The sequence below is a fragment of the Ursus arctos genome, unplaced genomic scaffold (genome assembly GCF_023065955.2).
Source record: "Ursus arctos isolate Adak ecotype North America unplaced genomic scaffold, UrsArc2.0 scaffold_7, whole genome shotgun sequence".
NCBI classification, from domain to species: Eukaryota; Metazoa; Chordata; class Mammalia; order Carnivora; family Ursidae; genus Ursus; species Ursus arctos.
The window spans coordinates 65,451,169-65,587,085 of record NW_026623089.1 but is presented as its reverse complement, the minus strand read 5'-3'; the positions used below and the strand labels follow the sequence as shown (position 1 = coordinate 65,587,085).

At 41.8% G+C, this 135,917-nt stretch overlaps 3 protein-coding genes and 1 long non-coding RNA gene across 10 annotated transcripts; 3 read left to right on the top strand and 1 right to left on the bottom strand.

Moving 5' to 3' along the window:
* Positions 1-24,284: 24,284 nt before the first annotated feature.
* On the top strand, positions 24,285-58,857 carry ABCB10 (ATP binding cassette subfamily B member 10). 5 transcript variants are annotated; one of them, XM_057308333.1, is made up of 14 exons: positions 24,285-25,045; positions 35,023-35,223; positions 36,111-36,313; positions 37,950-37,990; positions 40,187-40,283; positions 41,068-41,214; positions 42,225-42,360; positions 46,727-46,822; positions 48,031-48,168; positions 50,151-50,230; positions 51,950-52,130; positions 54,465-54,508; positions 56,479-56,513; positions 56,982-58,857. In XM_057308333.1, exons 1-14 carry the CDS (start codon positions 24,529-24,531, stop codon positions 57,211-57,213), a joined length of 2,148 nt encoding a protein of 715 aa, XP_057164316.1. In that variant the 5' UTR covers positions 24,285-24,528; the 3' UTR covers positions 57,214-58,857. The 5 variants fall into 5 exon arrangements, with proteins under 5 accessions (XP_057164316.1, XP_044242012.1, XP_044242010.1 ...); XM_044386075.3 differs by having other exon boundaries at positions 24,287-25,045; positions 47,959-48,168; XM_044386077.3 differs by lacking the exon at positions 48,031-48,168.
* A 5,214-nt stretch (positions 58,858-64,071) lies between these two features.
* NUP133 (nucleoporin 133) lies at positions 64,072-122,510 on the top strand. 2 transcript variants are annotated; one of them, XM_057308548.1, is made up of 26 exons: positions 64,072-64,369; positions 66,719-66,837; positions 69,231-69,334; positions 70,861-70,968; positions 72,545-72,679; positions 73,307-73,477; positions 75,287-75,442; positions 75,750-75,820; positions 80,701-80,848; positions 81,899-82,046; positions 82,973-83,130; positions 86,975-87,066; positions 92,653-92,816; positions 93,745-93,839; positions 99,574-99,798; positions 103,176-103,298; positions 103,871-103,970; positions 104,646-104,897; positions 105,512-105,645; positions 107,505-107,663; positions 108,513-108,648; positions 111,922-112,040; positions 113,219-113,299; positions 114,044-114,108; positions 116,006-116,094; positions 121,294-122,510. In XM_057308548.1, the coding sequence occupies exons 1-26, from the start codon at positions 64,188-64,190 to the stop codon at positions 121,371-121,373; spliced, it is 3,414 nt and encodes a 1,137-aa protein (XP_057164531.1). In that variant the 5' UTR covers positions 64,072-64,187; the 3' UTR covers positions 121,374-122,510. The 2 variants fall into 2 exon arrangements, with proteins under 2 accessions (XP_057164531.1, XP_026360006.2); XM_026504221.4 differs by having other exon boundaries at positions 120,309-122,510.
* Positions 122,511-124,970: 2,460 nt separating this feature from the next.
* Positions 124,971-126,128, bottom strand: LOC123001318 (uncharacterized). Its single transcript, XR_006410081.3, has 3 exons — positions 125,889-126,128; positions 125,192-125,337; positions 124,971-125,120 (listed from the first exon to the last, which is right to left on the bottom strand). It is a non-coding gene; the product is annotated as an uncharacterized LOC123001318 (long non-coding RNA).
* A 184-nt stretch (positions 126,129-126,312) lies between these two features.
* Positions 126,313-129,339, top strand: ACTA1 (actin alpha 1, skeletal muscle). 2 transcript variants are annotated; one of them, XM_044386078.3, is made up of 7 exons: positions 126,313-126,528; positions 127,427-127,567; positions 127,674-127,998; positions 128,108-128,269; positions 128,366-128,557; positions 128,674-128,855; positions 128,938-129,339. In XM_044386078.3, the coding sequence occupies exons 2-7, from the start codon at positions 127,439-127,441 to the stop codon at positions 129,079-129,081; spliced, it is 1,134 nt and encodes a 377-aa protein (XP_044242013.1). In that variant the 5' UTR covers positions 126,313-126,528; positions 127,427-127,438; the 3' UTR covers positions 129,082-129,339. The 2 variants fall into 2 exon arrangements, with proteins under 2 accessions (XP_044242013.1, XP_026360007.2); XM_026504222.4 differs by having other exon boundaries at positions 126,313-126,546.
* Positions 129,340-135,917: the final 6,578 nt, after the last annotated feature.

The following is a 135,917-nucleotide window of genomic DNA, read 5'->3' as shown; positions in this document are numbered from 1 at the left end:
CATGAGATTAGTGACTAGCGTATCAGACTGCAGAATTCTAAAATATAAGAAGAACTACGAATCAGTGAGGAAAAAAGCATATAGTCAATGGGAGGTAAAGGCGGAAGTCTCAAAGGGAAGCACTTCTTCAGAAAAGAAGTCCAAATGGTCAATAAATCAGAAATCACTCAATCTTGTATTACTCAGGGAAATGCAAATTTAAAACAATTGAGACAGTGTTAAACACCCTTCAGACTAACAACATTGTGAAAGCCTGACAACGCCAAGTGTTGGTACATCAGACCCTCCACTGGTGAGAATGTAAATTTGTAACCTATCTGAGAAGAGTGTGGTATTATGTAGCTAAATTGAAGAAAGTTGAACTCTGTTATTCCCAGCAATCCACATCCACCAGGATACATATATGAAAATGTCCGTGGCAACATTGTGTATCATTTCCCAAAGCTGGAAACAAACTAAACACTCATGAATAGAAAGGAAAAATACATTACTGAATAGTCATACAAAACTTGACCCTAAGAAAACAGAGCTACAAGCAACAACATGGATGTATCTTATAGTGTTGACTGAAGAGAGGGAAAGACAAATTATTCCTACAGAATGATTCCATTTACATAGAGCTCAGATCAGACAAAACTAGCTATAGGTTTTAATATGTGTACAACAGTGACAGAACTGTAGAGGGGGAAGGGTCCTGATCAGGAGGGGACACTAGAATTCTATTTCTTAACTTAGGTGGTGGTCACCCCAGTGTGCACTCGAGAACTGTTCATTATGTGGTACAAAGAAGTTTATTTCATTTTATTTAAAACGTTTCTGAAAGAATAAAACGTTGGTGAGAAAGTGGAGAGCAAAGCGTGGGACGCGGGCAGCACTCGAGACATTTAAAGAGGGGGCAGAGATTGAGACACGTGAAAGCAAAAAAGAATCATTTAATTTGCCTGCTGTTTGGTTCGGTTTGATCTGTAATGGAAGTTCCTAAAGGAGGCACTTTCAAATGTTTAGACCTCAACCCACAAGAAAAATGTGTTTTATATTGTGACCTAGAATGCATGTATACTGGATTTTATTAAACTAGGATTCCATTGACTAGAAGAGGTGCGTTCTTCTATGTACCATTTATTTTTGCTGTCATCAAATGTTGAGCAATGCTTTCTTGTCACTTAGAATTTTCATGTTTATTTAGAACCTTAAATTTATGTTTATTTTAAAACTTTAAGACTTAATAGTTTTTCCCCCATGAGTGAAATACATTGGTATTGTGGTCCAAAAACTTCTTTACCTTCAGTTCAACTTCTTGAGTCAGTCATCAGTATCTAAGTTCTCCCCTTCGTGTCCTTAAATAAATGTCGGATGAAGCATCTTCAAAGAGGGCGCCACTGGGGCACCTGTGTGGCTCAGTCGTTTGAGCGTCCAACTCTTGATTTCAGTTCAGGTCATCATCTCAGGGTCATGGGTTTGAGCCCTGCATCAGGCTCCGTGCTCAGCATGGAGTCTGCTTGAGATTCTCTCTCCCTCTGCCGCTGCCTCTCTCGCTCATGCACACTCTCTCACTCTCTCTCTCTCCAAAATAAATTCATTAATTAGAAGTGTTATTTAAAAAAAAAAAAAAAAGGCACCACTGTTGTCTGTAGGATTTTCTTCCAGGATATTCTTCAAGGTTTGATGTTGACAACTTCTTTATCTTAGGTGTCAACAGAAGGCTTTCGGAAAACAACCAAACTTCTTATTCCTTCCTGAGCTGTCCTTAAATAGTTTGCTGATGGACATAACGAGCAGTCGCAGTGATATCTTCCTGGCACCTGGACTAACTAACAACCCACTTCACGTGTCACAAGTACCGCCTAGCTGAGTGCAGCTGTAAAGTGCCATCCAATTGTAAGTCTCATCCTCTCTTGATTCCAGAAATGTTCAAAAAAATGTTTTAAATTAAATCAAAGACTCAACAGGGTGTGGTGCATAAATGTCTACATGTAATGTACTGTGATATATAATTTTAATATTAATAATTTTTTAAATTAAGAATTTTTAACCTACTGATCAATTTCATGGCCCACTAATGAGGCCATCACATGGAAATGGGACAGTACTGCTCTGGGACCTTCTGAATGCTGGGGAGGGGCATCCAGGTTGGGGAGAGGGAAGGACGAGGCGTGTTGCTCATGGAGACAAGTAGGTACAAGGGCTGGGGTCAGTAGTCCTGCGTGCGGGTCCTTCCCCAGTGCTCACAGGTGGGAAGGAAGAAAGGAAAAGGAGAAGGAGGGAGGTTGTAAATAAAATAATGAGCTTATGAACCAATATGATTTATTTTAGTTCACTCAGATTTATACTTTTGCGTTAGGTTTTGTTCACCACACTCAGCTTTGACAGAGGTATGATAACCAGAGTAAGCTGCTTAGCCTCTCTGAACTTGAGATTATTTTTTGAAACCATGAAGAAGGGGAAAAACAACAACAACAAACCCAGAGAATTCAGTTAATGCTGGCTATTTCGTCTGGGTACAATCCCAGTAGTTCCGACTGCTTCAGCCTGGACTTGATTGTCCCGTAGCCTGACGCTGTTGCTCTCAATCTGGCTTTCTGGAATTACAGTAGGATGTACAGTTCACTCCCTCCAGCAGGGTGGACACTGAATTCAGATGCTATGAAATGCGCGTACCTGTCGAAAAGCAATATGGGGGAGTTTGGGCGGGGCAGGGGAGGGAAGAAGGGTATTTTAGTTGGCTTGCTTAGTTCGAGCTGGTGCAGGAGAGGTGGCCCAGGGTTTATTTGCAGAATGTGGAACGCTGTGGCCTAAAGAGATGAGGCGTGCTGTTGATTCCCAGCTGCGATGAGGTGTGCCGTGGCCTCGGGTAAGCATCTTGGCTTCTCTGAGCCTGTTTCCATCTGCAAATGTGGAAAAAAAGAATTGAAGTAGCATTTAAGACATAAATTTTCATAGTCAAATGGCGCTATAATATGTACTTAGCAATATTAACCAAAAAATCTAATTTGGTAAAATATCTCTTACCAAAAATATGTAAAAGCCAACACATTTGCCTAGAGAAATCCAAGATAAGATCAAAAGGTATCATGGGCTTGATGAAAACTGACCATGTTGATAGCTGCACAACTCTGCATATGCTAAAACCATTGGGTTGTGCACTTTAAATGAGTGAGTTGTAGGGTAGGTGAGTTAAATTTCAATAAAGCTGTTACCAAAAAAAGAAAAAATTCGAAAGATAAGCTACTGCCTCCAAATGATGTAACTCACCTATAACTGGGACTCAAACGCTCACTGAATGAGTGAGTAAATGAATGCATCGCACATGGTAGCTACGCAGTCATGGGAGAAAACAGTAGGCCTCCTTTCGCCCTTGAGAAGACTGCAGCTCAACTACCCGCAGGACTTTTAAGGCTGACTTCTTCACTGGAGCAACATCACAGAGATCAACTCCATGCATCAAGTTTTGTATTTTGAATTGTTCTAGTTTCTTTTGCTATTTTTTTTTGAAAAAATAGGGTTTATGCTTCCTAAAAGTGTCTCTAAAATTTGTTTTCAAATGTATTTCTTGGCTGAGCCAATATTACTGGATTGATCAATGTTTCTAGGTTTGCCTCTGTTTATAAAACAAAGCTCTCACTGATCTACCTCTGAAACTAATAATGCACTATATGTTAATTAATTTAATTTAAATAAAATTAAATTAAAAAAAACAAAGCTCAAACCTGAATTAACCCACAAGCTGTCTGATGGCTCATTGAATTTATGTCGGTAAAATCCTTTGGCTTCTCAGAATAAAAGCATACGTAAGTATGACAAGGGACAAGGTACTGCAATTATTACTTAAGCTCAGAAAAATTAAATAAAGTGATTTGCAGTGATATCAAGCCATAATTCAGTGCCCGGAAATGCCCTATACTGTGCTGTACACTTAATCTACCTCTTAATCATCGTCTTTCGTAAGGGCTAGTTATATAAAACAGAGAAATCAACAAACCACCTCTTAATGGACAAAAAAAACACTGCAGCTGGGAATCAACATAAATTTCTCTTTAATTATAAACTTAATCCCCCTAAAGAATAAGATCCCTAGGTTCCAATGCTACTGAGAATCTGTTATCCCCCAAGTTTTGCACAGTCTTTGGCAAGCCCCTTCCTGTCTTATCTTCCTCTGTCTTAGCCAGTTCCCATGTTATTTTCAAGCCTCATGCCTTTTCTCGACTTGCTAAGAGTTCCCAAAATATGACCGTGGCTTCAAATCCAACTTGAGACTGTGTGACGGGTCGGATCCCACCAACCGAGCATGGCACAGGGCCAGACTCCAGCATGCGGCTCCCAGCCTGGGCTCTGAAGGCCGCTCTTCTCAGCGATCTGTGAGTCCTGAACAGTGCGGACAGAGCTGCTCGGGCTTCCTTCCAGCGGCAGTCAGAGCACACAGAGGGCCTGCTCACTGCAGCTGGGGAGTCCTGCAATGGCCTTCTATTTGTGTGCTGTGCCCATCCATGCTGTGGTCCAAAAGCGCGCCATGATGAGGACACCTGAGAGTCTCCCATCAACTGCAGCCCAGCCTCCTGCCCGCATCTCTCCTCCCTCTCTCCTGAGCTCGGAGCCATATTTACATGTACTGGAGGCAGGCCAGAAGTTAATTTCCCTGCTCCTTTTCTCTATTTCTGGAACTTTCTCTCAGGCCTTTATGTTCTGATCACACAGTTCTTACAGCCAGTGGTTCGTATGTTTCTTTTAAAAGTCCCATTGATTTTCCCTCACTCCCCCATCCTCTCACCTTCTTTGTGAATGATGAAGGTAAAATGTGAATCCCTTGAGGAGGAGGTAGCTTCTCCCTCTCTCTGCCAGGTGTTTTGCTTCTGTGGGGCCTCCCAGTGTCAGGAAGGGATTAGCACTTAGGTGATAACCAGCATTAAGCCAAATCAAAGATATGATAAAATATTAAGAGACTCTTTTGGGTGATGTTCTTCTTCTGGTGTCTGGGACATCTGGAGATGGGGAGAGGAAGAGGAGAGTAGACAGAAGCATGGGGTCATTATAAAGGATAATAATAAAAGCTGTCACTTACAGAACATATGCTGTGTGCCAGGCATGGTGCTGCATGCCAGAGAGGCCGTGAGAAATCACGTAGAGATGGTACTCAAGTGCTCCTTCTGGTTTTCAGTTACCCAGGAGGCCTTGCTCACGGTGGGTGCTCAGACATCTCTGATTTGAAGTGTTTGCGTGTAGGCTGAATACCAGGATTGCTGCTTTGATCTGCCTGCTTCTTGTAAGTGTGCACAACCATTCAAGTAGTTCCTATGAGCAGTAATGCCATGGGTCTCCCCATTAGCAAAAAACAATACCCGAAGTACTTCTAGCAGGTCCTTCGGGGTGATACACTATGGCGCCCTGTCCCCTGATGTGATATTCTGCAAGTTCAAAGAGCATACTGTTAAGTGTGGCCCAGGAAGTTTAAGATCATAGAAAATATTTCATTACACTTAGCACTACTTCAACGATGCCCTCCAAACATGTGTAGGGAAGGCCCACTTCTAGAAGCTGTCAGTTCTGTTGGATGTAGGGTGAATATTTCACACTTCCAGATTTGTTCAACTGGTACCTCCATTTTTCAGGGAACAGAAAGGCCAGCCATGTTACTCAGACATATGAAATGTTTGCCTGTACGTTGAATACTAACAACATGTGCTAAGCCTGCCTGGTAAGTTGTTTTATTTTGTTTTGTTTTGTTCTTGGTAAATGTGCCCAATAGCTCAGGAAATTCCCATGAACATTAATGCCTTAGATCTAGTCTCTTAAGGAAAAATAAATTCCTTCTCTTCTAAGTTCAATTTATTAAAACAAGGCTCAAAATCCAGTTCTGTGGCAAATTTTCAACACTTTGTCTGAAACTTAACTCTATTTTTGTCATGTTATATACATTATCTGATCTAATGATGTGGTCTCAAACAAAGCCAGAAAATTGGCATGGCAAAATATCTTCCGTAATCATTCTTTTACCCTTTAAGACCACATATTTTTATATTGGAGATATATGTCATATTCTTCTCCCACTTTATGTGCCTGACCCAGCACATGGGAAGATGGCCGACCTTCCTAGGTATATACAACATACGGTGCTGACATCATGCTGATCCACTGGATAAGCAGGAGATGGCTAGCGTGCTGGAGACTTGATAAGACACAGTTTTAGGGGCGCCTGGGTGGCTCAGTCAGTGAAGCGTCTGCCTTTGGCTCAGGTCATGATCCCAAGGTCCTGGGATCAAGCCCCGCGGGACTCCCTGCTCAGTGGGGGGATCTGCTTCTTCCTCTGCCCCTCCCCCCTGCTCATGTGCTCTCTCACTCTCTCACTGCTGCTCTCTCATAAATAAATAAATAAATAAATAAATAAATAAATAAATAAAATCTTTAAAAAAAAAAAAAGAAAGAAAGAAAGACACAGTACTTCAGATGCTAAGAGATAAACCACACAAAGATTCTGAGCTCCAGCCCCTATACCATGTGGCACAAAAGGCTTCCCCCTTTGAATGGGGCCTGGAGCAGGAAGGAACTCTTCAACAGACCCAGGCTGCAGGCAAAGCAGCCCTGCTTTGGGTCATATGGCCCAACAGGCCCGAAGCTAGCAGACGTATCAGTGGCGGAGAAGATGTAGTGAGGAGCTGACGGCAAGCTCCAGATGGCGAGTCACAGTGCAGGCTCAGGCTCTCGAACGAGGCTGTCCTATGTGCTCCTGATGTGCTGCAGGCTCTGGAAGAGATCAAAAGTTTGCCCGTGACACCAAGCGGCCGTGCACGTAGAGCCGCCTATCAAGACCTGCGTTCAGTCAGACTCATTGGCTCATAGGATCAGGTGAGCCCAGAGACAATTGTCATAGGAGGGAAATGGCACATGCAAATCAAGCCCAAGCAGGACAAGACGGTATAAGTAAACCACGAACTAGAGTAGCCAGACCCCTTGCCACTCACCAGGAACCCTCCCTCAGCTTACATGACTAGCCAAGGGGGGTGAGGTAGGAGAAAACGCCCAAACTTGATTTATGATGAATGCCTCAGTAAGTTCAAGCCACAAGTGGCAGCCACGTTGTAGCCACACTCTTCTCCAATAGAAAGAATACAAGGGTCCAGCAACCAAAGGGCAGAAGTGAGAGTTGGCCTGCTTATCATCATCTCCTTGCCCACTGGGGGACTTTGAGCTTCCCATCCCTCCTCTGTGCTCTTTGGGGGCAAGGAACACAATTCAACCCACACACCCCAGTAGCCCACTTGCACTCATGTCTGCTTCCCAGGGGCCCCAATTGACAGGAAAGGTAAAAAAAAGAAAAGGTGGGGGGCATGTCAATTCAGTTTACACGGATGATTATTTAGTCATCTAGAGAAATGTTTTATGTCTGACTCTGTTGTTTATTATTTCATTAAAGCCCAGAATCTGTGGGGGCACCTGGGTGGCTCAGTCAGTTAAGCCTCTGACTCTTGGTTCTAGCTCAGGTCTTGATCTCAGGGTCATGAGATTGAGCCCGGCTTCAGGCTCTGCGCTGGGTGTGCACCATGCTGAAGATTCTCTCTCTCTCCCCCGTCCCTCCTGCTCACGCTCTCTCTCTTAGGGAAAAAAAAAAAAAAGTGCTATAAAGCCCAGAATCTAGATTTCTGTCAGATAGAAAAAATAACCCCAGAGGTGACAAGGAAGGAGATTTGGTACCAAATTAGAACTGTTACCTAGGTAAAGTAGAAAATCTTTGTGCCTACCCGACTTTTCTTCCAGGAGCAAGGGGAGATTACCTCTGCACAATGAACTTTGTGGGAGACTAAAGTAAAATTGAAACAGACCTATAAATACAGAGAACAAACTACGGTTGCCAGAGGGGATGGGGTGGGCAAAAATGAGTGAAGGGGAGACGGAGATACAGGCTTCCAGTTATGCAATGTATAAGTTATGGGGATGAGAGAGCACAAGGAATATTGTCCATAACATTGTAGCAGCACTGTGTGGTGACAGATGGTAGTTACATCTGTGAGCATAGCGTAACATACAGACCCATCAGACAATCACTATGCTGTCCACGAAAATAATGTGACATTGTGTGTCAACTATACTTCAATTAAATAAATAAATAGAGAAAAGAATACATACATACATACATACATACATAAAATTGAATTTTTCAGCATGTTACAAACACTGCTTGTTTGAAATACCAGTTATATGCACGTTAACATATTAATAGAAGATGTCCAGTAGGAAAGAAACCTGTTTAGTTTTGGTTTAACCTGCTCATTAAGAAAAATGGTCCAGAGTTGCCTGGGTGGCTCAGTCAGTTAAATATTTGACTTAGGCTGAGGTCATGATATCAGGGTCCTGGGATCCAGCCCTGCATCAGGTTCTCCACCCAAGGAGAGCCTGCTTGGCCCTGTCCCTCTGCCCCTCTCCCTGCTTGTGCTCTCTTTGTCTCTAAATAAACAAACAAACAAACAAACAAACAAACGAATGAATGAAATCTTAAAAAAAGAAAAAGAATAATGATCCAAATTTGGAAATAGGCAAAAAGGATTCCTGGGAATTGTCTCAGCGTCCAGGTCAAAGTTTCTAGTAAGCTTGCTAGAAAAACCTTTGTTTGACTTCCCACTTCCTACTGATCAGGATATTTCGGAACTCTAAAGGAGTTTAACTAGAACACAGTTGGTAGCATAACAAATGGTATTTATCTTATTAAAGATAACCCCCCAAAGTATCATTTATTGCCCTGTGGGAAATTAACCATGTTTGTATCTAATACAGTAATCTTATCTGACATTTTAAAGAAATCTTTTCCTGCTTAACATATGGACTCCAGTTCTTCAAATGTTTCTTGAACTAGTGTTATCATCCTGCTATTCCCTCATTAATGATGTAGTTAATAGATCTTTGACACATTTTGATTTTATATTTGTGGGAGGTAGTCATGCTTTGTAACTTATTGAAAATTATACTTTAAAAGCTCTTTCCAAACTTACTTAGCTGCAGAAACACCATTAGCTTTTTTTCTGATCTTGTTTAAGCCCACTGACATTTCTTGAAACTATATAACAAGGAGTCTGCTTTGGAAACCTGCTGCCAAAGCAGTCTTTCAGACAGGAGAAATAAGGAGTGCACGGTGTGTAAATAGGCAAGATGATCCTTATTGATTAAGCCAAAGGAAATTTCAAGCAGCCCAAAAAAAGTCTAAACAGTGAGACAGTTAATGAATTCACAAACTCCTCCCATCCCCTAATCATCCCTGACATTAAAAGGAAGTACTGCTGTTTAGGAAAATGAAACTAACATATACATCCTGATTTCAAATATTTAATTCAGTATTTGAACCTTGGTATAGATACACCAGTTAGGTACATGTAGGTATATGAGGGTATCTTTTTTAAAGATTTATTTATTTATTTTAGAGAGCGAGAATAGCAGGGGGAGAGGCAGAGGAAGGGGGAGAGAATCTCCAACAGACTCCCTGCTGAGCAGGTAGCCCAATGTGGTGCTCAGTCTCATGACCCTGAGATCATGACCCCAGCTGAAATCGAGAGTCTGTTGCCTAACCAACTGAGCCACGCAGGCACCCCGAGTATTTTCTCTCTTTTTAATCAAAAGAGGGTTTTTACCAAAGGCTACTATGAAAAAGACCAATAATCACAAAGATAAATATTAGAATTACAAGTAGCCACGCAACTCAGAGAGAATCATACAATGTTTGGCTACTTAACCAATTCTTTGCAAAATCGGAATCATACTGACAATGCTACTAATGTCATCTCCTTTTTTTCACTTAACAATATGTCATGAATATTTTCTCTTGTCATTAAACATTCTTCTGCATGATTTTTCATGGTCTATTGTAGGGAGTGCAATAATTCACTTTATGAGTCTTTGACCATGGGCCATTTAATTTGCTGTCCATTCCTAACATTTTCTTTAGGATAGGTTCCTAGAAGTGAAACACTAAAAAGAAGTGTATCTTTCTAATTTTTTTAACATGTTGCCAAATAGTCCTCCAAAGACCACCAATAGGTGTATGAACGTGCTATTCGTTACATTCTCCACATTTTATTTGTGTTTCTATTTTAGTTGCTTATTGCTATTTTTAAATATATTGGTCCATTTAATATATTTGTTAATATGGTTAATTTAATAGGGAGGCTGGTATCTCATCCCTTAATTACTAATAAGGTCAATACTTTTTCATTTTTTCACCTTAATTTTCTACTTGTGTGTTTATTTTTCCATATGAACTTTAGTTTAGGTCTCTAAAAAAGATTTTTGGTAATTTTATTGAGATTGCATTAAATTTAGAAATTAACCTACAGAGAACTGGTGTGTTTATGATACTAAGCTATTCCATCCAAGAGCACTGGATAAATTTCCATTTGTTTAAAATCCATTTTTGTACCTTTCAGAAGTGTTTTAAAGTACCCTTATATAAACTTTGAACATATATTTTATGTTTATTCCTAAATGTATTTCTATATTATATAATTATAGTATATCTGAAGTCTTTTAAATTTTATATGTTGATATTACATTTTGCTACTATAATAGAACTGTGTTGTTTCATTCATCTTTATCATTGATTCTCTGAGCTTTCTGGGGATACTATCATATCATATGCAATACAGACCTTTTTACTTCTTTTACCAATTCTCCTGTTTCTGGTTGATTCCTCTTTATTGTTTGCGTTGGCAAAAACCTCTGGTACTATGTGAAATAGTAACACAGATACTGGGCATCCTTTCCAGTTCCTGACATTAACAGAAATGCAGCTAATACTTCCTCTTTAAGTAAAATGTTAGTTTGTAACTAAGATATAGGGGAGGAGTTAAGATGGTGGAGGAGTAGGGAGGGGAACCCTAAGTTTGTCTGGTCCCTCGAGTTCAGCTAGATAGTTATCAAATCATTCTGAACACCTGAGAAATCAAGGGAGAAAAGAAATGCTGCAATTCTACAAGTAGAGAAGCGACCACTTTTTGGAAGTTTCTTTTAACAAACAGACCAAAACACACCCAGGACCTAGCTTTTTGTTTTGTTTTGTTTTGTTTTTTGTTAGTTTGTTGTTTTTTCCTCTTGTTGTTGTTGTTGTTGTTGTTCATCTTTCTTTCTTCTTTTCTTTTCTGGACAAAATGACGAGACAGAGAAATTCACCCCAAAAGAAAGAACAGGAGGTGGAACTCACTGCCATGATTTAATCAATATGAATATAAGTAAGATGTCTGAACTAGAATTTAAAACAATAATTATAAAGATACTATCTGGGCTTGAAAAAAAGCATAGAAGACACTAGAGAATCCCTTACTGTAGAAACAAAAGAACTAAAATTTAGTCAGGCTGAAATTAAAAATGCTGTTACCAAGATGCAGTCCCAAGTAGAGGCTATAAAAATGAGGATGAATGAAGCAGAAGAATCAGTGATATAGAAGATAAAATGATAGAAAATAAGGAAGCTGAAAAGAAGAGAGAAAAAAAAAACTATTAGATCACAAAGGGAGACCTGTAGAACTAAGCAATTCTGTAAAGCAAAATAATATCCATATAATAGGGGTCCCAGAAGATGAGGAGTGGAAGAAAGGGGCAGATGGTTTATTTGAACAAAGTATAGCTGAGAACATCCCTAATCTGGGGAAGGAAACAAGCATTCAAGTCCAGGAGGCACAGAGAACAATATACAGGAACGGAGACTTTGCAGGTAATACAATGGCACTACATTCATATCTTTCAATAATCACTCTGAACGTAAATGGACTAGATGCTCCAATCAAAAGACATAGGGTATCAGAATGGATAAAAAAAACCAAGACCCATTGAGGGGCGCCTGGGTGGCTCAGTCAGTTAAGCGTCTGCCTTCAGCTCAGGTCATGGTCCCAGGGTCCTAGGATTGAGCCCCGAGTCTGGGATTGAGGCCTGAGCAGGGAGTCTGCTTCTCCCTCTCCCTCTCCCTCTGCCCTTCTTCCCTGCTTGTGCTCTCTTTCTCACTTGCTCTCTCTCAAGTAAATAAATAAAATCTTAAAACAACAACAATAACAAGACCCATCGATATGCTTCTTACAAGAGACACATTTTAGATCCAAAAACACTTCCAGATTGAAAGTGAGGGGGTGAAGAACCATTTATCATGCTAATGGACATCAAAAGAAAGCTGGAGTAGCCATCCTTATATCAGACAAACTAGATTTTAAACCAAAGACCGTGATAAGAGATGAAGAGGGACAATGTATCATAATAAGAAGGTCTATCTAACAAGAAGACTTAACAATTATAAATATTTATGCCCCTAAGTTGGGAGCAGCCAAATATATAAAATAATAACAAAATTAAAAAAACTCATTGATAATAATGCAATCATAGTAGGGGACTTTAACACCCCACTTACTGCAATGGACAGATCATCTAAGCAGAAGATCAACAAGGAAACAAGGGTTTTGAATGACACAGTGGACCAAATGGACTTCACAGATAGAGTCAGAGTATTTCATCCTAAAGCAACAGAATTCACATTCTTCCTTAGTGCAACATGTAACGTTCTCCAGAATAGATCACATACTGGGTCACAAATCCGGTCTCAACCGGTACAAAAAGGCTAAGATCATACCACGCATATTTTCAGACCACAACCCTATAAAACTTGAAATCAACCACAAGAAAGAATTTGGAAGGACTACAAATACATGGAGGTTAAATAACATCCTACTGAAGAATGAATGGGTTAACCAGAAAATTAAAGAAAATATTTTTTAAATACATGGAAGCAAATGAAAATGAAAACACAACAGTTCAAAACCTTTAGGACGCAGCAAAGATTGTCCTAAGAGGGAAGTATATAGCAATGTAGACTTTATTCTAGAAACAAGAAAAGTCTCAAATACCAACCTAACCTTACACCTAAAGGACCCGGAAAAAGAACAGCAAATAAAGCCTATATCTGGCAGGAAAAGAGAGATAATAAAAATCAGAGCAGAAATCAATGATATAGAAATAAAAAAAAAAAAGGTAGAACAGATCAATGAAACTAGGAGCTCATTCTTTGAAAGAATTAATAAGATTGATAAACCCCTAGCCAGACTTATCAAAAAGAAAACAGGAAGGACCCAAATAAATAAAATCACGAATGAAAGAGGAGCGATCACAACTAACACGGAAGAAATACAAACAATCATAAGAGAATATCATGAGCAATTATATGCCAACAAATTAGGCAATCTGGAAGAAATGGATGCATTCCTAGAAACATATAAACTACCAAACTGATACAGGAAGAAAGAGAACACCTGAAGAGACCCATAATCAGCAAAGAAATTGAATCAGTAATCAAAAACCTCCCAGTGAGGGGCACCTGGGTGTCTGCCTTCAGCTCAGGTCGTGATCTCAGGGTCCTGGGATTGAGCCCTGTGTCGGACTCCCTGCTCAGCAGGGTGTCTGCTTCTCCCTCTCCCTCTACTTCTACCCTCCTCCCGCCCGGGACCGCTTGTGCTCTCTCTGTCTCTCTCAAATAAATAAATTTTTAAAAAATCTCCCAACGAACAAGAGTCCAGGGCCATATGGCTTCCCAGGGGAATTCTACCAAACATTTAAAGAAGAATTAATAACTATTCTCCTGAAACTTTTACCAAAAATAGAAATGGAAGGACAACTTCCAAACTCTATGAGGCCAGCATTACCTTCATCCCAACACGAAAGAACCCCACTAAAAAGGAGAATTACAGACCAATACCCCTGATGAACATAGATGCACAAATTCTCACCAAGACACTAGCTAATAGGATCCAACAGAACATTAAAAGGATTACTCGCCACGACCGAGTGGGATTTATTCCAGGGTTGCAAGGGTGGTTCAACATCCGCAAATCAATCAATGTGATACACGACATTAATAAAAGAAAGGACAAGACCCTGCTGAGCAGGGAGCCCGATGTGGGGCTCGATCCCAGGACCCCAGGATCACAACCTGAGCCCAAGGCAGACGCTTCACTGACTAAGCCACCCAGGCATCCCAGATACATAGTGTTTTAATTAATTAACTGATTAGGTTCTGTATTTTTTCTTTATAAGTTCCCTTTTATTCAAGTGTTATTTAATAAAAGGAGGTTTTTAAAAACTTTTTGATGAAAGCTTCTTTCTATCATCTGATTTTATTAATTCTGAATTTTATTGCATTGTAATCATAGAGTGTGGTTTGTGATGATTCTGTTTTATGGAACTTATGGTTTTTTGCGACATCATATAGGATCATATTTTGTGAGTACTACACAGGCACTTGAGAAAGACTGTTATTAGGATGTGAAGTTCAGTATATATCCATACCATCTACCCTATTGATTCTGTTGGTTAGATTTTCTATATCCTTATTTAATTTTAGTCCATCCTTTCTTCTGCTAAGATCGGTATGTGCAGGTGTGCTAACGTTAGCGTGCTTCTGCTTCTCCTTGCATTTCCAGTTCTTTTTGCCTTCTAAGAGTGGCTACTGTTATATCATCATTGCTAATTCTGACTTTTATTTTAAAATATGTGCCTTTGGAGGTGTCTGGGTGGCTCAGTCAGTTAAGAATCCGACTCTTGATTTCAGCTCAGGTCATGATCTCAGGGTTGTGAAATCAAGCCCCATGTTGGGCTCCCTCCTGGACATGGAGCCTGCTGAAGATTCTTCCTCTCCCTCTCCCTCTCCCCCTCAGCTCCCTCTCTCTCTCTCTAAAAAATATATATGTGTGTGTATAAAAAAATATATATAAATATGTATGTAAATAAAATATATATATACACAGATATATATATATATATATACATATACATATATGCTTCTTCATGTTTAGTGCTTTTTTGGCTTGAATTCTACTTTATCTGCCATCAAGATCACAGAACTTGCTTTTGTTTCCATCTTTCCATCCCTTTGTTTTCTGCCATGCTTTTATATACAGAATACAGTTGATCTTGTTTTATTAGACACACTGGAAACCTTTCTATTTCATAGATTAACTAAATCCATTCACATTTACTCATTTATTTTGTGTTAAAATTGCTTCGTGTATTATTAGTTGACGTGTTTCTCTACATGATGGGTTTCTTTGCTCTATTATTTTTAAATATTCTTTTGATATTTAGGAAACTTTGTATTCTTATTCTAGAGCTTACTTTTGGAATTCTGTTAGCTCCCTTTTACTTTCCTGATTTGTCCATTTGTATTCATATCCACTGATTCCCATCTGTTGTCTAGACAGTGAGTTCATTTTGCTTTTTCTTTCTCCTCTCCTTCTCCTCCGATTTTGTTGCTTAAATTTTTACTTAGAATATATCACATTTATATATTACTATTTTAACCTCATTCCCAACTTTGTTTTGGTCTTAGATTTATTTATTAATTTTTATTTTAAATTTTTAAAATTTTTTCAGGTAGGCTCCATGCCCATCATGGGCTTGAACTCACAGCCAAGAGGTCAAGAGTCACATGCTCTACAGGCTGAGCCAGCCAGACACCCACTTGGTCTTAGATTTAAATGAATTATTATTACATGCTCACCATCAGCCCTTTGCTAAAGATTTCTCAATCATCCTGGGACACCTGGGTGCCTCAGTCAGTTGAGCGTCTGCCTTCAGCTCAGGTCATGATCCCAGGGTCCTGGGATCGGGTCCCACATTGGGCTCCTTACTCAGCGGGGAGTCTGATTCTCCCTCTGCCTGCTACTCCCCCTGCTTGTGTGCTCACTCTCTCTCCCTCTGGCAAATAAATAAATAAAATCCTTTTTTAAAAAAAGATTTCTCAATCATCTTTTAGTTGAAGGTCATCCTCTCATAGACTCCTCAAGAAAGGCTCATATAAGTTCCATATTTCCCAAGCTTTTCCATGTTCAAAACAATTTTTCTATAGTTTTCATACCTAAAGTACAATGTAGTGAGTTGAATAGTGTCCCACAAGAAGAAATGCTCAAGTCCTAACCCCAGGGACCTGTGAATATCAACTTAATTGTAAAGGGGGTCTTTGCAGATATAATTAACAATCTTGGGATGATACTATTCTGGATTTAGGATAGGTCCTAAATCCAATGACTGGTGCCCTAATAGAGGAAAGAAGGTGGAACTTTAAACACAGAGGCACATAAGGGAATGCCATGTGAAGAGAAAGATAGAGATTGGAGTTACCCAGCCTCAAGGCGAGGAATGCCAGAATGGCCAGCAACCACCAGCAGCTAGAAGACAGGCACAGAACAGATTATCCTGCAGAGCCACCAGAAGAAACCAATGCTACCAACACCTTGATTTCAGATTTCTGGCCTCCAGAACTCTGAACGAATAAATGTCCATTTTTTTAAGCCACCAAGTTTCTGGTAATCCATTATGATAGCCCTAGGAAACCAACACAGACAGCTTAGCTGGTTATAAAATCTTTAGTTCATGCTTTCTTTCCTCAAGTTTCTTTTCTTTTCAAAAAATGCTCCTCCATAGTTGCCTTACTTTGCATGTTAACTTTGAAAAGTATGAAAGCTAATTCTCTTGCCCTTGCAAGTCGGTGGATCTTTTTGCCTGGAGTCTTGGAGAATTTATCTTTAAAGTTTAACCATTTTGCTATCATATGTCTCAGAATTGACCTTTGTGTGTCAATTTTCTCAAGTAGGTGTGGGCTCTTTAAATAGTAGATTCAGATTATTTTTTATTTTTGAAACGTTTTCTTAGATTGTAGGGGTTGTTTGTTTGTTTGTTTCTTTGTTTGTTTTTAAGTAGACTCCAAGCCCAGCATGGAGCCCAACATGGGGCTTGAACTCATGACCATGAGATCAAGACCTGAGCTGATATCAAGAGTCAGATAATTAACTGACTGAGCTACCCAGGTGCCCCAGATTATAGATTTAATATTAGTTCTGGTCTATTGTTTTGATTTGCTTCTCCATTATAAGAATTTTGAACCTTCTTTACCATCTTCCATTTGAGCCATTTATTCTCTTTTGTTTTGATTATTTTCCTGCCTCTTTTCAATGCTGCTTTTTAAATTTTTTATTTGAAACTATTTTCCCTTGGGCACTTAGCCATTTAGTCTTCAATTCGGAGATGATGTTTTGTTTTTGTCCATTTCTTTCTTGAATTCAACCAACCAATTTCTTCTCTTCCGAATTTTGCCTATTTTGTTCTTAGTTTAATTTCTGATTCAAGGTTTAAATTCTGATTCCCAAATACTTGACTGAAAATGTTCAATTTAATTTTGTGTATGATATCACAATTTTCTTCTGCTTTCTGGCATTTGGGGGGGGGAGAGTTTTTATCAGCTGAAATGCTTTTATCTTCCTTTTCTTTTCTTATAGTTTTGTGTTGACGAAAAGTCTAAGCATTCTATGAGCAGAGTTGGCGGTTGGGGGTTAGGTTACAAAATGACTAATTTGAGAGTGCTCTCATTTGTCAGGGTAGTAAAAGGCGATTTATTTAATGGATGCTTCTCTGAAGGGAGGAGGATGGGATTGTGATCATTGATTTTGGTTCTTATTTCCAAACAAGATTCTAAATGTTCCCTCTTTCTTCTTTTGCTCTGTACCACCAGCTCTCCAAAGAGTAACCCTCCCTTCTTTCCACTTTCCCTTTCCTTTTTTGAGGTAGTTACCTTAAGTCTTACTCATTTTGTCCTTTCCTTGGGGCTAGTGTTTTGATCCACTAGAACTCTTCCCTCTCCCCCATATTTTCATCTTTAAGTTTTCCTTCTCTTTCATGATTTTAGGTCAATTTTAGACCCCCTCTCCCCTCTTCTTTTGTTTTCACAGTTTTTCTGGAGTCGTCCTGTCCCAGTTCTGTTCGAAGCCTTGTGACAGAGCTGGACACATAACTCTGGTAAAAATTGGTGTTTATTAAAAAAAAAATTGGTGTTTATTTTTCTATGTACTGGCAATATGAGCTTTGTAATAACGTTACAGGTATGAGATTTATGTGGCGTTATTTGTTCTTTTTGCTAGTCCATATAGTTTTGGGGAGCAGGTATGAGAAGCTCTATATTTAGATGGCTACAATTAACTGGAGTTTTTCTTGGCTTCTTTATTTTCTTATAACCTAGATTCACTTCAGCAATTAAAAAAATTTTTTTCAAGGGTTTAGTTTGAATTATGTTAAATCTATACATTAATGTGGGAAAACTGACTTGGCTGTTAGGCGTGTGCTTTGGAAACTGCCAGAATTCAAATCCTGCTCTGCCATCTACTATTTGTGTGACTTGGGACAAATTACTTCACCTCTGGGCCACAACTTCTTCATTTGTTTAAAAACAAAACAAAAAAATCCCTCAAAATGTTGTATGATTATGTGTATAAATTGCTTAACACAGAACCTGGTACATATCATGTATTAATATTTGGTCTACACATCCAGGAAAATATCTCTTCATTTATTTGAGTCTTCTTATTTCTACCTCAGTACAGCTTTATTATTATCTTCACATTTGTCTTGTACATTCCTTTCGATTTGATTCCTAGGTGTTTTACTTTTTTTTTTTTTTTTTTAAGTAGGCTCCACACCCAGGGTGCCGGCCAATGTGGGGCTTGAACTCATGACCCTGAGATCAAGACCTAGGTGGAGATCAAGAATCAGATGCTTAACCAACTGAGCTACCCAGGCGCCCCTAGGTGTTTTACGTTTTTATTGCAATTATTAGTGCCATTTTTGGGCGGTGGATTCTCTACCTTCATTCACAGAAAAACTTATTTTTGTCAATTTTGAGTTCATAGAATTCTCTTCTTGCTTCATTATTTTTTCACTTAACTCTTTTTGGGTTTTTTTAGGTAAATAAGAATATAATTTGCATGTAATGATAATTTCATCTTTCTCTTGTTGACAACTACACCTCATTCATTTTTGTCTCTCCCGTTGGCTAGGACCTCCAGCACCACGTTTCACAGCGGCAGTGACGACTGGTGTCTTTGTCTTATTTCTCTAGTGATTCACTAGTGAGTATGACGTTGGCTGGTGGCTTGGTCTAGATGCCCTTTCTCAGGACACTGTGCAATGTGACAGTTTTATTCTTATCATGTTAGTTTAGCAATAATGTGTTTTTTTAAGTCTTGTAATATTCTGTTGGATATGATTTGCTGTTGTTTTATTAAGGACTTGTATGTTGATATTTTTCTGTGTTTCACTTTTGGTGGCTACCTTTGTTAGATTTAAATATTAGTGCTCGTGAATTTCATAAAATAGTTGAAGAAATCTATCCTTTTAATGCGTTGAGCCTTCAGCTCAGGTCATAATCCCAGGGTCCTGGGATGGAGCCCTGCATCGGGCTCTCTGCTGAGCAGGGAGTCTGCTTCTCCCTCTGCCCCTCCCCCTCTGCTCGTGCTCTGTCTCTTGCTTTCTCTCTCTCTCAAATTAAAAAAAAAGGTTTTTTTGAAAGAGGCCCTCAACACAAGGGTTTGTAAAATAAGGGAAAAATTAGAAATAAATAAATAAATATGTGATAAAACTTATCAAGTATATTTTTTTCAAGTAGTCTTTTGGTATCTTTAAAATTTTCCTCCTTTTTTCTACACAGGAGACAATCTTTTATTGTTTTCTTAATTTTTAATCAATAATTTTCATCATTCTAATAGGTGTGTCACTTCTAGGAATTTAAATTATATACATGCTCCTTCATGTGTGGTATGATAAATACGTACAAAAATATTCACTGCAGTATTGTTTATAATAGCAAAAGACCAGAAACTACGGTCTAGTATTGGGACATTAGTTAAATAAATTGGGGTACATCCAGGCAATGGAAGACCATGCAACTTTTTTTTTTTTTAAGATTTTATTTATTTATTTGACAGAGATAGAGACAGCCAGCGAGAGAGGGAACACAAGCAGGGGGAGTGGGAGAGGAAGAAGCAGGCCCCCAGCAGAGGAGCCTGATGTGGGGCTCGATCCCACAACGCCAGGATCACGCCCTGAGCCGAAGGCAGACGCTTAACAACTGCGCCACCCAGGCGCCCCGACCATGCAACCTTTAGAAAGGATTATGTGCCAGTTGGGAATCAAACCCTAAGATGTACCATGAAAAACACAAGGTGCAGGGCTGCATGTATAGTATGCTGTATTTGTGTAAAAAATTAAAATAAAAAAAATATATGTACTTACGCACACATACGCTCATATATTAACAGAATATCTTTGCAAGGATACACAAGGAACAGTGGTTTTCTCTAGAGAGAAGTGAATGACTAGGGTATTAGTGTATGTGTCCTTTTGTAACTTTTGGACCTTTCACCTTCTATTCAAAATATGCTAAAATTTTTCTCTATGTCTGGGTCCAACCCCAGACTCTTAGTGTAAGAGAAAACACTGTACCTAAATATGATACAAATCATAGAATCAGCTCACTGTCTCGTCATTTATGTTATTTTTGTGGAATAGTCCTGAGCTACATGTCATGAGATCATGCAAACTTCTTTGTAGCCTGAAATCTGGACAGCTGTGGAACATACTCCTGGTAAGATAAAGTTAAGCATTGTAGAAGGTGAGACCTGCAAACTGACTGTTCAGAGGAGCCTGAATAACTCAGTTGCTTATTTGGCTAAACATGAGTTAAATGGACAAATACTGAGCATCTATGGGAGTATTATATAAGATACTGATGTTAGGTCTTTGTAGTACTTTCTTTTAGAGCTGCCTTAATAAAGTACCACAAACTGTGTGGCTTAAAATAAAAGAAATTTATTGTCTCGTGGTCCTGGAGGCTGAAATCAGGGCGTTGACGGAGCCATGCTCCCTCTGAAACCTACAGGGAAATCCTTCCTTGCCTCTGGGCAGCTTGTGGGGATTAGCAGGCAATCTTTGACTTGCAGCTACATAACTCCCATCTTTGCTTTGGTCATCCTATGGCATTTTCCCCATGTGTCTCTGTCTTCCCATGGCCATCTTCTCATCAAGATACCCTACTCCTACTCCAATCTGGCTTCCTCTTACCTTCATTAACTATAACTGCAATCACTCTATTTCCAAATAAGGTCACATTCTGAGATACTAGGAGTTAGGATTTCAACATATCTTTTTTGGAAAGACACAATTCAACCCATAACAACCTTTCTCTAGAATCTTTGGGGAGAAGGTGAGAGAGAATGTAAACACCAAAGACGCTGAAACCTACTTACATTGCATTCAGCCGGCCTGAGTCCTATTGATGAGACTAAGTTACAGCCCCAGCATTCACTGGGAGCACACAGTGCAGATAAGTTACCAAAAACTTCAATCTGGACTTTGGAGGAATTTACAAATTCGGCCCCATGTGGATTCCACCCCCTTCGTGGTTCATGCTTCACTGAACTGCATGCTTCACCTTCAGCCATTGCCCTGCCACTCCTGTCCTTGACCAGAGGAACTGCAAGCTTGAGTTAAGAGAAAAAGAAATGTACAAAGAAAGGTCAAATGACAACCCCACCCCCACCCTCATCCAATCACAAGCTTCACACCAGGAAGATTTGTGTTTGCTTCTCGTGCTGCTGTGTTTCATGGGCCCCCTCCTGCTGTCCACATGAGCACCCTTGTCGCCCTTTGAGAGGTACAGGAACCCACAGGTGGAACTGTTCTTGAAGTAATCCCAACAGCTCTCAAGTTACCGTCAAAAGACATCCTTTTTGAATTCAACACCTGTTAGCCACTAAACCTATTAAGAGTCTATTCACTGAGGGCCAGACTTTACTGCTTGGTTCAATCACACCTCCACCAAGAGCCCTTCCTGTCTGTCAATGGGCAGGATTTGGACTTTTGTTTGTTGTCTCAGAATTAATACACAGCCTTTTCTTGCTTTTCTGTGGGATTTTGTACTATTAATCCATTCACATCTAAGTGTTTGAGTCTTACTTTCCCAAACACAGCTTAGACTATTTCTTGCCTTTTTTAGTGGCCAAAGAACTTCTAAAGAGGCAAAGAGAAGTTATCCTTATTTTTAAATGGTAAGAGGTCGTAGTAATGCAAACAATAACATATATATAACATATATGCATATGCAAAACATATATATTTATTGCTTTGCATTACAACAAACTTCTCATATGAATATATATTGAATATATATATACACACACACATATATTTAGAGTTCTTTTTTTTTTTTTTTTTGGTGTGATGACTATGGAAGTCCTAGTGATCCTTCTGCCAATATTTATTTATTCCCTACTCCATTCCCTCATTGTATATATTTTTTAAGAGCCATGGACATTTTCTTTAGAGTCTATGGAAATAATTCTTGCCTTGCATATTATATGATGGCTGGGAAGGATTTTTATTTTTAGCATGACATTTTTGTCAAAGTTGTTTTCCTACCACCTGTCTGATTTTTAGAAATGTGAACAACCAACAATTTTTTTTTTGTTTTTTGTTTTTAAAGATTTTATTTATTTGACAGAGAGAGCGAGAGAGCACAGGCAGGCAGAACAGGGGGAACAGTAGAGGGAGAGGGGGAAGCAGGCTCCCCACCGAGCAGGGAACCCGATGCAGGGCTCCATCCCAGGACCCTGAGATCATGACCCAAGGTGAAGGCAGCCGCTTAACCATCTGAGCCACCCAGGTGCCCTGTTTTGTTTTGTTTTTTAATCAACTACACTTGGAGTTATTTTTCTGTAGACTCCAGGCCCCAGAGAGTGCTTGCTGAATAAGTCTAGTGGACATCACTCTGGGGAAGGCAGAAAGCAAAGGATGGTCCTGCCTTCCCCCGCCCTTGGAACAGCAACTGTTCTCTGGAAAATGGGAAAAAGAAAGTAAGAGGAAGGTTAGATTTGATTTAAAATTGTCACTTTCCAACTGGGAGAATTTCATTTTTTGACATTGCTTCAGCTGGGGCTTAAATGGGAATGTATAATGTGGGGTATGAGGTATTATCTCCTCACTTTTTAGAAGCCACCTAATAAAATCTTTCCAAGAAGGAACATGCCTGCCCATAAATCTGTGGAGTCGATTTCAATCTATACCCTGCATTCTAGAATTTAGACACCAATGAGAAGCTAACCTAAGTCATTATTAATTTGGGCGGAGGGGACTCCATGCTCCCCTTGGTCTAAGAGATTGAAATTTAGAGGACGTCATGCTTCCTGCTCACTTTCAGATCGTTGGGGCATTTAAAGCATTATTTAATTCCACACTATCTTTCTGTTATCTGTATTGCCTTTCGAAAGTCCTGCACTCCTTTCCTACCAGGGCCCCAAGTAGGGTGAGGTAAGTAAGTGAGTCACTCTCCTGGGGGTGAAGCTTAATGGGGGCCTAAAAAGTCTCAGTAATCAAGATAAATAATATTTTAATGAAAAAATTTTTTAAAAAATTGGTAAACTAGGCCAGCTGCTAACTGCCTACTTCTGTAAATAAGGCTTTCAGGGGTGGGATTAAGATGTAAAGAGAGAGAGAGTATCATGCAAATGCAAAAGTGAATTTGAAGTTTTGATATATTGCTTATCATGGATTTTTTATTTTTTGAAATTAATTTTGACTTTAAAAATATTGCATTAAAATATTTATCTTGTTTATTGAAGTGTGGGGGTTTTTTTCGAATCCATAAATTTTGCAATTGAGGCACGTGTCTCTCACTAGCCTTACCCTAGTATCGGCCCTGTAAAATTACGAGTCAACAAAAATCTATCCACCTTGTTCAACCACGACTCTTAAACGTGAGAGAATCAGGCTGCTAGCCTCCCCAATCCCCAGCGTAGAGATGCCCGCACCATGAAGTCTCCTTGCGTCCGGGTGGGTTTTAGGATCCTCTCCTCTGGCTTCCCTTGCACGTGTACTAAAATACTACATTGCATTTGGATTGGTCTTCTCGCTCTAAGTAGCCGGGGTGCCTTGGCCGTGTCTCCTTTTGCACTTCGGCTCAAGTTATGAAATGATCTCTTCCTCTCCTCAAAGTTATCCAATTTCACTGCTCGCCAACCACCTCCTCCACAACGCCTTCCACAACTGCGCTGACCCGCAGCGATGTCCTCTCCCACAGTGTTCTGCGTCTCAGTCCGGTGCTCGGCTCTGGGACGCAGGGTGACAGCACCAGCCCTAGCCTGGGTCGCCGGGGCCGCGGACCCGCCCCAAGCCCAGACCAGCTCGCTGTCCGGCCGCCGCATCCTTTCACCGGTCATCGTGTGATCTCGTCTGTGCGCTCCGCCGAGAGCTCCAGCGTGAGAAAGGGCTCGCGCCGCTTCCAGGTTTTTACGGGAGGAGACTGAAAAGCGCGAAAAAGCTCCCTGTAGGATAGTGCGCAGGCGCAGAGGCGCCCGGGGCTTTCTTCAGCCCTGTCCTTGGCGGCTCCGGCTGAGCGCCGGGCGCTCTGCAGCCCGGTGGGGGGCGCTGCGGGGAAGGCGCCCCAGGCGGGAGGGGGCTCCCTAGAGGGGGTGGTGCAGGGCCCGGGTCGCCGCCCTGGAGGGCGGAGGGCCGCGGCTAGGACCGGTATGGGGCGGGCGCGGCCCGAGGCGTGCGTAGGGGCCGCGGGCCCGATGAGACGGGTGACGGCGGGTGACAGCGGGCGGGGCGGCGGGCGGCGCCGCGTTCACGCCCTCTGCTCGGCCCGGCCGGGAGGGTCCTCGGACTCGGTGCGCACCCGGCCGGGCGGGCGGAAGCGGCGCCATGCACGGCCCCCCTACTTGGCCGCTGCGGCTGTTCGTGTGCCGGAGCCCGGCCGCCAGCACGTGGCCCCTGGGCGCCGGCGTCCCAGGGCCCCGGCCGCAGTGGACGGGCCTGTGGCCGGCGCGGCCTTGGGGCGCGGGGCCGGGGCTCCTCGGGGATGCGGGAGCCGCGCGAGGCCCGCGCCGCTGCGCTAGCGGCTGCCCCGGCGGGGGTCCCCGCGGCCCCGGAGGTGGAGCAGGCCTTGCGCGGCTCCTGGGGTTGTGGGCGCGGCCCCCCGGCGCCAGCAGGTGCGGGGTGCTTGGCGGGCCCGACGCTCCCCGGCTCTCGCGCGCTGGGCTTCGGGCAAGTCCGGCAGTCGCAGCCCGGGTCGGGGGCGAGGCTTGGCAGCGCGGGCCGGCGTTGCCTGCGGCCGCGGCGACTCCCGGAGACAACTCGCGGCTGCGCCCCGCGGTGGCCAGGCGCTCGGAGGCCCAGAAGCTCTTGAGGCTGGTGTATCCGGAGCGCGGGAGGCTGGCAGGTAGGGCTTTCTCCGTCTTCTCCCCCTCTGCCGGTCAGCACACCTTACAAAGCGCGTAGTCCGGGTACACAGTGGGGGCGGCAGAGAGACCCCGGGCCAGTTGTAGCACTGTGAGGAGGGACGGGCTGGCTTTTTACGTGGATCATCTTTACCAAGAAGTGCTGAACGGAGCGCTCACCTCTCGGTAGCATTGTCAAGCCTTTCGGGTTGGCAGAGAATCTGTTCTGAGTTGTCTTTTATGTTTGTTTTCTTAGCTTGACATATATTATACAAGTGGAGCAGTATCTCATTGGAATCTTTGGGTCCGTTCTGCTTTGGCATTGCCAGCATTCTCGGAATGAGCTGAATCTCCGCCCCCCTTACATTTTAAAATTTATTCTAGCCAAAAATATACCTGTTTTGTATTATGCAGTTATACTACTTCTTAAAAACATTATTATGCTAAGCGAAATTAGAGAAAGACAAATACCATATGATCTCACTCACATGCGGAATTTAAGAAACAAAACAGATGAACATAGGGGAAGGAAGGGAAAAATAAAATAAGACAAAGACAGAAAGGGAGGCAAACCATAAGAGACTCTTAACTATAGGGAACAAACCAAGGGTTGCTGGAGGGGAGGGGGAGGGGGAGGGGTAACTGGGTGATGGGCATTAAGGAGGGCACTTGTAATGAGCACTGGGTGTTATATGCAAGCAATGAATCACTAAATTCTACCCCCGAAGCTAATAATACACTATATGTTAACTAAATTGAATTTAAATAAAAAATAAATAAAAACATTATTTGCTTTAGGCAAGTTATTAAACAGTCAACAATTTTTTGCTGTGTGAAGCAAAATAATGGAAACCTTTCAGGTTTGTTTCAGGTACTTTTTGCCTCTCTGAGTAGTAAGCTGGAAGTTACTAGCTCTTCAAGAAAATCAAACACTGGCATGATCAGCGATCTGTGAACTCCAGAAACTATGAGAAACTGTAGATCATAACCCAACTAAATCATAATTGAGTAATTTTTAAAAGAAATCAAAATGAATGTTTTTAGAAGGATTTTATATACTTCCTCATTCTCAACCATAATTGGGGAAATGTTTACATGCAAGGGCCTTTTAAGATCTAAAAGTTTTTGAGATTCCCCTAAACCTTCATTTCTTTTTTTTTTTTTTTTAAGATTTTATTTATTTATTCGACAGAGATAGAGACAGCCAGCGAGAGAGGGAACACAAGCAGGGGGAGTGGGAGAGGAAGAAGCAGGCTCCCAGCGGAGAAGCCTGATGTGGGGCTCGATCCCAGAACGCCGGGATCACGCCCTGAGCCGAAGGCAGACGCTCAACGAATGTGCCACCCAGGCGCCCCTTCATTTCTTTAATAAATATTTATTGAGCCCGCTCAGTGTATGGTAGGCCATGGTGTTACATTGGTGCTCAGAAAGAAACATGGTCTTGTTCCTGCTAGGGCTTCCAGCTTAGTGGGGAGGAAACAAATAATCATATGACTAGAGATAAAACTGCAACCATGATGAGGGTGTGGGAAGAGGGCCTATGAGGTTGTCCAATGCAGCCCTTGAAACAGGTGAGAATCCCACATGCTTTGCTGCAAATCCATTGCTTTAGAAAGGATTTTCCTAGAGTCATTTGTGCTGTAGGTGCTGTGGAGGAAGGCAGGTAGCGTTAGGAATGTTTTACCTCTCAGTGACTGTTGAAGCTTAGAGAAATTCTTGGTATCATGGAGGTATAAAAATTTATTTCATTGCTCAGTTGGTCGTATGTAGATTTTGATGGAAATAAAGATCTTGTACTCTATTAAAAGAAAATTTTGAGACTAGACGATCTCACTGGCCTGTGAACTGCTTGAGACAGGCGCTCTGTCTGATTCTGTCTAGTTCTTAGCACGTGTGCAGCAGGGAGCAGGGGCTCAGAGTGCCCGAGATGATGGAATAAATAATGGTCCCACCAGGCCCAGATTGAGGTCCAAATTTAGAGACCCTGAGCACTACGTCTGCCGTTCCCATATGCAACTCAAAGTGAGTGCAAGGAAACCCAGTTTTGTTTTATTTCTGAAATATTAGGTGCCAGGAAGGTGTTTCAGGCGTCAGGCTTTGCTGGTGCCCACATGTGCTCAGCACTATGGATAGCCCAGCCTGCCTCTCTTAAAATCATCATCCCTGTACCTTCTTTCCGTTCCCATAAAGCAGGAACTCTACCTCCTTTTATTTTAAGAAGAGCCGTTTTGATCTTCTACCTCATTGGATAATTGTGAACATATAATCTGGGAAAATAAGTCCGAGGTTGATACACTAATTTTTTTTAAACAGATAATAAATACATATTGTATCTTATGAGGAAATCTGATGAAAAACTCTTACTAGGACATATGGTTTCCTTAAAAGTCATTATATATGATATATTGAAGCCAGTCTGGATGTTAGCATTTGTGGGATTAAAAGGAAGTGGGATGTCATCATTAATTTGTAACTTATCATCATAACAGCAGCCTCAGATATTGGCACATCTCTTTGAAATGCTGCGGATAAAGAGCTGCGTGCGTGTGTGTGTGTGTGTGTGTGTGTTAATCAAGAAACCAAAAAAAAAAAAAAAAACAAACTGAACTGAAGAAAAGGAATTCCAGTGTTAATTTGCCAATTTTTAGGAAAACAAATGCAAAAATCCTTTTTCAGCGATTCAGCTCTACATTTGATTAACAGTATTTTCATCTGTCTTCAGCAATTTGCTGAGTATGCCACCTGAAGTCTGTAACCAGAAACTTTGATCTGAAGTAATTTACATCAGAAACTTCAAAATCAGGGTCTGCCATTCGAAGTGTTTCCAGATGTGTGCGGAGAAGAGTTTTAGCATTACTCCCCTTCTCCCCCCAAAGGCACTGCGGCGCTCTCACCTGCCCCGTGCCCCGCCTCCACGTGTCTCACTTGGATAGCAATTCGCAGCCATGTTCCTATAGCCGTGGCCTACAAAGTGGCTCTCCGGTCTCTCTCTGATACTTCTTCATCTTATCACCTTGGCGAGAGGAGTCTTAAAAGATACAGGAGCTCACTGAGGAGCCCCTGTGGGTGGACTGCTGGGATAAGAATTTATCCCAGCTGCGCCTGCAGATAGAGGGAGACTGTGGAGGGCTCCAGCCATCCCACTGAGTTAGGGGCAGGGAACACTGCATAAATTGATAGCAGGAGTGAGCTGTGGGTTGTTGTGGCATTGTGAGGTTATAATGACAGTGCCAGCCTGGAGGAGCACACAGGCAGCTTGCCTTCCCTACACTTTCCAGGCGGGTTCCTGGTTACACTGTGCAAGCAAGGTACCCCTCCACCCACACTGTTCCGTTGAGGCCTCTGCGGAGAACTGGGGAGGGTGCCTCTCATTTAAAATACTGATAAGGGCTTGTGTGGTTTGAGATTAGGACCGTTCTTAGAACCTGATGCCCACCAGGGGCTTTTGCTGAATTTATAGTTACATTCTATGAAGTGACCAAAAAGAATAGAGTGATAAAACCAGTGAATGCAGTAAGCAAAGACAGGGTGAGCCGTACTTAGAATGGCTGTTTCCTGAAGCCCGAGTCAGGACAGAGGCTCTACCAAGGACAGTACTGCTGGCACAGTGAGGCTGAGCCTCTGAAATTGAGATTGCTCCGAGAAGCCGAGGATGTTTGTTTGCTTGGCAAATACCATATTTCAGAGAAAACATTAACATTCTGTGGCTGTGCTATGAAACGTGTTAGAATTGATTTAAGCAGACAATGCATACCATATTTTAAAAGAACTTGGTATTAAAAAAAAAGGGTTCGTTACTATTTTTATGTTGATTCCAGGTTGATTAATATTTTGGGTATATTGGATCAGATACATTGTTAAAATTAATCTTACCCGCTCCCCTTACTCTTTTAATGTAGCAGAAGATTTGAAAGTACATAGGTGGCTGCCATCATATGTCTTCTGAATAGTGAGTGCTGGAGTCAAAGGCAGGCCTCCCACTATTGCAAATATGGCCCAGATGCCTCAGTCTTCAGCACGTGCTGACAGTCTGGAAGATCTTTGTTCTGCAGTTTCCTAAACTCTGTTTCCTGCTAGTCTAGCAGCCCGTGATGTCTTCACTTCCTTCCCTATCCAGCTTAGATGCCAGGTTTCTTCACCTCACCCTCTAACCTGCAATATCCTCTCCTCATTTGTGTCCCATAATACCCACCTTGCCTCCATGGAGATGTCTCCTAGACACTGGAAAACTCAACCATGTCCAAAATCCAAAGTTGCCTTTTCTGCTCTGTCACTTCTCTCGTAGAGTGGACTGCTGTGTGAACCCCTTTGCCAAAGCTAGAGACATTCTTGGCTCCTTGTGGCGATAACAGTAATGAAGATAATAGCTAATTATTGTTTGCTAGATATTGGGCCCTGTATCAGATGCCTTACATGTATGTACTTAAGTTACTTCTTGTAATATTGCTATGAAGGAGGTATAACTTTTATTGCCATTTTATAGATGAAGAAACTGAGGCACAGAGAGACTGAGTGATTCACTGGAGGTCAAACAGCTAGGTGGCAGAGCGAGCGGTCCAGTTTAGAACCTATCCTCCCAACATGCTCCCCAATCCAGCCAATCCTCAGGTCCTGTAGAGCCTAGTTCTTAAAAATACCTCCAGTCCTTGTCACCCTCCTCGTATTGTCTGCCTTTACCCTAGTTCCTCTTGCCTGGAGCAGTGGCATAGCGCGTCCTAACAAGTCTCTGTCTGTAGTCATGCTGACCTCCAGCCCTCCCCTTTCACTCTGCAGCCAGAGCGGATCATTTAAAATGCAAAGCTGCCCTTCAACAGATGACTGGATTAAGAAGATGTGGTCCATATATACTCAGCCATAAAAAAAAAGAAAACGATTACCCAACATTTGCTGCAACATGGACGGCACTGGAGGAGATAATGCTAAGTGAAATAAGTCAAGCAGAGAAAGACAACTATCATATGGTTTCTCTCATCTATGGAACATAAGAACTAGGAAGATCGGTAGGGGAAGAAAGGGATAAAGAAAGGGGGGGTAATCAGAAGGGGGAATGAAGCATGAGAGACTGGACTCTGAGAAACAAACTGAGGGCCTCAGAGGGGAGGGGGGTGGGGGAATGGGATAGACCAGTGATGAGTAGTAAGGAGGGCACGTATTGCATGGTGCACTGGGTGTTACACGCAACTAATGAATCATCGAGCCTTACATCGGAAACCGGGGATGTACTGTATGGTGACTAACATAATATAATAAAAAAACATTTAAAAAAATGCAAAGCTGGAGACACCTGGGTGGCTCAGTTGGTAAAGCGTCTGCCTTCAGCTCAGGTCATGATCCCAGGGCCTGGGATTGAATCCCAACATCGGGCTCCTTGCTCAGTGGGAGCTTGTTTCTCCTTCTGCCTGCCACTCCCCCTGCTTGTGCACACAGGCTCGCTCGCTCTCTCTCTCTGACAAATAAATAAAATATTTAAGAAAATAAATGAATGAATGTTAAGTTGACTGTAGCACTACCCAACCTAAAGCCCTCTTAGCCTGCCATTCTGCAAATTCCCTATTCCATGTTACAATCTAGAACCCACTACCTCTCCACTTTCTCAGTACTTCTTCCTTTGCGTCACAAGGTCCCTGTTCCAACTCTGTCCCGCAGCTCTTGTGCTTCCTGGCCTGCCCCAACCCCCAGGCTCATGTCCTTTTCAATGCTTGGAATGTAGTAAGATGAAGGCTTTGTCTTAGTGCGGTTCTGCATTATACGAACTGGGTGACATTGGGCAAGCTCCCTCGTCTCTCTGTGCATGAGTTTCCTTTGAAATCATGTGGATATGAGGGTTTTGGGAGGATTCAAGGAGCTAGTGCCTATCAAATGCTTCAGACAGTGGTGGGGACTCATTTTTGTGTTTCATCTTTAGTCCTGGAGTGACACTGGGGTTAGCTGTACCTGCCAAATGGTCAGATGCCTCGTTAAAAGATGGGTACCATGGCTAGCAGGTGATGGGAGTGCTGTACAGATTCTTCTGCCCATCCCAAACCTCTGTTTTTTCTTGAGCCACTCTGCATTGTAGGCTTTCTTTTCCCCTTCTTTGAAGAATATTTCTTTCACTTTTTGGATGCCATGATTCAGTAGAATGAGGATAACAGAAAGATACCTGAAGATATCTGTCAAGAGATACATAACAGTTGCTGGGATCCCATCAGACAAGGATAGGAACAAGCAAGAGGCTTAACCACAAAGAAAAGTTGGAGAGGATTTCAGAAGGATTGTACTATAGTCAGCATGTCAGGTGTAGGGAAGAATCTGAAATGACAAGGTACAAGTCTACACTATTCATTAATGTCTAAGACAGTGGTATGTAGTGAAACCTCTGTTAACAAGAATCCATCTAAACAAAAGCTGAAAAAAATCTTTTATTTTACTTTTGTCTACATTCAGTTTGTAGGAAGAGGACAGAAATGGCAATAAAACAAACAGATAATCTTTTTTTTTTTAATTAAAAGCAAAAGGGGATATCCTGGAATGAGTTTGGATTCAACTAAATTCCTTTTTCTTTGTAATCATTATCATTACTGTGTAAGAACTAGTGTTCAGAATCAAAATCATGGGGCATTTCATTCACAAACTACAGATTCTGATTTGGAATAAATTAGAACACTGGAGGAGGGAGGGAGAAATGGGCCTTCTAGCACTTCACATACGTTATACTCTTGGAAGCATTTCTCCGAGTGAAAGAACAGACTGGAGAGACGAGCTACTAATGAAAGATGAAGCAGAAAGGCTTCTTGGTTAATCCCTTGTTCCCCAGGACACCTCCTTTTGAAGCATGCCAGTTCACCACAGTTGTGTCGTGCGGAATCCCAAGCCAGACGTTCTGAGTGCCTGTGGGCTTTCAGTCCCTCTGGGCCCTGTCATCAGGAACGTGGCATCTTGAAACAAGACCCCAGGTCTTACATCAAAATGAAATGGCCCTTGGCCCGGTTCACATTATTCAGTTAAATTGTGATTATGGGATTTTAAGCCAGACACGGGGACTTTCTGGCTCTGTGCAAAGAGTCATTTCCATCTGGATTGCCTGGTACCAGATCTTACAGTCCTATTTAGGCAACTGAGGAACTTTGGTCTGATACACTTTTGTGCCTTCTTGGTCAAAGTTCGGTTTATTTGTTCGTTCATTCAACAAATGTTTATTGAACTTCTATGTGTCTGTGGGGGTGGGGATATAGCAGTGAACAAAGCAGACAAAAATCTTTTATGTCCTGGGACACCTGGCTGACTCAGTCAGAAGAACATACGACTCTTGATCTTGGGGTTGTGAGTTCAAGCCCCACGTTGGGTGTAGAGATTACTTAAAAATAAATTAAAAAAAAAAATCTTTTATGTCCTAATGGAGAGAGAGACAATAAACAAGTGAAACATTTAGAATGCCGGAAGGTGAGGGGTGCTAGGAGAAAAATGAAGACGGAATGAGCAGCCAGTGTTGGGTATCTGTATTTTAGATAAGGTTGTCAGAGTAGGTCTTCTCAAGAAGAGGAGGTCAGAAGGCCTCGAGGAAGGAAGAGAGTGTTGTGTGCAATGTTCCCTACTTAAAAGGCTCCCCTTTCTCCTAGAGCTCTGCCAACTAAAACTGTTGGTACTGACTTTACTCTGTATTCTTTTTAAACATAAAAACTTTTAAAATTGAAGTATAATTGATGTACAATGTTATATTAGTTTCAGGTATATAATGTTTTGAATCACCAATTATGTTACTCAGCGCTCACCATGATAAGTTACCATCTGTCACCAAACATCATTTACTACTGTATTATTGACTGTATTCCCTAAGCTGTACTTTGGTCTCTGTGACTTACTTATTTTATAACTGGAAGATTGTACCTCTTATTCTCCTTTATCTATTTCTCGGTACTCCCTCCCACTTTCCCTCTGGCAACTACCAGTTTGTTCTCTGTATTTAAGAGTCTAAAAATTTTTTTAATTCATTTGTTTTGCTTTTTATATTCCACATATAAGTGAAATCACGTGGTATTTGTCTTTCTTTGTCTGACTTATCTCACTTAGCGTAATATCCTCTAGGTCCATCCATCTTATAGCAAATGGCAAGCTCACATTCTTTTTTATGGCTAATAGTTCACTGTGTGGTGTGTGTGTGTGTGTGTGTGTGTGTGTGTGTGTGTACCACATTATCCAGTCATCTATGAGTGGACACTTGGGTTGCTTCCATACCTCAGTATTGTAAATAATACAGTCTGCACTCTTTTTATTAAGGTTACATAAAAATAATACCCTTAATTTCAGTGTTAGCATTAGGCAAAACACAAAGAGAAGCAACTGCTGTTTGCAGGGTGCGAGAGCTCCCGTCTCCCAGGGCTCAGTGCACGTTGTATTCATCTAGGAGCCTCACCATTGAATCTGTAGTGGTGGCACTAGCTGGGTTCCTAATGGAACCAAACTCAAAAGGTATGCCGCGGCATGTACCCTGCTCCCAAACACCCCATTCTTTTTCCTTTTTTTTAAGATTTTATTTATTTTAAGGAGAGAGAGAGTGGGGGAAAAGCAGAGGGAGAGAGGAACAAGTAGACTCCCTGCTGAGTGCAGAGACTGACGGGAGTCTCAATCTCACAACCTTGAGATCAAGACCTGAGCCGAAATCAAGAGTCAAACGCTTCACTGACTGAGCCTGCCAGGCGCCCCAACCCGTCTTAAGAAGAAACTACTGTTACCTGTTTCTTTTTAGTCTCCCAGAGATGTTCTGTGTGCATATGAACTTAAGAGCCAACAAGCAAATGTTAACATTTGTGTCTTAGGCTGTTTTCACTAACAATGTATCTTGGTGGTGTTGATACCTGGAGAGTTGCCTCAATCTTCTGAATGACTGTGTAATACTCATGAAATGAATGCTTCTTAATTGATTAACTTGTTCCTCACTGGCGATTGTTTGCATACTTTGAGCTTTTGCTGGTAAAAGTAATGCTGTAATGAGCATCCTCCCATGTACATGTTTTGCGTACACATATGGGAATATATGTATAAGTTAAAATCTTAGAGAATTGCTGGATCAAAGGGAACGTACATTCACATTTTAACCAAAATGATCACATCACTCTCCATTGCAGTTGTGCCACCTTGCACACCCACAAACAGTGCAAATGCCTCTTTTCCTACAGCTTCACCAACACAGTGTGTTATCGAACTCTTTGATCCTTGCCAATCCAATAGATGAAAACTGGTATATCTTTGTAGTGGAAATTCGCATTCCTCTTGTTATGAATGTCACTTACTTGCCTGGGGATGTGTTGTTCTTGATTGGATTTTCTCAATATTTTCCTTTCTGATAAGACTCTATCCCCCCTGTTTTTTAGATGTGTGAACAATTGTGTTATTACCTGTTTTCATATCATGCTGGTATTCTGGTGCTTTATTCCGCAGAGCAGTAAGATTAAGAAGGAACATATCACATGTGTAATGGATGCCAGTAACAGTATACTATTTCAAAACTTGAAATAGCCTTTGGAAGTAGTATCCATAATCCAGAGTTTTACCTGCATTGTTTGATCTTTAAGCGAAGACACAGTTAGATGCCAGGGAATGACAGTGTATAGCATGAATGTAGGAAAAATGTCATCTGAGCTGAACACCCAGATCAAGAGGCCAGGAGGGAGGTCAGAATGGATCTTCAGATTTTCATAGTTATTTTTTGGCTATTCCCGGCAAGGAGGACATGATCAGAACTGGGTAAAGCAAAAGTCGTTTTGTCTGGGTACTTGGGCATGATTAGTCCCTCCCTACAGTCACCCTATTCGTTCTGTCCCTAGAACCCCCTGGGTTCTTGCCTTTAGTCAGGGGTCCAGGAGCAAAAGGAAGGAAACTCCCAGCACCTGAGAACAGCGCGTGCTCTGAACAGCAGCTCTGGGAAAGAAGCGTGGTGACGTCGGCCCCCTGCCCCTTGCTGAAGCGCCCCCAGACCTGAGAGCTGCTTGTGTTTTTCTAGCCGCAGTTGGTTTTCTGGCCGTGTCCAGTGTCATCACCATGTCGGCTCCCTTTTTCCTGGGAAAGATCATTGACGTCATTTACACAAACCCGACCGTGGACTACAGCTGTAACCTGACCCGCCTCTGCCTGGTGCTCAGCGGCCTGTTCCTGTGCGGCGCAGCTGCCAACGCCGTCCGCGTCTACCTCATGCAGACTTCAGGTACGAAGGCCCTCCTCTCGAGAGCGAGCGAGCTGTTCCAGACAACGCCTAGTGGGGTCACGTAGGGTCATCTGGGCTCGAGTTTCCCGTGCTCCAGGCCGTCTGTTCCTCTTTCCTGCCATCACATTCAGCAGGGACAGAGCCCCATGTATGGTCAGATGTTAGAGCTACGAGTTGTTTCAGATCAAGCACTCCCTTCTCAACTCTCCTTGTACATGAACCGAAGTGAGGGAGGTAGCCTGTCTTATGGGAGGTCTGCAAACATGGCCCGTGGTCAGATGGATGGCTGGAGTTCTGAGCCTCCTCCAGGGAACTGTGGAAACCTTATCTCTCCATGTGTGTGTTTCCCCTTCAGTAGGCACTGGGGTGATGATTTTTTACAGTGCTTCATTGACGAGGCCTGGTGGTTCCCAGGTGGGCGACTGCCACAATAACCATAGAGCCTGGGATGCCCGACTCTAAGTCGCTTCTCACTATTTAGCTAATAAAATACTCTGCAGATAATTAACCACTGCTTGCCATTTGAAAGTTCAATACAGAAAAGGATTGCCAAGGAGGAAGAAAATTAGCTTTTGAGAAATTAATGTAGTAAAGCTTATCTGTAAATAATGCTTTTTAAACGTCTCTCGGAGATACTGTATTTTATCGCCGTACCCCCCCCGCCGCACATCCACAGTCTGTGTACGGTTACTAAGAGAAAATCCGTGCTTGTTACGGTGCATGCCTGCCCATATGCCAGGGCTCAGGCGAGTCTGTTCCCACCAGGTGGCTGCAGGCACCAGACATGCCTCAGACGCTGGGTGCTCAGAAGTCGATGACCTCGGGCCAAGCTGCTCCCTGTTAGGTGGCTGCACCCAAGCTGATGCCATCCCTGTTTGCTTTTGCAGGTCAGCGCATTGTGAACAGGTTGAGAACTTCGTTATTCTCCTCTGTTCTGAAGCAAGAGGTCGCTTTCTTCGACAAGACGCGCACAGGAGAATTGATTAACCGCCTCTCCTCAGATGCCGCACTCCTAGGGCGTTCGGTGACCGAAAACCTCTCGGATGGGCTGAGGGCCGGGGCCCAGGCTTCTGTTGGCATTGGCATGATGGTATGTTGGCCCGGCTTGTGTTGGTACCTTCTAGTCAGGGCTTTGGCCTATGCCAGGCCTCTCGGTCATGAGATGAGCTCAAGTTGAGCTGTTCTCATCACCCTGTAAGCCACTTAGCCAAGAGTGCTGTCACAGAGGCTGCAGGGACGTGGAGATGTCTTCCTCCTGTGTGGCCCCCGGCAAACTTCATTTCTCCAGAATGACTTATCTGGAGAGGGGACCATTACATTTAGAAGAGATTACATTATTGCCTAGCTTTTCTAAGAATGTGTGAAAGAATGTTGCAGAAAAGAGCAACAGGTGGAAGGAGTCCTTGGGGTGCCAAGCAGTGGGTCAGAGGAGAGATTGTAAATTACAGTCTCTCCCTGCCCCCCTGCCCCCAAAAAAGGCAGTCTTAATCTTGACAAGACCGAGGGTTCATTTCCTTTCCTCTTCTTGTAAGGAGGAGGATAAATTCCATCCTTCTGTACACAGAGATAGATCTATACTCCACTGAAGTGAGCGCTCTCTACCCCCACAGCCTCTCTCCTGCCTTAACTGGGTGGCTTGAGCACTGTCTTCTCTCTCTGTCTCGCTTCTCCAAACCATATTCCTCTTCAGACCTGTGCTGCTGGCCAGTAGAAATGTTATGCAAGCCACATAGGTAATTTTAAATTTTCTAATAGCCACATTTTAAAAGGCAAAAAGAAAGATGAGATGAGATTAATTTTAATAATATGTTTTACTTAGGGGCGCCTGGGTGGCACAGCGGTTAAGCGTCTGCCTTCGGCTCAGGGCGTGATCCCGGCGTTCTGGGATCGAGCCCCACATCAGGCTTCTCCACTATGAGCCTGCTTCTTCCTCTCCCACTCCCCCTGCTTGTGTTCCCTCTCTCGCTGGCTGTCTCTATCTCTGTCGAATAAATAAATAAAATCTTTAAAAAAAAAAAAAAATAATGTGTTTTACTTAACCCAATATAAACAAAGTATAAGTTCAACGTGTAATTTATATAAAAATTATTAATATGATATTTAATATTATTTTTTCACATTAAGATTTCAAAATCCAATGTGTCTTTTATACTTATGGAACATCTGAATCTGGATGCCAAATTTTTGTTGGAGATATTTCACCTGCATTTAAATTTATAAAATTTACCAATGAAAAGGTAGATTGACGTACCAGGTTTTCCAGACATACCTAAAACTTTACCAATAACTGAATAGAAATAGAATATTCGGGGCGCCTGGGTGGCTCAGTCGTCAAGCGCCTGCCTTCGGCTCAGGGCATGATCCCAGAGTCCTGGGATCGAGCCCCATGTCGGGCTCCTCTGCTGGAAGCCTGCTCCTTCCTCTCCCACTCCCCCTATTGTGTTCCCTCTCTCGCTAGCTGTCTCTCTCTCTCTGTCAAATAAATAAAATCTTTATAAAAAAAAAAAGAAATAGAATATTCATTTTTAAGTTTAAATTTCAACTAAAACTAAACAAATTTAAGAATTCAGTTTCTCAGTCACACTAGCAACATCTGAAGTGCTCAATAGGCATGTGATGCTATCATTTTAAGCAGTGCAGTTCCGGATCCCTAGAATGAGGACTGTAATTAATCCCGTCTCCCAAGTGGAATAGCTTGGGCTTATGTCCTCTTTGCTTCCATGTAGCACTCGATCCAGACCAGAAGGACGTGTTGCAGACTGAGCTGGTAAGTTCAGATTATGGAATGGAAAGCTGCTTTGAAATCCCTGTTTTCCCAGCCAAGAGAGAAGCCGAGCTCTGGAAGAAGACACATTCTGCACTAAAGCACCATTTCTAAATATCGATAATGCTGGGACTCAGGAAGAGTTGGGAGTCTCTTTTTGTAACAGTTTCAGACAGTTCAGAAGAAGTCTGATGGCTAATCAGAAGGGGTCTTAGTCTGCTCAGGCCGCCATAACAAAGTACCACAGAGTGGGGCCTAACCAACAGAGATTTATAGTTCTAGAGGTTGAAGTCCAAGGTCAGGGTACTAGCAAAGTTGGTCCATTGTGAGTGAAGCCTCTTCTCTTGGCTTATAGGTGGCTGCCATCTTGACATGTGCTCACATGGCCTTTCCTCAGTGCTTGTGTAGAGAGTGTAGCTTCTTTGGTGTCTCTTCTTTTAAGGACACTGATCCTACCAAGGCCCCACCCTTATGACCTCCTTTCACCTTAATTACTTCCTTAGAGGCCCCATCTCCAAATACAGCCACACTGGGGTTAAGGCTTCAGCATATTAATTTTGGGGGGACATAGACATTCAGCCCATACAGGGCCTCATGAGGTTGCATTACCTGGTCTTTAGCCCTGGAGGAACAAAGTATTCTTCGTTTCTCACAAGCTCCCTGGACTTGATTTATGATGAGCTTGCTCACATGTGTCTATCCCATACTGCAGGTTTAATAATTTACATCATGGGATCTTCCTTCCTACATTAAATGTGTGTTCCTGCTATTCCAACGTTCCTTTTTGGTGACAGGGCCCCCTCAGAAAGTTACTACTGAGCCTGGAACCAGAGCAAGAGGGGTGGATGGTTCTGAGACAGTCTACCCAGGGGTTCTGATGCATGTTCCTGCCCCACCGCAGAGGACACCCCATGCAGCTGGTTTGCTTGAGCTCCCTTGTAGTCAGGCCCCAGGACCGTCAGGCCTGCTCTGATTGTATCACTGGCCCTGCATGTGTCCTGCTGGCAGCCATCATCCCCGGGCCCTGCTGGACTGTGTGACTTTTCTGCTCAGGGGGGATCGTTCCATGAATTGAACGTGCCAAGCTCACTCCTACTGCAGGGCCTTTGTGCACTTGCTCTTCCAAGACCCTATTACACCTGAAATTGTCCTCTCTGTCCCTCTTTCACCCATTTGCTATCTAGCTCTCCCCTTGGATAAAACTCCACATGGGTCAATTATCTTGCAGGTGCCTGGAATAGCGTGTGCTATGTGTAGGCATTCGGTAACGAGCTGTAGAAGGAGTAAATGAATGAATGATTGGTTGATCCATCTATTACTGTACATTTCAGTCTGCAACTTTTCCTCAGCTTTTTAAGAAAGCCTTATGCTGATTATACAAATGAGATTTGGCAGATTTTAACAATTTGATGAAGAGATGCTAGTACCATTTAAAATCCAATCAATCACCAAATTGCAGGGTTGACAGGAAAACCCACTGTTATTTCTATGGAAGTTGATTACTTTCTCTTTGAGCAACTCCAGTTGTTAGAAACTCCTTATGTTGAATCCACATCCATCCTGCTGAAACATCATTCCTCTGAGCTGTGGAAACCGCTCTCTTCTTCTACTTGTTAGTTATACCCTCCTGCTGAGTCCTCTTTCATCTGTCATTTGATGTGGGTTTTTATGGTGTCTTTGCCCTTTTGGTCATTTCAGTGAGACATGTTGCTCTGGTTGTTCAGTGCCTTGGAGGGGATCCAGGCTCAAATACAGAATTCCTGGTGTGGTCTGGTCAGCGTGGAGCAGCGTGGCCTCCTTCCTTTACTCCTGTCCTGCCTTCCCCTTCTCTGTGGCTGAACAGTGTGGTCTACTGTACACAGCATTGCCTCAGCAATGGTACAGCATTGGAGGGTAAAATATTCCCATCCTTTTTCAGCAGCTTTGTCCTATTACCCCTGTGTGGCATGCTGAATTTTCATGGAGTTTTATGAAGATTGAAGATGTCCTAAAAGTTCCACCAAAACAGGATGTATGACTTTGAGACAGCACCTTCAAACCTGCCTGTTAATTGAAACATACACACACACACACACACACACACACACACCCTCTACAGTAGGTAATGAGAATGTCTTGCTACTCTGTGTAACAAACACCTTTTGGCTTTTGTTTTTGACAGTTTTTTGTCTCACCTAATCTGGCCACTTTTGTTTTGAGTGTGGTGCCTGCAGTATCCATCCTTGCTGTGATTTATGGACGTTATCTACGGAAACTAACCAAAGTTACCCAGGATTCCCTGGCACAGGCCACTCAGGTAAAGGCTGCTCCTCTGTGTGGTCTCCACTAGAATGAACTCAGAGCCAAGGCATAGGGGGCACACCCTAAGAGATGTACTCAGGCTTTTCAAAAAAATTGCTTCTCCTTAAGTTAGCCCTCAAGATCTAGAAACCTAAAGTAGTCTGCCTCCTAGATTAGATCACTGCCCGCACCTTGGAGTAGATCCCACTGGACTGAACTCTGTATGAACTCCTCAGTTCTCTATCACCACTATTTCCTATAGGATGGAAAAGCTAATTATATCTTGAAAATAGTTTCTGCATGACACTCTGTCCTTTATTAATTAATAAGTGAAGCTTTTCAATGCTATCCTATATTGTGTTTTTTCAAAATTAAAAATAACTTACATTTTCAGTTACAAAAAAACCATGCGTGTTTGTAATTGAAAACTTCAAAATATAAAGAGAGAAAATAACACATATAACCCTGTCTCTCAGAATGGATGTTATTAACATTTTAGAGTCTGTCTATCCTTTTTATCTATCTTTTTTCTCTGCATAAAAATATATTTCAGTATTTATTAGCCTTCCTGTTTGTCTTTCTATCTATATATATGGTGTGTGTATGTAGAGATAAATATTTGTGTCCAAAAATAGGATTGTTCATGTACTCTGCTTTGTAACCTATTTTTTACTTAGTCACGTATCATGAGCAGCTTTCTATTGGTAGTGTCTTAAAAATGAGAGCCCCGTTTTAACTTGCCTGTAGAAATCTTGAAATGTGACTGTCTTCTCCCTGAAATGTATCTGTTGTTCTCTCAGCTAGCTGAGGAACGTATTGGAAATATAAGAACTGTTCGAGCTTTTGGGAAAGAAATGACTGAAATAGAGAAATACACCAGCCAAGTAGACCACGTGATGCAGTTAGCAAGGAAAGAGGCATTTGCTCGGGCTGGCTTCTTTGGAGCAGTAAGTAGATCATTTTGAAAAGAGTGCAAAGAGTAGATGTTATGACTGAAAGACATTTTTATTCTGTGATTTTGCCATGAAGAAAAAATAATTCTCTTCCACTTGAAGACTAGGTGTGAGCATTCATAAACTATTTCTGTGAAAGAAGAGGAAAACTGCATGTAACAAAAGGCAGTGGGTGATGAGACCAAAACAGGGTGGGATCAGGCAGCTTTGCGGTGTGGTCCAGACCACCTGCATCCACTTCACCTGGGAACTGGCTGCACCTGCAGGTCCTCAGCTCCACTCGAGACCTACGCAGCAGAAGCTCCGGGGCGGAGGCCAGCAATCTGTTCTAACAGGCCACCGGGTCAGTCTGATGCAGGCAGTTTGAGACCCACTGAGGATTAACCAAAATAACTTCAGTGTATCTCAAGAAAGACGTATGAAAAAATCGATCACAATGATCAAAACTCAAATATGACACTAAACTAGAAAATCACCATGAGGGGAAATGTACAGCATGTTCAAATTGAAAAGAACTTCAGGTGATTCGATAATGGTCATAATTTAGAGGCAGAGGAAGCAGAGGCCCAGATAAGGCAGCACTGACCAGAGACCACGCACCTAACAACACTCAAGGCGGATCAGAGAGAAAGGACGCCAACTGCTTATCCAGCTTTGCTGGGAGTGTCACATTCGCATATATAAACACACATATCATCTATGTATTTGTCTCCTCCTTACGGAGGGAGTTCTTAACACTGTTTCTTCCTTTGCAAACTGAACTGAGTAAAATAGGAATCAGATGGGTGTCTTAGCTCCTGGGCTTTATGGTGATGAGATTATTTCCTACAATACTGCAATATTTCAAAAGTATGTTTTAATTTGAAATTCAGATTAAAACTTATTATTTGGAAAAATCTTGTTGTGATAGTTAAATGCAAAAAGGAAATTATAGGCCACGTTAATCCTTGTAGTATTTAGGTCTCAGGTTCCCACCTAACGTCTCTGTTTTCTTCCTTTGACAGACAGGGCTCTCCGGGAACCTGATCGTGCTTTCTGTCTTGTACAAAGGAGGGCTGCTGATGGGCAGTGCCCACATGACCGTGGGTGAACTCTCATCCTTCCTAATGTATGCTTTCTGGGTTGGATTAAGCATTGGAGGTATATAATTTAAATGGACTTGGGAGTTACAAAGTAAAAATCAGGTATTGTTTTGAAGTAAAAATTTAACTTTCCCATTACACCACCTCTCATCAATTAACTTCCAACTGAAAAAAACATTGCCTAGAATGTTTGTTCAACTTGACTTTGAAAGAAGAAATAAAGATATGAATGTGATCTTCCCGCATTGGTGGGCAGTTCCTTGGCTGGAAAGTTGAGGATTTTCACAGGCCTCTTGTGGCTCACTGAGCTCAGGGTCATACTGGAGCCGTATTTTCCAACTTGCATGTTAACTCTGCTTGTTTGCTTTGGCCCTAGAAGGTGGGGAGGAGGAAGGACAGTGCTGAACAGGGATGTCCACAAAACCCACAGTCCTGTGGTAGTGTTAGTTTCCCGACTGACACATCACTGGGGACTAAAATTCCTTTTGTGTGAAGTCAATCACTTTCAAAACTGATGAACAGTAAAAAGTATAAATTAGAAAGTACATGAAACAGAGTTGCTTGCTTTTGTCAGAAATCTCAGAGTTCAGCTTTTGTTGTTCATTCCTAGCTGAAGGGAAGCAAGGCCCATGGAGGCAAATCTGTGTGAAGTCTGCAAGGTTTTCTTTTCTTTACCTCTCCAGCATGCCCAGCCAACAAGGGGCAAGTGATTTCCTGCTTTTTGTTTCCTTTCTTTGAAGACTGAGATGGAAAGGTTAGATAAATAGCTTGAGGTCTGGTCAACGGAAGTCTGGTATCCCACAGTGTCACCTCAACCTGAGATTTTTATTGTCAGGGTTTAAAGGTAGAGGCTTTTCCTTAGACATCTGCAGGCAAGTGAGGATATTTTCTGGACTGAGATTTCCAAATCTGAAAATAGCATTTTAGTTCTGCTGGTTGCTCTTGAAGAAAACCCTGATTAAGACGGTTCGGGGGCCGAGTGACGTGGGAAGCGGGAGGCTCAGTTCAGGACCGGTGATGTGGTTTGCTCTTCTCTCTGCCCCAGGGTTGAGCTTGCCGGGCTGCAGGGTCTCACACCTGGGCGGCCACGTTCCTTCAGGTCTTCTGGCCTGCCTCAGAGTGGACTTATCCACCCCCACGTCCCCTCCCTGTGGCCTTTCTGTTCACGTTCCGTGCTTGACCACATTCAGCTTTCCTCCCCGGCCTCCCCTAATCTTAATTTTCTGCCACAAGTTGACTTGATCTTTCTCAGTCTCTCTGCTCCTCCCACCCGATTTCCTCCAAGCTACTTGGCCTGATAGAAGCCACATCTGTTTTGGTGTGTTCACTGTCTTACTTTTTGTCCTGGCAAGTTCACAACTGTGTCCTGCATAGAAGTAGGTTGGAAACACAGTTCCTGTCTACTGGGAGTCAGTTACCTCCCCAGGTAGAGAAGCTGCTGCTGAGGCTTTGTCTGTGCTCGAGGTCTGGGGGTCGCTTGGCTTTCAGAGCCGCAGGCTGTCCCACATCTCCGGTCACAGGTACGATACCTGCCTTCTGGTGATGGAAGAAGGAGAAAGGTGTGGCGGGGTCTGTTACCACACAGTCTCCCCCCATTTACAACCCACACAGGTACGTAAGGCTACAGGAATTTAATTCAAGAAGTTGAGTTAGATCTTAGATGTTTTTGTGAAGTTCACTGTTCAGAATAATTGTGTAATGAATCTGCAAGCAAGAAATTCTATTTTATTTATTAAATAAGAATTTTTAGATGTTGTTTTCTGCTTAGAACCGCATACTGAAAATCAAAAACAAATTCTACTTGCGTTCTTTGCTGAGAGAGGGTCAGAAGTGCTGTTTGAAGAAAAGGATGCTTGCTTGTTTAGCATCAGAGAATGCTCTTACGTCTTCTTACTGAGCCCCGATATCTTGTTTCTGATTTATTTTCGTTGAGGTGAAATTCACGTAACATAAAATTAACCATTTTAAAGTTTACGATTCAGTGGTATTTTGTACATTCACAGCTTTGTGCAGCCACCACCTCACCTTAGTTCCAGAATATTTCCGTCACCTCAGAAGAAAATCCGTACTCATGAAGCAGTCTGTTTCCGTGTCCTCCCTCCCTCAGCCCCTTGCAGCCACAGTTTGCTTTGTGTGTGCATGTGTTTATTTTAGTTCATATAAATGGAATCACATAACATGCTTGTATGTCTGGCTTCTTTCACGTAGCATAATGTTTTCAGAGCTCACCCACATTGTAGAATGGGTTGGTGGTTCATTACTTCTTATGACCCTAATACAACGTATGGAGTGAGAGTGGAGAGACCACATACTGTTTGTCCAGGGCCATTTTGTTTTGTTTGTTTTCCAGAGTCTAAACTCTACTATGTTGAACTACCTCCGACTCCTTCCTTCCTTTCTTTTTTTTTATTGATAGAATTTTTTTTAGAGGAATTTTAGGTTCACAACAAGGTTGAGGAGAAAGTACAGAGAGTTCCCACATCTCCCCTGCTTCTACACGAGCACAGCCTCCCTCACGATCAACATCCCCCATCAAGGTGGTACATTGATGAACCAGCGCTGACACGTCATTATTGCCCGAAGTCCATAGTGTATATTATGTTCGTTGGTGTTGTATATTTTATGGGTTTGGACATGTACCAATCATTACAGTATCACACAGAATACTTGCACTGCCCTAAACATCCTCTGTGCTCTGCCTCTTCCTCCCGTCCCCTTACCCTTCACAGCCACTGATCTTTTTACTGTCTCCATAGTTTTGCCTTTTCCAGAATGTCATATAGTTCAGATTGGCATCTTTCCTTTAGTAAATGGCATTAAGGGTTCCTCCATGTCTTTCAGGGCTTGATAGCTCATTTCTTTTTAACGCTAATACTTCGTTCTCTGATGTACCGCAGTTTCTTTGTCCAGCCACATACTGAAGGCCACCTTGGTTACATCCAGGCTTTGGCAATTATAACCAAAGATGCTATAAACATCCACGTGCAGATTTTCATGTGGACATAAGTTTTCACCTTCTCTGGGTAAATACAAAGGAATGAGATTGCCGGATCATATGGCAAGAGTCTGTCGAGTGTAAGAAACTGCCAAACTGCCTTCCGTTTTGCATTCCCGCCAGCGGTGAGCGAGGTTCCTGACGCTCCGCACCCTCACCAGCTCTCGGTGTTGTCAGAATTTCGGGTTTTCATCATTCTGTCAGGTGTGCAGTGGTGTCTCACTGTTGTTTTATTTGCATTTCCCTGATGACATATGAGGGGGAGCCTCTTTACATATGCTTATTTGTTATCTGTATTTCTTCTTTAGTGAGGTCTTTGGGTTCAGGTCTTTTGCCATTTTTTAATTAGGTTGTGTTCTTATTGTTGAGTTTTAAGAGTTCTTATATTGTGGATATCTGTCCTTTATCAGATACGTTTTTTACACATATTTTCTCCCACTCTGTGGCTTGTTTTCTCATTCTCTTTGGAGAGCTCAAGTTTTCAATTTTCATGAAGTTTAATTTATCAGTTCTTTCTTGCATTGATCATGTGTTTGGTGTTGTATCTACAAAGTCATCACCAAACCCACGGTCGTTTAGGATTTCTCCTGTGTTATCTTCTAAGAGTTTTATAGTTTCGTTTTTTACATTTAAGTCTATGATCCATTTTGAGTAATTTTTGTGAAGGATCAAAGATTAGTTGACTATATTTATCTGGATCTGTTTCTGCCCAGTGCATTTTCAGTTGAACCCGAAGAGTTTAATCCACTGTATTTTGCACAAAGTTCCACAAACATATGCACAAAAATGCCTTAGAGTATTTGAATAGCATCTTTGTAGCATCCTTACTGAGGGAAAGTGTTACAAGTGTATGTTCCTGTAGTTGACGTGGCCTAGTGTACTTGGAGTTTGTTTGCCTTAAGTCACTAATTAATTCATAGTTCAAAGGTGACTTTAAAAAGAGATTGCTGGAATATTTAACATTTCCAAATTCCTTTTCAGTTTTTAGCCAAGTAAAAGTTCTATTTGTTGAGTGACTGAAAGAGGGGGTTTGATTTTGTGGATATGAATTTAAAATGAATATTGAGATGTTTTATATTCCTTTCAAGTGTTATATTTTATTAATATTGCTATGTGTTTTGACTGGGTAGATTTTCTCTGTAACATTGTGATTTTAATTCAGTGGTTGATTACTATGGCTACATGCATTTGTAAATTCCCAAACATTTCATCTGTATTAGAAATCAATGAAATTGGAGGAGGAGAAGCTGAGGGCAAACAAGGGTATGAGACAGGGAATTTTGAATATGGTAATTGCCTCAAATCCTTTTTTGAAAGTTAACAGATTTTATATTAAAAGCAAGTTATTGTTACTATTCTCAGAGGGCGGGGAGCAGCAGATGGTCATTTCCTGGCATCGGTGATGGATATGTTTGCTTCTTGTCCTCAGGTCTGAGCTCTTTCTACTCCGAGCTGATGAAAGGGCTGGGTGCCGGGGGACGCCTCTGGGAGCTCCTTGAGAGAGAGCCTGAGCTGCCTTTTAATGGTGGGTCTCCCATGGGTTTTTTCTTTGCTGGGATTAAACAAATGTGGCTTTGGACATTTAGACCAACTCTCTGCTCTACCTGCAAAGGACGAGCGTGACAAGGATATCATCCTGCCACACAGCAGAGAAGAGTGATGAGACGGGCAGGCAGTGAGAGAGGAAGGATGGTGCCGGGCACTGCTGCTGGGCAGAGGGTGGCCCTGGAAGTGTGGGGGCTGACGTCCCTGCAGGTGATTCATTACCACCAATAGCAGGAAGGAAGCGAGTGCCACCCAGGGGTGCAGATAGGAAGGGCCCTGGCCAGTTCACCAGATTTGTCTTCCAAAGTGATTCTGATGTTTGGGCAGTGGGGAGGGTTGGGGGAAAGGAAGACAGATCACACAAAAGCCTCTAAATTTCTTGGCTTTGGGTAGTGGGCTAGAGGATTCTGGTGTTAATTGGCTAGAGCCATCTCCTTTATCAGCTCCTTTCCTGGAAGCTAGTACTGGGGGAGCTGTGTGGCCTGGAGCAGTAGCTACTCCTCACTCACTGACTCCCAGGACATTGTTGCTTAGCCCCAGATCATGAGTGAAAGCCCAGTATTCTCCAGTGTGGCAGGCTGGAGGAAATAAACCCAGCTGAAAGAGATTGAGCAGCTTCTCCCAAGTCATTAGCAAGGTAATAATACCAGGCTCCGAAGCTGTTGTACAAGGCCCACCCATTTACCATCATTCTCTCAAAATACTTATTTAGAGTAGGTAAGATAAACCCTGGACCTAGGAACTACAGAGACAGTGGCACAGAGGAAAGGCAATGGGGTTTGAAACCAGACTGCTCCACAGGTGAAAACTGGCTCCACTACCTGTTAGCATGGGCAGGTGGCTGTCTCTGAGATTCAGTGTCCTGTCATCTCTGCCTCTCAAGGCTGTGAGAACCAGACAAGCGCATATGTGCAGTGCCTGGTACAGAGTGGGTACAGGCGGCTCAAGGTAAGCATTAGACAGAGGCCTCTTCCTGCTGTGCCCGTAGGAGCTCAGCCTGCAGGTGAGTTCGCGAGCTGTGGTCCGGCGGCATCTGCAGTCGGGCAAGTGGGAGAACAGAGCTCTGCTGTCAGTTTGGTCTTTGCTTTAAGTAGCTGGTATTCCATCTTGTTTCAGAAGGGGTCGTTTTAAACAAGGAGAGCTTCCAGGGCACTTTGGAGTTTAAGAATGTGCATTTCGCCTATCCAGCTCGCCCAGGAGTGCCCATATTCCAGGATTTCAGCCTTTCTATCCCATCAGCGTCTGTCACAGCGCTGGTTGGCCCTAGTGGTTCTGGCAAATCAACGGTGGTGTCCCTCCTGCTGAGGTTGTATGACCCCACTTCTGGTGAGTGCTTCATCACATTGTAGGGTAGGAGGACTTTCCAGAGCCCTTCTACTCTCATGTTCTGGGAGAGGACCAAATTATGCAAAGACCTGTCGTGTGAGAGTTCTGAAATGCCAGAAGGTTTGTTCCCAGGAAAGAAATCCCTTATACAAAGGTGTTACTTTTAAGAATATACAGAAGGCCTGTCAGGCGGTTTGTATATTGCATGTCTGACCTCTTCAAGTCCCAAGTGACTTCCTGAACTCTACGTCCTCATCTCCCGTGCTGGTGTCCCTGATGACACCCCCTCTTCTGGGCGAGGATGGGCAGGCTGCCCCACAGCTCCGGGAAGGTGCTCCGTGGGTGGCTGAGCAGCACCGTGGAGAAAGTGCCACTCTGGGCCGGCCACTCAGCTGGGAAAGCTTCTCTGGAAGCCTTCAGGCTGCGTCTGCCCACGAACTGCCAGTGACTAGCATGCAGATGGGCGATTTGGCAGCCGGTGATTCCCTTCTCTGGGATTGCTTTTTTAAAGCTATTTTGAGGTAGTAGGGATTTTCTTAGTGGATTTTTCTTGTTCTGGTTTTTGTTTTTAAATGGATTATAGCATCTTTTAGAGCAAAGAACATGTTATTTTACTTCTTTATATCCTTTGTTAATGAAGATGTAATTGACATATTAGTTTCAGGTGTGCAACATGATTCGCTGTGTGTATATATTGTGAAATGTCTAGTTAACATCCATCACCGCACATAAAGTTTATATCCTTCTTTATATCAGAGCCTGGAGTAGATTTGTACTGAGGAAACAATGATATTTCTCACCAAGAAAACGACTCTTAGTAAAGATCACATCATTAATTTGAAATCAATATGTCTTGTGATCTTTGTGTCTTGTGCTTTTTGGTTAATACCATAAGAGAGCTGGTTATGTGCCAGATAATTAATTGACTTGCAGATACTGACCCATGGAATCACCAACTGTGTTAAAATGGGTGTTAACTAAACTGTTTGCCTCCGGAATTTTCTGTTTTGATTCACTCTACTTGCTATAAAATTCTGAATTTAGAAAAAATCCTAGTTAGGTGAATGCAAAGCAAGTCAAAATATGAAGCCTCTAGTTTCTTTATCATGGTAAATAAATCAAGGAGAAAAGAAACTACACGGAAATTCCAGCCTTGCGTAGACTATAGAACACTTGTACTTTTTGAGTCGAAGACCTCAGGTTTTGCCAGTCTGTGAAAGTTTGGAGCTGGCCTGTATAGTTCCACACCACTGACAGAGAGAGCGTGGTGTTTCTTAGTCACCGTTATTATCATCCCCAAGCATTATCGAGTTACCTCTGTGGTGTAGAATTAATTCTGTTAGCGAGGGTCACAGAGTTACATCTGATTATTTAAAAGCTCTGCTATGGTGTCAGCTTTGTGATTGTGGATAATGATTCTCCTCCAGCTGCATTTATGCAGGAAGGGATATTTTAAGGAGTAATAAAAGAGCTAAAAAAAAATCACTGGCGGGATTGAATTTCCAGGACACGCCTCAGAACTTCACTGCAGAACCAGCCTTCAAGGTATTGCTGATGCTGACATGGTCAGGAAGCTCTGGAGTTAGGCGGCCAGCTTCAGAACTGTGCCACAACTGCCAGTATTGGTGCCAGCAAGCGGACACTTCACCGCTTGCCACCTTCCACTAACTCACTTCGGAATCAGTTTTGCACAGGTGAACCTTCTCAGGGAGCCTGGAGTCACTCCAGAAAGGAAGTCATTGCAGCAAAGCGAGCTGGACGGATGAGCTAGTTGGATGGGCTAATCAGCTAACCACTGCAGGGAGACAGTAGACAGGGAAATTCCATGAAATATGTTGATTTTAGATTCTGTTTAGAGATTCTGAACATTACTTTTAATCTTTAAAAGAACTGAATGTGGAATTTTTCCAGCAGATCCTTTTTGTGTTTACATTAGTCATTGGCCCCGTGACACTCCATGACTTTCCTCTCCTCTCTACAAGGAACTATCAGTCTCGATGGCCATGATATCCGTCAGCTAAATCCCGTCTGGCTGAGATCCAAGATTGGGACAGTGAGTCAGGTAAGAAGAGAGGTTTCTATTTTTATTACACTGTCTTTTAAATTTGCTTTTATTATTTATTTTTTTCCTTAGACTTGAACCTCTCAAAAGAGAAGAAATGGAAGTTCTCCAGATGTGCTAATCTCCCATAGCACGTTTTTTAGGTTTGTAAATAGTGCTGTATCCTGAAGACCTTAAATACTTGAACCAGTTGAAACCGACTTTTTATCCAAAACTGGGGACTAGTATAACTTGTAACGCAGAGAGTCCAGAGGATGGGGAGGAAATGATAGAATTTTTTAGCTTTTACTGACTCTTTCACAATTCCCATTCTCGTCACTGGCACAGTCTACTATTGCACATAATGGGTTTCATTATGTAACCTATTATGAGACCCTTTGATGGGGTCTCCTTGCAAAGAGGTCGCAGATTTCAAGGCAGAATATTAGTGTAATCTGGTCACTGTAATGAGGCTGTTTTCATGAGACCATTTGGTGCAGGGAAATTTTGGACACAGCTGTTTCTGTTTTATTACCAGGCTATGTGCACAGCAGACAAACCTGAGGCCTCCCTCATTTCTGAGCCTCTCCCTCTAACGAACTTCCCCTCAGACCTTACCCTCACCCCACCCCACGAGGTGTGGAGCAGGAGGGCCAGTGATGGGGGTGGCTTGGTAGTAGGAGGATAGCAGCAGTGCATATTGTTCAGGGATGGAGAACAGAAGCTGGAGGCTTATTTGCTTTTTTAAAGACTATTCCACAGGGTTCTGTTAAAATGTCATGTTCCCACCTGGTTTGTGTCTATTTCAAAAAGTAATGAATAGATATGGATTCCCCCTAGATCCTTAGTGGGAGGCCCGCAGCTGGAAAATACAGGTGGACCTGGCACCTTCCATACCTGACAATTCCTAAGGGAGGGAGCTCGAATTTATGAAGTATCTACTATGTGCCAGGCACCTGCCACGGGATCTCATTTCCTGCAGTGTAATGATGAAATCAATCCTGCTCATGGAAAAACATGAATTTTTTAAAAGTCAGCTGGGCGAATTTATGGAGAATGAAGAAACAGAAGCAAAACAGTATAAAGTTGGGTACCTGGGTGGCTTAGTTGGTTAAGCATCTGACTCACTCTTGGTTTCAGCTCTGGTCATGGGATTGAGCCCCATGTTGGGCTCTGTGCTCAGTGTGGAGTCTGCTTGTCCCTCTCCCTCCCCCTCTGCTCCTCCCGTACTCATTCGTGCACATGTGCACGTGCACTCTCTTTCTCTCTCTCCAATAAATAAATATCTTTAAAAAATGGTATAAAGTTGACCCTTGAACAACATGGATTTGAACTGCATGGGACCACTTATACATGGTTTTTTTATAGTACAGTACCGTAAATGTATTTTCTCTTCCTATGATTTCTTAATAATGTTTTCTTTCCTCTAGCTTACTTTATTGTAAGAATATCGTATAGAATATATATAGCACACAAGATACGCGTTAATCAACTGTTTATGTCACCAGTCAACAGTAGGCTATTAGTGGTTAAGTTTTGGGGGAGTTCAAAAGTTATACTCAGATTTTCTACAGCATGGGGGTCAGCACCCCAACCCTCATGTGGCCGACTGTGTATTCTTTGAGAGCAAATTAATAGTTTTTTAGATGTTAGTACTTTATTAAGCTTCACTACATTCCTAGATATGTTTGAAGTCTATTTTGAAATTTACAATAAGTATGTTTTGTTTCCAATTTGCAGGAACCAATTTTGTTTTCTTGCTCCATTGCTGAGAACATTGCTTATGGTGCAGATGACCCTTCCTCGGTGACTACTGAGCAGATAGAGAGAGTGGCTGATGTAGCCAATGCAGGTGCTTTCATCCGAAACTTCCCCCAAGGATTCAACACTGTGGTCGGAGAAAAGGGCGTTCTCCTTTCAGGTACTTCTTTGTTACTGCTTGGCAGCAAAAAGTCTTGCTATCAGGAACTCTGCAGCATTTCATACAACAGTATTAATTTCTAATTAGGCTTTTTTCCTTAGAGTTTATGAGATTAGCCTTTCCAGTTTCTAAAATCTCTTGTATGTTGATAGCTCCCCAATTTCCTTCACTTTCTACCTCAAAGGTGTTCTCAGATTCCCACGGAGTGTCCCACTGAGTAATACTCAGCCACAGCAGCTTTTTTCTCATCTGAGAAAAAAAATGTATTTTGCAACTTGAGATCCTTGAAAATTACAGAAAATAAGACAGATACAGGGTGGCAGAATTATTTGTCCAGGGAGGCAGGGGCTGTGAACCTGGAGCAGAACTGAAATTGGAGAGTTCACTATTCTCCACTTTGTACTTTACATGTTAGACCACAGGTCCACAGACTTTCCTATAAAGGACCAGAGAGTAAACATTTTAGATTTTATGAGCCACATGTGGTTTTTTTAAACAACCCTTTAAAAATGTGAAAACCACTCTTAGCTTGAGGGCCATGCACAAACAGGCTCTGGTCCCGACCTGGCCCACGGTGCAGTGTGCCACGCCCTGTGCTGGACGCTTGCAGGACTTGCGGCTGAGGCTCAGTGGCTGTTCCCTGGGATGTTAGAGCACATTGGATCGCATTGCATTCTGGGTACCATATTTTCAGGAAGGAAAGAAAAAACTTGTATTCTATTGCTTTAGAATACAGAAGTGAGACCAATGAGAAGTAGACTTAAAGGGAAATAAATTTTTGGGTAAACAGATAATTTTTTTGTTACAGTTATCGACTTGTGCTCCCTTCCATGGAATGAGCTCTCTGTCACTGGAAGTGTCTGAGCAGAGGACAGATGCCTTCAAGTCAGAGTGAAGGTGGCCGGGTTGGACTAGAGCAGTAGTCCTTTCCAACTCAAAACTTTTTGCTTCAGGTTAGGCCACAGAAAATTGAACACAGACATGTTTTTATTGTGTACGATTTTTTAAAACAAGAGGCAGTGGATGAGAAAATGTTTTGGGTAGATTTGCGAGATTGCAGCGGTAGAATCACACCTTGCTTTGTGAAAGGGAGCTGCCCTGGCATCTCTGAAGCACGTCCTTGGGTAGAAAACCAGTTTCAGCTGCTCCTGGTGACATGATTGAGCGTCAGGGGGCGGAGCTGGGAGCTACTTCACGCTGCCCAGCAAGCACGTGGCCTTCTCCTTCGGAAGAGATTCTGCGTACCCTTCCCTCTACCAGGATTCTCAAGTGCCCATTTCAGAGTGAAATAACCAAAGGTTTCAACCCGTGCTCCCTCTCTGGGAGGAGGAAAGGACATCTGGTGACCGATCCCCAGTGCACTAACTGGCACTGACCCTAAGCCCTCAGCCGGCTGCTCAGCCAGCCCACCCCAGAGCACTCCGACACCCTCACCGACCGCGGAGGTGCCCAATGAAAGGGATTTCCCTGGTTCCCTTGCTGTGAGCACAGGGCTGCCTATTTGAGGGCAGCTTTTAGGAGTGCCACACATTTCAGTTGTGATTTGATTTCGGTTCATCATTTCATGAGCTTCTTTTAGATGAAATAATGTAATGTCCAGCAATTACTATTAATAAGTATTTCATCCAATAAAACTAACCAAAAAGGACCATTTTCATCACCAAAAATGTAGTGAGTTTTCTAAAATGAAGGAAGTCGGGAGGAGTCCTGAGTACTGTTCTCTGAGACTCTACCAGTCGTAACTTGGGAGTCCTCTCCCCTGGAGGAAAGGAGGGAGGGTGGTGTGAGGCAAAGACGAGGGAAGGAATTATCATAGATGTTCTTCTGCCTACCTCTGTCTGTCCCATCTGCATTTGCCCACTCCTACCCCCCCCCCAACCCAGTTTCTTCCCTTGCTTTTAGTAGAATTTGAGTTTTAAAAGGGCGGGTTAAAGTGGTTACTCAGGCCTTGGCCCTGCCACTTACCAACTGCGATACCTGGGACTGGTTATTTTGTGCCTTGGTTTTTCATCTGTGAAAAGGGAATAATTACAGGATCTAGTTCACAGGATTTTTTTTTAAGATTGAATGAGATAACATAGTAATGCTTTAGACAATGCCTGGTACATCGGAACTCCTCAATAAACGTTAGCTATGATAATTGTTATTAGTTTTGAGGTGGATGAGGAGACAATATATTTACAAAATAGGCTTTTGTTCTCTTGCCTACCTCAGCTGTGACTAACCAGAAGAAGCTGTCTTCAAATTGCCACTTAGCTTATCAGAAAAACCTGTTACCAAGAGTTTTTGTTAAGGCTTTCAAGTTTTTTTTAAAAAAAGTATTGTCTTTGTCAGGTGGGCAGAAACAACGGATTGCAATTGCCCGTGCTCTGCTTAAGGTAAGCTTGAAGCCACTTGGCTGGAATTATTTTATCATTTTTACTTAGGGTCCTTATAATTTGTAATTTACTCTTCTTCTTCCTTTTTCCTTTTTTTTTTTTTTTTGGAGGGGGGAAGTTATATGGTTGATAGTTCTGGTGAAAGATGAGTTGGGAGTTCCACTGAGTAGCATGTTGTTCCAATTTAACAAGTATTTCTTCGGTATTAGGAGCCCAGTACCGGGCTAGGGTTGTTGGAGGGAGAAAAGCTTAACACATGGACCTACTGTGAAGAAGTATATGGTCTAACAAGCGAAACAGTGATTATATAAAAATAGCGAAACAATACAAGCATGGTTCTTTGTATAATCTATAGTCAACTGCTAAACTCAGTGGTATAGACTGGAAATACACAAGACTCCTAAGGGGAGAGGGAAAGCCATTTTAGCTGAAGGCCCCAGACCTTGTAGTTTTTAGGAAATGATAGCCTTCCCCTTTGCTATAGAGCTACTCTCCTCACATTTGTAGGTGATGTTTTAAAAAAACAGCCTTATTGAAGCATACCATAAAACTCACCAGTTTTAAATGTACTCTGCAGTGACTTCTAGTGAATGCACAGTTGTTCAAGCATCACACAGTCCACTTTTAGGACATTTCTGTCACCCCGGATAGATCGCTTGTAACCACTTGCAGTCTTTCCCACCCCCACCCCTAGTCCCAGGCTGCCACCAGTGTACGTTCTGTCTTTCCTGATTTGCCTTTCTGGGCATTTCAGATAAATGGAATCAGACAAGATGTGACCTTTGCATCTCGCCTCTTTTACTAGTATAATGTTTGTTTTTTCAAGGGGGGAGGGGCAGAAGGAGTGGGGGACAGAGAAGCTTAAGTAGGCTCCACTCCCAGCGGGAGCCTGACGTGAGGGCTCGACCTCACAACCTTGAGATCATGACCTGAGCCGAAATCAAGAGTTGGAGGCTCAACCGACTGAGCCACTCAGGTGTCCCACTCGTGTAATGTTTTTGAGGTCTGTCCACGTCTCAGCCTCTATCAGTCCTTCTTGCTGAGCAGTATTCCTCTGTGCGGGCACAACACGACTCGTTTATCCTTTTGCCAGTGATGACCACTGGGGTTGTTTCCAGGCTGGGGGTATTGTGGATAGCGCTGCTGTGAGCAAGCAGTGTACAAGTTTCTGTGTGGACATATGTCTTCCTTTCTTGTCAGCAACTTCCGAGGCACAGCTAGAATTTAATGTGTGAGAGACATCAGCGGGCTCTCACCTTTTCTCAGTTTTATGTGATGCTCCTAACTAGCCTAGAAGCAGGACCTTGAGGGTCTCGACTCCATCCTACTCACTCTTGCTCCCGCCCACACTGCTGGTTGACTGGCCAGCAGGGTAAAACTGCAGTGTAAACAAGGTCCAGTCCAGCAATGCCTGCGACAGCAGCTCAGACTCACCTCCAACTTCCATTTATGTGCTTACCTCACACACTTAGGAGTCTGTGCTTTTCTTTTTTGTGGCAGCTGTCTTGTGATACAATTTACATCCCATACAGTTCGCCCGTTGAGAGCGTGCAGCGCAGTGGGCTTCCGTGTATGCCGAGTTGCGCATCCATCCGCGTAATCAGCTCTAGAACATTTTCGTCACCCCGGGAAGAGGTGTTAGGTCCTTTGCTGGTCACACCTGGCCTCCTCTCCTATTTCTCTCTTGAGCCCAGCCCCAGATAAACACTTACCTACTCTCTGTCTCTGGAGATGTGCCTGTTCTGGACATTTCAGACAGGTGGAGTCCTACGATATAGGGCATTTCGTGATTGGCTTCTTTCACGTGCAGAATGTTTTCAAGGTTCATCCATGTTGTATCGTGTATGAGTACTTCATTGCTTTTTATTACTGAGGGTTTGTTTTTAAAATAAAATTGTGTTCCTTTTCAAAGGAAAAGAACATTAAAAACATATTAAAAGCAATTAAAAATGATGTTTTTCTTTTTTCAGAATCCCAAAATTCTTCTCCTAGATGAAGCAACCAGGTGAGCATATCTTAGTAACCTAAGATTGTACAAGCCGAATTCTCCCGTTCCCAGAAGCTGACTGTTCTGTACTTCAAAGTGGTACAGCTGAAAATGCTGTTTTTCCCCCTTCCCCTTGAAAGTGACCGCGTGTGAATGAATAATGACAGCTGGGAGGCAGCGGACAGGCCCCGTCAGAAGGGGAGGGTTCTAGTCGCCGTTCAGTCACGTTGGCCGTGAGCCCGGGTCACACTCAGCAGCTGTACACAGTGCTTTCGGTCTATGGAAATCAAGGGTCCCAAGTTTCCTTTCTGTAGTATTTTTATAATGTAAAAGTACATAGTAGAAGTGTGTGTCTGGCGGAAGTTGTGAGCTTGATGGCGGTGAAGATGCGCCGCCGCCGAGGGCAGCGCGGGGGTGCCAGGAAGCGCCTGAGCGCGCGGGTGCGGACTGACGTCTGTGCTCTCTCACACGGTCTCCTGTTTAAAGTGCCCTGGACGCGGAAAACGAGCACCTTGTGCAGGAAGCTCTAGACCGACTCATGGAAGGAAGAACAGTGTTAATTATTGCCCACCGTCTGTCTACCATTAAGAATGCCAACATGGTGGCCGTTCTTGACCAAGGAAGGATTACAGAATGCGGGAATCATGAAGAACTGCTTTCAAAACCAGATGGGATATACAGAAAATTAATGAACAAACAAAGGTTTATTTCAGCATAAAGGAGCAATTACTGATGAAGTGAACATGAGAGACTTTAGAGCAAAACATTGTTGCAGGAAAAAAACTTAGAGATGGTATCTAATCTGTAAATCATACTTCAAGTTATTTAAAATACGCCTGTTTTTTCCAAGGTGGGTAAAATATTGTTTTGAGATGTACCTGTTCTCAAGACCTTTTTATTCAGACTTTTAATAATTGTAACTTTCTAAATGTCTATAGCACTGAAGTTATTTTCAGGTTTTTTACTTCCTTTTGTCCTGGAATACTTTAATTAATATAACATGGCACCTCATTTTATTTTTTACCTGCTGTTACAGATCGGAGCTATTGTCAAATGACAACTTTTAAAAGGGGATTATAAATAAAAAGCTTAATTATTTTAGGTGATTTACCAATCACTGTGTAATTCTCTTGGTAGTATTCTACCTACATTGTGTCTAAATTTACTAGAAGACGAAAATCTTCCCTTTTTTTTTTTTAATTCTGATAATGTCCAGGAGTGAACCTGACATTCAGACATACAGGAATAGTTAGCGTCACACGGGGAGAAGGGAACATTTACGTTCCCCACTTCCTGTGTCTTCAGGGATATGAGACTTTAAAAGTATGTGTTCCTCTGGGATGAGTCCGTGTTTGGATGTGTGTGGTTTTCAGCATTTTTAGCACATGAAAGCCTGATGAGTTTTAAAAGGGGAAGAAGCCATTCCTTTGAATATGGAAACTTCTATTTTCATTATTCACACATTTGTTACTTTGGAAAACCAGGCATGAACTGCTGGGTATTATCAAGAGGTAAAAATGAATTTTACATTTAAGTCATCCGAAGGCATGTATTTTGAAAATTATGTTTTAAAAATTTATAATTCCTAGCCAAATTTTAGGTTTTATCAGTTAAATACTTTTGAAATTTCATTCAATGAGACAAAAACCTAAATAACTTTAATTTTCATCCTTAAAACTGAAGAAAGCTTAGTTCTTCCTATTCTACAGAATATCAAGAAACTTTCAGAACTTGTTTCTTTTCTGAAAAATAACCCTTTTTATTTATGGTTATAGTTTTATTCACCTAAATGCATCAGAAATTTGAAAGCAATGCTGATAACCGTTAGATTTGCCACATTTCAAGTCAGTGCTGTTAATTTGCTGTTGCCTCAAGAAAAAGTGGTTTTTTTACATTGATGATGCCAGAACCTAAGAAATAACTATGTTGCTGTAATTAAAATGGAAGTTTGCCCGTGTTCTAAGTATGGATTGGTTCACTGATTATGCTGGAAGAAGAAACCACTATTTTATGATAAGCATGGAGTATTATAATTCATTCTACGTAAGGGAATTTATTATTGAATAAAATGGACTCAGTGAATGAATGAACTCCTTGTTCTTTGTAGTAGGAAACAGTACACCTGTGACAATCATTTTAACAAGCTTTACTTGTATTCTTTGTACAATTTGCTATTATGGTGTGGTTCTCAAAAAGCAGACAAAACACAATTACAAGGTTGGATCCAAGGGAAATCTCTTTGTGCCATAGAAGTATTTACAAAATTGAATTTGATCATTATATTTTATTTTCTAATACAAGATGTTCAATTGTGTCTTTAGGGAACATTTTATATCCTGGATTAAAATTTATAGTAGCTTTATCTGTGTCTGTCACTTCTTATAAAGCTTCATTACATTCAGTTTCTTAACTGGAATTTGGCTGTGGAGGTTCAGGAATAAAGAAAAAACTAACATTATAAATAAATAAAAGAAAGTAGTAATTACAAATTCCTTCCATTTCTTCCCTCCCTGATGTCCTCATTTTTATTTTTATTTTAAAAATTTTTTTTGCTATTTACAAACTGCTAGAAGGTGAAGGAGAGACAGTAAAGTATCCCCCAAAGTGAAAAGGTACTTAGAGACTGGAGAACGAAGCAGATGACTCCACCCAGTTTACATGGAATTTTATCCAGTGTAACCTGCTGATGGGGGATCGGGTAGACGATGATCCAGGCAGCTGCACAGCTATTCTCCATAAAGTCCAGGCCTTGGTCTACAGATTTCATAGAGCAAGGAGATGCGTGGGTGGGGTGGCCACTGTAGGGAGATCAAAGGGCTTGCATGCACCTAACCGACAGCTAACCTGTAATATTGTGGCGTAATCCATGCACTGGGAAGGGTAAAGACTCTTATCTCTAACAGATTCCTGGGAGGCCAAAGCAAGCCTCCACACACCCCAGCCTTGGTGGGCATTTCTAAGGTATGTGTATGAATCTTCAAGGGGCCTGGAACACAAGAGAGGTCATTGAGCAAACATGAACAAGATGGAGGGCTCAAGATGGAGTCAATATTGTCAGTGCTCCTGCATAAACACTCTATTTAGTTGCTTCAGTACAATAAATAAATATCCCCTGCCCCCACCTTGGACAAGGAATTGTGCTGTGGAGTTGATGACAGAATGATTATCTGCCCTCACGGAGCTTCTAGTTTATTTAGAAGGAGAGAGAAGGCAGATAAAAATTAATTACAAGAAAATAGCTAAATAGTACAGAGGTGGTATTGCTAACACTGTTGATGGTACCACTTTGTTTCCAGAGTGTTTGTACATGTTACCGTGTTTGTTACTTTGACAATCCTATAATTTATTTTTTATTTGACAGAGAGGGCGTGCACAAGGAGGGGGAGCAGCAGGCAGAGGGAGACGGAGAAGCAGGCCCCCTGCTGAGCAAGGAGCCCAATGTGGGACTCAATCCCAGGACCCTGGGATCACAACCTGAGCCGAAGGAAGACGCTTAACCGACTGAGCCACCCAGATCCCCCAGACAATCCTATAATTTAAAGAAATACCTATCATCCCCTTTTCACAGAAGAGGAAATAAGAATAGGCAAGTTGTAAATTAATCCAGCATTGAAGCTGTGTACAGGGAGATACTCGAGAAATAGGAGCCAGATCATGGAGGACTTCAATATCATGCTGAAAATCTTAGCTTTCATCTTACATGCATGGAGAGCCATTGAAGGACTATGTATGTTCATATAAACAATTTAGAAAATAAGCAAAAATCACTAATCACTAGAAATTCTGTGAAGAGACAATTTCATGTTAATGAGCTTAGCATTTTGTGGTCCACCCTCCCAGGCTTCATCTCTATGTGCAAGGCCGCCTCTGACTTTGGACTTGATTGGTTCTCAGGAAATAATCATAAGCTAAAATAACCATTATAGGCTAAACCCTTGTCAGTATATTTTTATAAATTAGGGCTCTATTTTGAGAAATTAACTTTTTTCATAAAAATGCCAAAACTGTTAGAAAATAAATGAAAAGAAATATAAATGTAGGGGCGCCTGGGTGGCACAGCGGTTAAGCGTCTGCCTTCGGCTCAGGGCGTGATCCCAGCGTTCTGGGATCGAGCCCCACATCAGGCTCCTCCGCTATGAGCCTGCCTCTTCCTCTCCCACTCCCCCTGCTTGTGTTCCCTCTCTCGCTGGCTATCTCTATCTCTGTCGAATAAATAAATAAAATCTTTAAAAAAAAAAAAGAAATATAAATGTTACAGAACATTAAGTATATTAGTGAAAGAAGTATGTGAGAACTACATTGTAAGTGTTCCTTTGGGGATATTCTACATGATTTTTCTGTCTGAGGCATCATGGCAATCTCTATTCATTCAATGTTTTTCATTCAAAAAACGTTACTGAGTATCCTCTATTTTGTTAGGTCCTATGCCAACAAAGGACCTGTGCGTCCCTCATGAAGCTAGCCCATGGGTCAGCAAACTGTGACCTGCTGCCTGATTTGTACGGCCTGCAAGCTTAGGATGGTTTTTACGGTTTGTTTGTTTGTTTGTTTGTTTGTTTTCAAAAATGTTATTCATTTAGTGAGAGAGAGAGAGTGCACAAGCTGAGGGAAGGGCGGAGGGAGAGGGGGAAAGAGAATCCCCCGCAGACTGCACTGAGAGCGGAGCCTGACTTGGCGCTTGATCCCACGACCTTGAAATCCTGACCTGAGTCAAAACCAAGAGTCAAATGCCTAACTGATTGAGCCACCCAGGTGCCCTAGTTTTTACACTTTTAAATGCTTTTTAAAAAACAAAAGAAAAATAATTCATAACACATCAAAGTTTTATGAAATTCAAATTCCAGTGTCCATAAATAGAGCTTTATTGGAACACAGCCACACTCATTCGTGAGCAGTTGCAACAGACTGTACGGCCTCAGGTACTCTCTGACCCTGGACAGTTTGCTGACCGCAGAACTAGTGAAAACAATATGCATTTTTCCCTGCTCAGTGGACTTTTAAACTACGATGAAATTTAGAGTTATCTCAAAAAGTTCCATCGCCATTAGATGGCAATTAAATGAATGCCTTGAAAATGATTGGGCATGGTTAATTTCCATAATGAGTTCTTCATTGTTCCCCTGCCTTGCCATTTTAATAATATCACCATGGCTATGTTGGTGATAGTGGAATTCTAACAATTCTACTACGGCTGCAGGAAATAGTTCTGGCTACTATCTCATTGTTCATTGCAGTGATTATTACTACAGAAATCAAAGTTTGGTCTTAAATGAAAGGGCAGTACTTTAGGAACGGTGTATAGAAAGGAGGCACATGTTCAAGTCGAGCTTCTCACATGTGTACATGTGTCTATGAGGCATTTTTTTATATCAATAAAAAAATAAGCTCCTAGTGGACGTACTGTTTTTCGACCAACCTGCTTTTTAAAATTTTACAACAGAATATTTTCCTACATCCTTAAGTTTTCATTACACACATCTTCATGTATTCTTTTTAACCATATAGAATCTTATAATGTGAATATACTATAAATCTATCATTGGACATCTTTCTATATTCTTTGCTATTATAAACAATACTATATGTATTATGATTTTTTTCAGATAAATTCTAAAAGTGAATTGCCAAGTTCAAAGAGCATATACAAGTTATAAGGCTTTTTGATAGATTATCCTCTTAAAAGACCATACTAATCTATAAAAATCTCACCGGAAATGTACACATCAGCACCTATTCCCCCACAGCCTTTCAGCGTGAACTGTTTTCATTTTTAAAAACCTTCCAGCTAATTCAACAGGCAAACAATACTCATTGGTGGTTTGATTTACATTTCTTTAATTATTAGTGATGTTGAAGATCTTTTCATGTGTTTTGATCATTTCTAGTCTTTGACTTAATGCTAGTTCATGCTCTTCATACATTTCCATTTTTTTCCTCTTGGGGTAGCTTGGTTTCTCTTACTGATTTTCTTTAAAGAGTGCGATACTATTTTATAGGAAATACTGTTTTTCTTCAGCTTGTTTGCTTTCATTCTATGTTTGTGTTTTTTTGACATTCACAAATACAGTCACATCTATATTTAATTCTCACAAGTGAGTACTGTTAGTAATTTAACAGAGGCTCGAAAAGGTGACATTGGTAGAAATAGCAGAGGTGAGATTTGAAGCAAGTCCCATTTAATTCCAGAGTCTATACACTCAATTACTATGGCAGTGGTTATCAAAATGTCCCTGGATAGCAGCCTTACCAACACCTAGAAACTTCGTTAGAAATGCAAATTCTGGGATGCCTGGGTGGCTCAGTTGATTAAGTGTCTGCCTTAGGCTCAGGTCATGATCCCAGGGTCCTGGGATCGCCTCCCACCTTTGGCTCAGCTCCTTGCTCAGCAGGGATCCTGCTTCTTCCTCTGCCTGCTGCTCCCCCTGCTTCTGCATGCTCTCTCTGACAAATAAATAAATAAAATCTTAAAAAAGACAAAAGGAACGCAATCTTCAGACACTGTGGGTGGGCAGCAATGCAGTTTAACAAGCCCTCCTGGTGATGATACATATTTGAGGATGAGAGCCACCGCACTACACTATCCCTTCTAGATCTCCCGTATAAGGGACTATACTATTTGAAATGAGGTCAAAGGATAAACAAGGAAATGATTTTTTTTTTTTTTTTTTGTAAGGAAATGGTAGCCACTAGATAAATGTAGAACCCTGGGTAGTGATAAAGAAGTACTTGTGCTGCCCCCAAGGCAGAGGTCCTGATACTGTTCCATTCGCCGCGGTCTCCACTACCCACTGCAGGAGGCTGACATCCACGGACTGTATTAAGGAGCTACAGTGTACCAGGATGTTGCAGTGGCGGTTAAGGGTGAAGAATGACTCCGGGATAGAGCTCTTCTTTTTGACTTGGGTAATTGGCCAGTTTTACTAAGTGGGGCCGAGGTGGTAGGACAGGGGTCCTGGAGGAAAAGAAGAATTCAGTTTTTAACACGTGGAACGTCAGGAGTCTGCAGGACATGCAGGTCGAAAGTGTTCACTAGGGAGCTGTTTGGAGCCTGCAGTTTTTGAACAAGATCCGGGATAAAGATGTGAACTTGTAGCGTTACCAGCGTCCACTAGCGTGGATGAGACCGTGTGGAGTGGGGAATGACAAACTTAGAGAAGAACAAATGTAAGAGAGTGTGAAACCACTGGCAGCGTTTCCCATTTTCTCCCTTCTCAGCGTAGACCACGGAACCGACACTTTCCAGTTCCCAAGAGGCTCAGGAAAGACAAGCACTCAAAGAGAGGCTTTGCGTTCAGGCTGCTAGAGCGCCAGACAGTCGAGAAGGGCACCTGGCTCTCCAGTTTCACTTCCCTGAGGCGCCGGACACCCACCAGCCCCCAAGAACCCTCCACTGGTTTACCTCTACAATCACCTCCCGCGGCTGGAGGCAGCCCTCTGACGTCATTACCGCGCGCCCTCCCCCGCCCCCCCCTACACACACAGTTCGGATCACACCCCGCGCCTCGGCGCTGCGCTTTCACGTATGACCGCGCGCCCTCCCCCGCCTCCCCGACAAAGCCCGCAGCTCGGCGCTGTGCTTTTGCGTCATCACCGCGCGCTCTCCCGCCTCTAGGTGTTCAAGCTCCGCGCGCGAGTAAAGTTTCAGCCCCACGGGCGGAATCCGCTTGCCCTGTGTCGCCTCTCCGTTCCGTCATGTTCCCGGCCGTCTCTTCTCCGCGGACACCGGGGCCAGGGACCCGAAGGGGCCCTCTGGGCGGAGTCGGGCCGGGCTCCACGCCCCGGGCGACTAGCAGGAAAGGTCTGACCCTGGGGTCGGCAGTCAGCTCCCCGGTGCTCTTTTCGCCGGTCGGCCGGCGTAGCTCGCTGAGCTCGCGGTAAGTGATTGTCCCCGATTCGGTCTGGTGACCGATAGGCTTACGTGCCTTGGCGGGCCTGATGGGATAGTGTCTCCAGAAGCCTCCGAAACTGGGGGCGGCGGGGGGGAATGCCAAAGTTGGGGAAATAGATCTTGGCCATATTGCGGGTAGTTATTTAAGCCTCGCTTTAATTTATGGAGCCTTCACTTTGCACTTTTCATGGAATTAGCTTTGTGTAGAAGTGAACAAATTGGATTTCAGTGAGTGGTTACCTGCCTCCTTACTACCCCTGTGTCTCGGTGTCAGTCATGAGTCTTTTCATCTGTGAAGAGGCGATAGCCAGCTTCACGTAAGGCCAAATGAATCAATATGAAATCCTCAGACGATGGTGGGAAAGAGCATCTCCAACCCAGGAAAATCGTATAATGCCTAACACAGTTATTGCCATTAATATCTGCTGATTGATAATTAAGGGAGCTTTGGCCACACAAGTTAACTTTGTAGCTAAATCAATAGGCAAAAGGCTTTCCAGAGCAGTGAGATAAGAGTAGTTTTGTTAGCAAATAAAAGCGCGGCACATCAGTCCACATCACCTGTTAAATCATGCTCCGCACCCACCCTTTCATAATTAATCTAGAACTTTAGAAGGTAACACGTTTCTGGGTAGTTTCCTCTGAATTCGTCTACCAAAAAAGAACTTTGTTTTGCAAGAAAACTTTCATTTTGAAAGTGCTCTTCAAAGTGGTGATCTTGTCAGTGTTTTCTTCTTTTGAGAAAAGCCAGGGAATAAAAGCTATACTTTACTTAATGTGTGTTTTTTAAAATCTTTTCTTACTTTCTAGTGATTATTTAAAGAAAAATATTTGTTATAATGGTATGTCAAAAAGCAAAGCTCACTTGGGGCGCCTGGGTGGCACAGCGGTTAAGCGTCTGCCCTCGGCTCAGGGCGTGATCCCAGCGTTATGGGATCGAGTCCTGCATCAGGCTCCTCCACTGTGAGCCTGCTTCTTCCTCTCCCGCTCTGCCTGCTTGTGTTATCTCTCTCTCTGGCTGTCTCTCTGTCAAATAAATAAATAAATAAAATCTTTAAAAAAAAAAAAAGAAGCAAAGCTCACTTAATCCTCATGATGAGAGAGGGAATAAATTTTATACTGGTAACTACATTATTTTCTTAATGTTAACAAGGTGAGGAGGTACAATTTCAACTGCTGTACCTGCGGTTGAAGAACAGGTAACAGCAGATAACTCATGACTGATTTCTTGGTTGTACAAATCTGGGGGCGCCTAGGTGGCTCAGTTAAGCGTCTGCCTTCGGCTCTGGTCATAATCCAGGGGTCCTGGGATGGAGTCCACATCAGGCTCCCTGCAGAGCAGAGAGCTCCCTGCTTCTTCTTCTGCCCCCCCCCGGTCTGCCTCTCTCCTCTATCTCTCATGAATAAATAATTAAAATCTTAAAACAAATCTGGTAGATTTCATAAAATTCTACAGCTGATGAGGGCAAAATGGGTGAAAGGGAGTGGGAGGTACAGGCTTCCAATTCCAAAATGTGTAAGTTATGGGGATGAAAAGTACAGCATAGGGAATATAATCAATGATATTATAATAGGGTTGCATGGTGACAGTAGCTGTAAGTGTGATCTTAGCATAGAGTTTCCAATCACTGTTTTGTGCATCTGAAACTAATGTAACATTGTGTCAGCTATGCTTTGATTTAAAAAAAAGAAAAGTTCCAGGGCTGATGAGAGCTTAAAGATAGTCTAACCCAATGTTTGTAAAGCTTTTTTGATCATAGTGTAGAATAAACTCTAGATTATATTCTATTTTGTTTTTCAAAAATGTTGATTGAGACCCTCAAAATGACCCACAGTTTGGAAAACACTGATTTAGTCCAACCTTCGTGTTTTGGTGAAGGAAGCAGTTATAAAGAGTTTAAGTGAATAGAGCATGCGTCTGATTCCTAGAATATAAGAGTCAGAAGCCACTTTTCTAGATCCTGTCAGAAAAAATATATTACACAGTACACATGGGCCAGAGTTGTTTTGTTTTGTTTTACTGTTACACCTCATCTTTCTTCTTGTTTATCTAAGATCTTCTCTTCATGTGTAAGTATGTACCGAAAAATTAGGATAATGGAAAAAAATTTTTTAAAGATTTTATTTATTTGACAGAGCACAAGCAGGGGTGTGACAGGGAGAGGGAGGAGCGAGCTCCCCGCTGAGTAGAGATCCTGATGTGGGACTCGATCTCAGGACCCTGGGATCCTGACTGAGCCGAAGGCAGATGCTTAACCGACTGAGCCACCCAGGCGCCCCGAGATAACGGAAAATTTTAAGTTACGGTTCAAGGAATGTGGTCTCTTTTCTTCAGAGGAACACCTACACGAGTATTGCCACACCACTGTGTAACTGAGTCTATGAACTATGATGTGAAAACATTTGGATCTTCTCTTCCTGTTAAAATAATGGAAGCCTTGACATTGGCTGAAGGTAGGTGTCATTTTCCATTTGCCTCTACTGGCAATTCAAAAGGCAGCCTGGCTCTGGCTCAGGTTGAAATTTGTGCTTTCTCTGATATACCTTCACTTATGTGGGGTAGAAATAGGTAACATATTTGGTTTTCACTATAATTGAAAAATACAATGAATTTGAGAAGCAGAATGAGTTTATTTTTAAAAAGCACACATTACTTCTTTTATGGTTGTAAACACTGCATATGCAGAGCTCAGTCTGATTTCAAAAGTTATCTTGTGTATGAAGTTTAGCTTAAAAAAAAAACACTGCCTCACGTTAGTGGGTGTGATAATGCAGTAAGATCAAGTCTTACTACCTCCATTTCTGGATCCTGTAGTATCCTGGAGGTTATATATACACATTTATGTTATCAATGTGGTGTACCTTTAGAAGATTCTGTTGTCAGAGAATTAGAGTGGAAGTTTGGAAAATGAAGTCACAGAAGCATCGGAAAGGCAACAGTAAGGATGAGGGGTTGGGTGACTGAAAGAGTAAAGTTCAGAGCATCCTCAGTGATGTTCCCAAGTCATTTTTATTTATGATTCAATTCTAGATTTTTGTGATTTTCTGGAACAGTGTTTTTCAAATTGCAAGTAGTAACCAAAATCAGTTTAGTGGCTTATGGCCAGCACTTAAAAAAATAGAATGCAGGATACCAGAGTGCATTTCATATAATAATGTTAGATAACTTGTTTGTTTTATTTAAATTCTATGTGAATGCATCATGATATAAAATGTTTTTCATACTGTGAATGACAGTCAAAAAAGGTTAAAGTACTCCATTCTAGAAAGCAATATTTTTCATAAGCTTGAACTTTCATATCTTCCCTATGAGTCCTTGAGAACTCAGGTACAGTGGTTTTCAGATAACTAAACTTCCACTAACCTCTATCATGCACTGTTTTTATTTTTTTAATAGGATTTTTTTATTTATTTTTGCAAGAGAGAGAGAGCACATGCATGAGCAGGGGGAGGGGCAGAGGGAGACACAGGCTTCCCGCTGAGCAAGGAGCCAGATACGGGACTCGAACCCAGGAGTCTGGGATAACCTGAACCGAAGGCAGATGCTGAAGGTGACTAAGCCACCCAGGTGCCCTGCACTGTTTTTGTTTAAAATATGTGTAATATATATTTTTCTTCTAAAAATTTCAGCTTAAATTGTATTTAAACCTTTTAACATACTCCTGGTTCATGCCACCAGACTTTTAACAGCAAATAGTACACAATCTCAGAGGAGAGAGTCCTTAGAAATTAGGATGTTTGAACTGAGGAGCGTGTAAACTGGAAGAACTTTACCCTATATGGAAACCTACCAAGTGCTGTGTGTTAGGTCAGAGACCTCAAGGGCTTACCAGTAGAGTATTTGGAACTGCTTTATTGCTTTCAGGAAAAGAAAATACTGAGCAGGTATGGTAATTCAGCAAAAAGCCCACACTTAGCCTAGGCACAATTTAGTATTTTAGCTTATACATTATTGATGCCTTTTATCTTGCTCCTCTACCCTGCGTTAGGCAAAGAGTAGAGCTCAAGTTAATTAAATTTCTAGGGCTAACACACTTACCGAGGTTTACCACCAATGCTTATGACAGCAATATACTAATTTAGTTTTGTCATTTAATACGGAATGTAACCCATGGGGTGTCTGGGTGGCTCAGTTGGTTAAGTGGCCAACTCTTGGTTTTAGCTCAGGTCATGGGATCGAGGCCTGTGTCGGGTTCTGTGCTTAGTGGGGAGTCTACTTGAGATTCTGTTCCTCTCCTCCTTTTGCCCCTCCCTCATGCGTGCTCTCTCTCTTTCTAAAATAAATAAATAACTCTTAAAAACATATAGAATGTAACCCTTGATGTCTGCACATCATGAAGTGATTTATCATACTTTTAAAGAAAGTATTTGAAAATCACATTCTTTTGAAGGCACAATTTTCTTTGAATTTTTTAATATATTTAATGGGAGAGATTATTATTTGTGTTACTGTATCAAAATAAAATTACAAATGTTACTAAATATTGAGGAAAGTAAGATACCTGTTTATAACCAATATTAAAAGACATTAAACCTAAGTCCAAAATATACTACTTACTTTCACGTACATTTCTAAAAGTGGTTATCAAAGTTAAATGAATTTCTTGTTTTGGATATTAATAACTCTGAGTTATCCAAGAGCATTTTTTGATGTGAATGAATCTTTTTTGTATGTGGTAATTACTTTTTTATGTATACACACACACACATACCATACATATATATAAAGAATGTAGCCATAAAGAAGATTTTGGTATAGAGAATTTTAAGGTTTTTTTCCTTCTTCTTTTTTTGTTTTTTTAATAGTTTTTCTTATTTGTGCTTCAATTATTTCTTTTTTTTTTAAGTTGATGATCAGCTGACTGTTCACATAGATGAAGGTGGATGGGCTTGTCTGGTCTGCAAAGAGAAACTCATTATTTGGAAGATTGGTCTGTCACCTATTACTAAGGTAATTGCTGTTTCGAGAGCTAGAAGGAAGTAGAGGAGAGGATTACCAGTTGGCTCTTAATTTTTACTGTAAAGCTTTAGAGTTGTTAGAGGACAGTACTCTGAATCTACTCAAACATTATGGATTTGCATTTTTATGATGTGAAAAACGGAGTATGCATACACATTTTTGTGTTGGGAAAAATAGTTTCTCCCATTTAATAATTTTAAACTAGATCCATGTTATTTACATTTAATAACATTAGAGACTTAAAAATTTTTAATGAATGTTGTAAATGTTATGTCAGTCTACCTAATGAAGTTTAAAACTAAATGCCATCCACATAAGCTGAGTTTATTTATTTCTAAGATAGGACTCTGTTTCACTAAATCTGCTGAATGATGCTTAATAGGGAAAAACTGAGGGGCATCTGGTGACTCAGTCAGTTAAGCAGCCAGCTCTTGATTTTGGCTCAAGTCATGATCTCGGGGTCCTAGGATCAAGCCCCGCATCAGGCTCTGTGCTCAGCAGGGAGTCTGCTTCAGGATTCTCTTTCTCCCTCTGCCCTCCGCCCCCTCAAATAAATAAATCTTTTTAAAAATAGTGGGAAAATGATACCAATTTTAGCAATTACTGTTTTAACTTTCAGGTGTCAAGTTTCTCACGTGGGGTTATCATTTGTGTTTCTAGGAACTTACTCTCAGCAACCTATTTTCCTGTGTGTTCCAGATCAGGCATCCTCTCTTGCACCAGTCACTGGTTACTGTTGTTACTGGGCCTTGTTCTGTTGGAATTGCAGACCCGTGCTTACCTAAACTCTTGACATCTGTGGCTTCTATACTGCTGCTGCCTGGAAAATAGTATTTGTAGTTAAGAGCATAGGTGAGGGAGACATCCTGGGGGCCATGATGAGTTAGCTGAAGGAGCCTGATATTTGGCTGAGGCTAAGAAGTATTTTCTAGGGGCTCCTGGGTGGCTCAGTCGTTAAGCGTCTGCCTTCGGCTCAGGGCGTGATCCCAGGGTCCGGGGATCAAGCCTCGCATCGGGCTCCTCTGCTGGGAGCCTGCTTCTTCCTCTCCCGCTCCCCCTGCTTGTGTTCCCTCTCTCGCTGGCTGTCTCTCTCTCTCTCTGTCAAAAAAAAAAAAAAAAGAAATATTTTCTAGACAACTTGGTATAATTAATTATTCTGTGGTCACGCAGATTTTAGATGTCAAATAAACAAATCAAGGCTAGCCTGGGAAAATTCCATACATATGTCTCTTAACCAACAGACTGTTTTTAGTCCAGAAGGGTATTGAGCTAGTTGATATTCAGGGTCTGGTCTGCCTCTTAAGTTTTCCTAATTTCTGTATCTCTTGAGATATTTTGTTTTGAAATTACTGATGAAAGTGTGATCAAAAAGATGTGAGCAGAAAGAATATTTGTAGAATGGTATTTCCAGCAGTGAATCAGAATCTGAAATATGCAGGGAAGGAAAATAAGTGAAGTGCATATTCAAAAAACTTGGATTTGATGTGAAAGATTTTTTGTTTGTGTTTTTTCTTTAGTTATCTGTTTGCAAAGAACTTCAGCTGCCGCCTAGTGACTTCCACTGGAGTGCTGACTTGGTGGCTCTCTCTTACTCTGATACTGCAGGTGAAGCACATTCTATTCAGGTAGGTGACCTAAATGCTTATTGAAATACGCTTTTTTTAAATAAGGGAGTTCTAATATTAGAGGACTCATCCAACCTGATTCGGAGACATAACTGTAAAGCCACAGGAATCAAGCACTAGTATTGGCAGATAGACACATAGAGAATGCAGATACAGAGGTGGCCCTTTGATCTGTGACAGAGCTGCAACAGCAATTTAATGGAGTAAGGATAGTCGTTTCAGTAAATGGTGTTAGGACCATTAGTCATCTTTATGCAAAAAAAAAAAAAAACAGAGAGGAAGAAAGAATTTCCCCCCAAACCTCCTACCTTATACAAAGATTAACCCAAAAGGGGTCATAGATGTAGATGTAAAACAAAATTATAAATTTTTGGAAGAAAACAGGAGAAAATCATCATGACAAAGAGTTCTTGGAAATCACCAAAAGCATGATTCATAGAAAAATAAATAAATTGGACTTTATCAAAATTAAAAACTTGGCTCTGTCAAAGACAGTGACGAGAAAAAGAGACAAGCTACAGACTGGGAGAAAATATTCATATGTCCTATATCCAACAAAGAACTTACAGCTAGAATGTAAAATAAATTCTCAAAGCTTAATAAGAAAACAACCCAATTTAAAAATGGCACAGAACTTGAACAGACACTTTACCAGAGAAGATATAAAGGTGTCACAGAGATGTTCGCATCATTAGCCATTGGGGAAATGCAAATTGAAACAATAGTGAGATATCACAATACATCTATTACAATGGCTAAAATACAAAATATTGACACCAGCAAGTGCTGGCAAGGATGTGGAGCAACTGGAACTCATACATTCCTGATGGGAATGCAAAATGGTACAGCTACTTGATTTTCACTTTCTAATAAAGTTAAAACACACTTGCCATTGTGACCCAACTATTCCATCCTGGCTCTTTACCTCTTAGAAATTAAAACTTAAGTTTACACAAAAAACAGTATATGAATGTTGTAACAGCTTCATTTGTGATAGCCAAAGATAGAAACACCCAGATGTCCTTTAACAAGTGAATGAATAAACAGAGTTCATCCATAGAATGGAATACTACTCAACAGTAGAAAGGAATGAACTCTTGATACAGCAACAACCCAGATGCATCTCCGAGACATGCTGAAGTGAGATAAGTGAGAGCTCGAAGGGTATATTCTGTATGATTTCATTTGCTTGATGTTCTCAGAGAGATGAAACTATAATGATGAAAACTGGCTGCCAGGGTTAAGATGGGAGAAAGGTGTGATTTTAAAGGGATAGTTAGCACTAGGGAATTTGGGATGTTTATAGGACTGTGCTGTGTTCCTATATTGGTGGTAGTTATATGGGTCTATACAAGTGTTAAAATTAGTAGAACTGCACTACAAAAGGGAAAAAAGTCAATTTTATAGTCTGATAATTTTTAAAATACAAAAAGAAGGGGTTTTGTTTGTCCCCCCCACCCCAATTTCTGTTACTCAAATAGTAAATTGCCCTGCTTTCTTTTTATCAGTGTCACCAGACTCCTAGTTTCAGGGTCCTTTTTACTGTAATTGCCGAGTGTTATGATCTTGTTTCAAGGCTGTTGCTGTCATGGTTGCCACCAGAGAAGGATCCATCCGCTATTGGCCAAGCCTTGCCGGTGAAGATATCTACACAGAGACCTTTGTAGATTTGGGAGGTGATAAGACTTACAGTTTCCTAACAGCAGTGCAGGTATATGATGGGTATTCTTTCGTATTTATTGGAAAGCTGTGATTTGGCTTGGGTGTGAGAAGTGAATGACTAAAAATTGTTTTGTATAGACCATATACGCCAGAGAGGGATCAAAAAGAGGCAAGAGAAGAATGTAAGGGTCTAGGAATTGAACAGTTGGACAAAGGAAAACCCTTCTCCTAGGACTCTGAAATACCAGTATTGGATCATAGCCTGTGATATTCATTTCTTTCAGATATTTTCTGACAGCGACTTAGAATCCCTTAGACATTATGAAGAATGGCTTGCTAACATACACTCTGCAAATGTACCAAAGAATAAAATGTGATACTTTATTTGTTGAACCTGCAGTATGGTGCACATAGTTTAAAAATCAGAATTGAGAAAACACACAATTAAAAAAAAACAGTTGAAGTTTCTCTATGTAGAATTCATAGTATCACGTATTAGTATCATGTAATAGTATTTATAAGTAAATCATTTAAATAAAATGACACTTTTTTTTCCTTTTAGATTTGTTTTAAGGTACAGATGATAGATGATTTGTTTCTGTATCAAAACATTTTGTGTTAATATTCTTTATCTTAGTTATAGATGCGTAACTTATTTCACAATATTTATTCATAGGGAGGAAGTTTTATTTTGTCCTCTTCGGGAAGCCAGCTGGTTCGGCTGATACCTGATAGTTCAGGAAAGATTCATCAACATATTCTGCCTCAAGGACAAGGCATGCTTTCAGGAATTGGTCGGAAGGTTTCTTCTCTTTTGGGAATTTTATCTCCAAGTAGTGATCTCATCGTAAGTTGATAAAATAATTTTGTTTTACAAGCTTGTTTCTTTGTGAAAGCAGTAAGTAGGACATTTCCTATGAAGTTGGTATTGCATCCATATGAACACTAGTGAATATGAAGTAAAACCTTTGTATTGTGATCAGTTCATACTAACCCTCTCACAAACCCTGTAGCTTTCATATTCTTAGATCATACAGATTCTCTTATAAGTACATTCTTTGAATTAAAACTGTTATATAAAATTACAAATGTGTTTAAGTACCAATTTTGCTGTTTAGACTTAACCAGAAGTGTGTTCTCCACTCTCATGACCAGCTATTCGTGTGGATGACTCCAATCTAGAGATGTTGGCTGGGCTTCTGCCTCAGGCTCTGGGATAGTGAAGGGTGGCGGATGGGACTGAACCTGGAGCATCTACTGTCTTCTGGGGGCTCTGTATTTGTTATCTCGAATAATTATTACAATGAGCTATAACGTAGAGCGCTTTCTCCCCAGTTTGCAGGTGAGGAAATGGCCTCAGTGACATTATGTAAACTGCCTGAGGTTGCATAACTACTCCTTGGCGGATACGTGCTCAGGCCTCTTTGAATTGAAAGCACATTTCCTTCTCACTTTGTTGTTTCCTTCTAATTGCAGTTTGCTCTCATCATCTGCTTTCTTGATGGGCTTTGAACCTAAAACCTAACATGTCTGAAAACAAATTGCTCATATTCCCTCTTCTCTCACATTTGCTACACCAAAAGTGTGGATAAAACTTGTTTCTCGGGGCGCCTGGGTGGCACAGTGGTTAAGCGTCTGCCTTCGGCTCAGGGCGTGATCCCGGCGTTACGGGATCGAGCCCCACATCAGGCTCCTCCGCTATGAGCCTGCTTCTTCCTCTCCCACTCCCCCTGCTTGTGTTCCCTCTCTCGCTGGCTGTCTCTATCTCTGTTGAATAATAAAATCTTAAAAAAAAAAAAAAATTGTTTCTCTTTTGGCCTGTTTATTTCTGTTTATGACCCTGTCACTTTTTTCAGTGACCCCGGTATAAATTCTTCATTGTGTGTGTGTGTCTCCCCTTCTATAGCAAATTATTTACTTACCAGATGCTATAGATTTGACTTCTATCTTGTCTCATTTTCATCCCTATCTTTTGCTTCCATTGTTATGCCCTAATGTGCACTCTCGGTAAATTTCCCCTAAGCTCTTGGTGCCAGTTCATTTTACTCACTGTTGGCTCCTTTATCCCATTGGTGGCCAGATTCGTGGTGACAGGAGAAATGGAGAAAATTAGGGCTTTAACTCAAAACAATTGTGTGCCCAACTAAAAACGTAGTCGTACTTCATAACCAAGTATATATTTGAAAAGGCAAAATAATCTGTCTACATATAACTTGACACATTCATTTTCCTACAACACAGCTCTTGAGTTCAAAAGCCATTGATAATACCTGGTTTACTAGGTTTACAAACTCACATTCAGGACTCTGCTGTATGTCCCTAATTTTTCATTTGAGCATTATTTCTACTTCTTTTCTAGTTATAGTCTACATTCCAATGTAACAGGACTACTTGTTCTCTGAAAGACCTTATAACTTTCCCACAACTGTGCTCTTTGTGGGCTGCCTGCTTTTATATTTCTGCCTATGGAAATCTTACCTTGCTTTCAAGGTCCATTTTAGGATCACTCCTTTCTTCGAATACTAAATAAAGAATTCCGCTAGGATTACTAATGGAATACTTATAAAATATATAACATTTGAATTTTAGAAAAGTAGTTCATTCACATTAGAACTTAAAAATCTATAAACGTAACTTTTTTCTTCTCTCCATACAGCTTTCAAGTGTCCTTTGGGATAAAGAGAGTGCAAGCTTTTATAGCCTGACAAGTTCAAACATCAGTAAATGGGAATTAGATGATTCTTCAGAAAAACAAGCACATAGTTGGGATATAAATAGAGCCCTGAAGGAAAACATTACTGATGCTATTTGGGTAAGGAAAAATAATATTCATCTTTGTAATTAATATTTTTGATTATATGACAATGCTAGTTGCTTTGTTTTATTTATTAGAACACATTTCAGTGCAGTGTAGCTTTTAGCCATTAGATAAGCAGAAATAGGGTGTTCAACCCCTAGAAATAAATATTGGAGCTCAATGATTTACTTAGTAGTTTTTAAAATGCCTATATTATTTATTCAATAACTATTTGAACTGTTCAGTAGGTGCTGGGAATACAAAGGTGAAAAGAAACGATCCTTACACTCATGGAGCTTATGTTATTGATATTTTCATATAGGGATCTGAAAGTAACTACGAAGCTATTAAAGAAGGGGTCAACATTCGGTATTTGGATTTGAAGCAAAACTGGTAAGCAATTAGTTTGTCATCAAGAATATAGGTAGGTAGTTGTTTGGAAAAATAATGTTTATTGTAAAATGATGAGCAGTCTTGCTATCTGGTCTTCTAATGCTGTTCTCATCATACTTTTATACCTTACTAAATGGTTTTGTGTCCTTTTCTAGAGATGCTGGTTCATTTGAGAAATATAGGCAGTTCTCAGCCTTCAGCTGCATATTTGTATATTAGTTGTCTGCCCTAGTTCGAGACTCATCTTTCCTGCTATCATGACTGGAGCTTCTCTTTCTTCACACTAAGAGACGCCCTCCCTGGCTGCTGAGGGTACCCCATGCTGTCGTCCTTCTCTTAGTGGAGATACCAGGCATACTTCTCCAGCGCTTTTGCTTTAGTAAGCCTATGTTTGTGGTGATATTGGAGAAAGGAAGGTGGGGTGAGGTTTTGTCTTGGCAGTACAAGTGAGAACTCATTCAGGGTTTATATTCACAGTGAGTTTCCTCTTAGAGACAATGCTCAAAGTGGTGCTTAAGATTCTAGGTTAGTCTGATAAAGTTAATTTATCCTGTGTTATTATTTAGTTTTAATACTAAAGGTCATATGGAACTTAAAAACCATTTGTGACACGGCTTCCATGAGAAAGTTCATAGTGAGTACAAATATATGACTTGTAATTCTTCAAAACACAATGCACTGGCAGTTAAGAGCAATTTTTATGTGTTTTAGAGTAATTTATTTTATTTGGTAGAAAGAATCTACTTGTTTTTTGGAAGGGTATTGCAGTTCTGCTGTGTAATTTTTCTTAGGCTCTTGAGAATGTCAGTAAGATCCTTTATAGTTTCTTTTTTCTTTTTTTTTTTTTTTAATTTATTTATTTGCCAGAGAGAGAGAGAAAGAGTGCATAAGCAGGGGGAGCAGCAGGCAGAGGGAGAAGCAGACTCCCCACTGGGCAGGAAGCCCGATATGGGACTCGATCCCAGGACCCCGGGATCATGACCCGAGCCCAAGGCAGACACTTAACCAACTGAGCCACCCACGCGTCCCCCTTTATAGTTTCTGAAAACCTTGTATAAACCATCAAAGAGGTAAAAATAAGAGTATATATTTAATTTCCATAAGTGGTTTAATTAAATATAGTTTATCTGTTTTCTTGTATCTTTACCAAACTTTCAGAAATTTAGAACTGCTGCTAGGACACTGCCCTCATGGGCATATGGCGCAGATGTTTCTTCACATAGTTTTCAGAATGGATATGTGGACTGAAAACAACAGAAACATGCCTAAGAATTGCTGGACTGGTTCAGAGCCCGGGCTCCTCTCCCCCATTGTTGTCATGCTAACAAGATGCTCATGGGGCTTGTGAGACATAGCTCTTGTTCTCCTTCTGGACGTCTAGTGATCCGTACAGAGTGTCCGTATCTGCATACGTTTCTTCTGTTTAAGAATAGTGTTTGGGGGCGCCTGGGTAGTGCAGTCGTTAAGCGTCTGCCTTCGGCTCAGGGAGTGATCCCAGCATTCCGGGATCAAGCCCCACATCAGGCTCTTCCACTGGGAGCCTGCTTCTTCCTCTCCCACTCCCCCTGCTTGTGTTCCCTCTCTCACTGGCTGTCTCTATGTCAAATAAATAAATAAAAATCTTAAAAAAAAAAAAAAAGAATAGTGTTTGTCTTCCTGATGCTCACTGATGCTCCTTGATCTTTTGCTCATTTTGGCCAGGTTTGCAACGTAGGCATATATTTTCAGGGACCAGGCTTTTAAGTTCTTTTACTAGATTATTACTGACACAGAGCTCAGATAGCCTCACTTTAGATGTGAAATTAGAATTTTTAAGTCTTAAGTGTATTATCTTATATATACTCCCGTAAAAATTTATGGTTAAATTTTTACTGGTTTGCAAAATTTAGATTATCTACCTATCATCTCTGCTACCTAAAATTGGTTCATGTTTTTTTCAAATGTGAAGGTGTTTTTATAAAGATGTCAAATAAAACTGGTCTAGCATCACTCTCTAAGGAATTCTACTTGTTAGACATGTCTCCATGACTCAGTCGCACCCCTTATCACCCTAATGATACAGTCTTTAGAGTAGCTTCAGTATAGAGCCTTATCATAGGTATAACCAACTCTACCTCCTTCCTTGGTACATTCAAGACCACATTCTCTGGGACCTCACTCGGTTTCTTTTTTTGTTTGTGTTTTTGGCTGTACTTTTCATCTCCGTGACCTGTTTTTTTTATAAGTGGTAGTTTGTACCTGATCCCCTCAGCCATCTCCCTTCTGGCAACTAAGAGTCTTCTTTTGTTTTTCTCTTTGTTCATTTGTTTTGTTTTTAAGATTCCACATATAAGGGAAGTCAGATGGTATTTGTCTTCCTGTGTCTGACTTATTTCACTTAGCATAATACCCTCTAGTTCCATCCATATTGTCACAAATGGCAAGATCTCATTCCTTTTTATGGCTGAGTAATATTCCAGTGTGTGTGTGTGTGTGTGTGTGTGTGTGTGTGTGTGTGTGTGTGTGTACCATATCTTCTTTATCCATTCATTCGTTGATGAGCACTGGCGTTGCTTCCATGTCTCAGCCGTTAAATATAATGCTGCAATAAACATAGGGGTGCGTATATATTTTCAAAGTGGTGTTTTTGTTTTCTTTGGATAAATACCCAGTAGTGGAATTGTTGGATCATACGGTATTTCAATTTCTAATTTTTCGAGAAACCTCCATACTGTTTTCCACAGTGGCTTCACCAGTTTGCATTCCCACCCACTGAGTGTGAGGGCTCCTTTTTTCTCCACATCCTCACCAACACTTGTTAATTCTTGTCCTATTTATTTCAGCCATTCTGATAGGTGTGAGGTGATACCTCACTGTGGTTTTGATTTGCATTTCCCTGACAATTACTGGTGTTGAGCATCTTTTCATGTGTCTGTTAGCCATCTGTATGTCTTCTTTAGAAAAACATCTATTCAGGGCTTCTGCCCATTTTTAAATTGGGTTGCTGGGGGGTTTTTTTGGTGTTGTTGAGTAAGTTCTTTACGTATTTTAGATATTAACCCCTTATCCGATATGTCATTTGTGAAATTCCATTCAGTTGGTTGCCTTTTTGGTTTGTTGATAGTTTCCTTTGCTGTGCAAAAACTTTTTATTTTGGTGTAGCCCCAAGAGTTTGATTTTGCTTTTGTTTGGCTTGCCTAAGGAGACATATCCGTAAATATGTTGTTAAGGCTGATGTCCAAGAGATTACTGCCTGTGTTTTCTTTTAGGAGTTTTATGGTTTCAGATCTCACATTTAGGTCTTTAATCCATTAGTTCCTTTTTATAGCATAACGTTCTTCTGTATCCTGTATTAGCTCTTTAGGTCACTGCCAGTATGTTACAAGTTTGGGCCAGTATTTTTGGATTCCTTTCAGGAGTCGAAGTAGATGCGATAAGCATTCAGGAGCTGGGTGAATATCACAGTGGAAAAAAAAAAATGAGAGCCATGTTAGGATTGCTTGATTTGGAGTGATGTCATATAGTCACTAGCTGGGTTTCTTTTTTTTTTTTTTTCTTGTTTCTTGTTTTTAGTTGTCAGTAGAGGGCGCTTGTCCCCCGTTAATATTTCTGACACTTGAATGAAAGTTGCTAGTAATAAATGCTACTGAATGTTTTGGAGGGGTTGAAATTAGAGACCATTTAATTCTTTGTTGAGGGCAACAATTTTGATAGACTTAAGAGGAACATATAAGCTTTAACATAGAAAAAGGTTTGTTTTTCACATTGAAATTTCTGTAATTGTCGAAATTAAAAACAAAATGTTCCTCTGGACCAAAGTAAGCTTTAAAGAACAGATTAGGCCAGGGTTTGGCAGCCTTTTCTTTGAAGGGCCCCAAACTGACTATTTCAGGCTTTGGGGGCATGTGGTCTTCACTGCAGCTATTCTGCTCTATCAATGATAGCATGAAAGCATCCATGGACAGTACAGAAATGAGTGGACATGCTGTATTCCAGTAAGGCTTTATTTATAAAAACTCACTGGGGTGAGTTTGGCCTGAGGGCTATGCTTTTCCAGTCCTGCATTTGATGATTTGTTGATCTTTTTTTTTTTAAGTCAGATTTATTGAGATGTAGTTTATATACAGTAAAATTCACTTGTTTTAGTGTATAATTTAATGAGTTGACAAACGCAGACTCATTTGATTGTAAGACACAATTCACGATATGGAATAGTTCCATCACCCCCAAAATTCCATCGTGTCCCTTGTAATCAAAACCTCCTTCACTTTCAACCCCTGGCAACTACTGATGTGTTTTCAGTCCCTGTAGCTTTGCCTTTTTCTGAATGCCTTCTAAATGGGATCATACAGTATAAAGCCTTTTGAGACTGGCTTCTTTCACTTAGCATAATGCATTTGATGTTCATTCAGTAGTTTCTTCCTTTTTACAGCTGAGTAGTGGCACACTGTGTAGAATTACCAGGGTCTGGGGGACGCCTGCATGGCTCAGTCGGTTAAATGTCCTGACTCTTGATTTCAGCTCAGGTCATGATCTCAGGGTCATGGGATTGAGCCCCACATTGGGCTCCATGCTCAGCTCAGAGTCTACTTGGGATTCTCTCTCTCCCTCTGCCCCTTTCCCCACTTGCACTCTCTTCTCTCAAATAAAATCTTTAAAAAAAAAAATTACCAGGATTTATCTGTTCAGCAGTTGAAAGATTTGGGCTTCCAGTTTTGGTTAATTATGAATAAAGCCACTGTAACTATTTGCACACAAGTTTTTGTGTGAACATAAGTTTTTATTTTTCTTGGGTAAATATCTAGGAGTGGGATTGCTAGGTCATATGGTTAGTATCTGTTTATGAGAAACTGACAAACTGACTTCCAAGAGGCTGCAGATCTTTCTTTTTCTCTGATTAGTGATGGGCTCCTGATTTTGGCAGCTGCATGGCACCCAGCAGACAATCCATGTCTCATTTATTACTCTCTGATAACAGTAGAGGATAATGGCCACCAAATGTCTGATGCAGTAACCGTAGAAGTCACTCAGTATAATCCACCTTTTCAGGTAAGACTTCTATCTGTAAATTAAATTACAACTGACAGTAACGTACTGAGTTGTTTGTCCTAACCATTGTAGGGTGAAGTTCTTTTGAGAGATTCACCTGAAGGGCTTGGAAATATTTTTAAATAGCTGGTTTTTAGGCATTGCATTTTGTTTGCCATTTTAGACTCATTCCTTTGCACAATCTTAGCTAAAGAGAAATGAGAGTGGAAGCAGCTGACAGCAAGCAGTTGTTTAATATTGTAAATATTATTGAATAATGATGTTCATAAGGAAAAAGCCTTAACTGTAAATTCATTTCATTTAGCCTTATATAGTATAGTATCTATTTTTGTTAAATCCTTAATTCTTAATATGACTAACTACATACTGTAAGGAAATCGTTTAATTTGTCCTTTTATTTCAGACAAACCTAGTTCTGATTATGCAAGAAAAACATGCTCAGTGTTAAGATTTTTCAGGCAATGCAAAAGAGGTGTAAAAAAAAAGTTTCAGAATAAAAACATTATGGAATACCACCTTTAATGTTTTGTTTATAAAATTACTTCTTTAATAACAAACAGTATGTATTTTTAACGTTTGCTGATTTAATTAGATCATATTTCTATCTCTGCTTCTGATTTTATATATGAACAAATTAATTCAATTTTCTTGTGCTCGATATCTTCACAGTGAAGTAAGAACCAAAATGTTCACCAGGGATCACTTATAAAGTATTTGCCAATTTTAAATCAATAGTAAAATAGATTAATCTTTTTATTTCTTTTCTCACGTTTGTTATAGGCTCTTAATTAAAATCTTACCACCATGGAATTTTCAAAGTTTGCTGATTATTTACAACTCGACAAATGATTTCTCTAATTGATGTTTATAAACCTACCCTGTCATAGTTTGTAAATCATCCCAAGGGTAGTGTTGAGGTTTTGACAAGGACAGTCTGAATTATTTTATCATTTTTATGAGATAGTGTATAAAAATATAAATTAAGAAAGTATACAAACAAGTATTTTTGTTTTAATTATCATTACATGTAATCTGACTTTGAATTTTCAGTCTGAAGACTTGATTATGTGTCGGTTGATGGTCCCGAACTTTTCAAATCAGACCGCCTATCTGTATACTGAAAGTGCTGTCTACGTGTGCGCCACAGGAACTGGGAAGTTTTCTCTTCCTCGGGAGAAAATTGTCTTTAATACACAAGGTACAGTATCAGTTTCAGAAAGGATGATTAATGACTCGTTAGTCATTCTTAGCAGTTTTTATTCTTTTTCCCTAAGTGGCATTTTAAGCATGAGCCCTCCAAGTGTTATTGAGACGTTCCGTGCCACAGCAGTAGTAGCTGAAGTCACAGCCCTACTGAAAAACCAAAAGGGTAGTAAAATTCCCAAACTGTTGTATTTATGGGCAAAAATAGTAATGTTTTCCCCCAGAAGATGCCAGGAAGCAAAGAACTGACACTAAGAGACGTAATTGCTTATTCCTAGTTAGACTAACTTATTCTGAGTTGATGTTCTTTAAGTTTGTCCAGACCCCTGGCGAAGAAGAATCCCAGGTGCTGGACTCATGCAAGGGGGCTGGAATGGTGGCACAGGGTGGGGGGAGCAAGCCAGGAGTGAAAAAAAGGCCAAGCAGGCAGTCTAATCAGGACTTTTCAGGCAGAGGGCAAAATCCAAGTGAGGCAACAGGATGGAACCTGCATTTTCTAGTTTCAACACGAGAGCCTTGACTTTGCGTAGGGAGAATGTTATTAGCTGAGAGTTTTTTCCCTTCTCCATTGACATACTTAATAAAGATAGAAAAGAGGACAAGAGGACTCCATTGGATTGAAAAAGCTGTTGTTCTGAGTTTTGCAGAATGAATAATTTTCTTTTTTGGCTTATTATACTCACTGCTGTCTTGCAAGGCTAGTTTTTATTGTCCCCAAGCTGAAGGGCACAGCTGCTATTTCAAATAGCAACAGGTTCCTGACATTTGATCTGGAATTAAAAAGCTGAGTTCAAAGTAGGAGGAATATTGTAAAGTGAAAAAAGAAGTTCTTAGTGTATCAAGATGATTTTCTGCTTAGGGTGGTAGATTTTAGAAAGCATTTTTTTGTTATGGATGTCTGTGTATTTTTCTTTCTTTTAGGAGATAGTATTTTAGGAGCTGGTTCCTGTGGTGGCTTTCCTATCCTTTTTTCTAGAAACAGTGGGTTGGTGTCTATTACTTCAAGGGAAGGTGTGTCCATATTAGCAGAAGACCTTGAAGATTCCCTAGCATCTTCAGTTGCTGGACCCAGCAATGAGGTAATGTGGTTCCATAAGATTTTAACATTTTTATCAGGATATTTCTCACAAATGTTTTAGTTTAACAGTTTTTTTTTTTAATTTTTATTTTTTTAAATAATTTATTATGTTATGTTAGTCACCATACAGTATATCCTTAGTTTTTGATGTAGTGTTCCATGATTCATTATTTGCGTATAACACCCAATGCACCATGCAATATGTGCCCTCCTTAATACCCATCACCGGCCTTTCCCAGTACCCCCCTCCCCAGGCCCTCAGTTTGTTTCCCAGAGTCCATAGTCCCTCATGGTTCATTCCCCCTTCTGTTTACCCCCCCTTCATTCTTCCCTTCCTTCTCCTACCGATCTTCCTATTTCTTATGTTCCATAAATGAGTGAAACCATGTGATAATTGTCTTTCTCTGCTTGACTTATTTCACTTAGCATAATGTCCTCCAGTTCCGTCCATGTTGCTGCAAATGTTGGGTAATCGTTCTTTCTGATGGCTGAGTAATATTCCATTGGATATATGGACCATAACTTCTTAATCCAGTCATCTGTTGAAGGGCATCTCGGCTCCTTCCACAATTTAGCTATTGTGGACAATGCTGCTATGAACATTGGGGTGCATATGGCCCTTCTCTTCACTACATCTGTATCTTTGGGGTAAATACCCAGTAGTGCAATGGCTGGATCATAGGGTAGCTCAATTTTTAACTTTTTAAGGGATCTCCACACTGATTTCCAAAGTGGCTGTACCAACTTGCATTCCCACCAACAGTGAAGAGGGATAACAGTTTTAAAAGAGTTGTGATGAAAACATAATTCTTTTATCTCCCTCATCTCCTCTGTCCTCCTTTCCAGAAGCCGCTTCTTTTTTTTTTTTTTTTAGCTGTTTCTGCTGGTATTTTTCTCCATATTTCTAAGTAATATCATATGTTGCTGTCTCTTAATTCACCAATATCAGACATCTGTTGATTTCCTATTACAGAAGATAAGGATTTAGGGTAACTTACAGCCCTTCCTCTGCCTTTATCATCCCAATATAAATTTCTTTCTTTTAATGACAGTGTGAATATTACTTAAGGTTCACTGAGTCAAGTAATGCACTGATTACATTTCCTTCATTACTCAGCTTTATGTGATTCTTGGAGTGTTTAATGGGCTAATTTTATATTTGCTTTCACTCTTCCTTATATCTGGCCCATCTTCTCACAGCCTCCAGGAGCTCTTTAAATGCTTGTCAGTATGGTTTTCCCCATAGTCAAATCTCTGGAAACTCTGCGTCTGCTGTCATCTTGGAACTTCCCTTTTCATCGTCAAATCCCCACCAGGACCTGTCCCTGTGCCACACACACCAGCTTGCCCGTCTTCTCTCTGCTCTGTCATCTGCCATTCCTTCTGGTTTCCATCGTCATGTGTTGTAGCTGGAATCACAGGCGTTCAGGTGGTTGCACTTCTTGCTGTTGTGGGATGATTTTGACAGGCAGAATGGGATAAAAACTTTTTTTCTGTCATCTTAAAACATGAAATACCGTGGGTTGCCTGGGTAGCTCAGGCAGTTAAGCTGCTGCCTTCAGCTCAGGTCATGATCCTAAGGTCCTACGATTAAGTCCGGCATCAGCATCTGGCTCCCTGCTCAGCGGGGAGCCTGCTTCTCCCTCTGGCGGCCACTCCCTGTGCTTGTGCTCACTCCTTCTCTCCCTCTCTCTCTCTGATTAAAAAAAAAAAAGGAAGAAACAACGAAATACCCTGATCTGGAGATTTGTATCATTTTTTTACAGGAGACTAAAAATATTACCATTTGGGGTAATTTCCACTTGAATAGAATGAGAAATATATAGACTATTTCTATAATTCAAAATTAAAATGACTTGGTAGTTTCAACAGAAAGTAACAATTTTTTTACGTTTGTTCTTTGTAGTCGTGTGATTTTTATAATATTGCCTGCTGTCTTACAAGGCTAGTAGAAGACAGTAGAAGCTGTTTTGTACTTCTGAAGCTGTATTCTACTTCTTTGAAATTTTTTCTAAATCCTTGTTTAAGCTTGAAATCAACCATTATTCTTAGTAATACACATTGAAATGAATTGTATAAGAGCAAACCCCAGATAATTTTACTCACAATATAATCCCTGAATTATATATACCTTTTTAAAAAAAAAGTATGTCGATCCATATTTTCATTTTTGTTTACTTTTATTTTAATTCCAGTGTAGTTAACATACAGTGTTATTCTAGTTTCAGGTGTATAATATGATGATTCAATAATTGTATACATTACTTAGCGCTCATTATGATAAATGTACTCTTAATCCCCTTCACCTGTTTCACCCATCCCCCACTCTCCTCCCCCCTGGTGACCACCAGTTTGTTCTCTGTAGGTAAGAGTCTATATTTTACTTTCTTTTTTTTCTTTATTTACTTTGTTTCCTAAATTCCACAATGAGTGAAATCTTGTGGTGTTTGTCTTTCTCTGACCAACTTATTTCACTTAGCCTTATACTCTCTGGATCCATCCATGCTGTTGCAAGTGGCAAACTTTCATTTTATGGCTGAGTAATATTCCATTGTACGTATATACCACATCTTCTTTATTCATTCATCTATTGATAGACACTTGGGCTGCTTCCATAATCTGGCTATTATAAATAGTGCTGCAGTAACCATAGAGGTTCATAGTATATTTTTGAATTCATATTTTTGTATTCTTTGCGTAAATATCCAGTAGTGGAATTACTAGATCATTTGGTAGTTCTGTTTTTAACTTTTTGAGCAATCTCCATACTGTTTTCCACAGTGGCTGCACCAGTTTGCTTTCCCATCAAGAGTGTACAGTGGTTTCTTTTTCATCCACATCCTCACCAACACTTATTGTTTCTTGTATTTTTGACTTTAGCCGTTCTGACAGGTGTGAGGTGATACCTCATTGTGGTTTTGATTTGCATTTCCCTGATGCTGGGTGATTTTGAGCATTTTTTCATGTGTCAGCCATCTGGATGTCTTCTTTGGAGAAATGTCTGTTCATGTCTTCTCATTTTTTTGGGTTATTTGTCTTTTGCGTGTTGAGTTGTATCAGTTCTTTATATATTTTGGATACTAACCTTTTATCAGATACATCATTTGCAATGAGATTCAGTAGGTTGTCCTTTAGCTTTGTTTCATTTATTGTGCAAAAGCTTTTTATTTTGACGTAGTCCCAGTAGTTTATTTTTGCTTTTGTTTCCTTGGCCTTAGGAGACATATCTAGGAAAATGTTGCCGTGGCCAGTGTCAGAGAAATTATTGCCTTTGCTCTCTTCTAGGATTTTTATGGTTTCAGGTCTCACATTTAAGTCCTTAATTACATTTTGAGTTTATTTTTGTGTATACTGTAAGAAAGTGGTCCAGTTTCATTCTTTTGCATGTAGCTGTCCAGTTTTCACAACGCTGTTGAAGAAATGGTCTTTTTCCCACTGCATAATCTTTCCTCTTGTGTCAGGGATTAACTGATCATAGAATCGTGGGTTTATTTCTGGGCTCTCTAATCTGTTCCATTGATCTCTGTGTTTTCATGCCAGTACCATACTGTTTTGATTACTGCAGCTTTGTGGTATAACTTGGTACCTAGGATTGTGATACTTCCTCCAGTTTTTTATTTTTCAGGATTCCTTTGGTTATATATACCTTTTTGATAAGACTTTTGTTGATCATTTAGTCCATTTTTTTCTTGTTTCAGTAAATGTCTTAAGTAAACTGCTGGTAAAAAGAACATGGTAAACAGCTGTGTGTCTGTGTTGCTGTCATAGGTGGGTCTGGTTTTTAGTCCAATAATTCAGAATATTCTGATACCTTCACCTCTAAATTACAGTTTTTTATTTGACAGAGTATGGTTTTTGAGGCTTCTACAAAGAATGAAACCATAGCCCAGGAGGATAAAACCAAATTGTTAAAAGCTGCATTTCTGCAATACTGCAGGTATGAAAAGTTTTTTAAATTATGGCTTAGTTTATTTTATGTCTGAGGACACATTTTACTGATATATGCTACTTATTTGTTGACTGGTGGGAGCAAGGTGGAGGAATGATGCCACCAAGGAGAAAATGTTTTTCTGAGCTTCAGTGCTTTAATAAACTTACTCTGAACTTGGTAGCCACAAGAGGCTTCCAATTAGTCTAGGAAAAAGCATGGTGTAGCATACCCTCTCCACTTAATGGATAACAGTGTGCTATTAAAAATGGTGATCATGGAAGACAGGCAAATAAGTTCCATACAAAGGTTTATTGATATTATAAAGAAATTAGACTTGGCCTATTCACTGGGTTTTGTTGCGTACCAGATCACCAGAGAACATGATGGCTTGTTTAATACAGCTCATGATTGTGCAGTTTGGCTGTTTGGGGTTAGGCTCAGGTGGCCATTTTATGGTTCCCATCTGGATTCACTGTCAGCCAATAATCAGCTGCTGGCCATCCTAACTAGACTTACTCACATTTCGGGGGCTCTGTTTGGTCAGCTCTCTGCTCACGTGCCCTCTCATCATCTAGCAGGTTACCCTGGCCTTGTTTACATATCTCAGGGTTCCAGGAGTGGCAAGAGAGTAAGCCTCAGTGTACAACTGCTCTTCAAATCTTTGCTTGGGTCATATTTGCCAATATCCCATTGGCCACCACAAGTCACAGGGACGAGCCCCCTCTCCCCCTCTGTGGGAGGGTGCTGATAGGGAGTGTGCATATGGGAGGGGAATGATATTCAGTTTGCCACACTTGCTGACCTAATACTTCTGGTTTTAAGGCAGATTCAGTCACTTGTTTGTCCTAGACATGTATTCTGCGTATCATGTACCTTCCTTAAAAAGTATAGTAAATTCACATTTGAATGAACACTAAGGAAAATTGATATCTAGCCTTTGCTCTGCCCCTAAGTAGCTATGTGAGACTTTGGACAGATTGCATAACATTTCTGGAATTTTGTTTCTTCCTTTGTGAAGTGTTGAGAGGGGTGGCCATTGGACTATATCTTAAGGATCATTAGTTTATCTAGCAGATCTTTGTTTTGAAGTTATATTCAGAGTTTACTACCTCCATATCCTCCAGCTCTCAGCTCATGATCCCATAGTCTCATAGTGGTGTTTGATGCATAGGAGCTCACTCTCACAGAAGGGATATAGCAAGGAAGGTTTTACAATTCTGTGCCAGCCGGGTGCCTGGGTGGCTCAGTCCGTTAAGTGTCTGCCTTTGGCTCAGGTCATGATCCCAGGGTCCTGCAATCGAGCCCTACATCAGACTCCCTGCTCAGTGGGGAGTCTGCTTCTCCCTCTCCCTCTGCTCCTCCCCCTGCTTGTGCACTCTCTCTCTCTCTCTCAAATAATAAAATCTTAAAAAAAAAACCCACACACAATTCTGTGCCATCATAATGATCTACTTAGCTTAGTTTCTCATCCAAAAGAAGGTATCGTTAGACAAGTCTTTTGGTTCTGTTTTTAAAATGTATTTCTCACTTTTGCTCTATTGCGTGATGTTCAGTCTTACTGCCAAGATTTGATTAAAATACTATGGTCGTGTCTTGTACAAGTTTGTCCTTTAACAATTTTGACTGACCTGTGGCATCTCAAAATTTAAAAGATAATGGAGCAAGTCACTGTAGTCTTTGTATTAGTTTCCTGTGGCTGCTGTAACAGATCACTACAAACCGGGTGACTTCATAGAAATTTATCCTGTCACAGTTCTGGAGTCCAGAAGTCCAAAATCAAGGTATCAGCAGGGCCATGCTCCCTCCGAAGGCTCTCAGGAAGAATCTTTGCTTCTCTCCTAGCTTCTGGTGGTTGCTGGTAATCATCAGCATTCCTTAGCTTGCACATGGATCACTCCATTTGTCTCCGTTACCACATGGCCTTCTTCCCTGTGTGTTGTCTGCCTTTACATGCCCTTCTAATAATGACACCAGTCATTGGATTTAGAGCCCACCCTAATTCAGTATAACTTCATCATAACTTAATTGATTATATATGCAAAAACCTTGTTTCCAAATAAGGTCACATTCTGTAGTTCTGGGTGAATGCGGATTTGGAGGGATGCTATTCAGCCCCATATAGTCACTTCTAAATGTTCTGTAGGGGAAGATTGTTAAGCACGAAAAGAATCCCCTGACCTGAAGTCCTGAGAGTATAGTAACCTTAGGAATAGGGTCATGGGTCTCCAGCACAGTTGTGCCTTCAACTTACTCTGTGAGGTTAACAAGTAATCATTTCTGGGGTGGTGTGAGCCTATTAATAGTCTTAAAGAATTAGACTCTTCGCAAATGGAATCATACTTTTAAAGCAGGATTTTGTAACCTCATCACTCTTGACGTTTGAAGTGATGCGATTTTTTGTTGCGAGCTATCCTGGAATGTGTAGCAGCCATAGCGGGCCTCTTCCCACTTGGTGCCAGGAACATCCTCCCCCAACTTGTGACAACCAAAATTATCTTCAGACATTGCCACATGCTCCCTGGGGGTCAAAATTAGTAGATTGCCCTCAAAAATGTTCTGTGTTCAGTTTTTTGCTAAGGTAATATTGCTATTTTTATGGCACGGTTTCTTTGAAATTAATTTTTATATTATTTTGATTTTCACTTGACTCAATATAAATATAAGACCTTTTGCTCATGAGAGTTTTAAGAAACTTACTCTGTTCATTAGAATAGTTAATTATTGATTATCTCGCCATAGTCAACTTTGTATTCCCATAACCTGTAGCATAACCAGGTTTCCAGCTTCAGGTTGGCCTTAAACACTTTTAGGCAGTTTTTTTTGTGTTTCTCTATTTAGTTCCATCTCTTGTTCTACGAAGAGTCCATTTCAATGCTTTTCTAACTCTCCTTCACCTTTTCCATTTCTCTGCCTCTTCTCCCATACCTAGCAGAGGACTCATCCTCTTACTTCACAGAGATAATAGAAGCCATCAGATAGCAACTCCCTGGTTACCTGCGTCTCAGCTACTTTTCCTCTTCCGCTCCCTATAAAGTAGGAAGGGGTGTTCTTTCTAAGAAGAATCCTTGTCTTTTTTGGTTGTTTTAAAGATTTTATTTCTATGTTTAGAGAGTTTGTGCGCGAGCGAGCCGGGGGGGGGGGCAGAGGGAGAGAGAGAGAGAGAGAGAGAAAATCTTAAGCAGATTCCCTTCTGAGCGTAGAGCCTGACATGGGGTTCGATCCCACAACTCTGAGATCATGACCTGAGCCGAAATCAAGAGTTGGGTGCTTAACCAACTGAGCCACCCAGGCGCCCCTCTTTGTCCTTGTTTTGAATACCAGTTTCCTGCTTTCCTGAGCTATATTCTTTGTTACTCCTCTCCTGTATCTTTGATCTCTCTTGTGCTGGCTTCTTCTCACCAGCCATTAATCATATTTAATATGTCATTTAAAAAAAAAAAACCCAGGGGCAGGGCGCCTGGGTGGCATAGTCAGTTAAGTGTCTGACTCTGAGTTTCAGCTCAGGGATCGTGACCTCAGGGTTGTGATATGGAGCCCCCTGTTGAGCTCCAGGCTCCGTGCTGAGTCTGCTTGGGTTTCTCCCTCTCCCTGACCCTCCCCCCACTGTGATCTCTTTCTCTGTCTCTAAAATAAATAAATCTTTAAAAAATCTCTCTCTAAAATAAATAAATCGTAAAAAAAAGTAAAAAACTAGTCTTTGACTTTGTGTCCCCCTTTGATCGACCACCCCTTTTGTTTGTTCCTGTTTATAACTAAACTGCCTAAAAAGTTGTCTACCTTTGCTGTTGTCTATCGTAATTTTTCTCTCTCTACTCCCTGCCTGATTTTCTTCTCCTTCCTTGATTTCATTTGCCAAAGAAACACAGATCTACCATGCTCTAGGCCATTATATACAAATGAAGAATGTTCCAGAGCAGTTGTATATTCCATAGGCATCTCAGTTTCAACATACCCACAGTCCTGCTTGTCTTCTCCAAAGCTTATTCTTTCTTTTTTACCCCCTGTTCCTGCCACTGGTAAAAATGTCCTACCATAATCCATTCAGTTGCAAAGCAAAAATATATCATATCCAAGCAGTTGCCGATATTTAACTCATATCTCTTTTCTTCTCAAACCTGTCTACTTGTGTCCATTCTCCTTTCAGCTACTGCTAGTGGAGACTCCCTTCTTCTCTTGTCTGGATTTCTTCAATAACTGGGTTTTTCTCCCTCCTGTCCAATCCCCTATTTCCATGTCATAAAATGATCTTTTGGGAAAATAGAACAGACCGTGACACTTTCTTCTTAGTACCTAAGAAGTGCTTACAACTCCATAACATGGTGTGTGAGGTTTTATGTACTCTATCCTTTGATTGGTGGTGTTCCTGAGAATCTGCCCTGGAAACCGTCTTCCCTCTTTCTTCCCTGGATGATCTCATTCTACCCATGACTTCAGTTCTTTGCTAAGATACGGACATACTCACTCACAGGTGTGACGTGTGCTCTCTGCCACCGTGTACCCCTCCCCATGGTCCCCTCAGCCTCGCTGCTCCTCTTCCTTAACTGTAGGCCTCTGCTTTATCCATCTCTTCCTCCAGGAAGTTTTCCCTGCCCCTTGGTTTCCCTTCTGTGTGCTCTGTAGCAAGAGTTCTGTTCTTTTCCTGTCACAGTGTACATGTAACTACTTGTTTAACTCTCTGGCTCCTTGTGACTCTGTGTCCTTTGTGAAGTCTCAGAGTGTTTTTAATGTTCTGTCATTCTGCCTCCAGTGCCTAGGATATTGTAAGCACTCAGCATGTATTTGTTGAATAAATGCGTAATAGTTGTGTCCCTTTTAAATAAATGTTATTAAAAGTAGTTAACTTTTGGACACCTGGGTGGCTCAGTCAGTTGAGCCACGCAGGCTCAGTCTTGGTTTCTGTTCAGGTCGTGATCTCACTGGTGGTGAGATTGAGCCCCATGTGGGGCTCCACGCTCAGTGGGAAGTCGGCTTAAGATTCTCTCCTGCCCTTCCCCTGGTATGCCTGTTCTCTCTCTCTCTTTCTCTCTCTCAAATAAATCAATCTTTTTTTTTCGACAGAGAGTGGGAGAGAGAGTGAAAGAGCACAAGCAAGGGGAGGGGCAGGGGGAGAAGCAGACTCTCCATTGAGCAGGGAGCCCGATGTGGGACTCCATCTCAGGACCCCAGGATCATGACCTGAGCCGAAGGCAGACGCTTAACCAACTGAGCCATCCAGGTGCCCCATAAATCAATCTTTTTTTAGAAAAAGATAACTTTGGACTCAAATAGGGGACTTTCATAGTTAACTTTTTCTTTTTTAAAAGATTTTATTTATTTATTTGAGAGAGAGAGTGAGCACGAGAGAGAGAGAGCACACATGCATGTGCGTGCCCACGCGCAAGCGAGCACCAGAGGGAGAGAGAGAAGCAGATTCCCCACTGAGCAGAGAGCCCGATGAGGGGCTCCATCCCAGGATCCCAAGATCATGACCTGAACTGAAGGCAGATGCTTAATCGGCTGAGCCACTCAGGCACCCCCACAGTTAACTTCTTCATGGTGAATTTTGAAAATGGTTTGCCTCCTTTAATACTTTATTTTCCAATTTTATTTCAGAAAAGATCTAGGTCATGCTCAAATGATGGTTGATGAGCTCTTCTCCTCCCACTCTGATTTGGATTCCGATTGTGAGCTAGACAGAGCTGTTACCCAAATCAGTGTGGACCTGGTGGATGACTACCCAGCCTCTGACCCACGATGGGCTGAGTCTGTCCCTGAGGGTAAGAACTTCTACTTTTCATATTATGAAGTAATCTATTTTGAGAATATTCTTGTTCTTTTATTAAAGCATCTCTCGAAGCATGTTTTTTTAGTTTTTGAAGCAGGTATTAATATACTATTTTTTAAAAGATTATAACTTAACCTTATAGTAGATTTTGAAAAGGGCTCAGAACAGATCTGCATGATAAAAACTGAAGGAATATTGGAGCAAATCCTGCTTGTTCTACGGGAAGCAGATTAATTGGCCCTACGTAGCTTTCTCACCATTTTATTTCTAAAAGGAAATTGGTAGCATAGGTAAGCATTTGGCACCTATTTCTTATCTCCCAAATTAAATGATAATTTTGGCATAATCACTGTATTTGCCTAATAGAACATTTCCCTAAGAGTGGCAATGAGCAAATCTCAGTGTAAAGAAGTGGGCATATCATGTCTCTGCCCTGTGCTTTCCTTTCTGCCCTGGGTCCTTTCTGCCCTTTCTGTCCTTCTTAAACTTCCACCCCAGCATAACAGGATTTGGTGTTCCCAGGTACCAGCAAACTGTCTCAGATGTCCATTTCTCTCTCTAATTTCCTATTTAGCAAGTTTGCTAAGCCTCATTAGAGGGTTAGGAAGGAAACATCAGTGCTTACCTTATTTTCTTTGACTTTATTTTGAGTTGGCAATCTTCGAATGATATAAATGATTAAGCTAATAATAACAGGGTTTGTGTTTTGAATAAATATGGTATGAATTATGTCAAACTCCCACAATTTTCCTCTACATTTTTCAGACTCTTGGGTAATGTTACAAATAGTTGCAAATAGTTGCATTAAAAAGTTAGTAGTTTCCTTTGGTATAGAATTTTTTAACTTTTTATCTTAATAGTGGTAATTATTGTAAAGCCAGTATGTTATATGTTTAAATTTTGTTACTGTGTTTCAACAGAAGCACCTGGATTTAGCAATACATCACTGATTATTCTTCACCAGCTAGAAGACAAGATGAAAGCCCATTCTTTCCTTATGGACTTTATTCACCAAGTAAGCATCCTAGTTGCTGTGAACAGGGATGGCCAGGATACCTGGCTTTACTGTGTCTTTTGTCAGCTCTCTCTAGGACAGTGGGAGATCCTTTCTCATTCTGAGGTGTTTCGTGGGGTGGGACATGACAAGTGCTTTCCATTTTCTTTGCTGACTTAAAAGTAAGTAAGTCCTGGGCTGGTGGGGAGGGGGAGCTATTCAAGTATAAAAGCTGCATGGAAAACAGGCTAAAAAGAAGAAAAACAGTGTATTTTCACAGAAATGTTTCACCTTTTTTTTTTTTTAACATTCTATGATATCCTGTGTGCTTTTATGTAAACTTAGGTTTTCATGAATTGACTTTGTATTGAGAAGATATTGAAGAATATTAAGGCGATGACAGATTTTGATATATGGGTTTATAATTTTGAAGTGCGATTAGAATCAATTCCTTTTTTTAAGTTTGTGTGTTTTTGGTTTTTTTTAATGGAGTATCCCCATTTATATTGGGCCTAAAATTAGAACATGTTTTGGCTGCTAGACCGAATTGTTACACAGAATCCCCCATCTCTGCCTCATTGATCAATAGTGGCTCTCAGGCATATTATTTATCAAATGAATGCATTTCATCCCGCTTTTGTTTGCTCTTTCCAGAATCGATAATGCCTTCCTATTAACATTCTGATGCTGTCTATTAGAACTTTCTGTGGTGATGGGAATGTTCTATATCTGTGTTATTCAGTAGCCACTAGTCACAGGCAGCTGCTGAGCACTTAGAATGTGGCTGGTATGACTGAGGAACTATGTTTGTTTTTAATTAACTTAAATTTAAATCATCACCTTGGTGGATAGTGGCTACCTTATCGGACAGTGCAATTCTAGATGATTCCAGAAATACCTTGATTGTTCTTAATTCCACATTCTGCTTCAGTTGTAATGTATGGTTTGGCTCTTAACTACTTTTATTATCTTGGCAAGGGCACTCCAATCATTCAAGTCTCTGTCCTTTTTTTTTTTTTTTTAAGTGGTTTAGGTAGACTACAGAATAATGGGGGGAAAACACAACGTTTTCTTGGATGTAATTGTTTATTTAGTCAAGTGTATCAGTTAACTATTAATACCTAACAAACCACCCCAAAATGTGGTAGATTAAAACATTTCTTTTGGGTACCGGGATGGTTTTTCTGTGGCTTTCAGCTGGGACCACTCCTTGAATTGCATTTAAGGTAGGCTGAGCTGGAAGGTCCCCAGGCTTCTCTTGCCTCACATTTGATGTAAGGCTGTCAGCTGGGCCACATGGTTCTTCTCCTCCACTTAGTCTCTAATCCTCCTGTAAGCTGGACTGGCTTCCTGTGGTCTCAAGGCAGCCCTTCATGGGGATGAACTTAGAAGCTATAGTCTTTCTCAGGTCTTACCTTAGATAGATGTCACAAAATGTTACTTCCACCAGGGTGACATTGGTCAGAGCAAGTCACCAGACCAGCCCAGATGAAAAGAATTAAGAAATGGATTCTACCTCTTGATGGGAGGAGTGCCAAAGTCAAGTTGCAGGAGGGTGTGCATACCGGAATGGAAGGGGTTCATGCCTTAGTATGCCACACCAAGGACACACTAATTTATCAGAGGGTGAGAGAGCCATTAATGTAAATAATTATATAACCAGATTCTTGTATCTAAGGAAGTATTTTTTTTTTAAAGATTTTATTTATTTGTCAGAGAGAGAGCACAAGCAGGCAGAAGGAGAGGCAGGCTCCCCGCTCAGCAAGGAGCCTGATGCGGGACTCGATCCCAGTACCCTAGGATCATGACCTGAGCTGAAGGCAGACGCTTAACTGACTGAGCCACCCAGGTGTCCCTAAGGAAATACTTTTTTTTTTTTAAGATTTTATTTATTGATTGATTGACTTGACAGAGAGAGAGAGAGACAGCTAGCGAGAGAGGGAGCACAAGCAGGGGGAGTGGGAGAGGAAGAAGCAGGCTCCTAGCAGAGCAGGGAGCCTGATGTGGGGCTTGATCCCAGGACCCTGGGATCACGCCCTGAGCCGAAGGCAGACGCTTAACAACTGAGCCACCCAGGCGCCCCATAAGGACATACTTCTGAATATGAGGCTCTCCTCCTCAAGCCAGATTTGGTGCCAACAAGTCATATCTCTTGCTAAAGGGGTGAGAATTAATATGGCCTCAGGACAGTAGCTTTACCTCTAGTTTTCTGGCAGTGAGGGAAGCGTGTGTCCTCACACATAGTACGGAGAAGCTTAGAAGCAGGGAGTTACTGTGCTCCTCTTTGTTATGTGGCTCGAGTGATGTTAATATGTAGACATCACTTCATTGACAGTGCTACTTCCCTGAGGTGAGTAAAAGCAGGCAAGCAGAATTCCCTCATGTAAAAACTACATTTACAGTATTTGTGAGGGAACCAGCAATAGAATTCAAATCAGAAAAGACAATGCAACTCTTATTTTAAAATAACCAGGTGAGGGGCGCCTGGGTGGCACAGCGGTTAAGCGTCTGCCTTCGGCTCAGGGCGTGATCCCGGCGTTCTGGGATCAAGCCCCACATCAGGCTCTTCTGCTATGAGCCTGCTTCTTCCTCTCCCACTCCCCCTGCTTGTGTTCCCTCTCTCGCTGGCTGTCTCTCTCTCTGCCGAATAAATAAATAAAATCTTAAAAAATAAATAAAAATAAAAAATTAAAAAATAAAAATAAAAAAAAATAAAATAACCAGGTGAACAGGTTGAATAAATTAAGACAGATTGATTCAGTGACCTATTCCATGGTCATTAAAAATGAGTAAAAAAAAAATGAGTATCTAAATGTGTTGTGAAAAAGTAAGATGCTATCAAAACAAGGTACAGAACAATATATATAGTGTGACTCCTTTGTGTTTAAAAAAAAAATGTCTGCTAGCATATGAATGCCACAAAAGCATATAAAGATAGCAGGGAAATTTAACTGCAGCTCCAGTAGGGAATGGGCTGGGGACTTTTACCTGTCCATACTATTAAGTTTTCTAACCATGTGCAAGCCAGGCTTTCCGTTTTTGCCATGGACAGTATGGTGGAGAGATTTCTAGAATGGTGACCTACCACAATCTTGGTCAGTGCTCCCTTTTTCTTGTGTTCTGTGAAGGAAAACCAGGACTCTTTTCAGACTGCCCTAGCTAAGTAGCCTGGATTGTAGCTCTCAGAGTAGTGAAAGGTTGTAACTAATACCCCAAAACAGGCAGCTAGCACTGGGAAAGCCCGTGTGTTTTTTCCCACAATTTTCCAAGGTTCTTTTTTTCTAGGGTGTTGCTTTATCATCAAAGGAATTAAGAAAGCAGACCTTGCACTTGAGCAGACAAGAATCACACCTGTCTTTTGCAAAGGTAGCATGTACCTTGAGCTTTAGGAGTGTCACAGAGGTCTAGCCCCCTCTGTTCGAGGACTGTTTAAACACTGAGCGGATGCCCCCTCTACACCCCCATGCCAGCATTAGTCAGGGCTGGCTGTGGGCTTAGTGCCTGAGTCACTCCTGTAGGCTGCTGGGCATAGGCCTTCAGATCCTGCCTTCTTGCACATCCCAGTTCAGTCTTCCCCTTCACAGAAGCCTCTTTGTACCCCCAACTCACTGCTGGTTGCAGTTTTACAAAGTAGAATTCATCAGGTTTAAGTCCTCCTGCTCTAACTACAGATTGACACATGGATCATGAGTCTAGACCCTCACTGCATATAGGGCCCCTTGGGGGTCTGGCTTAAGGAAAGACGACTTTAACGGGACCAGTGTGAGTGAAATAATGCCAGGAGTCTGACAGTGTTCCAGTTCTCTTTGCAACATGGGTAATCAAAGGCGGCAGACCAAGTTCACCTGAGGGTTCTGCGTCCACATGATGCCAGGCAAGCCCTGCACTGTTGGTTGAGCCTTAAGGGAGTGGCGTATTGGGGAGAGATGCCTTTGTTAAATGTTCTGTATTGTTCAGTTTCATGGGTCAGAGCTTCACACCCTCTTGCCTGGCTTTGCTGTTCATTTGGGATAGTAGAGGATGTTCCTGAGAGCCTTGTGGTCCGACCTACGGTATTATCCTTCATTCCGGCCCCAGCTTATCAGACCCACACTCTCTTGTGGTTGTATTCTCTGAAGGAAGGGTTCACGTGTGCTGTCCTTTTAGTTGATAGTCTTTATCTATGTAATTGCTATAGAGTCTCAGAAGTCAGGGTGCAGCTCTTCTTTGAGCAGTTTAACAAGTGAATTCAGCAGCAAAGTGGCAAGAAATGGTTCTCCAGCCAAGAGAGGTCTTGTTCATCCTCTTACTGTCCAGATTCTCTGCTCACAATGGTAGTCAGCAGCACCCTGGGCACACAGCATTTTCATGTCAGGTCGCAGTGTAGAAACAATCTTCTCGGGGCACCTGGGTGGCTCAGTCAGTTAAGCGTCTCCCTTTGTTCACGTCATGATCCCAGATTCCTGGGATCGAGCCCCACGTCGGGCTGTCCGCTCGGCAGGGAAGCCTGCTTCTCCTTCTCCCTCTGCCTGCCACTCCCCCTGCTTGTGTTCTCTCTCTTTCTGTTAGATAAATAAGTAAAATCCTTAAAAAAAAAAGAAAAAAAAGAAAAAATCTCTTCTCATTTAGAAAAAATGAAAGTGTTTTTGTACAGAGAAAAAGGAAAAAGACCCATGAATCATCTTTTATCTTTTGTTTTTAATTGGCTGATGTTGCAATTTTTGTTCTTGACATGCACTTATAAATCAGACTTCCAAGACACAAGTTGTTTTGGCTCTTCACTATGGTTACTTCTTGTTCCTCCTATCTTGACTGCTGATGTTCCTCAATGATTGTGATGTCTATTGTATGGGAAGCAGCCTTCCCCTGTGGCTTTCCATTTACAGACTGTAGGGCTATCTTTATACTTAAAAAAAAAAGAAGAAGAAGAAGAAAGGAGAAGATTGTGACTAAACTCAGGGGGGATTTACAGAAAACCATTTTAGCCCATTTAGCAAAATGTAGATTCCTCATTGTTTTCTTAAGCTCATTGTGATAAAATAAATCTAATTCAGAAAAAAAAGTTTTCTAACCATGTGTGTTTTTCGCCCATGTCAGTAGAACTTCTCTGGGGATGTGGGGCATTATTTTTGTTTTCTGTGTACTTTAAGATAAACCTCAACATACAAAAATGAAGTCACTCAGTAATAAAATGTGGAAGAGTGTTCAGTATTTAGATGTGTCTCTTGGCTTCTTCCTAGTAGGGATGTTAACACTTTATCAGATGAGAAAGCTTAGAAGAACTCCCAGAACCTAGTGGTAACACATCAGAAATGGGCATCAGGCAGATCAGAGGTAGTACTGCAAAGGATTAAAGACTGTCCCACCCTTCCCATGGCTTTAAGGTTCTGGAAATTAGTCGCTGAAGATGGAGACTGCTGAGTGTCTAGTTCACAAAGATCTAGAATCTTGGGGAGTTAGAAACGAGCAATTTTTTGCTTCTGATAACCATAAATAATGAGAAACAAGATAGAGTAGTGGAATGACCCTAATCTCAGATGAGGAACATCTATACTCTCTTACAGGTGCTAATGGCTCTGGCTGAAAAAGAGAGAGAGAGAGTGTGTGTGTGTGTGTGTTTAAAAGAGTGGAAAGGAGAAGATAGCCGAGGTACTTTCTTGGGGACAGCTAAGGCCAATGGCTCTGTACCCATTGTGCTTCTGGTGGAGATAAGCCTGCATTATTTCGTGTGTTGCTGTAAATGCTTTCTAAGAACGTGTGTTTGTATTTTCACCAGGTTGGCTTATTTGGACGTCTTGGCACTTTTGCAGTAAGAGGGATGCCTATGGCAACTCGACTGTTGCTCTGTGAGCATGCCGAAAAGTTATCAGCTGCCATTGTCCTCAAGAACTACCACTCAAGGCTCTCTGACCTGGTGAACACAGCAATAATGATTGCTTTAAACAAGAGGGACTGTGAAATCCCATCCAACCTGACTCCCGCGGACGTCTTTTTTAGAGAAGTAAGAGGAGTTCTTTTGCCTTTAATGCGGCTTCATAGAGCTATGCCATTTGCTGATTATGCCTCGAACAGGGAAAAGATTGAGGACAAAAAAAAAATCTCATTGAAATTTAAATAGGACTCCGTATTTATTTATCACATTCCCTATAAATTAGAGCTTGCAAAATTGACTAAGTCTTTTCTACTGTCTGCTGGATGTTTTCCTTTTGCCTCTCCAAATCCACTTTTGACATTGCCCCAGATGGCATCTCGTCAGTGGGTTCCTTTGCCCTCCTGTTGTCTTTGATAACAGTGAGGCACTGTCAAGTCGGGAGTGGTTATCTATTATTATTTGTTCTGTTATTCCCCCAGCTTCATTCCTTCCCTGCTTCCACTGCAGTTTGCTGTGCCTTCTCTCAGAGACTGCGGCTTTTCACTGGCTGCTCTCCATGTTTCCAGTAACTGCTTCCACCCCGTGCCCGTTCACGCCTGGATTTAATAGTGGCTCCCCTGTTGCTAGCCCTGGATGCTGCGCCTTCCTCGGTAGATCCCCTGATCCTTGCCAGCACCACCGTACACCGTCCCTTCACTGAACTCTGCTCAGCTACCTGCTATTATCCTACTATCTACCTTGCTTTTAAAATCAGGTTTATTTTCAAAGGGAAAGAAAAACCTGCTGTAAACTTCAGTGGGAGAAAAGATTAAGATGCTGACCAGCTGGTGGCAACTGACCATTGTGGTAATAGCCTGCAGCTCTTACTCTTGTGAGACTTCTTACAACCTTGTGAAGGGGCAGGGGAAATTTGACTCCCTCCCTGTAAAGATGGCGACAATAACTATTGTTAGCTCTTCCCCCAGCTCTGCAATTTGGAATTGTTTTTTTTACATTTGGGGAACGTTTAACTCTATTTGGTGAGTCTCATTTTTATTTCCTTCCTTCTACAGTCTAGCTATAATCTAGCATCTAACAGGCCATGCCAAGAAGTCTTTTTTTCTTCTTAATACAGTTGACCCTCGAACAACATGCTAGCCCTTGCACAGTGGAAAATCTTTGTGTAACTTCTGACTCTCCAAAAAGTAAACTACTAATAGCTTACTCTTGACCAGAAGCCTTACCAATAGTCGAATTAACACACATTTTGTATGTTGTATATATTACATACGGTATTCTTATAGTAAAGTAAAGGAAATGTTAAAATTTACATAAGGAAGAGAAAATAAATTCACAGTACTGAATTCACAGTGCTGTACTGTGTTTATCGAAAAAAATCTGTGCATCAGTGGACCCATGCAGTTTAAACCTGTGTTGTTTAAGGGTCAGCTGTGTTTCATGTGCTGTAACCTAAAAACAATTTAGGACCCTGAACTATGTTCAGTTTTTTTGTTTTTTTTTAAAGATTTTATTTATTTATTTGACAGAGATAGAGACAGCCAGCGAGAGAGGGAACACAAGCAGGGGGAGTGGGAGAGGAAGAAGCAGGCTCATAGCGGAGGAGCCTGATGTGGGGCTGATCCCATAACGCTGGGATCATGCCCTGAGCCGAAGGCAGACGCTTAACCGCCGTGCCACCCAGGCGCCCCTATATTCAGGTTTTTTGTTGATTCCATAAATGTATTTAGTTCTAAGAATGCCTTGTTTTTATATATTTGGGTTATTTTCTAAGGAATGTATGGCAAAGCACTTTTTTGTTTTATTTTGTTTTTTTAATTTAGGAAATATGCCCAAAATCTGAATGAAAGAAGAACAGTTTACCTCAAATTTCATGATTTAACCAATCTGAAAGGAATCTATGCAAAGCCCCTACTCCCCCACCCCCAGCCAAGCTTACAGACAAAACTCACAGGTGTCTGCACTTGGCCCCAACTCTTTGTTTTTTAGGAAGGGGAGGAAAGTGATGGTGTCAGAAATAGAAGTGGGCAAAGAAGGGCTACAGAGGAGAAGGTCACTTACATGTTGGATAAGAGTACTATTGGGGAGGGAGAGGTTAGAGATATCTGATGCCAGAGCTTGTCTGAAGAGGTGAGGTCTATCCCTAAAACCCTGCAGGAGAACTATCCACGTTAACTTTTGGGAGTGTCAGGTGTTGGGGTCAGTCCAGGTAAAGGTGAAAAGGTCTTGGGATTCTGGGGAGATGGGAATAGTGAAGAATGCATCCTTAGGTTCTAAGTCAGTGAAGTACATGGTGGAGGGTAGAATCGTGGGGAGAAGGGTGTATGGATTGGGGACAATGGGGTGGATAGGTGATGACTACCTCCTGGATAATTCTGAGATTTTGAACAAGTCTGTAAGAACCATCTAGCTTTTTGACTGGAAGGATTGGAGTACTGTAAGGAGAGTTAGTAGGTTTCGATATATTTGAGAAAAGGAATTTGGAAGTGAGGGGCTGTAAGCCTCTCAAGGCCTCAGGTTTGAGAGGCTGTTGGGGTTTGAAGGGAAGATGGTAGGGTCCTTAAAGTATATAGATTCCTTTCACAATCAAACTGTTGTAACTTTTGTGTTCTTTTTTGATCTTCGTTCATATATAATATTACATGGCAAAGCAAATATTTAAAAAAAGTTATTAACAAATTATTTGAAAGAATTGAATAAGAGTCTGGTTCCTTTTTCTGCATCTGGATCAAAGTGGAAAGCATACTAGGTAATTCAGTATACCTGCATTTTCTAGTTAACTGGGAAAAAAAAGATCTGGAAATTAATCAGCTGGATACATAATTCATGAGTAGTACCTTAGGAATATGATAGAACAAAACCCAAAATGTGATCGGTTCTTCAAAAGAACGCTCCATATGGAAAATGGTAACGTTAAAGACTATTTACATCACCTTTTATCTTAATTCCTCATGGCGTTTACTGGTCTTAAGTTTCCTTTGAGGTATAGTTCTGAATCCTAGGGTTCCATAGAGTTAACTGTTTAAGGGACTGACTATTGGGTCAGCATACAAATAGCATTTGAAACCACTGAGTATGTAACTCATGTGGTGAAGGTGTTTAGCAAGTGTTTTGACATTTTATTTGCTTTTATGTATATATACATTTTTTTTTTTTTTTTTTTTTTTTTAGATTTTATTTGACAGAGAGAGAGAGAGCACAAGCAGGGGGAGTGGCAGAGGGAGAGGAAGAAGCAGGATCCCAGCGGAGGAGCCCGATACGGGGCTCGATCCCAGGACTATGGGATCATGCCCTGAGCCAAAGGCAGACGCTTAACGACTGAGCCACTCAGGCGCCCCACTTTCTACTTACTTTTAAATTTATTTTTACCATCAGCTATTTTATTATGGCTAATGAGCCGAGAGTATTCCTTGATGAGAAAAACCCCTTGAGTAGATTCTGGGCAGTTGTAATTATTACGCATCACCATAATTTTTGTTGTAAGTATTGCCTTCTCGGTGCTTCCCCAGGTGTCCCAGGTAGACACTGTCTGTGAGTGCCTACTAGAGCACGAGGAGCAGGTCTTAAAGGATACATCGTTGGAATCCGTTGAATGGGCTGAGGTGGTCATCAATGTGAACAGTATTCTCAAGGTACAAAACTGTGGTGAAGATTTCAGCAAATCAAAGACCAGAGTGTGGCTAGAAGAGAAAGTGGTTTCCATATTCCTACTCTGTATTGCCAATAATTTATAAGTGTTTAGCATTTAATTCCAAAAATTTAGAAAAATTCCAGTCATTTTATTAATCAGCCAAACATTTTGAATGTTTGCCTTGTGTGTATTAAGTTTCTATGATCCTGAGTTCTGTTTGGTAAAATAAATCTTTTATTTGAAGAAGGATATATATATATCATTGAAGATGTATTAATGGTATACTAGCTGTCTAAGTAAACCACCCAGAAGCTTGCTGTTTATATTACTGATTAAAATATTCATTCCATTTAATCTTAGCTAATGGACTTTATAGCAGTGGTTTTCCTACTTTGGTTACTACAGTTTTCCAAAATTGAAGTTAAATTTCAAATGCAGAAAGAACCAAAAAGTAATTCTTCAGACCTGTGCTGAGTATTTTTTTAGTATTAATAGACTAATTAATGTTTCAGATTACCTTTAAAAATACTGGGATTCATCGCTTTCTGCACGTGCTAACACATTTTTTTCCAGGACATGCTACAAGCTGCTAGTCATTATCGACAAAATAGAAACTCCTTGTATCGGAGAGAAGACCCAGTAGAACAAGAACCTGAATATGTTCCTTGGACAGGTGAGATTGCAATCTCTGAGCCCAAATATACTGATTTATTATTAGCAGCCATTCAAAATAAATTCCTAATGACCCATTTTTGGAAGCTGTATTACTCCATTAGTGTAGGTTTAAAAGTGAAATGAAAAATAAGGGCCATCTCCAGAATGAGCAATTCTTGTGAAAATTGCTTTATTCCCTTGAATAATTTATAGATCTCTCTATAACATATTTCACTAGTACTTATTATGTGTCCAGTAGATTTTGTTTATTTTTTAAGTAATCGCCACCCCAACGACAGGCTGGAACTTATGACCCCAGGGTCAAGAGTCTCATGCTGTAGTGACTGAGCCAGCCAGGTGCCCTGTGTCTACTAGATTTTAGGGCATGTAGTTATTCAAAGAATCAGGTCCTGGCTCTGGAGGTGTTGACTGTATTTAGTGTTGATTTAATACAAAAAAGTAAGTGGAGCAGCATTAAAGGGATTTAGAAGGAAGAAGGATCATGTTTACCTGGCTTTGTTGAGGAAGTCTCCCATAGAGAAGATGGGACTTGAGCAGGAGAGAGAGGTATCAGCTGAAACCCTATTTGATCGATTTTTCCAGCAGCAGTGAGGTAGTAGTTTTTAGGCAGTTGGTCTTTCCCTTAGCCAGGATAGAACCCTTATTTACCGTAATACTTTGTGTGATTTCACAGCCACGAGTGGTCCGTCAGGCATCCGAACAGTCATAGAACGCCAGCATGGGATTGTCCTGAAAGTGGTTTATCCTCAGGCAGACAGCAACCTCCGAAACATTCTGACAGAGCAGCTGGTAGCACTGATTGATTGCTTCCTGGATGGTTACGTTTCCCAGCTGAAGTCTCTGGACCGATCTGGTGATCAAGAAAGATACAACAGTCTGGAAATGGAATACCTACAGAAAAGATCAGATCTCTTATCTCCGCTTCGTAAGTACATGGTATTTAGGAAGGGCCATGGGTCTTTGAATTTGCAGAACGGATGAAGGAGTCAGATCATTAATGCCGCATATTCAGTGTACTCTCATTCATCCAACCGTAACCAAGAACTTAAAGCATGTATGTACAGCTTTCTGGGTTCATTTGTTCAACCTTGTTTTCAAAACTTCCCAGGTAAGAGTACCATGCTGAAGAGGATTTGAAAATGAATAAATTAGCGACAAATGGAGACTGCCCTCCAAGAGCTTGTCATCTGAGACCTTGACACGAATAACTAGTCTGCCCAGTGGAGCACAATGAGGGCTGGGAGAGTGTGACTGTGTTCAGCAAAGGACAGGTTCTTTTCATAGCTAGGATGAGGAGGCGGGGCTTGTACACATAGGAAGGGAACCTCATAGGTAGCAGGAACAAGCAGTGGATTAAATTTGCCTCTTTAATGTGTGTGGATTATGAAACTAATGTCAATAACTGGAAAGGTTTCTATTCCATCTATTATTTTTTGGGTATAGTATGAGTTAAAGGTAAAATTTCAAGTAATATTTTTTATCACATATTAAGTTTTCACTAACAGGATTTTTTTTTTCCATCTGTTCTCATTTTTACAGTCACACTAGGCCAGTACCCGTGGGCTGCTTCATTAGCAGAAAAGTACTGTGACTTTGATATCTTAGTACAGATGTGTGAGCAGACTGACAACCAGACCAGACTGCAGCGCTACATGACCCAATTTGCAGATCAGGTAATGAACGTTGGGGCCGTAGATGGTAGATCTGTAGTAAGGTTTGACCATTTCAAATCTTACCTTGGTTTTTAGGAAGATGATGTACGATCTTTTTGCAGTTAACTTAGACACTAATTTGTGCATTATGTTTCTTTGTAAATTGGCAGACGATTCCAAATATTATTGAAAGATTCTTTGACCTTTGAAGAATGTGTTAAAACATTCATTTCTATTCTGCTATTTCCAGTTAGAATTTAAAGTACTTAGGTAGACGAATATTAGGAGAGTTTTAAAACTTTGAGAAAAGATCTTGGGAGCAGAGGATGCTGCAGCTTTCGGAGAGCTCAGCTTTCCATACACCGAAGATTCTGCTCTCCTTGGTTGACATCATGTATACTTTTTTTAAAAAGTTCTCATTATGACACTCTGTACATGAATTTTAGTTGCTTCTTAAAGCCACTTTATTCAGTCAGTTGATCTTCCTGTAAAAACTGATTTTTTTCCTACTATAAAAGAGACATTGTATAAAATTCAGAAAACCTCTATAAACCAGAAAATTTTAAAAGTCACTCACAATTTCACCACCCAGAGAACCCTTTTTAACATTTGGTTTATATTGTTCTAGTCTTTTCACTCAACTATTATAGACAAACATGTTTTGCCAATTGCTTATTTCTCTTAATACATCACAAATATTTGTCCTTATCATTAAGTATTTCACAACAATGTTTTGATGGTGTTATGGTATATCATGAACTGGGTATAACTTACCTTATTTGACCAGGGCCTGATTGTTGGACATGGCGTATTTAGTATTTCACAGTAGTGCTAAAGTAAATACTTCTGCGCCCATCATGATTTTTATTCTTTTTTGTGGATTCTAGTCCTTTGTTGACATTTTCCATCCATTTTTGCATTCTTTTAATTTCTTAAATGTGTTTACTAGTTATTTAAAAATCCTTATGTGCTACCTCCAAAATCTGATCATTCTCTCGTCTTGTTTTGTTGTCTACTTACTAGTCATATTTTTCTGCTTTTTAGGTCTTGTAATTTTTTTGTTTTATTTTAGATATTGTGTATAAAGGAACCGTAAAGATGGAAATGAATTTATTTTTTCCTGGAGAGGCAGATAGGGTGAGAGGCAGGTCACTCAGTTCATCAAGAATAGAGGTGGGCCAAGGCTTGGTTACAGCTTTTGTTACATTCATTTCTGGTTTTGAAGTGTTGTGGGACTGGTGTGTTCATTGCAGAATTCCCTCTTTAGTGGAAACATCTCTTACATACTGTGTGACTGTAGGACATTTTAGTCTTCTTTCCACACTAGCCTTCCATACTACCCCAGCATTCAGCAAACATCTGGTGGGAAAAACCAGCTAGGCATTGAGGGCCTCTCTAGGTTCCTATTTATCATGCCAGCCTGCATGGCCTTCTGGTACAGAATTCAACCCTTGAGACTCTTTCATTCTGCACTGTCACATAGAACTTTCTGTGAGATTGGAGATCTTGCTCATATATTCTAAGATAGGACATAGGGCCATTGAGCACTTGAAATGTGGCTAGTGTGGCTGAGAAACTGAATTTTAAAATTTTAATTAAGTTTAAACAGCTACATGTAGCTAATAGATACCACACCACACCATGCACATCTAAGGTTTACATGGTCTTGAGCAAGATCCCCTTTCTGAATCTGAATTCCTCATCTATTAAATGAGGTAACTAAGGTTTTTTTAGGACCCTACATATAGAAAATAAGTGTTTAAAGATTTCTGTTCTGCAATCTAAGACCTTTGAAAAAAATTAGTATTTTATTATCAGAAATGTACTTTTTAAATTTGTATTACTGAATATTATTGGATTCTTTGCCCTGTTATTTGTAGAATTTTTCAGACTTTCTCTTCCGTTGGTATCTGGAGAAAGGAAAGCGAGGCAAATTACTATCTCAGCCCATTTCTCAGCATGGAGAGTTGGCAAATTTTTTGCAGGCTCATGAACATCTCAGCTGGTTACATGAAATTAACAGCCAAGAATTAGAAAAGGTAAGAAGGATTGAGTGACTTGAAGCAGATTTAGGCAGGTTTTTATTTGTTTAGTTTAGTGGTGAAAGTACTGTTTAGAGATTATTTTAAATATGTATCTCCTATTCTGACATAATTTGAATAAAGTGTTTTGGTTTTTTTTTTTTTTTTTTAAAGATTTATTTATTTATTTATTTATTTGAGGGAGACAACCAGCGAGAGAGGGCACACAAGCAGGGGGAGTGGGAGAGGAAGAAGCAGGCTCCTACTGGAGGAGCCTGCTGTGGGACTCAATCCCGGAACACCAGGATCACGCCCTGAGCCAAAGGCAGACGCTTAATGACTGCGCCACCCAGGCGCCCCTGAATAAAGTGTTTTTTTAATTTATGATGGCATTGCCATTACTTTTAATGTCTTGGTAAAAAAAGGTACCTTTTGTAGTTTGACTACTATTACAGTAAAGTAAAGTAAAGTAAAGCACAAAAATTTTATTAATGTGTAAATAAGTCGATAGCCTTTTTTTGTAATGAGTATTTTCTTAAAATAAAAATGTTCAAATTATGAGTAAAAACAGTACACGAAATAATTTTAAAGTTTGTTCTTGACAAGTTGTTGAAGTAAATATATAATTGTTACAGAACAGATGTTTTATACATGTTTCTTTTCCCAATAATTAGTGTGGCTGGTTGATATGTTATTGAGTAATTACTCTCGGTATATAGTACCAGTCAGTTTCAGGTTTGCTGGTATTGACCTGATCTTTCATTGGTATCAGTTAAGGGGGAAGCAATTTTGGGTTGTACTTAACTTTTATTTCAACTTGAATTAGTACTCAGGATCTTACCATTTTTCATATTTTGTTTATTGTAGGCCCATGCAACACTTCTGGGTTTGGCAAACATGGAAACTCATTACTTTGCAAAGAAAAAAACCCTTCTTGGTTTGAGTAAATTGGCCGCATTGGCTTCAGACTTTTCAGAAGGCATACTGCAAGAAAAAATTGAAGGTAAAAGAAAAGATTTGAACATCGATCATGCTATCAATGAACTCAGTGCATTCCTATTATTATTTAATAGGGTTCATTAGACACAGGACCCGCCTCTCCATTAAGAGAAGTGATTTCAGTGTCATTAAACCCTTACTCAAGTACGTATTTTTGGGATTCTGTTTTTTAGAGAAAATTTGTATGTTAAATAAGAATTGTTAAGAAAGATGTTACGTGATTTGAAGAATGCTCTGAGTACACCCTTAGTGACTCATAGTCTAAGAACACAAAGAACTGCAAAGAAATCTGGACCTTTATTGTAGATAGTGGTAATTTTGAAGCTACTGGTTTCAGAATTCAAAACTTTTTGGTGTCATATCTGTATACAAGTATTTTATTATATTGTAGGTTGAGTAAATGATTGGATATATTGTTATTTTTGAGAACCAAGGGGAAGGGAGATGAAATCTAGAAGGAGGATGAGGAAGAACCCTGTACTGCATTTGAATTGGAGATATCAGATGGAATCATGATTGTTTAAACTTAAAGTATTTCTTGGCTCTGTTCACTGAAAAGGCCTAAAATCAGTGACACCCCAGTAGCATGAGTATACCTAGTCCTATACTTTGGCTTCTAACTACTATTTCTCAGTAAAAGGAAATGAGGGTTATTGAAGAAATGATCTTGGGAAGTCGTGTTTAGCCAGAAAGCAAGGTTAATGTAGAGATGTCAACACAACAGCCTCCACTGGCCAAGTTTGGGGATAGTTTGAACACCAAAAAGAATGATAGTAAAGCATTTTATTTCACCCATTTAAAAACGAAAAATCCATAAATCCACAGTGATACCCATAAGGGGAGGGGTCAGTGAAATGCTTCTTTATAAAAAAAGAGTACCAACTAATAAATGTAGAATAGGACTTGGGAAGTCATCTTGCAACCATGGTGACTAATTGGTCATCAAAGGATGCTAAAACCATTGAGTTGAGGGTTAGGGGAAGAAGATCGTTTCATGTTTTCAGAGTATTACTACACAGATCTAACAGATACCATCATCACCATCGTCACAGTGAGACAAACTCGCATGCTTCCTGGAGTGACGTAATGTGGCAGTGTAGAATACCAGCTGTGTTGCTTTCATGCTAGAAATGTTCAACCTGAGTCTGACCACAAGGGAATGAGTAGATATATCCTGTTTGTGGGGCGTTTTACAATATAATTGGCCCAGACTCTTCAAAATTTAGCAGTATGAAAGACAAAAAAAAAAAAAAAAAAAAAAAAAAAAGGCAAGAGGCTGTTTTAGATTAAAGTAGCCTGAGAGCCATGACAACCAAATGCAGTGTGAGATGCTTGATCAGCTCCTCAGTCACCCCCCAAATAACCAACTATGACAAACATTTTGGGGACGACTGGGGAAAAGTGAACATAATTAGTGTTAGATGACATTACTGTATTTGTGTTCAGTTTTTCAAAGTTGATAATGATACTGTGGTTGCATGCCCTTGTTCTTAGGAGGCATATGCTAAAGTATTTAGAAATGAAATGGCATGAAAGTCTTCAACTTCCATATAACTTAGGGAGGAAAGCAAATAGGTAGGTTGATAGGTAGATAAAGCAAAGATGGCAAAATGTTAATAGCAGGTAACTCTAGGTATACATTGTGCACTGTATTCTTTAAAACTTTCTGTAGGTTTGGAATTTTTCAAAATAAAAATTGGGGGGGATCTTAGCTATGTGGTCGGGGGTAAAGTATATGCAAGTGTAGGTGTTTGGTTGTAGGGCTTAGCCACAGAGTCCAGCCTCCGAGGTTTGGATTCTAATTACACTGCCATGATTTGTTTTCTTCAAGGAGTGGGAATAGTGGAATTTGGACGGAAATTGGAGAGATCTGGTTTCTGTTGTTTTCTCCAGCTACTAGCTTTGGTACCTTGGATACCCTCAGAGCCTCAGTTCCTTGGTTATAAAATAGGTAGTTGTAAGGATTAGAGATACTGTTCCTTGAAGAAAATGTCTTACATATATTAAGTACTTAATAAATCATAGGAATAGCATTTAACTTTTATTATTAAAATTATTTTTCACTCTTTAGGAGATTCTTCAGTCTTTTATTTTTAAGCACTATTAGTGCTTGTAGTTCTAGAGAAGGGTGTATATATTCTGCAAGGTTGGCTGATCGTCTGACATGGGAAGCCATATTTTAGCCTGGTCACCAGAGGTAGACCAAGTTAATCTAATCAAGGTTTTATTTCTTGCTCCCCCACCCACCAGAAATCCTTGGAACTCTGGTCATCATTTTGATTTGATCACTTCTTAACTTTCGCTTTCTTAACACAGTGGGAATGTTTTCAAGTGTCAGTAATTACCTACAGACTGTCATCAGTGTATCTGGTCATAGGGAGTAGATTTTTTAAAAATAACTTGCTTTTCTGGTTACATGAATAATTCCTTATGGAATTTTATAGATCACCAGGAAAAACACAACAAAAAAATAAATTGTCTATATAATCCCACTGCCTCAGAGATTACTACTGTTACTATTTTGTGTATCCTCCCATTCTGTTTTTCTGGGTATGGAAATTGCACAAAAATGATTTGATTGTTATAAAATAAGGATCGTGTGGATGATGTCAGTTTTTGAGCATATTTGTGCTTTGGTCACTGTACTTTGCTGTGACCGCTGTGTTTATGAGGCTGCATGCAGTTTCCGATCCTTTTCCCCTACAGCCCAGCATACTTTCCTGGGCAAAGCCTGGGAATGGGCTGCAGCCTGGGTAGCTTATGGCAGGTAAGCCTCACCCTGTCACCTCATCCTGTCGAGATTACCGTTGCTAGTTAGGTTTGGTGCATAAACTTCCAGGATTTGTTTTTCAGGGAATATACTCATGGTGGCTTTTAAATAGATTATTTCCCTTAGTGAAAGATTATATTAGAAACTGTGGTGGGAGTTACTGAGTTACCATAAAATGGGACTGGGTAACCCCCAATTTGAGGGACTTGTATCTCAGGAAATCGCCATCTGTTCTACAGCTCCTTCAGGCAGTAGGGTGTATTTTCACAGCTCTTCTCTCCCCTCCTATTTCGGGTGACTGTGATTGTTTATATGATATGAATCAAACCATGAATATGTTTTAACATCAGAAATCAAAAGTTAGCAGAATTAATAACATTTTAAGTTCACCAAGTAGTGATGAGATTACCTTTAGAGATACTCCCCCTTTTTTTTTTTAATTTAGATTTGTTTTATGATAGAGTGGAAGAGTTTACTCAGCTCCCTGCCTCTCATTTTGAATTCTAGAAATGGCTGAGCAGGAGCGCTTTCTACTGCACCAGGAGACCCTGCCTGAGCAGCTGCTGGCGGAGAAACAGCTAAGTCTCAGTGCGATGCCAGTGTTGACTGCCCCTCAGCTCATCAGCGTGCGTGCTTTTCCCATCCTTGTACCATTCCTTAGTCTCAAAACAGCATTGGTATTTCTCGAGTCAGATGGTACAGTTTCTATGGGTAGTCATCTCCCCACTTCCTGTGTTTCTGGCAACTTCCCCCTTCTGCTAGAATAAGTTGTTAGGAGCTGCTCGAGAGCAGGGTGCACATTAGCAGAACGCAGGGGATCAGCCTCTGCTTCCCTGTAGATCTTCACCTGTTCCTAGAGATGCTCACGCAGGTGACCGGAAGAAAGTACTTGTATTTTCCTTTCCAGAAGAGGACACATATGTACCATGAGGTATAGTTCAGGCTCTTCCATAAGAAAAATGGTTTAAGGAACTGGATTTACATAGCCTATAAGTACCGTCCTCACCCTTTTCCTCTGGGACATAACACATTCCTAAGGACATAGCTAGATTATGGGCTGCAACCTGGGTAGGATACTTTTGTCAAGTACACTTGTAGTCTTAATTCTGTTTCTCTCTTTGCCTTTCAAATGCAAGAGCAATGTAAGATCACTTTGAATTTGCTCTAATTTTATTAAAAAGATGACAATTCAAAAACTTCAGTATTTTAGCCATTACCAATAACAGATCTGCTATAACTGAGCTCACAACAACCTCTCCTTATATAGCATATTGCAAAGAATATGCTCAAAAGAATACTGAAGTAAAGGGGTGCCTGGGTGGCTCAGTCGTTGGGCGTCTGCCTTTGGCTCAGGGCGTGATCCCGGCGTTCTGGGATTGAGCCCCACATCGGGCTCCTCTGCTGGGAACCTGCTTCTTCCTCTCCCACTCCCCCTGCTTGTGTTCCCTCTCTCACTGGCTGTCTCTCTCTCTGTCAAATAAATAAATAAAATCTTTATAAAAAAAAAGAATACTGAAGTATGTATACTATCTTGAACCTAAGAATATAAATTTACTGACATCTTAAAAGTGTATAGACCAAGATATGCAAATTAATTACTGTTGGGTATAGGCACATTTTGAAAGCCAGTTTATTACGAGGATAGATGGAGTGTGGTTTCCAAAGATGATAGCTTTCTTACTATAAAATAAAAATACCTGTGACTTACTTGAAGGACAGAATGACATATTTCTCCATAAATTTCTCTAGTCTTGGTTATATAACTACTTAAAATAATCCTCAACCTTCTTTGAACTTGCCATAGCTGTATATCTGTGAAGAGAACAGAAGAGCTAATGAATATGATTTCAAGAAAGCTTTGGACTTGCTGGAATATATTGATGAGGTAAGTAAAATCCCTTGAGACGATCACAGGCACATACCACAATTTATAAATTTGGTTTTCTGTAGGACTGAATACATAGAAAAAGAGAAAATCAATTTAGCCAGTCGTGACAATGTGTTAATTTAGAAAGATTCTCTGGTTCAGCTATTCCTAACTCTTGGAATGTGTATAGCTCTTTAGAAAAGCTGTCAGGAGATTCCCTTTACTGATAATTCTCACACATTCCCAGATGTCTTTTTCTGTGAATGAATAAAAAACACCGCTTTTCAGAAACTTGAGGGTTTTTTTCTCTTTCATTTATTAAGTCATTATTAGTTCCTCAGTCTGATATATTGCTTTATCAATTTATTCTTCACAGTATTCACCCTAAGAGTTGTTTCTCAGCCTTTTGGAGGAGGGGGGAGATTAGAATGACAATTCTGTAGGTTAAATAGTTGGCCCTGCAATTGAAAGTAGTTTGGTAGATTTAAAAAATATAGTATATTGGCTTTTATGTTACCTTGTTTAAAATTTTAACCCTTTCAAGGTTCCTGATAGAATCAGATTATCACAGAATAATCAGAAACTAATTCTCAGTTATTAGGCTTATTTTTCTGAGTATTCATGTCTTAAAGGAAATCTTTTGAAATTATGAGTTAATCAATCATATTTATGCAGAATTAGTTAACATAACTCAAATTTAAGCATGTATTTTTTTTTAATCAAGACTTAAGGGTTTTTTTGTTTGTTTGTTTTACTATAAAGGAGGAAGATGTAAATATAAATGATCTAAAACTGGAAATCCTTTGCAAAGCTCTTCAGAGAGATAAGTAAGTTCTCATAGCATGAACCTAAGTATGGTTTGAGAAAAGGACTCTTTAGGAAGATTACAATATCATATACCAAATGGTTTTATAACCTAATTGTATTATAACATAATTATAAAAATTTTAGTGCATGCATTAGTAATCTGAATTTTTCATTCAGTAATTAAAGAAGAGTTTAAGGACTTAGGACCATTGGTATAATTAATCTCTGCTTTTGATTTTATTTATTTGAGCGAGAGAGAGCGGGGGTGGGGTGCAGAGGGAGAGGGGGAGAAAGAGAATCTCAAGCAAGCTCCATGCCCATTGTGGAACCCAACGTGGAGCTCAATCACGACCCTGAGATCATGACCGGAGCCAAAATCAGGAGTCGGACGCTTAACTGAGACACCCAGACACCCCTCTACTTTTGATTTTAAAATTTAGACTGTTTGCACAGAAATATATATGTTTCTGATTTTCACAGAAGTAGGGCCAGTTCTGCCAAATAAGAAGCTGTATTTTGTTTTAAATAAAGTTTATTAGAGTATCCGTACTCTCTCGTAAGTTACTGAGACCTCTTTTTTACAGTCCTCTCCTTCCTGAGAAGGGAGAGTTCCATGGGAAATGTTGGCAAAGAAAGGTGGTGGCAGTGAAAGACTGAGAATAATTGTGGGGTTGAATTGTTTCTAGGGGAAGAATTTTAGAGAACATGACTTGAGTGCTAACACCCTTCTCTACTTACAATTTTCCTTTTTGTGTGGTGCTGAGAAATTGCAGAACTATTTTTACTAAGGCATTTCTTCCTCTGATCACTCCCGGATAGTTAAAATTGTTGTTCTGTTTGGTCTTGGAGGTCACTGTCTGAAGCGTCTAGCTCTGCCCACTTGATTCTCCTTCTTAATCTTAAAAAAAGTATGCTGTCATTTGACTGGAATTCCTTGTCATGGCTTCACATTTAAAAATGTTGAGGTATTGGGGCACCTGGGTGGCTCAGTCAGTGAAACGTCTGCCTTTGGCTCAGGTCATGATCTCTGGGTCCTGGGATTGAGCCCCATATTGGGCTCCCTGCTCAGCGGGGAGTCTGCTTCTCCCTCTCCCTCTGCCCCTCCCCCCCCCTTAGGCACGCTCTCTTGCTCTCTCTCTCTCAAATAAATAAAATTTTAAAAACCTTTATATTATTGTGGGATATATTCATTGACTACTACAAAGCAGTGGTTCTGTATGTGTGTATGTGTGTGTGTATGTGTTTCAGCAGTAGATAATTTCAACCAGATGAAGAAAACATACATTGTATTAGACCCTGGTTACCATTTTACTTTTATGAAAAGCAGAATATGTTACAATATATTGTAACTATTACCTGTGCTCTGACGATCAAACTTTGGAGTCCTTACTAGATTTATTTATTTATAGAATTTTTTGGGGAAAGATGGCTCACTGCTTTGTTTTTGTGTGTGTGTGTGTGTGTTTTAAGATTTTATTTATTTGAGAGAGAGAGAGAGAGAGCCAGCAAGAGAGGGAACACAAGCAGGGGGGGTGGAAGAGGAAGAAGCAGGCTTCCAGTGGAGGAGCCTGACGCAGGGCTCGATCCCAGATCGCCGGGATCACGCCCTGAGCCGAAGGCAGAGGCTTAACGACTGAGTCACCCAGGCGCCCCTTGCTACTTTTTTTGACATCAAATACATATGGTTATGTTGGGTGAATAGCTACCGGAGTGTAGCATTTTGTATCTGATACAGAGACTAAGTATATTCAACATTCAGACCTCCCTCATTTAGATACTTTGAAACAGTCTCACAAAGTTCAAGATTCTCCACTGCTGGCATGAACAGCACAACAAAACTACAGTAGCAAAGAGAGGTCATTGATTTCAGATATGTCCATGATTTCATTTTCTTCTCATTGCAATTTTGTTTTCTAGCTGGTCCAGTTCAGATGGTAAGGATGATCCAATTGAAGTATCTAAAGACAGTATATTTGTGAAAATCTTACAGAAACTTTTGAAAGATGGTAAGTGGTTTGTTAATATTGGAAGTTATAGCATCAGTCCTCAGTTTTAGAAAACTGAGAATAACGGGCATTTGCCAAGGTGTCAATGCCAGAGCAGTTTAAGATTAAACAGTATCATACTCAGATTTGTTTAAAATGAAGGAAGGTTTTTCTTCTTTCCTCTCCCAATTGGGGGAGTATGTGTCAAGATGAAGTCTCTGTCTGCATGGGTCCTGGTGGACTGCAGTGGCCACAGTCTCCACGCTGACTCAGTTGGACAACAAATGGATTCAAATGTTGGTTGTTACACCAAAAATCTGTATGATGGAACTAACCATTTCCTTTAATTTTTCAGTTAACTCTTGTGAAGATTGAAAACTTGAAATGACATATAAATGAGAAATAACTTTTTGATATATAACTGACCGTACTATACTGAATTACAAATTACAAAATCCTTTTACAAATCCATTTTGGACGTTAACACTCTAAAATTCATTTTAGGAACAAAATAAAAAGAAATAAGAGACTATGTTTTGTACCTAAAAGAGTGAGCAAAATTCCATTTGCTGATTGAGACACCAATTAGGTAAAGAAGCTTTTATGGATAAAATGCTATTTTCAAGGGGAATATGAAGCAGAGGATACAGATGACCCTTGAACAAGGTGTGGATGAGGGGCACTGACCCCCAACACAGTTGAAAATTCACATACAACTTTTGACTTCCTAAAAACCTCACTAATGTTAGCCTGCTATTGACCGGAAGCCTTACCAATAACATAGTTAACACATACTTTTCATGGTATTATATATTGTATTCTTACAATAAGATAAATTAGAGAAAAGAAATTATTATTGAGAAATACATTTACAGTACTGTACCGTAGCGAAAAAATTTGCGGGTATGTGGACCCATGCAGTTCAAACCTGTGTTGTTCAAGGATCCACTGTATTTACTTTCACCTTTTTTTTTTTCATATTACTGGGAGCTTAATATATGGAGAGTGTTACACTAGAGATGAGCAGTTTTGCACATTTTATACATGTGTGGCTCATATTTATTATAGAATGCTCTATCAAAATGTGTCATATTAAATTCAGGCAATGTGCAAAATAGGCTTAGTGTTTACAGTCTTCTGCAAATATAAGGATACTCTATTTTATACCAAATGGAAAAAATACACAGTGGTAAGTTATTGTAAATTCAGTCCCTCTAAATGGATAGGACTTTTATCCATCATACTGATATTTACACACATTCAAAAGTTTTCTGTACATATATATGCAAGATATATTATTTGATCTACATAAAACATGACAAAGCCAGTGCCTGGTACATAGTAGTCACTCAAGAGACATTTGTCCTTTGAATGCCTACAAGTATTTTGCAGACTCATAGCCCCAACTCCTCTATAATGGATTGTATTCTGCAGTCTTCTGTTTTAGAATTGCTGGCTTAACCAGGGCACGTGAAGGGGGACCCTTAGGAAAGTAGTGTGAAATGAACCACCCCCACCAGTATTCTGAGGTGAAACAGAAGCAAAGTCTCAGCCTTTGCGTGTTGGAACTTTTGTTTTACAGCCCATCTGCAGTGGTCTCTTAGCATTACTTTTCAGATTTTTAGTCTCCTTTTGTAAGTGATCCAATGAAAATGTAATTCTCTGACTAGATTACTTGAAACTTGCTCAGAGTTGATCTGGACTTTTATTTTGAAAAAGGGATACTTGATCATCCTACCATGACACATTTAATAGTGCATTCTTTTTCAAAGATGAGCAAATAACACAAAGGTCAATTAAGCCTTTTCATTGTCACAAAATAAATAAAAATCAAAAATGAAATATTGAAAGGATATAGCAAAGGAACCTGTCTTTTGTTTGAAAGTATCTTTGAAATACTTGAAATTCAGAAAGAACTGAAATGCACCTATAAGACTTTCTCTTTTCTGTATTTGGAAATGAAGAAATAACTGGTTATGGTTGATTGCTCTGTACTGCTGGAGAGATTTTCCATTTGAGCCTAATTATTAGAAAGCATTTGGACCCAAATCTGATGCTTTCCATGAAGTTTTGTCTCATAAAAGTGCCACAGGATTGAATGTGGCTAATTAATGTGTTTAGTGCTGTTTAAAGATGACTTTGCTATTTTTGTTATTCTTAGATTATAAATCATAGATGAACAACAGGAATGGAAAGTTGTGATTTTTACAGAAAAAATTATTAAATTATGACCAAAAGACAAAAACAAATAGAAACTATTATTTTTTTTTTTTTTAAGATTTATTTATTTGACAGAGATAGAGACAGCCAGCGAGAGAGGGAACACAAGCAGGGGGAGTGGGAGAGGAAGAAGCAGGCTCACAGCGGAGGAGCCTGATGTGGGGCTCGATCCCAGAACGCCGGGATCACACCCTGAGCCGAAGGCAGACACTTAACCGCTGTGCCACCCAGGCGCCCCGAGTAGAAACTATTATATAAATAAATAAACATATATACCCAAATGAAAGGCATATATACTTATTATAACAAGAAGTTAAAAGACATTTATTTTTGGAACTTTTTAATAATATAGCTACTATATACAATAGTGAATGTTTTTAAAGGTTAGATCCTGAAGGTAGAGAGAGCCTCATATTTCGTAAGCTCTGGCAGCCAACAATTCAGCTTGTGGAAAGAATTCATCCTACAGATACATTTAACTTACCCACATGGAGCTTTTCAGTTTGCTTTTATATATTATTGAGGTACATTATACACACAAAATACACATATTGTTACATGGGCTTTAAATTTTTTTCTAATTAGTTACCAGCATTGAATAGTTGAGAAGGGTTCTTACAAAAGTCTTACTTTCTTAATTCTCTTAAGAATCAAAATATTGGGACGCCTGGGTGGCTCAGTCGTTAGGCGTCTGCCATCGGCTCAAGGCATGATCCCGGCGATCTGGGATCGAGCCCCACATCAGGCTCCTCCGCTGGGAGTCTGCTTCTTCCTCTCCCACTCCCCCTGCTTGTATTCCCTCTCTCGCTGGCTGTCTCTGTCAAATAAATAAATAAAATCTTAAAAAAAAAAAAAAAAAGAATCAAAATATTGGCCTAAACTGGACTGAAATATTGTCCTGGCAACAGTCAACGATCTCATGAGTGCTGCCCCCTTTGGGTAAGGCGTTGGCTCTTAAGTTTACCAAGATGGCCTAGACCACCTTCCTCATACCACCGGCAGAGTTTCGACCCCTGCTGTGAAGAAAGAAATCCATCAAATAGTAGTTCTAAGCGGAGGGCATGCACGATAAAAATAGAAGCCAGATAAGATGTTAATGTTTTTTAGAAATTTTTAGAAATTAATGCATTTTCACAAGTGTAGTGCTGTTTTACAGACAAAAAGTCTCTATTGAAACTATTTCAGTTGTAATAAATGATCTTTAATTATTTGGATTTATACTCCTAACATTTATTAACCCAGATTTTTATTATGTAACAGTGAAGTACAAAAAATGGTGCTAGGCACTTTGAAGGTATTGAAAAAGAAACAGTATTTGATTTTGAGAACCTTATGCTAACAAATTATAAAATATTGTCTTATTAATTGAAAAATTTTTTCCAGTTTTATCAAGTGAGAAAATTGTACATACCTTTTTGTAACTACACAGATCCTAATTCCAGCAGTTGCGTTTCATCGGTGCTCATTGGCTTTCCAGCTTGATAGAGTTCTAATGAAGAAATGATTCTTCACCTGTCTCATTTCAGACTGTAATGTCTTTTGAGACACTGGAGCTAGCTTTCATGATCCTATTCTACTAAGTTATTTCCCTGTATATATAATTGGATATATATATCTAATATATGTAATTGTTGAAATACTTGAATAATTATATATTATATATTTGTTTGAAATACTTGTTTTCAGGTGATTATTAGTTAAAAACCTCCACATTGAAGAAATGACTTCAGCTGTGGAGAAAAATGAAAGTACTTTAATCAGACTTTAATCAGATTGGCTGTTTTGACCACTAGGGGGGAAAAAACACTCAAGCAACCTCTTCTAAGTAAAGAATGTCCTGTTGTTAGACCTGCAAGCATGTTTGACAGTGGAAGGAATTTAGAACAGAGTATTTCCCAATAGTGGAGGGACATCATATTTTAAATAGGAGCACAGATGTTGTTATCATTCATCATCTTCATTCTTTTGGGAGTTTTATGAAAATGAAAAAGGACTGTTGGTGTTTGTGTTGATAGGCATTCAGCTCAGCGAGTACCTGCCAGAGGTGAGAGACCTCCTGCAAGCAGACCAGCTGGGAAGCCTGAAGTCTAATCCTTACTTTGAGTTTGTTTTGAAAGCAAACTATGAATATTATGTTCTGGGACAAATGTAACTTTTTCTAAAAATGGTCACTCTTCCTGAAAATTTGTGTAAGCGTGTTCTTATAAAAATCTTGGCCTTAAACATCGAAAAATGTGCACAGTTTTATAACATGTATTGCTGAATTTTGTGTACTTTATTTGAAAGCTGCTACAAAACAGCTGTGTGACTGTGGTTTTGGGTTTTTGTTACAAGATATTTTCTCTCCTCCCTTTTCCATCTAAAAGGTATCACTTGTTATTTCCACGCTCGCTGCCCTTTCTCTTCTCATTCTGTCAGGGGTTCTGGAGTTCTTACTCTGGTTCTGGCTACTTATATGCACAAATCACTTCTCGGCCTGTTTCTGTAACTCTCAACATGACAGGATTGCACTGATTGTCTCTGAAATGGCTGTAACTCTGCACTGAAGAGAATCTGGAGTATTTGGTGTCTGTTTTGGGTTTGGGCTAGCGGGAGATACGTAGTAACATGATGTCAGATTTGTTGTCTTGCTGTAGGACTAAAGACTAAACAAGCCATGATTCATGTGAGCTTGAAAACTGATTAATTCATTGGGAATATATTAAACATTTCTACATAAATAATAGAGTATTAGTGAGAGAAGTGAATAAGACCCTTAAGTGTTTTCTAACCTATCTGTAAGTTACCATATAATAAGTTTATTGTATTAATGTTAGTTACAATTTTTCAGGATGGGGATTCAATTAGCTTCATGTATTTTCAAGGTGATTACCACAGTCTAATGTAAAGCATGTGTTACACTAGAAGCCATTATGGGTTTTCTTAATATGACATCTGATTTTCTTTTTTTTTTTTTTTAAGAGTTTTGTTTTTTTGTTGTTTTTTTTTTTTCTGACATAGACAGAGACAGCCAGCGAGAGAGGGAACACAAGCAGGGGGAGTGGGAGAGGAAGAAGCAGGCTCCCAGCGGAGGAGCCTGATGTGGGGCTCGACCCCAGAACGCCGGGATCACGCCCTGAGCCGAAGGCAGACGCTTAAGGACTGAACCAACCAGGCGCCCCAACAATAACGTGTTTTTGAAAGTGAGCAGCCAGCTTTGTGTGCTGGTATGTTTTAAGAATTTGTGAATATGGGGCACCTGGGTGGGTCAGTTGGTTAAGTGTCTGCCTTCGGCTCAGGTCATGATCTCAGGGTCCTGGGATCGAACCCCGCATGGTGGGGGGGGGGGTCCCTGCTCAGCGGGGAGTCTGCTTCTCCTGCCTCTCCCCCTGCTTGTGCGCTCTCTGTCTCTCCCTCTCAGATGAATTTAAAAAAGCGTGCGTGGGTCAAGGATGAAGGCAGAACTGGAGGTGCACGTAGGGGACTTGCTGAACCCCCCCAGTGAGGTAAAAGGCTCCTGCTACCCTCCGTTGTAGGGATTTCATTTTTGAAGAAAACTTCACAACTGGATTGTTGCTTTTACTTTGGGGTCTGAATCAGAGTCCGGCAGTGTATCGCCCACAGGCACACGAGGCTGCTGGTAGACTGTGCAGCGCATTTCTCCTTGGAGGCCGATTGCTTTCTCTGAGAACAGAAACGGAAGGAAAGCCACACCATAATGTCAGATTCCCTTCGTAATCTGTTGTAATCCAGCATATTTGTACATGTTGAGTTTGGTAACTACAGAAATATTAATGTAGTCCCACCTGCGTATTCCTAGACCTTTAATTTGCAGAATGCATGTATTTGAGAGAGAGTATGAGTGGGGGAGGAGCAGAGGGACAAGCAGACCCCCCCAATGAGCAGGGATCCCAACACACGGGGCTCAGTCCCAGGACCCTGGGATCATGACCTGAGCCAAAGGCAGACAGTTAACAGCCACCCAGGTGCCCTAATTAATTCTAAAATTTAAAAAAACACAAACAAAAAAACCTGTAGAAAATGCGAAACCTATTTTTTAAAAATGTGGAAGAATATAAAGCCCTGTAATCCCACCAGCTAGAAATAGCTTCAGTTTGAAATGTATCTTAGGGCCATCCGGCTGGCTCAGTTGGAAGAGTATGCAACTCTTGATGTCAGTTATGAGTTCGAGCCCCATGTTGGGTGTAGAGATTCCTTAAATAAACTTTTAAAAAGTGCCATGTATCTTGGACTGTTTGGGACTGTGCACACTGTGTGTTCTGTAACCTGGTGTATGTTGTGAGCGTCTCCACGTATCCTTAATCCAGTGTTTCCCAGTTTTTTTCCCATTGTCATTCCTGAGAACTCGACACAGTTTTGCCCTAATCATTCCACCCCATCCCCCCCGAAAGTGTAATACTGCGGCTATTCTGTATATTTTGTTTATGTGCTTTGCTTCTGGAGGCCACAAATCATTGTAATATCTAACTTAAGATTTTTTTCACACCCTCAAGAAACACTCCACCCCCTTCAAAAATGCATGTCTTCACGATTCTTCAAGATACAATTTTTTAATGACCGTGTGGCTGTGCCATGCTTTATTTAATTGTTCTCTGCCTCCTTGACGATCTGAACACTTGAATTAATCGTTTTGATTTGGGTTTGGGTTGGGTTTTTTAATTTATTTTTGCCATTTTAGATAATACTAGAATAAATTTTTGTACAAAAATCTGTGTGCACTCCAAATTCCTATAAAATTACATGACTTCCTGTTCAGTTTGTGATGATGTTGACATGTTTAGCAAACAGTCTAATAATTTCAAATGTCCTTTGCTCTCCTCTTCTACCGTCTCACCCCCTCACCTCCTCCGAACACTCGGAAGAAAGATACTGTGCTATTTATTGAGTGTTTATGTCCCAGGCACTTACCTACTTTTAATCTTCACGTCAGTGTTAAGGAGTAGGTAGTGTCCTCAGTTGAGAATATGGAGTCTTTCTTGAAGTGAGCTATCCAAGGTCACATAGCCAGTCAGAAGGGGAGGAGGACACACCCAGAAATACTTCACTGCAAAGTGCAAGCTTTTAACCCACTTATTATGCTGGACATGAGGAGGTAGTAGGGTGGGGGCCAGAGGGCTGACGGCTCCAGTGGAATGATTAGGCCCATAGAGATGGCCAAGGCAGAAGCCATGACTCCATTGCAGGATGTCTTTGTCCCCTCGTTGGAAAAGGTCCCTTAAGGATCTGTTATGTTTCCAGGACCAAACCAAGTGTTGGGGAGGATTAAAGGAAGGTAGAAAGCAGTTCCCACCCTGCCCTGACTACTGGTGGGAGAGAGAGTCACCCAAGCCCCAGCTGTGAGACCTGGGAGTGTGGTCTAGCTCATTGAGCCTTGCTGTTCTGATTCTTAAAACTGAATGACTAGTACCTATCTTATTTACCTCCGAATAGTTAAAAGCCTACATGCTTTTAACAATATGAAAGCATAAAAAGTGTTTTATGAATTCATATTTGTGATTTTTTTTTGAGAGAGAAGAAGCAGGGGGAAGGAGCAGACTCCCTGCCGAGCAGGGAGCCTGACACGGGGCTCGATCCCAGGTCCCCAAGACCATGACCTGAGCCGAAGGTGCCCCTGAATTCATATTTGAATTGATAGGAAACGATAGAAGGCTTAGACCCGGCGAGAGTGGGGCATACAGGCTTGTGAGGAGCTCAGGGTATAGGGCTGCGGAGGAGGAAGCTGTGAACCCACAGCCGAGTAGCGGCACAAGGTGTCAGAGTTGCAGCAGCTACGCTGCACCTGAAAACTTAGAAGCAGACACTGTCTCTCGAGCATACCCTACATGGCCGAGCTTTACTTCGTGATAGTTCTCAAAAGGGTATGCAGGCAGTCACCCGCTTATCAGGCAAGAGCCGGGCACTGGTGTGTTCCCCAAAAGTGTACATGTATGGAGACAGTTTTTCCACTCGCCCGTTAGGTCTGTTCCCTAGGCCAATGAGAATTCAACAAGACCAGAATGGACTGGGTGGCCCCATAGTGACCTGTCAGAGACTATTTAAACAGCCCCAACCGTGGGCAGAAAGCAGCTGTCTGGCCCGGGTTCTCAGCGTCCCGTCCCCCCGCCCAAGGTTTGCGGTACTAGCCAGTCTCTTTCCTCCTGAGGTTTTTCTTGTGTGTTTGAAGCTCAGACTCTGGGCTTAGAAAAGCTTGCTATAGAAGAGAGGGACTGCACTGAACAGGAGTTTTGGAAAATATTGACAACCCCGTTCCCCTTTAAAATATCAAATTCTTGGGTGTTCTTCCTACTTTCTGGCCAAAATTTACGCTTTTCCCTTTATATTGTACCTATAGTGCATTTGCCAGTTGATTTTTTTTCTAGTCTCTTCACTACCCACTGACAGCAGGACATGAGGTATTAAAAATGAAATGTAGTTTAGTCACTCATTCTCTAAAATAATTGAAAAAGTTAAATGCAAGACCACAGTAGCTTTTAGCTGACCCTTCACACTCACTACGTAAGCCCCGTACTAAACCAAACTGCTCTTTAATTGGCTGATGGTTTTAGGAAGAGCCACCATGATGTGGGCTACGCAGCAGGGTTTCATGTGCGTCTATGCCCCTCCTCCAGAGATTCCACACCTGTCCCAGCTGTCCAGTTCCACTACCAAATGTGAATTGCAACTATTTTGGGAACACTTAAGCACATCAGAAAAATGAATGATTCCATTTTATTTGTACCACGTCACTGATGTACCCCCTCAAAGCATGTCACTGAGTTCATCACAGAAAACCGTGTCTCCTTGTGCCTTCTACGGCGGGCTTAGGACTGCGCGTGCTCCCCCAGCCCCTGCCAAAAAAAGAGAAAATGTGAGACCGGCACCAACTGGATAACCTCCTCTGACCCTCACTCCACCTTACCATAAGTAGATCCAAATCCTTCTAGAAAATTTGAAAGGCATATCCCCATGTATCAGTGGTATAAATAGAACGGCTTCAGCAGCCCCTGGGATGGTGACTCTCCAAGGTGGACTGGAAGCGGCCTGGCCTTGGCGAGGCATCACCCTCTAAATATAAAGATGAGTTCGTTCAGCCTTTGCAGAAGGAAAAATTGTTACCCATCCTAGAGTGCGATGTCCTTGTCCTCTCTACAGGGAGGAAGGTCGGGCAAGGTTTCATTTAGTAAGGGCGCTTCACCCATTCCACCACTGGGTCGTGGGTGGTGACCCTTGCCTTTCAGTCCCAGGACAGGGACACTCTTAGCCCCACTAACGACCCCACCAGGTCAGTCCGGGAGAAAGAGAACACCCCCCCAAATTCACTCCCTTCATGAACGTCCGGGTGCGCTGCGCGTCACAGGCGAACAGTCCGGGTGCCCTGGCTTTGCGCCTGGCGCTGCCAGAGCCGCCGACCCGGGCTGTCCCCGGGAGCCCTGCGCCTCCTCCTCCTCCTCCTCCCCGCCTCTCCGGCCTCTCGTCCCGCCGCCAGTTGTCTGGCCCGCGACAGCTGCGCGCCCTCCCGCCGCCGGTGGCCCTCTCCGCGGTGGGGGCGGGGGCCGACTTGGGTCAGCCCTGTGAATTGGGTAGTTCAGGGGTGGAGAGGGAGAAATGAAGCTCACTGGCGGGGGACGGTCTCCTTCCTCCGCTTCCTGGGACACCGTGTGACTGCTCCCCCGTCTTGTCCCACCACTGGGACACGGTTCCCTCCTCCCTGTAGCCGCGCGTGGGGTTTTGGGGATCCGAGTAAACCCAAAGAAGGGTTGAAATGTGGGAGGCACCCTTCCGAGCGCCCAGTGCGAGCAGAGCGGACCGGGTGGAGAGGCCTTTCAGACAGGTGCAGCTCCGGGAGCGCAGGCGCACACTCGCACCCACTGGCGCGCGCGGTGACCCTCGCCCCACCCCATCCCCTCCGGCGGGCAACTGGGCCGGGTCGGGAGGGGCCGACCAGCCGGGGAGACTCTCCATATACGGCCCGGCCCGCGTTACCTGGGCTCGGGCCAGGCCGCTCCTTCTTTGGTCAGCGCAGGGGACCCGGGCCGGGGCCCAGGCCGCGAGCCGGCTGGGGGAGGGGGCTCTAGTGCCCAACACCCAAATATGGCTCGAGAAGGGGAGCGACATTCCTGCGGGGCGGCGCGGGGGGGACGCCCGCGGGCTATATAAAACCTGAGCGCGAGGACCAGCGGCCACCGCAGCGGACAGCGCCGAGAGAAGCCTCGCTTCCCTCCCGCGGCGACCGGGGCCCGAGCCGGAGAGCAGCAGGTGTAGCCACCCGCCCAGGTAGGGCGGGAGTGGGGGAGGGGACCGGGGACAGGAGAACAATAGGACAGGGGGACAAGGTGACAGGGTACCACCGAGGGGAGCCTGGAGAACTCAGGGGTAGAACCCAACCAACTCATTTGATCAGCTCCAAGGCCTACTTTCTGCCCCCTGAGTCTGGGTCCTCAGAGCCACATGCGCTTTATAGAGGAGTCAGGACACAATCAGTTTTTGGAAATCTCCAAACTTATCCCCAGCCCCTTTGGGCTCCGCTACCTGGCGTTTAGTGTGTGCCAGGTAGATTAAAAGTTTTGCTTTCGTCGTCCCAAGGGCAATAACCTCCCAACGAAGGACAGAGCCGAAGAGTAGCAGGGGCCACAATTCTCTGGGTTGGCCATCAGGCGAAAAGGTGCCTCTGTTCTGAGCCTGGAATGTCAGGAGGGTCGGGAATGGGCCACTCCTCCCTGTATGGAGCACCAAAGCCCCTCCCACGGGCAGGTCCTTGCACCCGTATGCGTGCCCAGCGAGCAGGTATCGCCGGTCCTCACCTCCTAGGTGAGGCCGCCTAGGCGCAGAGAGAGTGGGCGCCAGCGCCTGGCTCCTGCCGCGGGGAGTCTGCAGCGAAGGCAGAGAAGTCTCGGCGGACCCTGTGCTGGGGTTCCCGGGGTGGAGAAATTCTCCTTGTGGTCGCGACGACCCTGTGCCCCTCTCCCCGTCGCAGCGCAGCCCTGAGCCTGGGGAGCGAGGCTCGGGACGGGTCCCTTCGGCTGCTCCCTTGCCGGTTGAGCGCGGATCCGGGCTGGGGGTGTCCGTCGGTCCCCAGGAAGGGAGGGCTCTCGGGCCAGCGGGACCTCCTGTGCTGACGCGCCGTGTGTCTCCACGGCCTTCCTGTCCTTTGCAGAAATCAGACACCATGTGTGACGAAGACGAGACCACCGCCCTCGTGTGCGACAATGGCTCCGGCCTGGTGAAAGCCGGCTTCGCCGGCGACGACGCCCCTAGGGCCGTGTTCCCTTCCATCGTGGGCCGCCCTCGCCACCAGGTCAGGCTGCCGCCCGGCGGAGGGCTCCGGGCCGGGGTCCCCGTGGAGCCAGGCCCCGTGTCACTCTGAGCCGCGGTAACGTGGGCGTGGTGTCTCCGCTCCGCAGGGCGTCATGGTGGGTATGGGCCAGAAAGATTCCTACGTGGGCGACGAGGCTCAGAGCAAGAGAGGTATCCTGACCCTGAAGTACCCCATCGAGCATGGCATCATCACCAACTGGGACGACATGGAGAAGATCTGGCACCACACCTTCTACAACGAGCTCCGCGTGGCCCCCGAGGAGCACCCCACCCTGCTCACCGAGGCCCCCCTCAACCCCAAGGCCAACCGCGAGAAGATGACCCAGATCATGTTTGAGACCTTCAACGTGCCCGCCATGTACGTGGCCATCCAGGCCGTGCTGTCCCTCTACGCCTCCGGCCGTACCACCGGTGAGTGCGCGCGGCCCCGGCCCCACCCCCCGCTCCCGCTTGCCGCCGGCGCCGGCCGACTGGCGCCCGCTCACTCCCCGCCGTGTCCCCCGCCCTGCCCCACGCGCAGGCATCGTGCTCGATTCTGGCGACGGCGTCACCCACAACGTGCCCATCTATGAGGGCTACGCCCTGCCGCACGCCATCATGCGCCTGGACCTGGCCGGCCGCGACCTCACCGACTACCTGATGAAGATCCTTACTGAGCGTGGCTACTCCTTCGTGACCACAGGTGCGCGGCGCTCCGGGCACCCCGGGCGTGCTGGGTGGCGCGCGGGCCCCGGGGCCCTACACTGAGCGCTCTTCTCCTGCCCCTGCCCCCCCACAGCTGAGCGCGAGATCGTGCGCGACATCAAAGAGAAGCTGTGCTACGTGGCCCTGGACTTCGAGAACGAGATGGCCACGGCCGCCTCCTCCTCCTCCCTGGAGAAGAGCTACGAGCTGCCTGATGGTCAGGTCATCACCATCGGTAACGAGCGCTTCCGCTGCCCGGAGACGCTCTTCCAGCCCTCCTTCATCGGTGAGTCCCGCTCGCCGGCCTCCCCGGGAGCCCTGGGACAGCGCCCGTCCCCGCGCGTCCCCGCCCGTCCCCCGGGTCGCCCCCCGCCGGCTCACGCTCCTCCCTGCGGCCCCCAGGCATGGAGTCGGCGGGCATCCATGAGACCACCTACAACAGCATCATGAAGTGCGACATCGACATCAGGAAGGACCTGTACGCCAACAACGTCATGTCGGGGGGCACCACCATGTACCCGGGTATCGCTGACCGCATGCAAAAGGAGATCACGGCGCTGGCCCCCAGCACCATGAAGATTAAGGTGGGCGGCGGCCCGCGCCCCTGCCCGCGCGTGGGCTCCGGGGTGCGGGCTTCGCCCTCCTGACGCGCTCACTGTCTTACAGATCATCGCCCCACCTGAGCGCAAGTACTCGGTGTGGATCGGCGGCTCCATCCTGGCCTCGCTGTCCACCTTCCAGCAGATGTGGATCACCAAGCAGGAGTACGACGAGGCCGGCCCCTCCATCGTCCACCGCAAATGCTTCTAGACCCCATTCCACCAACAGCGCTCGAATTCTCCTCAGGACGACACATCTGCTCAGGTTGCAGGTGGCTGACCTCGAGTCACCGCGCAGCAACTTTGTCTCTAACAACTTGAGTTGCTGCCGCCGCAACCAGACGCAATGTTTATAACGTGTACATACATTAACTTATTTACCTCATTTTGTTATTTTTAAAACAAAGCCCTGTGGAAGGAAATGGAAAACTTGAAGCATTAAACTCAGCCATTCTGTCTGTTGCATAAAGTGTTTGTTGTGTTTATTTGCCGGGGGTGGGAAGTGGCGGGGGTGGGGGTGGGGTGACAGGAGAGGAAGGGGGGCCCCATCTTCTTGTGTCACTTTCCACAGTACTCGGAATGAGTGCTCTCCTTGCCACACCATTAGTTAAGTCTTCCCACGCTCACGGTTTCCCCCTCTGGATCAGATCCATTCCCAAACACTGGCAGGCCGGTCAAGGGCCCGACCTGGCCCTCCGGTGTGTGGTGAGGAACCCCTCCCTCTGCAGGGCGCTGCAGTGAGCAGCAGGCTCTAGGGTGGCCGCGGGGCGGGTGGCTCTGGTCAGCCGCAGGCATCGGGCGCTGTCCACGGTGCTGGAGCCCGAGAGCCTCTCCCTCTACCGCGGGTCCGGCACTCCCTTAAGGAAATCAGTATCCCCCCCCCGCTTTTTTTAATAATATTTTTTTATTATATTATGTTAGTCACCATACAGTACATCCCTAGTTTTTGATGTAAAGTTCCATGTTTCATTACTTGCGTATAACACCCAGTGCTCCATGCAATACGTGCCCTCCTTAATACCCATCATCAGTCTATCCCATTCCTCCACCTCCCTCCCCTCTGAAGCCCTCAGTTTGTTTCCCAGAGTCCATAGTCTCTCATGCTTCATTCCCCCTTCTGTTTACCCCCCTTTCATTCTTCCCTTCCTTCTCCTACCAATCTTCCTATTTCTTATGTTCCATAAATGAGTGAAACCATATGATAATTGTCTTTCTCTGCTTGACTTATTTCACTTAGCATAATCTCCTCCAGTCCCGTCCATGTTGCTGCAAATGTTGGGTAATCGTTCTTTCTGATGGCTGAGTAATATTCCATTGGATATATGGACCACAACTTCTTAATCCAGTCATCTGTTGAAGGGCATCTCGGCTCCTTCCACAATTTAGCTATTGTGGACAATGCTGCTATGAACATTGGGGTGCATATGGCCCTTCTCTTCACTACGTCTGTAACTTTGGGGTAAATACCCAGTAGTGCAATGGCTGGATCAGAGGGTAGCTCAATTTTTAACTTTTTAAGGGACCTCCACACTGATCTCCAAAGTGGCTGTACCAACTTGTATTCCCACCAACAATGTAGGAGGGATCCCCTTTCTCCACATCCTCTCCAATAATTGTTGTTTCTTGCCTTGTCAATTTTTGCCATTCTAACTGGCGTAAGGTGGTATCTCAATGTGATTTTGATTTGAATTTCCCTGATGGCTAATGATTTTCAACATTTTTTCTACTGAATCTTGAGATCTAACTGGAGGGGTTGTGTTCTGCATTTAATGAACCAGTTTTCTTTTCTTTTTTTTTTTAAGATTTCATTTATTTATTTGACAGAGATAGAGACAGCCAGTGAGAGAGGGAACACAAGCAGGGGGAGTGGGAGAGAAAGAAGCAGGCTCATAGCGGAGGAGCCTGATGTGGGGCTCGATCCCAGAACTCCGGGATCACGCCCTGAGTCGGAGGCAGACGCTTAACCGCTGAGCCACCCAGGCGCCCCTAATGAACCAGTTTTCATTTGTAAGTGGAGACAATCACTTCTCTTCCAGACCGGGAAGTCCTTAGCTTCATGCCAAGGTGATGGTGGTATAAAAATGTACCTCTTCCAGGGTGGGGCTGGGGAGGAGCATTGCACAGAGGTGGGAGCAGGGTGGGGAAGGACAGCGCCTGCTGGGCATGCACGGACACCCAGGGCAGCCCAGCAAGGGAGTGTCTGCAGGGAGTGGAGCTGAGACTGGCACTGGAAGAAGAAGGGTAAATAAGGGAGGAGGAACACCACCCCCGCCTTCCCACCACTGGCCATGTTCTAAAGTCACAAAACATACTAACAGAGGCAAATTTCTATGGGAGATCATAGTACCTACTTGTTTAAAAAACAGCTTAATGGGGGCGCCTGGGTGGCGCAGTCGTTAAGCGTCTGCCTTCGGCTCAGGGCGTGATCCCAGAGTTCTGGGATCGAGCCCCATGTCAGGCTCTTCCGCTGGAAGCCTGGTTCTTCCTCTCCCACTCCCCCTGCTTGTGTTCCCTCTCTCGCTGGCTGTCTCTGTCAAATAAAGAAATAAAATGTTTAAAAAAAAAAAAAACAGCTTAATGTTTTCTAGTCAAGATTAGCAAGGACAGTGGTACTTAAATAAAATAGATTCTGACTCAAAGAAGGTAATAAATTTTTTGAAAATAAGTTTATAAGTAGAATTAACGATATGCAATGTTATAGGCCACATAGCCACATGTTTATTCATTCTCTCCTTCTATGGCCTATTGAAAAGTTTCTGAACTCCTTGAGGCCTCTATGGTGGGAACACTGCCAAACCCAGATATCAAGAAAATCAGTAATTCAGTATAGAATTTAAAATTTTAATAAAGCAAGTCTATGATGCCATGTGTTATTGCCCAATGAAGGGTGGATAAAAGTTAAAAATGGGCTGGGTTCTAGTCTCTCAGAGAAATCTAGGTTTTATTGATAATGACGTATACGTAGGCTATCTGAGCAAACCAAACCCACATACACACAGACTGAATAATTCACGTAGCCAGCAGCCTGGAAAAATGTCAGAGTTACACGAGTTAGCTAATGGCCATGGTAAGCGTTTTTTAACCAAAACCGAAAATCACTTAATTAAAATTTCAGTAAGGTATGTGAGGAGATAATGACGCATTTCTCCTGTGATCCTAATCACTACATGACTCATGGTCATTTGGAGCTCACAGAAGTTTTCAATATAATCTGGTAGCCTTTCCCTGTGCACTACCTTTGACACTGCTCTTCTACTGAAAATAATGTGCAAGTATTATTAATGCTGTGGTTTCACTGGAAATGTGCCAAATCTAAAAATTATTTTCCTTACTGACACTTCTCTAAAAACAACAACAACAACAAAACATCACACATTTTATTAGTGTTCTGTCATCTTTCCTGCTTTCCTATTAGTTATGAGTATAGGTATTTGGTAAATTGTATTACCTGTATTTGCCCTGGAAGAGGATGTTGGGTGTGGTATAGTAAAGAATGAGTCTTTTGAAAATGTGTATCTAGAGCATATACAAATGTTTGTGCTGCATGAGGGGAGAAATAACTGAGTCCAGCAGCTCTAAGAGTGTTTGTAGTAATAGGAACCACAAAGTCCCTGTATGGTGGCAGTGGAGCGACTAATATTACTTCTGATTCCCCAACTGAACAGCAGTCTCAGAGAATCAATTTTTGGAGCTGTGAGAGAACTGAAAACAAAAAATTCCCCCCACCCATTGCTTATGGTGTGTTTCCTTAGACTTGGCAGTGGGACTTATCAGCGCTCTTATTTCCTTCTCACAAAAGCTTGTGAAGTTGCTACCAATTTGTTTTCATTACATCTATATTACTAGCGTTCAGTTGAAGAAAGAAGGAATAGTGAAGAATATGAGAAGAGAGATGTGTCAGGATTAAAAAGAAGGATTAACGTTGAGTGGGAGAAATGAAACGATCCAGTACCACAGTCAACCCTAAGCTCTATCATTAAAACCTGTGGAAGTTCGAATTGGACCATGGACTATCAGGGTCCCTCCCAGCTGCATCTGTCCCCTGACCTATTATTCCAGATGTGGCAGAACCCACAAAAGGTTAATGAAATATTTTGTTGCCCCTCTACCATTTACAGGGCGTACAGAGGGTAAGAAATGGTCCCAACCTTGAGAGTTTGGTGTCATGATCCCTAATATCGCTGGGCACTTATCCCTTGACTCTGATTACCACAAAGCGTGTCGGAGCTCCCGGAGGCAGGGCCCACTCTGCACTGTGACCGTCAAATGTTGTGGACACAGTGGCTGCTTTGTAGCCTGTTCAGCCACTTGCCACTCTGAGGCTGGCTTCTCTCCCATTGTTTTCTGACAAGGCTGGATGGGTTCCAAATATGGGTTCTTATGGGGAAACACATCCTTCATTGTGCTCAAGAGGGTCTGCCCTGCCTCTGGTGTTGGGGACACAGAGTAGCACTGCCTCTTACTGGGCAGTGCCTCAGCCCTGAGGACTGGAGGCGGAAATGGGCTCGTGCCACAGACCCGCACTGCCGTGTGGGCATTTGTGTGGTCAGCTTACCTACCTGACTGCTTCGTTCTCCTCTTTGTCTCATTTCTGTCACTTTCATTTCCTTTCTGTCCTGTACTGTCCTTTGGAAGACATCCATTTCAGCACCGTTGATACATCATAGTTCTTTTGAGTAATTACCATAAGCCGATGATCTGTCTCAAGTGCAGCTGTCAGAAAAAAGCGGAGAAAGTCTGGCTTTGGTGGCGCTCTGTCTGGGTAGGCAGCACAGTAGGAACCACGGGATTCTGGGCCACCTGCCTCCTTGTCACCCACAGCCAGAGCCAGCTCCCAAGCCGTCATGGGCTGTACCTTCGAAGGTGGTTTAGGGAGGCAAAGGCAGCTGGAGGTTAGTCAGATGTGAATGAGGAACATGTTGGGCTTCACCAAGGGTGGTCCTGTCACACGGGAAGCTGGAGGACCTGTCACTGGGTGAAGGAGCCCCGAGCCCTCTGATTGACCCTGCCCCTCTTATCCGTTTCTTAATGGCTTCTCCTGATAATGAACAGTTTCTGAGAGCGATATGTGAGTGAGTCAAAGACAGATTGTGGAAGGTGAAAGGATGATGCCGGTGGTTCTCATGTGGGTCAGTAGCATCAGGATTGCCTTTTCGTCACTGCCCGTCACTGTGCAGAGTTGCTGGTTGCTAGAGCTGACCTCAGGAATGGCAGATTCTCTATGTCCTGGGCCAAGGGGCAACCCCAACACCCTTCGATCCTTATCCTACCACATCTTCAGTTCTTTCCTTCATGGCACCTATCTTAGGATCCTGTGGTTGTTGTAACAAATTACCACAAAGTAGGTGGCTTAAAACAACAGGAGTTAACTTTTTCACAGTTCTGGAGGCTACAAGTTCAAGATCACAGTTGTGGTGGGATTGGTGTCTTTTGGGGCCTCTCTCCTCGGCTTATAGATGGCCATCTTCTCCCTGGGTCTAAATCTTCCCCCTTCCCATGTCTGGGTCCAGATTTTCTCCTTATGGAACATCGGTCATGCTGGATTTAGTGCTCACCCTAATGACTTCATTTCAATTTAATTACCTCGTTAAAGACACTACCCCTGAATACAGTCTCATTCAGAGGCACTGGGTGTTAGGATTTCAACATTTCAGCCCCAAACAGGGGGGCGGCAATTTGACCCACTATAGTACCTAAGAAGCCCTATAACAATTCATTTGTATTAACATTAACAATTCATTTTAATAGGTCATGCGTCTCTTATGTTAATATTGTGTCTATGCTATAGGAAGCACTTTCACATACATGAACTGATTTTAGCTCATAAGGTAGTTAAAATAGAGACTATTATGCTACTTTCATAAATGATAAGTGAGGCTTCAAGACTGAATGACTTGCCCAAGTTTATAAATTAGGAAAAGTGGTAGAGCGAAGACTTGGACCTGGAACTCTTGACTCTATTCTTTTATTTTCAACCTTTGTATGTCCTTATATTTTATATGTATTTCTTGTAAACAGCATATGATTAAATATCTGTAATTAAATCTTAATTAAATATGATTAAATAGCTGTAAATAAAAATTTACAGCTAGATAATTCTGTCTTTTAATTGAAACACTTGGACCATGTACATTTGGTGCAATCACTGACGTATTTGGGTTAAATCTACGATTTAACCAATGGGGAGCCTGCCGTGGGGCTCAATCTCATGACCCTGAGATTGTGACCTGAGCCAAAATCAAGAGTTGGACATCCAGGTGAGTGAGCCACCCAGGTGCCCCCATTCTATCTTTTTAAACCCCCAGATATTATCATTTGTTATATATCAGCCATGGCTTTAACCTCCTCAAGATATTGTAATTGTTTTATGCAGTTTAGATTTACTTGTATATGAACAATTTTCTTTGCCCATTTCTTCCTTTCTGTGGATCCTTTCCAAGTGGGATCATTGTTTTTCTGCTTCAGCACACAGTCTTTAGGATTTTTTTCATGAGAATCTGTTGGTTGCAGTATCATTCAGTTTTTGTTTGTCTATGTATGTCTCTTTCTCCTTCATTCTTGAGAGAATTTTTTCCTGAATATAGAATTCCTGGTTGACAGTTACTTCTTTCACCATATTGAAAATGACATTTCTTTACCTCCTGCGTGCACTGTTGCTGTTGAGGTGTCTACAGTCAGCCTGGTATTTCCCTCTCCCCACCTCTCAGGGGTTTTTTGTTTTTGTTTTTGTTTTTTGGGTTTTTTTTTGTTGTTGTTGTTCTTTTTTTTTTTTTTTAAGATTTCTCTTTGCCTTTGATATTCTGCAGTTTCTCTGAGATGTACCTAATTGTGGGTCTCTTTTTTACTTCTCTTGTTTGGAATTCATGAGCTTTTCGAATATGTGGATTGGTGTCTTTTCAACAGGTTTGGGAAATTATCAGCCATTATGTCTTCAAATACTGCCTCCAGTCTCATGTTTTCTCTCCTTTCCTTCTGAAGAATTGACAAATTGGGCTTCACTAAGATTAAAATACCTGTTCATCAAAGGACATCATTAGAAAAATGAAT

Bases quoted from the DNA above. Each gene is read 5' to 3' on its own strand.
- ABCB10 (XM_044386075.3), top strand. From the start codon at position 24,529: ATGCACGGCCCCCCTACTTGGCCGCTGCGGCTGTTCGTGTGCCGGAGC. The intron at 46,823-47,958 runs GTGGGTCTCCCA...ATCTTGTTTCAG, and splicing joins GCCTGAGCTGCCTTTTAATG to AAGGGGTCGTTTTAAACAAG. The intron at 50,231-51,949 runs GTAAGAAGAGAG...TCCAATTTGCAG, and splicing joins AGATTGGGACAGTGAGTCAG to GAACCAATTTTGTTTTCTTG.
- NUP133 (XM_026504221.4), top strand. From the start codon at position 64,188: ATGTTCCCGGCCGTCTCTTCTCCGCGGACACCGGGGCCAGGGACCCGA. The intron at 83,131-86,974 runs GTAATGTGGTTC...TTTATTTGACAG, and splicing joins TTGCTGGACCCAGCAATGAG to AGTATGGTTTTTGAGGCTTC. The intron at 108,649-111,921 runs GTAAAAGAAAAG...TTTGAATTCTAG, and splicing joins ACTGCAAGAAAAAATTGAAG to AAATGGCTGAGCAGGAGCGC.
- ACTA1 (XM_044386078.3), top strand. From the start codon at position 127,439: ATGTGTGACGAAGACGAGACCACCGCCCTCGTGTGCGACAATGGCTCC. The intron at 127,568-127,673 runs GTCAGGCTGCCG...TCCGCTCCGCAG, and splicing joins TGGGCCGCCCTCGCCACCAG to GGCGTCATGGTGGGTATGGG. The intron at 128,270-128,365 runs GTGCGCGGCGCT...GCCCCCCCACAG, and splicing joins CTACTCCTTCGTGACCACAG to CTGAGCGCGAGATCGTGCGC.